Here is a 144,179-nt window from a genome sequence, read left to right as displayed (position 1 = left end):
TTTAATTAAAGTTAACAATTACCCATTTTAAGAGCATTAGTAAATGTTTTCAATATGAAACATAGGTTTAATTTTCCACTTCAGTAATTAACTTTTCTTTTATCCAGTTGTATGACTTTCTTGTAGATCTCCCATTGTTCCAAGGACGGATTAAATGCAGTCAGAGGGGAATCCTGATTTGATGGATGTGATAAATTCTGCTGGAGTAGGGATGTCCTATTATAGATACTTTTCAGTTGGACATGGATTATGCTCTGTGAATCTTGCTAACATAATTTAAAGTTTTGATACTCTACTGTTTTAAATCCTGTCTTTTGTAACAAAGTTAATGTTTTCAAACATAATTTAAAATTCATATACTTATCTTATTTGGCCAAATTGTTTAATTTTTAGCCATGCATGATGAAATCCCTGTCCTTTTGACTCTATAGGACAAGTTAGGAAACTGCATTGTGTATTTACTGTTTGTATTTTATATTGGTGTAATTCAGTATAGTTTCCCATTCTCAGTTCTTGAGCAATCTAAGCTGTTCAGTAGTGTGTTAAAATGATGATTTTGATATTTATATTTTACATATCTTTGTTCTCTTCTTTGAGCGTGAAATTAAGCATGTAGTTTAATATTTAGGTTGTTTACATTTATCAAAATATTATAGCTGAATTTATTGAGGACTTAAATGAAATAGTATTTTCTTGCAAGCTTGGAAATTTCTTTATTTTAAAGCTGACTTTTCTTCTCCTTAGCGCATTGGCTCGCAGTTTTGCCATGGGTCATAAATGCTTCTTTGCTTCTCTCCTTTTAAGTTCTTTGAAGACTTGAGCACGTGCCTAATTTTATGACTTGTGTCAAGTTACACACACCAATAAGCTGTGGTATGATCAGGGTCTTAAAACACTTTTTATAGAAAAGAGGAAGAAACATGCAAAAATATTCATTTTTAGTCTAACAAATGTGGTGATGTGCTGGTAGAACAGAAAAGGTTTGAAGATGAGAATTTTACTTGTGGCAGACTCCCAACCTATCCTATGAGTCTTTAGCATGGTACAGAATGGTATGGCCTTGTCCATGTCATGAGTCAGTGGTTATATGTGAGGTCCTTTAAAGTATCTTCCTTTGTTTCACAGTGTCTCTGCTAGATCCAGAGTCGTTAGCCAAGGACTTGACTGGAGTGAATTCCTTGCTGTATAAAAGAATTCCTGTGTGATCTAAAGGCTCTGAATTCTGGACTGTGACTCATTCATCTGTCTCAGTGAAGGGACTGGCTGTCTACAGAGGTGTGGCAGGTGGGAGCCGCAATTACTTAGGCTCCACTGATTTTTGCACAGTTGTATATATAGTAATGTTTTAGGTGAATCATTCAGTCTTGTATTTAGACCTTTTAAATTTATCTAGGTCTTTGTTTCTTATTGGTTGGTTTTTGCTTTGGGTTCAGCTTCTCTGTAATTTTGACTCCCATCTATAACATAAAGACACCGATTTACTTCTTATGGAACTGTTGGAAGATAATCAGTAACGGGTGCAAGGCATTCAGATATTGTGAGGGTGGTGATGTAATCAGCTAGAGAGATTCCCTAGATGGAAGTGGGGCTTTTGGGATCTGTTTACATGCTGTGGGAAGTCCTGGGGTGGACTCATCTTTGTGATATTTAAAAAACAAAACAAACCCCCCCAAAACTGTACAGGTGTTTCTCCTAGATTCTATCTAAAATTTATCCATGTTTGTAAATCTCAGCCCTAGATTACTATGCCGTTTATCAGATTAATTAAGAAAAATGAATAGACTAATGTATTGAAACTCTAATGGCCACATTTATCTTTAATCTAATGGTATTCACTTTTTCCTGTCTCTGGAAACGTTGCATGTTCTTGCTGCTGGCTTTCAAGGTCTCATGTCTTCGGCTGCTGAAAATCTGTGCATTGCTGTTCTTCTGGAATACTCATAGAAGGGTAACTGGCTTTACATTTACTTCCTTTTTCAGGAGAATGGTACTTCTACCAGTTTGGATTTTTCTCTTTTCTCTTCTGTGTTTATTCCCTACATCTGTCTGTTAGAGGTATATTAATCACAGAGGCATTAATTGTTCTAGTCTAAATCTGGGACACTGAATATTATGATCCCTGCTATACAAATTGCCATCTGACACTTCAAATATTCATCTAAATAATTTTAGATATTTCTTGCTGACATTCAGTCACAATTATTTCCTCTAAACAGTTTCCTTGCAGTTTCAGATGTAATGTATTGCACCTTGGCTAGTAAAGTATTGTTAAGCTTAACCATAAATAGTGACTGTAATTGCTTTTTGAAGGCCATTATGATAGTACCCAGTTTAGCAAAAGACACCAAGTAGTTCAAGCAGTTTACTGATCATACTAATCTTCCCTCCCAAAGAGCTAGGTTTGATTATCAATGTTGACGTGTGTGAGGAAATTAAAAAAAATGGCTCAGAGCTTGTTTATTCTCAAAGTTGGGGAGAAAGCTTTTTATAAAATATAAAATTAGCATTTGATAGAGACATAATGAAATCTTCCTGATTATCTCTTTTTATCTTTATATTATTTTATTATAAAATGTTTTCATTTATATTTAGGTGATTACTTCCAAATTATTCTTCCCGAAACACTCAGATGCCTACCTGTAAAATGTTAGTTGTACATTCTTGTTAACAAAACATTGAAACATTGAACATCTTCAGGTAAAAATGGCTTCTTCCTTAAAACATGTTTACTAAGCTTCTGAATCTATGTGACCAAATAATTGTTTTCAGCTCCATTAGAATAAAGGGTTTACTTCAGATGTAAAACCACAAAATTACAAATAGCAGTAGATGATTTAAAGTGACATCAGTCAACTTGATTTTTGTAACTGTCTAAAAACGTTAAAGTTAACTGTTAAAAAATGTTAAAGTTCTTAACAAAGTACCCTCTAAGTAAGTCAAGACTTCTTCAAAAAAAATCTTTGAAGATATATATGCCCAGGAATTCTTAAGTCTCCTGATGTTATACAGAAACTAGTAATTCCTCACTCAAACAGTAAGAACTTAAATGATACACAAGGTGGGGACTGTATAATTACTGGTGAAAATATATACAGATGTTTTTGTAAGTGCTTTCATGTTTTCTGTTTCATACAAGTTGATGGTACATCTTTAAATGAACAAGGCCATTGTATTTTAATGATATAACCTCATTTTTACCACTGTGCTTCGTTCTCAAGGGCTTTTTTTGAGTAACTGGGTGTAACTGATGTTGTTTTCCACTGATCTGAAGTTGAATGAGAATAATTATTAGTGCATTGTTTGTTTTGGTTGTTGTACTGCATTAACTGTGCATTTTTTTGAGGTGACAATTCACTGCAGAACTCTGTGCTGTGCAGTTATTTCACCGATTTTTGTGCATTTGAACTTGCAACCAAATCTGAAATTCAAAAATTAATTAAATGAAAAAAAGAAGCCCAAGATGCTTTTTGATAACATTTTTTTCCTCTGTCAGAAAACATTAATTTGAGCAAGAAAACTAAAAACTCTGAAATAAAATGTGCCTGTTTTGGGTCATTTATTAGATTAAATACAGATACCAGTTAAAGAAAGATGTGTGTAGAACATTATAGTTAATGACCTGTATTCTTTCACCAAAACGGTGTAGGTTCTGTTACCAAGTCGAAGATACCCACCTAGAAGTTTACAGGTTACTTACAGACCTTCAAATCACTGAATAATATTTACTGTTTTGAAAATCTTTTAACAAGCTGCTCCATCATCTCGAAACCCACTCCCTTAGAAGCATACATCTAATTTCTTTTGAGGATGTATGTAATAGAAATATATCCAGTAGATTGGGGGCGGGGGGGTTGGAGAAAAGTGGATTAACATCTTCCCCCCCTGCCATGATGGCAGAATCTCCATTGAACACATGAATCAAGTATGTAGGGGCCACATAACATATGCATCATAAAAAATACCAGTGCAAGTTTTCCTACAGTCTTGCCAAAATATATATCCATCCTGATTTTCTAAAGATTGTAGGGTATCCTTGATCTATCTCTTCAGAGTACTGACTGTTGCTGACTGCAATCTTTTCTGTATTTTATGTGGGATACTTGTACTAGAAATTATTCTAATTCAGTTCGTAGGTATCCTCTTAGTTCTCAGACGTAAGGTGGATGAGAACAACGATAAATGAAAAAAGCATCGATTAAAGATTTTTTGAAGTAACATTCTTAGAGGGAACACCAGTTCTGAGCAGTCAGAGGTATAATGTTTAGGTTAGTTAATTCCCTTGCCATCTGAGAGAAGTGAAATTGAATCTCTGAAATATAAGACAGGAGACAAACAGATGGCAATAAAGAAGCTGAAATTGCTGAGGGGAAGATCTTGTGATAAAAGGAATATCCCGAAATCGGATAGTAGAAATGGTATGGGAGGATGAATCTGGAAGGTATTCCCAAGGAGAAATTATCTTACGTAGTGTTCCAAAAAAAGAAAAAACTGTCACCATGTGATTAGTTTGACTTTGACGGTGATGCCATTCTTGAGTTCTTACTGAAGTACATAGGCAGAATTATTTAAGCAGGTCAGTGCTTTTCTGTATCTGTACTTTAAGAATAAGGCCTTATTTGGAGACTTAAAATATTCCAGATTTAATTGGAGAGTTCTGTGTGTATAAAATGCTTGACTATGAAAAGAATGAAATAGGCTTGTAGGAATATCTGTAGGTTATGAACATGTGATTGGAAAATGTATTCCATATTGCAAAAATTTACATGCAAACATTCATGCTAAAAATGTTTCGGGGTTTTTTTTTAAACTACTTTCTCTAATTTGCACTGATTAATCAATATTTTTCAAAATACCTCTTGCAGGTGCAGGCTTAAACAGGACAGTTAGTTTCTCTAAATTGTGTCCCATCTGGCTGTTGTGCTTCTCACTTCTGTTGTAGAAGTTCAGAGCCCACAGGAACTCTGAGCATGCGTTTTAGAAATAAAAGCAAATTAAATATGAAATGTAAAAGTTGGTGGAAAATTTTAAGCTTTATCTTCTCTCTGTGCTTACCCTCCTCTTCTTTATTTTATTACTTATTCATTAATTTATTTACCTTTTGGCCCTGATGTCATCTCTTATATGCTGGAACATTCATGTTGCCTCTTAAATCAAAGCGCTTCTGTTCAGCAGAGCTGGGTTAACAGGCCTGTGGAATCAGAATATAAATTCCTCAGCATTTGAACCTTTGAAAACTAAAATACTGTGACAGAGTCCAGTGTCGCTGGAGCCTATTAGCCGGGCTGCTAGCTTGTGGTGAAAGCAGCGCACCCCGAAATGTCAGGCAGCGGGGCTGTTGCCGAGAGCTAATTAGGAGCAATTAGCCGGTCTCCCTGCTGGGCAGATCGCTGTTACCTTTCTCCTCTTTGCCCTTCCCCCAGCTGCCGCTGCAGGGCAGCGAGTTGTGGCAGTGATGATTCCCTGAGAGGGGGGGTGGGGGGGCTCTGTGTGTGTGTCCGTGCGGGCGGTGGAGGCGCGGGGCCGCGCTGCGCCCCGGCCCCCTCCCCGCCCCGCCGCATTGTGGAGGGAGGGACCGCAGCCCGCAGCCGCTGCCGCCGCCGCCGTGCGGGGCCGGGCGCTGTCCGGGGTGCTGAGCCGTTGCGGGGACGGGCGCTGTCCGAGGTGCTGCGCCGTGCGGGGCCGGGCGCTGTCCGGGGTGCTGAGCCGTTGCGGGGACGGGCGCTGTCCGAGGTGCTGAGCCGTGCGGGGACGGGCGCTGTCCGGGGTGCTGAGCCGCGCCGCGCCCGGGCGGCACCATGGTGTTCGCTCCAGGTAAGGGCAGCCGCTTGCCGTGCCCAGCCGGGGGAGCTCAGCGGGAAGGCCCCGACTGTGCTGGAGAGCTACTCCGGGGGGCTGCGGGGGAGGGGGTAACGGCTGAACCAGAGCTGCCACCGAGCAGAGACCGGCGGTTTCAAAGAAGGTGGCTTAGCTTAGGATGTGTTTAGCTGTGGAGCCGGAGGTTATGAGGGTCACCCCCGTGGTTCCCGTCAGCGACAGGAGCCTGCTATACAAGTGTGCGGGGGACTGTGCTTGTCAGACTGCACAAAAGGGTCAGGAAGGGGAACGTGGCCTTTCAGTGACTGGAGAGTGAGTCCACCCCCACCCCGGGCACCCACACCAGTGGCTGCCAATGAGACAATCTCTGAAACTCATGGAGACATTTTACAAATTTCCATCCCCCCCTCCCCCCCCCAACTGAATATTTGGATGGAAGAGAACAGAAAGTTTGTTTGGAACAAAACTGAAGACTTCAGCAGGAGCTCAAGTCTAATGAGAGACCTCACTCTATAAGGGTGCAGAATCTCTGGTGTGTAGTATATATGTGCTACACCATAGAAGAAGGGAAACTACAGAGAATCTGCATTGGACTCGGTACATTCTGCTTGGAAATTTGTTTGTTGCTCACAAAGGGATGAGAGGCCCAGTAGCACCAGGATATAAATGTAAGTCATGCATGATATCTTCTGTAGTGAAATGACTTGAAATTAACTTCTTTAAAGATGTATAATTGTCAGTAAAAATAGTGGGTCAATAGAAAAGGGAAAGTAAAAGCTGCAGCTTGACAATGAGTAACTATTAATACCTTTGTTTTGCAAAGCTAACAGAAGTTTTGTCTTCCTTTGAAATTCTATATCCAGTTTGTGAAGGGATAAGAATCCAAAAGCTTTGTACCTTCATTAAAAAAATCATCTTGGGGTTGACTTTGCTAACTCAACAAAGTCTAATTTTTTGAGAAATTAATATCCTTTTTCAACAATCAGAAGTTCATTTTGTCTCTTTAACTGCCTAGTTGCTGTCTAATTTGATACTTTCCCATACATCGTGTTCTGAAATTGGGACCAAGTTATTTATCTTAATAGAACCAGCCACTGTTTTTTGTAGCACACCTTTCGATATTAGTGGCTCTTTTTTGAACTCCTTTTATCTGACAGTCTGTCACCATTAACTGTACTCATTTTTGAAATGCACCATGGGACTGGAATACTGCAGGAAGAGATTACCTCTAAAATAATGGAAACTTGCTTATTTTCCTCAAAGGCTGACAATGAACAAACCCCAAATCTCATTGATAACTACATGAATTGTTCTTTTCACAACTCTAATCCATAAAGGAAAAAAAAAAACCAACCTGTCTTGTATAGTAATTTTTCTTCAGTCTGCTTTTACTCAAAGAAAAGCCCGTGGTTTCCTTGCAAATGTTGTCATAATATACATAGGGTAACTAAGTGGGAATTTGTAAAAGAGATGATAAAGCAATCAGAGGGGCTTGATAATCTGTTGTATTCAGACAGAGCAAGCCTCAGTAGACTGCATTTTTTTTAATCGCTTTTCTTCACTGTAAATCATCTCTGCCCTGGCATTGTCTCTTCTCCAGATACTTAAAAAAAAAAAATGTCAGGGTTTTGGACATCTTTAGCATCTTCATAGTACTTAGGGCTATATGATATAGGAATTCTATAAGTTTACTAAGAAACTGAGTTTCATTTATTGAGTCAACTTTCTGATTCGATCTCACTGTGATGAATGACCTTATTTTCTGTTTCATTTATTTGTTGGGGGTCAGGGGGCAAGAGGAAGAAAAAAAGAGTTGTCTAACTATAAATGGTTAGGCTCAGAATCATAAACATCCTTCCAGAAGGGGAGTGGAAAAAAAGAAAAAACAACAACAACCACCAAAAGGAAACTCTCTTCCAGAAAAAATAATGGAACTTGTTTATCTGAAGACAAAGATAAGATTTTTGCATATGAATAAGATGATGCTCTCTTCCTTAAGGTAGTGAATACATTATTGCAGAGCACTAATCATGCTATGTTTATAAACTGTTAGGTAGAAGAAGCTTACCAAGTTTAAATATACTTTTTAAAAGGTGAAACCAACTGACTGTTGACTGAATAGATACTTTACTGTTAAGCTTCAGGTCTTTTCCCTAAATCTTAGAACCAGCTACTATGTAAAAAAAAAAAACAAAAAAACCCCCAACACCTCCCACCAAAAAACCACCAAACAAACACCACCACCACCCTCCTCCAAAACAGGCTTGGATATTACTGAGCTAGATAGGTCAAAATTGTTACAAGAAGGCCACTGTTTCATGGTCAAAATTGGACTTCCTGGCTCATTCTAGACAGTATGTTGCTATTTACAGGTATGCAAAAAGCTACTATTCATATGTGATCTTTATTCATACCCAGTTTTAATTAACTGTGAGCCTGTTCCAGAAAAAAACTGAGAAAAGTCCATTTTTTCTTACTTGGTTTAATCTGACTGGAGCTTCGTTGCACTTTACTGTGCTGGTTGACTGATGATAGGTTGGTGTATAGGAAATGCAACACAAACTCTATGAGACGTCTGGGAGTTCATTTTACCTGGAGGATTCCCACGTGACGTGCTACCCTTACAGTAGGAGATGATCCCTGTAATGGTGTCGTGGTTTAACCACAGTCAGCAACTAAGCACCACGCAGCCGTTACCCCCTGGAAATGTGGACAAAGTACACATTGCGAAGTTTAGCTTCTTTACTTTTCCTGAATTGAAATGCTTTAGGCAGCCTGAGAAGTAGACAAAAAAGTGTTACTGATTGTCAGATGTAAGGATGGAGATATGCATGGGGCTGCAGTAGAGAAGCATGAAATGTCAAGGTTTTGGTTTAGGTCAAAAAGCAAAGAGAAGTCATCGTTGCTGAATTGGCAGATTTTCTTAGGAGACTTCAGAAGATAGTGTATTCCAGAATTTAAAAAATATCACTACAAAATTAGCTTATAAAAGATTGATAACTATCAATAATTCCACAGATTAAATATCTGTCCTTGTAAGGTAAGGAATGAAGAGTTATTAAAACACTTATTTGTTCTAAAGCCTCAGTAAAAACTACAGAATGCAGCAAGCTTTCTTCTGGTACCACATCATTAGTTTACAAAGGAGTGATCACTTCCAATATCAAGCTATCTATCTGATCAATAATAATCTTATTTTTGTTTTTAAATGAACCCGTAAGATTTAACAATAATTTTAAATGTTGCTAATCAATATCATACTACTTCTTTGCGAATTGCTTTCAGTTACTTTTCCCAAAAATGACCTTGGGCATATGCCATGCTTATTTTCAGCCCTAAAACTTTTTCAAGTGGAAAGGTAAATTAGAATTTGAAGTAATACTGTTTACTTCTGATTTGCCTGAACAAGCAGGATACAAAGGTGTTTTTCATACTCCAAGGATTTTTTTCTGATGCTATTTTGCACAAGTCACTCAAACACTTATGTCTTAGACCTTTCCCCTTATCTGTACATACTGATATAGCACAAAGATGGTCTGCATTTTTAAAACTAGCTTGGGAATAAAGTTAGAAACATGTTAAGGATATTTGAACTACCTAATGGGTTTTCTAAACAACTCTCGCTAGAGTATCATTTCAGTGATTATTTCAGCATATTTTGAGAATTTTACTCTATAATGTAAGACCATAAAAAATTACCGAATTACAGAGTCTCATCGTTGCAGGCCATCACTGTTTCACCCAGTCGCTACTGTACAGAGCTGTGTTTGCTTGAATAGGAATTTGTATTTTTGGCTAAATAATATCTTTTAGAAGGAATCAGTTTTGATCTGAATACGTCAAGAAAGATTGTGACATTTACATTGGCAGCTTGTTTCAGTGTCTGAACACTCCCATCCTTTAAGTTTGTGTCTACTTTGAATTGTGTGATTTCATCTTTCAGGTGAATCTTGTTATTTTTCAGTGTAATTTGAAGAATTCCTTCTTACCTGACATTTTCTCTGTAACTAGGAACACACAGGCTTTACTCATGACCCTGCAATCCCAAAAGAAGGAGGAGGAGGTAGAACTCATTTTTGTATCAATATCTTTGTGTAAAAAAGATATGAGAACACACTTAAAGTTTAAAGATAGACATCAGAGAAGTCAGAATATTCACTGCTCAGCACCTTTTTCTTACAATAGCAACGCCAGTAGCTTTTCAACTAGCTTTTCAGCTGTTCTTAACATTTTTGAGCTGGGAGCAGTATAGCAGACTTGCATAATGACACTAAAGATCAGAAGCGCATCCTGTACCAAACATTTTAGGAATCTCATTGAACTGCAATTGAAGACATAGCAGCTGCACACTGAAACAGATGTGCTTACTTGTCTGAATAGTCCTGATCTTATCTAGTGGAAAAGCTGGGAAAGCAACAACCTGTTGTGCTGCTGGATGTGAAGACATGAAATTTCTTGATAGCCTTTTTCTTTTTTTGATTATAGTTACAGGTACCGTGGAGAACCCTGTCCGTAATGCACAGATCAAGACACTATGGAGGGACCTGTTAATGAATGGAAAAATTGCTACCAATAACTTTACTTTTCTGAAGATAACCTGTTGTGGGATATCTCCAGTGTTTGTGCTGTGTGGTACTCTGGGACTCTCAGTTATGAAGTGCCTTTCACCCATGAGAACAATTGTAGTAAGGCAGGGCACAGTCCTTGTCCCTGTTAACTGCTGTGCTACGTTTCTGCTAATGCTCTGAGTTCTGCAGTACAAACCCCTCCCACCTAATATAAGAGCTAATGGTATATACATGTAGGATTCTTTCTCGTGAGCTTAGTGTTGACAAAGACCGTGTCATGGACGTAATTTGGAGGCTCCAGGCAAGACTATTTTGCAGACCTCATGCAGTCCAATATAATGGTTTTCTTGTCCAGAATTTGTGATGGCTGGTATGAGTATGCAGGCCAGTTGCCCCCCCAAAGTATCTGCCTGAATGGATTCGCAGCTAAGAGCTCTCAACAATACTTCAAAGTATTTGCCGCTGCGTAGGAAGAAATCGTATAGGAGGAAAATTCTTGTACTTTTTTGCCTAGGAAAAATTGTTTCTTGTGCTGACCTCTCCCCAATGACACATTGATCTTTTCCCCTGCTGTGAAAGTCCAGTAGCAGATCTCATTAGTGAGGTGAAAGAAAAAGTTAGTTCATAGATATTCAAAAATGTGATGAAATTAGCAAGCTTAAAAAGTAGTCAACAGTCCTAGGTGCAATATTTCTTTAAAGTATGAATCAACATAGTCTTAAAAACTGGCACAGAATTTACTTTTTCAAATTATTTTTAACAGAACTGAAGGCTTAAACAAGTGAGGCTGGCACCTTTCACTTGCATATCACTGGGTTGAATCCTGTTCAGGTTAGCAGTGAAAAGAGTTCTGTCTTCACAGTGGCTGTGTAGTGGCCTGTATTGAAGGAATTGTTCATAGTTGGGGGATGGTGGTAGTAAGTTATACAGTCATTGTTAACATCCTTACTGGCACTGTGTATGGGATCCATGTATTGAGCAAGAAAGTCAAACGGTGAACGTACAGAAGGAATGAGTTACACTGACCTCTAAAGTTTGTCCCTCCGAATCATTATTCTTCTAGATGAATTGCTCTGTTGTACTTATTGTAGACATAAATAATATGATTCTAACCTTGTAGGCTTTATCATGATAATGGAAATTAAATGCACTTACTGTAGAATACAGTGAAAGGTAGATTTATTCCTATACCTTCAATCTTGTCTATTAAGGATTTTATTAAGGACACCATCCGTTGTATTAAGTTTACTAAGCTAAACAAAAATTCTTTACAAGCAATGTATTAATAATTTCTTTATAAGCTTTCTGAAATTATCTGAGTACTGGTTACCCATTTGTGGTGTGTTCTTTCCCTAATAAATTGCAAGCTCCTACAGAACAAGATTTATTATTTTTTAAGGGATTGCAATTGGGGCAGAATCTTTACTGATGTTAGCAGAAATGAAAAGCTGACCTGAATAGCCATAAAATGCTTCAGGTTCCTTTAGAGTGCCTTGCCAGGGAAGTCAAGGCAGGTGAGCTCTGTGCTGCTGTCGTGTGACCCTGCAAATGCCTGTAGTCCTGTTATCAGAAGCAGCTGTCTTCCTTCTTCAAGAGAGTCTGAAATTTTCTGCCTGAAGAAGTAAATAGAGCCATATTCTACTCAGATATTTCTCTAATGGTAAGGCAAATATAATCTCCTGTGGATCGCTTGCACTTGCTTCACTTTGTAGTATGCATATTTGATATAATGACACTGTATTTTCTTACTTTGATCAGTGAATCCACTCACCATTTGTCAGTATGGAGGGGGTGCATATCCGTTACTACTACTGTTAAAAACTCGCAGATTGACATTACATTTTGTCTTGAAGTAAGTTTTCTTAACACAGTGGAAAATATTTCTCTGGGAAGTTAGAGAATTAGCTTCAAGAGGGGAAGACAGCATGTCATGGCATCTTGTTGCAAACAAGGATTCTGTCAAGATTACAGCTATGAAACCCCCCTGGTTTTTACTCTTTCAAGGTGCACTTTATATAATCTTTGATTCACTTTCTCTTGTGAGTTTGTATATATACATACATACATATATATGTAAAATCTCAGCCTCAATTGCTAATAACTTTATGTACAGCTTTCAAACTCTGCTCACATTCTAAAATAAGCAGGAAAGTTTTTCTATACTGTTTTGTGCATGTGCAAATTTAGGTTGGGTTGTGGTTTTTTTAGAGGTAAGGAAGGGCTCTGCTTCAGCTGAGGTTTAACTAGACAATTTCTGAAATTAGACTCTCTGAATAATCTGGTATAAATTGAAACACATCTAAAATGTAGCAGGATGTTTTCACTGATTTTCTGGCTTTTGACAGGTTACATCATTACCTCTTCCCTATTTTCTTCACTTAAAAAAAAAAAAAAATCAGGTTCAGATATTGCAAATTTTAATTAACCTGTACATAGTTCTTCAAGACCAAAAACCACAAAGCATTGCAGAAATATAAACACAACAGCTAGCAAAATAAAGCTTCAGTAGTGGAATATGCCTCCATTGAAAACTTTCCTTTCACTTATGCTATACGGTGGTGGTTATCTTCTAACACCTAGCAAAGCTAGGTATTTCAGTGGGGATTTGTGCAAGTCCACCAATGAGCATTTTGATACAGATTCAGAAGGCCTAAATGTTATCTAGCTTTCTGTGCTTCATGTTTTCTTTTTGGTTAGGAATCTCTGAGCACCTAAACAGTAGAAAATAGACGGCAGAGGGAGTTAGATGACATATGGGTCACCTGTATCTGTGCCATTGGACCTCTCCCTCCATGGGAGAAGCACAGCATTTGATGCAGAGAGGTTTCTTATTTCAGTATTTGAAGTGAGTTCTCTAAAAGAAATAGCAAAATTGTACAGATTAAGAGAATTTAAGTTTTTCATTAACTTTGGAGCAGCTGGTCCCAGACGCTCTTTAGGAAGTATCTTATTTTTAATACACTGAACTCTAGCCTAGGAGTTAAAAACCCTCATAAGTTAATGTTAGTTTACAGTATTAGATCCAGAAATTTTCCTTCTGGGACCAAAATCTGAGTATCACACTTATGGGTTTGGGTGTGGCAGAATTTTCAGTGACTACTACTTTGAACTACATCCAGTCTTCAAAGCTGAAAAGACATAGTCCTTAAGGAGCAAATTTATTGCTATATGTGAAAATACCTAGAAAATATATAGATTGAAGTGTATAATCTGCTTTTAGTTAATCTTATTAAAGTATGGCAAGAAATCTTACTAAAACATGTTGAGAAAATGCTTAAGAATAGATAATGTATCTGTAGATCCCAACAACCTCTTAGCCTAAAAAACTTTGGAAGCTTCATTTTGGCTGGCATATTTCAAATAGTATGAAATAACTCACTGGAATCTTCAAAAAGATAACTTCTATATAGCAAACAAACCAAAGAGACTTCCAGATATTCTTTTCTCTTAAGAAAGAGCAAAACTCAGTGGAAAAAAAAATCTACAAAAACTCAGTTCTGATATAGTTAATGCCTGAATAAAAAAGATACAATGAAGTATTACTCTGGAGATATTATGATGTCCTTTGAGACAGTTTATCTGCATTTCTGCTCTTCTCCTTTGCCCTTCCATTCCTCCTGGATTTGTGTTCAGAGCAGGGTTGTTCCAGCTTTGTTCTTATAATTTGTTTTGAAGAGCAAAGTAGTCCTGATACGGCTCCCCTTCAGTGCTGGTTGCACGGCAGGAGTTTAGGAGTGAGGTTAGGGCAGAAAATATAACTGAACTGAGCCGTTACTTTTCTAGTGAAAGTGAGTGTTAAAATCCCCTGCACACTGCAGGTTAGGGAATTGGAAAAACATGACGATCCTACATGAAAGTACTTTTAGCATTTGATATGTTCAGTGTCCTCGCTTCTTCCTCAAGGAATCAAGGTAACTGGGTATTGCCCTCTGATACTTGACAGCTATCAGTCAGGACCTCACAAGGCTGCATTTTAGAGCATGAGAAACAGCACTGGACAGAATTAACTCTGATATGTTTCTTATTTAATTTTTTTAAGATTAAATTTACAACTTCATTGTAGGACCTTTTCATGAGGTCTCTGAACTGGCATCATTACTGACATTGAGACAAATCGGGTCTCTAATCCTGTAAATAACTTAATGACACTCATGCATAAAGTTGGGTTTGCGCACATGTGTTGGAAAGCCTTCAGCCCTGGCTGACTGCCATGTTCACTCATTCGGGATGTCATTAACATGACTCATCAACTTTTCCTTATTATGGATGACTGTGCAGCCTCATATTTTATCTCTCTTCTTCAAGTTAGTCTTCTAGTGCTGCAATCCTAGCACCAATCTCTAAAGCAAATCAACGAAGGAGATTTTTTAACCATTTCAATTCACAGGTTACAAAATATTCACCAGAAGAGGCTCACCTGGAACTTCCATGCTGTGGCCGGCAAGATGGAGAAATATGTCACTGCCTAATGCTAATGGGAGGTTAAAGAACTGAAATTCATTTCTTGTAGTAGAAGAATATCAATATTGATGCAAAGAGTGTTACTGTTAATTACTACAACATATACACGTACATTACGTTGTTACAAACTTGTGAGGTTCTTTAGTTTTTTGAAAGATCTACAGTTTACAAACACAATTTAGGTAATATCCTGCAACTTTTTGCCATAAATACAGCTCCTGTGCATCCATACTGGACCTTGTGATGAAGTCTTATCGTCACAGTCTTGCTTACTTATACTTCCATTCCATTTAAAAATTTCATTAGTACTGTCAGTTGGATTATAGAAATTACAGTAGTAATTTTCAATAGAATTGAAATAGATTTACCAGAGAGCAGTATTTTCGTTGGATTATTATTAATTTTTATTAATAATGGAAAAAAAAAATTGTAATGTTGCAGTGCTGCAGAAAATAGTATAATGGTTAACTATTGCAATCCAAAGCAATATATTGATAAAACAAACAGTAAATTTTCTGGTTAAAGGATACCTGCATAATCTCATGTCAAAATGAAGAAAGAATATTTGCTTCATGGCTCTTTCAGCTTCAGAAATTTTGCATAAATTAAAATTGTAGCTAACAGGGGAATACATTTTGGGTAATTGTGAGTTCTAAATTGCTCAGAAGTTTGCTTAGAGGAATGTGATTTTTATTGTTAGTTTTAGATATGGTTAAGCTCAAAGCTGTTTACACAGACAAAAATTTCTTTTTTCCAGAAGAACAACTTTAGTGGTATTCATTTGCTGGAATTAAACTGCATTTGTTATTTCTGTGAAGCAGAACATAAACTTTTGACCTCTGATGCATGGCCCTTGGGATTCATGGAACCTGTCATATAAGCTAAGCTGTTCTCTTCAAATGCAGTGTTTGTATTGTGCCTCAAGACAGAATGAGACCTAACCTGCAGGAGGACATGATGAGCTGCATAAATGTCACATGCTTTGAGGAAAGGTGAATTAAAATTAAAGGCATTATTTTTCTCCTGGGAAAAGCAGTAACCTCATACAGGTGAAGAAGTAAAAGGGATAACTGAGGGACAGTAGAAGTTTCCTGAGGCTGGATGTACATTCATGGTCATGCATGCTCATGCATGACTAAGGTCTTCTCAAAAAGTATTGGATAAATTATTTCTAGTCCATGTTCTCCAAGAGGCCAAAGTTCCTTCCTACCACAGTTCATTCACCATTTAGTCCCTACTCTCTTTCCATGTGAGAAATGTTGCTTCTGTTTCCTTCTAAATCACTGATTCTGCACCCACTGAAAGGTGTCTCATTCCCCCACAGTTCGTTGCCAGCATTAGTGGATCTGGGATGGACTTGTATCTTTACAAGAGCAAGGTCATGCCTGCGGTAGTTTAGCTTCATGATAGTATTCCCAACAATCCTGTGAAAAGATACAGTAGAGAACTTAACTACTGATTCAAACAAATGACCTGTTGTTGAGTGTTAACTTAGTAGGAGTGTTTATAAGGCATATTAAATTTAACTTGTAGCAAGCTGAAAGGGAAAAGGCACAGGGGATATCACAGAAAGTGCAGGAGACTACGTTGATTGCAGGCTGAAAAGGAAGTGACTCGGGATGCTTTGAAGAAAGTGAAGTGTGTAAATAAGAAAAGGTCCACGTGCAACCAGAGTGAAGTTCTTCAAGATTTAATCTGTGCTAAATGCTCTTTCTGTGTAGCTGTCATTTTCCATGTATACTTTTCTAGGCATATTCCATAGTCCAGAAACATCACAGAGAACGTAATGTCTCCCACACAAGACATTCTTGGACTTAAACTAATATTAGTTCTAGTAATTGAAATGAATACTTGGAATCTACTTCAACGGCTTTTATTCTTTTTCCAAACTGCTAGCATGTTTTCCTTCATGGGGAACATCTTCAAGCCAGCCAAGGGAATTTTGAGGTACTGATATATGGCACTAGTTTTAGATTAAAGTGGAATACGTGACTGATTCCTGCAGTCAGTCCAAGATTTTGAGGTTTTTTGAATCTCTCAAACTATACTTTAGATTGCAGAACCAGGCTGGAGTTTGCAAATTACTTTTCATCTGCTGTGTTAGTTGGCATAAAACGTACCAAGTGAAAGATAAGGTAATAAAAACATGCTAAAGAGACTTTGTCACGTCTTAACGATAAAATTGCTATCTTGCATTTAACATCACTTAACCTGGATTTCTGAGTTCTCTACTTAAAAATTAGGGTGCTGGGTTCCTGTAGAAGTCAGGTGAGCATTTAAAGATAGAGAATAAGTAGAAAAGATTTTCTAACATCAAGAGAAAAAAAATAGTCATTAGACAAGGATAACTAGTAGGCAGAATACTGTTTCTGCTATCCTGCAAGTTTTTCCCAGCAATTACTTCAAGTGACCTTTTGTCATGGAATTTTAATTAAACTAGTTATTCTTCAAATCTTAAAAAAAATCATAGATAAAAATTAATTGAACCTTATCACCCTAGTAACTCTTATTTTGATTAGCTAAACACCAAATACTGAGACAACAGGAGCGATGTCTCTGTTTTACCGAATTGAAAATATGCAGTTCTTAAAATGCCTTATTAATTCTATAGGCACTCAAATTTCTGCCTTTGTTTATGTCCACAGCAGTCTGTATTTCAGCAAGGTGGTGCAGATTGATAGATATGTTCCAACTCAGCCCCTTTGGGATCCTTGCATGAGTCATCTCTGCTTTCCGTAGTCAATCCCTCTCTTCTTGCTCAGAGTAGGTCCAGCATATCAATAAATAAATGAGCTTCTCAGAAAACAGCTTGATGCTAACTGCTTTCCTTGAAATGAATAATTGGAAGAAGAGGACATAGTGGGGATACTGTTCCAGACACTGCTGTTTACTCCTTCAGGAAGTGGAAAAGTTGGGTTTTATGGCAGCCTCACCAGCTAGAATCACAGGAATGCAGAAGGCTTGAGGTTGGAGGGGACCTTGGAGGTCATCTTATCCAAATCCTGCTCAAGCAGGGTCACCTAGAATCATTTGCCCAAGGTCATGTCCAGATGGGCCAGCTGTGATGGACACCACACACCCAGGGGAGCTGGATGTTCGTGTCTGACTGCTTGACGTGTCTGGATCCTGGCTGGCAGTCCAGCTCCTACACTTAATGGTCCCAACACAGGTTTAGACCTCTACACAATGTCAGATATCCCCCTCAAAAAGGGCTATTATTTTCACTGTTGCTTTCTAATTTAGATGGTCAGCATAAGCTGCCAATGCTCTCATTGGTCACATCACCCCAGGCCAACATCTTTGACTCTCTCCGTGTCCAAAGCCAATTAGCTGTTGTTACCTGGGTTACTATCACCTTGACGGTGTTACACAGATGTAAAATTGTTGTTTGTTTGAGCTGCCTTATTTCCTTTCTGTGCATACCTAAACCATCAGAGGCAGGGCAGAAGTAGTCCTGAGGTTTTGGGTTCTCTGTTCTTGGTTTGTTTTCCCAGAAAATAAAAGAATCATCTAATGAGTTAGAGCTGGGCAGACGTAATCTAAGTCTCACTTATCTGAGTGGTGCTTTCAGGCAGGCTTTGCTCCATGATAAACAACTGAAATACTCGGGTAGAAATTCACTGGAAAACTGTCCTTTTTTCAACTGGGTGTTGCTGTGGACGATCTTCCTAATGTAAAATATTTAAAGTTCAGATTTTGTAGATCAAGTGGCAAGAACCAAATAAATAATGAAGCATCCCTAAGGAAAGAAAACAGTAATTTTAAACAGCAACATGCTTAATGACAATATGTCATTAATTGACATACATGACAGTATTGTTTTTAACAATAAATTCTGGGGGTTTTATGGCTATAGGGGTTGTCAAATTTTTCACATTTCATATAACCTTATAGTCCATTCCAACATACTCATTTGTATTTACAATTTCATGTTTATCCTTGCTTTTGTTAATATATTATCTTCTGAACATCAGCTGAGTTGGCTGATCTTTTTCAGCCCAGCAAGAAGACTAACACATTGTGTAATACAAAGTGAATTCATATTTGAGTAAAAAAGAAATATCTGTACTTTAGTGTTAAGTAACATTGAATTTTATCCAAAAAAACACTGTTTCAAGTGCTGAGGAGTGGAACAAACTGAATCAGGGAAGCTGATTGTGCCAAGAATTCAAGTGATTCCATTCAGTCAGCTTTTCCAGCTTAAAACATGTTTTCTAAGTTTTCGTGGTTTTAACCTCTTAATTGTAGACAAACTTTGTCATCTCAGTACAGTTGCAGTGGGTTTTTTTAATTACTCAATTTCAATAGAATTAAACCACATTTGTATTTTACTTTTAGCCAGAACATATATAATATGAACATGATAGAAATAAGTATATTTTTTGAAGTCCTTTCAAAGAAACATGGAAGATAATGAATTATTTCTTTCTCATAGAGTAAGCTTTGATCATTTTGGTGGTGTTTGTTTCGGGCTCACAGATCATGGAATCACAGAACCACAGAATGGTTTGGGTCAGAAGGGACCTTTAAAGATCATCTAGTTCCAACCCTCCTGCCATGGGCAGGGACATGACAGATCAGGTTTCACTAGATCAGGTTGCTCAAAGCCCCGTCCAACCTGATCTTGAACACTTCCAGGCAGGGGACATCCACAACTTCTCTGGGCAAGCTGTTCCAGGGTCTCACTACCCTCATCATAAATTTTTTTTTCCTTATGTCCAATCTAAATCTACCCTCTTTCAGTTTAAAACCATTGCCCCTTGTCCTGTCACTACAGGCCCTGGTAAAAAGTCTTTCTCCATCTTTCTTCTAAGCCCATTTTATGTATTGAAAGGCCACAATAAGGTCTCCCTGCAGCCTTCTCTGTTCCAGGCTGAACAGCCCTGACTCTCTCAGCCTTTCTTCGTAGGAGACTTGTCCCAGCCCTCTGATCATCTTTGTGGCTCTCCTCTGGACCCGCTCCAACAGGCCCATGTCTTTCTTGTGCTGGGAGCCCCAGAGCTGGAGACAGTACTCCAGGTAGGGTCTCACAAGAGCAGAGTAGAGAGGAAGAATCACCTCCCTCAACCTGCTGGCCACACTTCTTTTTATACAGCCCAGGATATGATTGGCTTTCTGGGCTGCAAGCGCACGCTGCTGGCTCATGTCCAATTTTTCATCTACCAGTATCCCCAAGTCCTTCTCCACAAAGCTGCTCTCAGTACATTCACCACCCAGTCTGCATTGAAATTGGGGATTGCCTTGACCCAGGTGCAGGACCTTGTGCCTTCCCTCAAGCGCGTCACATCTTGGGGGTGTCTTCCTTAAGGTAAACAAGTGATTCTACTTTTTGTCTCTATCTTAAAGTTCCTTGCAAAAATTTCTTAAAGAACATTGGGAATTTATCACAATTCCAGATGTGGACCTCTCATAAAAGCAGCTGACCTTTAATTCACTCTGTTTTATTTCTTTCAGGACATAATTCTTTATATATGGCATTAAAACAGACAGTAGAATACAAATCCTGTTTAATGAAATACTTGAGCACAACAGTCAAGAAAGAACTGAGATGAGTATCTTAAAAACCTTTAAAATCGAATCTAGTGATGTAAATAAGCACCTAGCCTAAGCATTTCAATTGGCAACCGAGTCTACATTTTCCTAAATGCCAATAGGTATAGACCTTAATTCAGAATTATTTTTTTTTATGTCAAGATCAACTTTGAACATTACACAGCATTCTTTATTGTCCAAATCGTCATTTGTGTTAGGAGTCAAAATACTTCCAAAGAGAAACCTCTTAACATAAACTACTCTTCTTCATTACCAAATGTCAGTAGTCACGCTACATTACTTTGTTCTTCCCCAGATTTTGGCACTCTGGCAAAACAAGGAACCATCACATAAGAAATACATATTTGTCAGGTTGCTATAGACAATGTTGGGGTGGTGGTGGTGGTGTTCTGTTTTACCTATAGCAATCTGAGCATTTTTTAATGCTTTTGCAAATATTTTTGCAAATGTAGCTAAGGACTAATAAACCTAACACTTAACAAAATTTTGTACCTTGAAGTCAATTGGAATTTGATGGATGAGGGCTTTTAATCTGAAGTAAAAGTAAATAGAAGTGTTAATGAAACAGCTTTTTCTCTGTATGGTGGTGAGGGAGAACATGTCTGGCTTGCAAAATGAAGTCCAATTCCCCATCCAGAAGCACAGCTCAAGTCAAAAAGGATGTGATTCACAGCTGGATGAGAAAACCCTCCTTTCCTGTCTTGCTGCAAAATGCAGCTGTGCTTGTTTCAGCGGTGAAGCCGCAGCTGTCCCCAGAGCTGGGAAGTGGGTAACTGAGCTGTGTGACTCAAAGTCTCCCCCTTCATTCAGTCCTGTAGTGCTGAGTACACAGAGGCACTTTCCACCCTACTTCATCATCTTCTGTATTACCAGGTTTCTTACGTAATAAACTGTTCCCAAGCACTCTGTGGTTTCCCCCCTCCTCCCCTCCTCTTTTTGTGTCCTTCAGGTGTTCACAGAGTAGCCACAACTGCTTAGTTGCCTTTCTTTGTCATTTGTTTCTGGCAGGTGAGAAGCCAGGGACAGAACAAGATGAAGTTAAGCTGCAGAACGCCAGCAAGCAGATTGTGCAGACTGCTATCCTCCGAGCAGTGCAGCAAGTTTCCCAGGAGAGCCAGCAAAAGGAGAAGCGAACAAACAGCAGTACAAGCCTCCAGCTAGAAAGAGGAAAATTAACCAAGAAGCATGAAAAGAAGTAAAGGAGGGGATTGTTTTTTTCAACACTCCAGTCTGCAGTGTTTTCAGCCTTCTCTTTAGTATCAGCTGTGTTGCTAGTGCAATGTTACTGTTGTAAAGCAAACCAAAGTATAATCACACCTAGACATAGGGTAAAGCTGCAATAGTCCTCAGCTGAGAAATATTAAGTGCATTAGATGACTAACTCCATATTTATGCAGTGCCTCTTAACAGAAACAATAACCATAGCTATAAAAGTAGTTTCAAGCACAAGCTCTTATGGTATGGACTTATTCTCAAAAGCTTGTTGTCAGTGCACTTTCATTTAAGTTCTGCGTGCAACGTTTATGTCAGTTCAGCTGGACGGACTCTTCTTTGAGTTACTGGGTTCACTGAAGCTGTCTTCATCGAAGAAATAGTTTACTGTTGAGTGTAGCAGAATGCTTTCAGGCTGCCTTGAAGCACGAGTTTGTACTTTGCTTTGATTAAACGTGGACTATGTGAAGTGGCAGTATAAAGAGGATTTGGTAAGTTCCGGGAACCAGTTTCTTTTTTCATCTTGGGGAAAAAAAAAAGCAATCCAGTAAGACTGCAGTGACTGTGATGTATGACTGTGATCATAGACCTATGATCTATGTCTTTTTTTAAAGAAGTTAAAAGAAATACTGAAGTTTTAGTCTACTTATTTGAAGTACTTCTATACTTCTGCATAAAAATCACTTGTGCCTCAACTATTCCTTGTAATTTTCTTGATACTGAAAGAAGAGAAACTGATGTGCTGATATGAAGTTCACCCGCTTTTCCTTCAGTTTTGCAACTTTGCTGGGGCTTGATTTACAGAAAGTGAAGACTGGAGTCGCTTTAAAAAAAGGGTTTGAATTTATTAATATCTTGAAGGATGGAAATATACTGTGTCTAAATTCTGTCATCGTAGATATTTCTTACCTGCTGGGTGTAAAGTGACTTTAGATATTTGCAATTGTTACATAGATTCACCTTAAATAGCACTGCTTTAAGCTGGTAATACAGAACTTATCCTTTAACTGCTCTATATAGCTGAAGAAATCCATGATGTTTCTGAATATACAAATTAAATAAATGTAGCTTTCACTTTTACGCTCCCTTACTGTAATGATGATTGCACTATTATACATCTGAAATGAATAACTAAATTTAATTCTAGAAATGGCTTGTAGCTCTGCTTCAACTGAATTCTTGTAGTAATACACCTAGAAATATAGAGAAGCAGATGCACAGGATGTGCAAAGGAGACAAACTTCCGTAATTGCTTTTCTACTCAGTTAGATGATTCTCAAAGAGACTTTGGTTTAAGTAATTGGCTATTACTTACTGTGTCCTACTGCTTGTGTTAAACAATTTCAGGATTCTTTCTCATGGCCGGAGGCTTAGTCATGAATAGCCACACACTGTAATATTAAGCCTTTGAAATCTGCTTGATTCCATTTTTTTTTTTAATTTAACAGCACTGACTCATACCAGATAATGATTTAGCTCAATCTTCTTTCACTTAAAAATGCAAAGAAGAATTTGACATGATTAAAGTTGTTCTAAATCCTCTAATAATGAAAACTGACTTGCATTGCAAGTACACAGTTGCTTCACTTCTGTAGACATTGGGTGAATTTTTCCAGCCAAGCAAACTTTGAAAGGTGGAAGTAGTTGGGTCTTGAGGCACGTGTGTGTTTGTCGTAAAAGTCATTTTTTTACCATTAGCTTTTTCATCAGTTGACCTTTAGTTGGGAGGTAGCTCTTTTCTAAGCACTCTTTGCATCTTTGCTTTCTGAGAGCCTAAGAAAACTGATCATGAGCAAAGGTTCAATTCTGAGGCTGATGGGCAGGCAAGTCTAGTGGATGAGGGAGAGCAAGCCTGTTGGAGAGACTTTGGTGCAAAATGGTGTTTGCCATGGACTCATCTACAGTGCTGTAGGAAGGAGAGCTATAGAACAGCAAAATCCCCATTTCTTTGGGATTATTCTATTTTTTTAAATGCTTTTTGTCCCAAGAAATTTGCAATATGTCTTCTTTTTTTATGTTCCTGGTAATTATTTTAATAATCTTTGTGTAGTTTGGAAACTTGTTTGCATGTCCAGGTTTTTTTTTTAAATCATCATGTTAGAAAAAGAGGAATTTCAAAAGCCAGTGAATCCAGGCTTTTACCACTGCTTCATATGAGTGTATTCCACTCCTCGTCCCACTATGCTCTTCTACAATATCCCTTTACTGTTCTAGCCCTTTTAGACACACTATTACTCAACCATTAAATCATGCCCATCATTTTAAGTGCTGTCAGAAGTCTAATATCTTGGAAAGATAAAAATGATAAGAAGTCTAACAGAGCCTTGAGGAAGTTTTCTATGGCCTCCTATCGAGGAAAAACAAATACTGTAGCTTAAATAGTGTGGTTTTCTCTGAGAGCCAAATAACGCGTCTCCTATCTATAGTATGTATCCCTAAATTAAGGCATGCATTTAGTATCTCCTATTGACAAAGGGTGTTCTGCACACCACTTGCATCTAGGATATGTAGTTGAGATCTGAACCACATGTGAGAGAACTTCACAAAAGAAAACTTTGCCCTTGGCTTGTTATGTGCTTACTACATGGTGAAAGCGGGTATTTTTGGTATCTTCACTGACAGATTATATTTTCTGGAGAAAATACAGACTATAGAAATTATTACAGATGTGATGCAGGTCTGATTACAAATAAACAAACTCTTAAAGAAACTCTTAATACCTTACATGTCTCTGGTTTCTCTTGTCAAAAGAAGGGAAGCAATTTTCAGATTCACTAGGCAATCTTATGAAGCAGGCAATGTGCTTATGAGGCTTGTAGTAATGAATGCATTATTCAGCACAATAATTTGTAACTTAAAAGTACAAGACAATCAAAAAGGTACCTATATGTACTTAAAACAAAGTCACCACCTTTTAGCACTTATCAGTGGTAAGTAGAAGGATGCACAAACATGTGAAAGTACATTTATCACAACTCCTTTCATGAAGAAGAATCGGGTGTCTGTGGCTATCCTGCACTGTGCTTGCTATGTTTTCATTCAAGTTGATTATCACAATTTAATTACCATACTTGCGCTATTCTTTGTAAGGTAATCAAGCAGCAACACCTAAATGGAAATTCACGTGGCCACAGCAGGATGTTGTAAGAGATTACTAAATACCACTGTTCATCATAAAGTTTTTGGTTTTGTGCGGTTACATTGGAAATCCCTCCCCTAAAATAAAAAAAAAACACCTGTGACTTGGAAACAGCCATCTTAATTTTATCATTTCAGAAAAATAAAAGCTTTCTGTGATAATATTATAGTTAAGAGTTGGAAATCCTTGAATATTTATTCAATAGCAAACAATGCGCCAAAAAATCTTACAGTCTCTCTTCATGTTGTGTCTGATTTTTTTTTTTTGGTGATGTTTAAGTGTCTCAGAATGTAGTATGTCTACAATGGTAAGCATATAAAAACAGCTATGTAACTATTCTCAATATGACTACCATGAAATATGCTGCAGTTCTTTAAATGTGTGCTAATGTCAAATACAGGGGTTAATGTGTCATTACTGAAGACTTTTCTAAAAAAGTTTAGTCTAAATTAGGGGAAAAGATAAGAGGAAGTAGAATAAATTCTTGAAAGGATGTGGGATTCACTCTAAGTCTCTTGGTTACCCACTCAGGTCTGAGAAGTGAAATTAATGAAAACCTGAGTATTGCCTAATTTCTCTCAGCAGGTTCCTGCAACACAGAGATCAACTTGTTAAAAGAGTTTGTGGGAGTGAGGGGGGAAAACCTGAGCTCTTGGTAATGTCTTCCTCACCTGACACTCAGTAAGGAGTGAGCAGCAGTACTGACGGAGCCTGGTTTCCAATGGATGGGTTTTCTCATCGTTGGCTTTTGGTGCCTCATGATAAGCTCTGGCAGAAAATTTTTCCCTATTTTGGGTTTTCCAGAACAAAGGGGTTCTCTGAGGCCTAATAGGTTTTTAATTTGCGCTGTATCCTGCCTTTCAAAGGGAGCAGAAGTAGGGTCTCTCTTCTCTACTTCCAGAGCTTCATTCACAAAACCTGGTGGATGCGCATGGGCTTTTGTTTCTAAAAACCACTGTATCTTCCCCGGATTTAGTCAACATGACCAACAATTTCTTTAATCCGTAAGACTGAATGGACAAGCACACATACTAGCTGTGTTTGAGTGCTCTGGGGAACACCAAGAAATAGATACATATTTTAAATGCATTTGCTTCTGAGCTGTTCTTGTCTGCCAGGCAGATTTTCTTTGTTTAATTAACATAAGCAGCTTTTCTTTTTTAATAACTTTTCCTCCAGTGACTTGCTACTTGGATTTTGCTATATGAGCTTGCTAGTTTTAACACTAAAACAACAATAGTTGTGTTTAATTTGGGTTTGATCAGAACTCCTGTGGAATTACACGTTCCATTGTGGTGTGGCTTTTGTCTTTTCTTCCACTAAAGGTGAGTAGCAACAATAAATAATGTTCTAAAAAAAGGAAGTGTGGGGGTCTTCTGTCATCGTTGTGGTATTTCGTGTTGTTTTCTTTTTTCCTTTCAGTTGCCTCTAGCAGGAGGCCACACAGGGCAGATCATCATGAATCATTCACATGCGTTGTGACAGTAGCTGGGTGTAGAACTTGTACAGAAAGAGAGAAAATTAACTGTCATGCAAGCTGGAAACTGAACCCACCTAAGCTGATTCTAAAACATTAGAGTAAGACACTCTTGGTAGCGTTAAGGAAAATGTTCCGTGTGTACTTTCAGAGTTGAAACATCAGCTAGTGAAGACTGTAATCGCTTGCTTTGTGGTATGAGGTGGGAAATGAGCACCACTTTATTGTTCTGAAGACTTAAATGTTCCCTCCTTGTGTCTACGGAAGACTTTGAATTGTGGCCTTCGGCAGGATGACCCATTTGCTCCTGCCCTAGGGAGTGAATAGCTGCTATTCTTTGCACATGTGCATTCACGTGTGCACATGCATCCCAGAAGGTGAAGCCCCTGTCTCCACTTGCTATAGTAGATGCACTTGCCACGTATTTGCTTAGTAAACTTAATTCCTACTAACGCTGTTTCCCCTCATTTCTTTCATGTGAGACAGCTCATTCTGAAAATCCTCAGCTACAAGATGAAGTATGAAAGCCACCTTCTTCCAGAACAGGGAGAGTGGATATAATAAATCATCTTTGTCTCATTGGTAGGATATTGACCCTTTCCCACAGCTCACACTATATGTTTATTTCCAAGGAGGACAACTGTGTTAGCCAGTGCTTCCTTGCCCTCTCTTGCTGAGGGATTACCCATAAAGCAGTGATGTTTAATATTTCCTTCCAAGGCAAAAACTGTTCCTGGGACACGGTTTGCCCTGACTTGTGACAGTTTACTAGGTCCAGCTGACTTCAGATTTCCCATAGACCACATACCTGGTTTGGGGTTTTTTTACCCGCTATAGTAGAAGAGCAGACTTTCAGATCTGAATATCTACAGTGGTGAGGATCTAATAGTTTGTGTGGTACTCCACCAGTTGAAGAAGTTTATATGTGTGCAGTCCAGCATCCTTAAGTAAAACGTGTTGTCAGATCTTGTAATTCCTCCCATTGTATTTCCCAGAATTACAGATACTTTTATACAGCCACTTTGTTTTACTGAGCATTAGACTGCCTAAATCTATAGGCAGGAACAGGGTGTCTGGTTGTCCTCTTCTGTTTAGATCACTGAAACCTGCAGGGAGCAACAGAAGCTGCATTGTTTGGGAAAATGACCCTCTCAGTGCTGAGGTGCTTTTATGGCTCTTCTCTTGATGTCATATATTTTTTTATTTCCATGTATTCACTTCCAGAGAGCAGGCAAATCAAGAGATCCACAAAACAGAGATATCTGAGATACCTGAGGTGCAAGGAGCCAGTACGTCCTTGCATCCTTGCATCATCCTCATGTTTAAAGAAATCAGCCCCATGCCATGCTTCCCTCTGGTAACTGGGTGAAAGAACACGAGGCTGCAAGTTTCCATATTTCCTCAGAACTTGAGACACTGGGATGCCACCAAGTCAAGAGTTGTTTCAGCTCAGGAGGTACACAAACTCTTCCTTCTGTTTGCCAAAGCTGGCTTTAAAGATCCGTGCCTGAGTCAGGTGACAGCTTGCTCATCACTGTGCTCAGAGGAGCTGGATGGATGAGAAAGAAGCCTGTCTCAAGCCAGGCTCCAAGGAGTAAAACTTTGTAGAAGGCACTGGGCTTCTACCTGACCAGGAATATTCCTCCACCAGGTGGAGCAGCTAAACAAGTCCCTCCTTGTGTGGGGTTGTGTTGGTGTTCTGTTTGGTTTTTTTAATTAAAAAAAAAAAAAAAAAGAAAGAAAAAAGAAGCCCTTGGGTGCTCCATGTTCACTACCAGGCAGGAAAGTAAACACAGTACTCTAGCAAACAAGTTTGGAATTCAAGACCATTCTTCAGGGTACCTGACCTCAGAAAAAACATTTTCTTCAAGGCCAAATTGGCACATCTGCTTCTGCAACTTGACTAGTGCCTTCGGCCTTTTCTTCTCTTCCTTTTAATGCAAGGAAACACTGAAGTCTGCAAGATAAAGTTAACCTCCACTGTTTGGCTGTTTGGGGGTTTTTTGCCTGCTTTTTTTTACTCCAATTAACCTGTACTGTTGTCTCTCAACGTCACCTTTTTCCTTGCTCTGAAAAAACGCTTGAGAAAAAATATTGGATCAGTCCTCTAGTCCCTGTTTTAATCTCTGTGTTCCAGCACATCTGAGGCAGCATGGTTTTCCTTGATTTAGGCAAAACCCCCTGTCATTATTGCATCTTTCATTCTTTAAACAATTTTCCCTGTACTTGCATTGTGTGTAGAAGTAGGATTGTAGAAACTACTGCCACATTATGATTCCAAAGCTGCAAAACCTGCTGTATATCATATATACTAAATCCTTACTTCCTTGAAAAATCCCTTACTCTGAGAAATCAGATTATATAACTCCATCTGCCCTAGTAAGAATTAGGTTAACATCTACTTTGCCTCCTGGCAGGCTAGAAGGCTTTTTTTTTTTTTTTTTTAAATTTTTTTCCCCTTCCAAATATCTACATCTTAGGCTATTGGCTTGATTATTTGGAAAGATAAACATCCAGCTAGGGAGCACAGTGAGAGACTGAGAATTAAGGTCCTAGCTAAGGTAAAGGGACTGCATACAAAGCTGATGACATATAGCTCCAGGATCTGCATGACCTGCGATTTGGAGGTACAGTAATAAACAGACCTTAACAGATAATGATGTCCAGATACTAGCAGCTTTCAGTGTGCAGATGGTGATGCTGTCAGGAAATGCCAGCCTTCGGTCTCTAAACGTCTGTCACATTTCATTAGGGCGCACAGATGACTCTGTTCCCTCCACCGCTGAGGCTCTGCAACAGATAACAAATGAGGTCTGCTGGTAATTGCCCCGTTTCTTATTATTTTGTGATCCGTTCATTTCACCCAAGCGCCTATATCTACAGAAGCAAAAAATGCTTCCATGTAGGAACTTTTATGTTGTTGGTGACAACAAATGTGTTATCACTCAGGGAGATGCCAAATGCTCTGCAGAAGGGCAAAGAAACCCAATGTCCTTGCAGTATGCCTCTCTAGAGGAACAATGCATCAGCCTAAGGATTCAGTGTATGTTTGCAGACACCTATGGGAGACAGACAACTACTCTTGTTTTGTGACTGTCACTTTGGGTATTAGACTGTACTATGTCTCTGCTGCTGTCATTTTGCCTCCACCTTGGACTGAAACTCCAACAGCGCAGACACAAGGAGAACAACAGGTGGTATAAAGGGACATGAACAAGCCATGGTGTCGTGGTTTAATCCCAGCCGGCGGCTAAGCACCACGCAGCTGCTCGCTCACTGCCCCCACCCAGTGGGATGGAGGAGACAATCAGAAAATAAAAACCTCGTGGGTTGAGATAAAGACAGTTTAATAGGACAGAAAGGAAGGAAAATAATGATAATTATAATAATAATAATCATAATAAAATGACAATAATAATACTAAAAGAATTAGAATATACAAAACAAGTGATGCAACATGCAATTGCTCACCACTCGCTGACTGATGCCCAGTTAGTTCCTGAGCAGCGGTCCACCCCTCCTGGCCATCTCCCCCCAGTTTATATACTGGGCATGAAGTCATATGGTATGGAATATTCCTTTGGCCAGCTGTCCTGGCTGCGTCCCCTCCCAGCTTCTTGTGCCCCTCCAGCCTTCTTGCTGGCTGGGCATGAGAAGCTGAAAAATCCTTGACTTAGTATAAACACTACTTAGCAACAACTGAAAACATCAGTGTGTTATCAACATTATTCTCATACTAAATCCAAAACACAGCACTGTACCAGCTACTAGGAAGGAAATTAACTCTGTCCTAGTTGAAACCAGGACACATGGTTTTGCCCTAGCAGTACAACAGCATAGCTAAACACCCTACTCCCTCCCCAGTCTTTCTGTCATGCAGTAATGGAGCAACAGCTGAAGTGACAGGGTCTGGGGGCCCTAGCCTCTTCTGCTACATGACCTTTCTGATCAAAGTATAGGAGGACCCCACCAGAGCACCAATTCAGAAAGGAACAGGAAAAAAGGCCAGAAGTGGGCACTGAAGACCCTTGAAAACATCAGTCCAAACTCTGAGATGATGCTAGAGCTACAGGTCTGGCCTGAGGAAGCAATTTTCCTACAGACTTTTCCTATAGATATTTATCCCTTATAACATAAATCACCTACAGTATGTTTTTGCAGAGAACATTCTTTTGGGTGAAATGAAGCAGCGGTCTCTTGGGGAAATAAATTAATTACCAACAGAAACTTGCCCAGCCCAGAGCAGATCCTCAATGCTCAGTCTTTCTTGCCTGCTTTATGTGCACTTTATGCATTAAAAAACCAAAACAAACAGCACAGTAATTTTGGGGTGAACACTCTGTGATAGATGAAACCTAGTGCCTCTGCATGATAGCAGAAAGCCTGGGATATTACGTGACATGAAGCCCACAACTGAACATATATGTCAGACAGTCAGCACTGTGTTCATAGTCCAGTACAACTCCATACCAGAAGTCTTGCACACTACTCCTGGTTGTTTCTGGTTTGCTGATTAGGCTTTTGCGCGTATATGTGGGAGAGAGAGATAGGTTGATACCACGCTTTATCTTCTTAAAAAGTCTTTCTTTTGCTGTTAATGGAAAACCATTAACTTACCTGGAAACAAAGAAAACTTGCTCTGCCTGCAGCTGACAGAAATCAAAGGATAAGGGAGCAGCTGCACTTTTGTGTTCACATTTGGTACATCGATAGGTTCAGAAACCATTAGTAACTTCAGAAAACAAAGATTTCCAAGGGTGTTTTCTGGAGCGTGTTAGAGCAGGAGTAGCTAATAAATATTCAGTAGACTTTACTTTTAACAGGCACCTTTCCTGTGTACTTATAAATGAACCTATGATCTTACTCTCTATCATCCACAGTGGTCCTAAAATCTCGTATGAGCAGCTCTGGTTTTACATATATTTTCAAATGCACCTCCTAGAGATAAATCAATGATAGGGAGTCATTATTTTCTAGCAGGTGGGGTAAGGGATTCTTATAAGTCATTTCTTTTCACAGACTAGCTCTACCTGTCCTCCTGCAAAAAGGCAGCCTGCCAAGTTAGGAATTACGCATCACTTTATACCCATCATGGCAAATCAAGAAAAAAAGCCGCAGGCCCCAGCTGAGGTTTAGAAATTGTATGTGCTTATGTTTTAATTGGGTTAAAGGCATATGATGTTTCTGTAAGAACAGCACCTGGAGGAGCACTGGCTCTAGCTGATTCGCGTTGTGACATCTGCAGTATATCTATTTTTTAGATTATTATAATTTTGGAAGAGTTACGTAAATAAATCGATACTTTGAACGAGGTGTAGAATTTTTTTCCTAGTAGCTGAGAAAATCTTAGTCATGTTTGCCTTTATTTCTGAACCCAGTTGCAGTTAATGAGTGTGAGCTCCTAAAGGTTCCTGGCAGGATTCTCACCATCTTGAAAGGAGCCTGGATTTCACCCAGTTAGTTACACTTCTAACACTGGCTTCAAAGCTGCTGCTGCTGCTGCTTACACGTTATACAAGTTGCAGTCCATATCTTGGCAACAAACCATATGCAACAATGCACAATGAGCTCAGCTGACCCTGAGTTACCCATTTATGTGAACGTCTGAGGTCAGTGGTGGAGTTTTCTTTGCCTGACTTCCTAAGAAAGCGAGGTTTACACGCTCACATTAGCTGTCTGTGTTTGTGCCTCCTGACAGCTTTTGTATCTGTTGGCCCATGCAACAAAACCTGACAGAAGGGTCTCGGGATGTGACGCCCCCCTTCCTGCATGGAGAGGGAGCATCATGGGAAAAATAGTGGGGAAGGCTTGATTTTGAGGGATGCTTTAAGGAAAAAACATTTCCCCGGGCATGTCTGAGCGACACACTCTTTTAGTCTCAGATATATATAACTTGAATACTCTAGGGTTTATGCTATTATTCATAATAGATCTTACTTCATTTTAAGACATTTCAGTACAGGTGGGCTTTTGGAGCTTTGGGTGGGGTTTTTTAAGGTTTTAAATTCTTTACATAAATTACAGGAGCACTCTTTATTTGAGACCTAGACAGCAATATTTGACAGATTTATGCTATCTAAGCCAATTTACAGAAGGAAAATACTCTCTCTATAGGTGCATTTGGCAAAGGACTGGAAATAACAAAATTCACACATTTTACAAAAAGGAGAGACCGAAGAGTTCCTAAAACATGGGAAGTCATTCACTTCACACAATATTCTTCATATAAACATGGCATACTCAACTTTTGTCAAGTTTCATACCTTCAATAACACTTAAAACTTTGTAAGACACACACACACACACAAATCAGAAAAAGTAGCTGGAATCAAATACTGAATACAGGTACTTCAGTTCTAAGAAACACAAACAAATGAAATTTCCTTCCTTTTCTTCCTCTTTGCCATTATGTTTTTTAGCTAAACGATACATTTACAACAAAGAACTTGTCATTTATCCTTTGTTGCAGCTTACTCTTCAAAGAATGCATTACATTATAAGCTGCAGCAAATACAAAATCTGATTGGTCTTAGCATGCAAACCACATCATAAGAAACTCCTCATATTGTAAAAGAAATATTAGTATTATGTATTTATTCACTGGAGGTTTCTCTCAGTCCTTTTAATATATAAAATACAAGTTGCAGCTATGCAGTCTTCACCTGATGCATGGATAGAAATCCTCAGAACATAGAAAACATGTTAAGAACCTTTCAACTGCAAATACAAAATTAACCACTTGGTGAAGATATGCTTCAGCATTTCTGAACATTCAAGTGAAATATCCCTTGCAGTCTGAAACACTTGAAAAATGATTGAAGATTCAAATGGTGACAGCATATTTTCCCCTGATAATGCTTTCCTGCATTATTAGCCACCAGTGTGGCATTTGCCAAAGTTGTATCACTGTAGTAAATCTCTACATTTGTAAATATTCCCAATTCCCCTTCACTGCAGTCTGAAAATATTCAGATGATGGAGAATTCTCCTCTCCTGCTAATGAGCAGTAACTCTGAGGAATATTTGAATAACTCCTGGGAATATTTGGTATTTCCGTGAATTGTGGCATCAGAAGAAAAACATGTCTTTCCTAAAGAAGTCTTTGATTCCTTTGTACATAGAGATGCCAGCAATACAAGACATTTTATTTTACCAGTACATATAGCTCTGGTTGTGTGTAGATGCTAGAAAACACGGCTATTTCATTAGTGGTTGCAGTCAAGCAGTCCAAAAAAGGTCAATATCTCAGAGGGTTTTTTTGTAAAGGTTTTCCATTTAGTTCTCATTTTAAACATTGCTTTAACCTCAAAAGCAGCACCTTTCCCTTTCCATTTCCATCACAAAGCCCTGCAGCTTCCTCAGCCATGCAGGCAGCACTGCACTCTGCCGTGCCGTGCCGTGCCGTGCCGTGCCGTACTGTGCCCCGCTGTGCTGTGCCACACTGCAGAAACCCCCTGAGCTGGCTCACGCATCTTTGCGTGGCTGGTAGCTCTGCGTGGGAACTTCAGGGAGCTCTTGGTGGTGTCCCCCTAGAAACAGCTAGACTGCTCCAGAGGGTCTTTACTTCTTCATTGAACATTTGCAATAAAACATACTGAAGTCAGGGTGTGGCAAAGACCTGCTGTTTTCAAAGCCAACTTTCGAGACATTTACTTCTTTGTGTATTTTTTTACCAGGATTGTAACTGCTAAAACAGTGCCTGGGAAATATAATGCAACAAGCAACTTCTTATGGGATTGTGTTAATGATTTTTGTTTGAGTATTTTTAAATCAGTGAATACAAATGGAGAATTTTGAACTTTATCATAGGTTTTCTTAGATTATTTGATTGTCAGGCTTGCTTTCTACACTGAATGTAAGGTTTAATCAACAGTTCCCTCAAATACAATAAAAGGCTTTTGCAAGAGAAAGGGGAAGACCAATTCTTTCTAAGAGAAGCAGCAATGGATGGATTAAAATTGCTGGGGGGGCGGGGGGGGGGTGGCGAGAGGCGGGTGGAAAGAGATTAAACAGTAGAGAAATTGCAGGTTTTCCAAGTTAGGGTGGAAGAGGCTGCTGGGAGGGATTGTGGAGTCTCCGTTCCTGGAGAACAGATGAAAGAAATGCCTGTCAAAAACAACTAAGTGTAACTGCTCCTGTCCTAAGATCATGAATGGGTTAGAGACTTTCCTAGCAACCTTTCAGACATTTTTTTTTAAGATTCTGTGATTGTTTAGTGTTGTTGTATACATTATACTGTGAGGGTGACCAAGCACTGGCACAGGTTGCCCAGAGAGGTTGTGGAGTCTCCATCCTTGGAGATATTCAAAGACATTTGGACATGGTCCTGGGCAACTGGCTCTGGGTGACCCTGCTTGAGCAGGGGGGTTGGTTCAGATGACCTCCAGAGGTCCCTTCCAACCTCAGCCATTCTGTGATCCTGTGAAATTTGATTGATTCAGTCTCTCCTCATTCATATGAGATGTGAACAAAATAAGGAATTAAAGAAATAAGGGACTGTCCTTGGAATAAAGGATACATTACGACAGGCAGAAGACTGTTAAAGAGACCCTTGTGATTGATAACCTCACTCCATGAGAGGCCTCAGTGTGAGCTCAGCTCCTACTGCATACTAAAAGTTTCCTTGGGCTGCAGGATAAAAGATTTAATGGATTTAAGGGGGACAACAAGCATGGAGAAGAAATCCACTGAGGGTTACTAAATATAAAAATAGTTAGAGACCTATGGAAATTGGAGCTGAAAATTATTAGAGACTGGGAGAATATTCAAAAGCTCAGCTTTGCTTGGTTGGTTTCTACTCTTCCCTTGGCGTTTGCATGCAGGCAGGACCTCAAGGCGAGGGAGGGTTCTCACCACAGCCTCTCCCCCCATGCATGAGCCAGGGGAGGACCAGCCACCTCCTCCCCCTGCCCAGGGAAAGCAAAGCCCAGCTCATGGCCCAGGGAGGGCCTTGGCTGCCGCAACAGACAACCACACCAGAGAGTCAGGAGACCTGTCACGGCTGGTGGTAGCAGGTAAGCATACGTGCAGCCCCTGTGACTGCCCTAACTGTGTATAAAGCATCCATCAGCAAGGAATCAATCAGACATAGCTAGTGATTCTCCACTCTGCAATTTAGATTATAAGTCACTGTTTAAGTCTTTTTTAAGCAGATGACGTGACAGGTCAGTTATTGCAGTTGTTAATGTTTAGTGCTCTTATTTCAAAATCAGGTTGTCTGCCACCACAGGTCTGTATTGTTCCTCTTTGATGATGAGGAAAGCAGAACCCTTTTAAATCAATTATAAGAAGAATGTTTTCCTGTGCCCTGTACTAAGGAAATGTATTCTAACTCAATGCAAATGGGATAAAACTATTAAAAAGAGATTTCCTGTTCCAGCCAAGGCTCTTGGGTTACATTTAGTCTTACACTACAGTATTTTATGCTGAAGTATAGACTTTGTTTCAGGAAATTAATATATTCACGACCACAGAGTCCAGAGGTAGAACTGAACAAGGAATAGCACAGAACTCATTTTGGTGTGTGTCCTCCTTAGCTGTACCGACTAAGCTCCTTCATTTGCTAAAGTTATGTCTGTAGTCCCTAAGTGCAGGGTGACTGGCAGCTGCCACGTAAAACATGGCATTGCATGATGCGCTTGGAAATGACTGATGGGGCACTGTCATGTGACGCTCAGTGTTTATCCGTAGTGAAAAATGGTACTCCCAGCGAGACTGCCATCCCAAGGGGACGAGTGGTCCTTGGGGAGTGCAGAGGTGAGAAGATGAGAGCAGAAGGGCAGGGCTCAGGCAAAACCGGAGTCACAACCCACACCTACCCCTCTCAGGTCGCTACCTCCAAAACACGGAATGAATACAGTCCTGTAGATGTGCACCACCAATGGCCCAAAGATGAGACAAGAGAACGGCTGAGCCAGGGCAGCCTTTCCCTCAGTGTCCAGCACTCTGCCTCTGAAAAGGAAGAGACACAAACAAGAGGGGTGCTACAGAGGGCTGGTGTTGAAAAGCTGCTATTACAAGGCCTGAAATAAAGTTTCTAAACTTACATTCTGGCTAAGTAGGAAGAACTGAATGTTATTCAGTGCAATTTTTGTCAAAATGCAGAAAAAACGTTATTGAAATGCACAGTTTATGCTGAATGTGTTTAATAAAACCAGTGACTCAGCTTTCTGGAGGAAAAGTCTTTATACAAATCGTGGATATTCCCTGCAGGGGAAAAAGAAATAAACCAGCAGTTACAAGACAGAACTAAAGCTCTGTGCAGTGGGGTTATCTTTCTTAACATCGTTTTTTTCTGGCCACTGTGAGCCATGTGTGAAGTCTTAGTAAGTATTTGCTTAGCATGACTATTAAAAGATGGTAGAGGATGGGAATCTTTTCATAGAGTAAAAAATATTTTTTCAAACTTACCACAAGCTAGCACTAGAAGTAAAAACTCTGAGATTATTGGAGTTACACAGTTAGTAAAGACATTTCTGAGATATTAGTTGGTGAAGATGTAAAAATCAAAACACAGTCAATTTTTTAACTAAGAAGTTACTACAAAAAAGAACAAAATTCACTCCTAATGAGTGGGCTGAAAATAATCAAGAACTAAACCAAAGAAAGGTCCAGCAACTAGAGATGCATTTACATGAATCATACGATGTGTTTAATTTCACAATAGCATGGGGTCTGATGTAAAATATATAGTTTGTGCTAATGAAACTCATTTTAATACTATTGTGAAAGTAAGTTATCTGTGTGATAATATAACCTATTTGTCCTGCTGGTTATAATTTTCTCTGTATTGGTCCCTCCCCCACCATAGGATGGTTTATCTCAATTTCACTGTCATCCTCTTAATGAAGTTAGCTAAGATCTTCCAGTATTAAATTACAGAGAGCACACAGGCCGACGATTTGGAGCTCTAAGCTCTTTAAACTGGCAGTTCCTTCTTGGGGCAAACCTCTTTATTAAAGATTTATTTTGTCTGCCCTTTGAAACTAGTGAATTACCATCAATTTGAAAGTTTTGCTAAGGTTATTCCCTGGCAAGAAGGGAAGTGGAATCAATCTGCTGCTGCAGAGCTGTTTCTTGTGATATCTGTATCAGGCAACCTTTAAAGAAATTGGATTATAGTCAGGTTTCAGACACAGCCATATTATATTTTTTTTTCAATGTGACTGCAGTCTGGTTTATTTTAGAGCTGTTTAAAATGGGATAATTAGTGCACCAATTAAATGGATGGTGAAAGGCTGCTGCTGCCTGCTGCAGAGCATGCTGCACCCCAATCCGCCCCGGAAGGAGCTGGGGGTGCAGGATGGACATTCGCATGAAGCAGGGAATGGCAGTGCCTGGTTTGGTTGGCACGCTTGATTGGAGCAGCTCCAACCGAGCTCCTGCTCTTCAGCCGCCTCGGGGATCCCTGAAGCTCTCTGCTTGAGCCTCGGTTGCCCTCACAGCCTTGGCATTTTCTGAACCATTTCCCAGGACGAAAACAGCACTACAAACAAGGGTGCAAGATCACTGCTGCTACCTCAAGCGCTTTCTTGATCTGACAACTCGGTTGTCACAGGTGGCTCGTCATTTTCAGCGGCCCTCCCTTCAGCATTGTTCAGCCCAAATACTAAAAATTAACTATTTTCTCAACAATTAAATGATTTTTGAGGCTGTATGAGGCCATAGCTGAGGTTTTGAAAGGGGTATAGCATCTCTGAGCACAACACCCACGTTAATTGGTCCTTAATTAGATCCCTAAAGGTAAACTGTGTTGTGAATGCCTTGCCCTGAGCTTTGAACATGTGAAGTTTTAATTTTCCTCCATTCACCCTCGCTGTGTGTGTTTTTACAGTGTAATCTGGGGCCTCACAAGCTCTGAACACTTTAGATCAGTAAAACTGCCTGGGTATCCTCAAACACTTGCATGGTAATCCAGAGCTTCCCACCTTTTGGCAGCAGGATAAGGCAGCCTCTGTGTAAGCAGTGCTGCCCCAAGGATCTCTTCAGCCCACTAGAGGTGAACAAGCCGCCCCTCCGAATCAGCAATGCAGATGAGCTTTGTCTATTTTTCTCCTTGAATGAGCATATTATTCTGGGCACTGCAAAGAAAATGGTACTCGACCAAATTTTTTATTCCTTTATTGCACTTCAGCTAATTCAGAGCAAGTGGTATTTTAAAGCTTCCTCCAAAAAGAGAAACCCTATATTTGACATAGGACAACTGACCACAAGCAACTGTGCTTATGAAGCGATCTGTCTCCCCATTTGGTACTGGTTAGGCAGGAGTCATAAGCAAATTAATATCTGTTATGTCTGAAAAGCTCTCTATTTGATACTTTTATCTGTTTTTTCCTATCTGGTACCTGAGTAGGGGAGAGGTAGTAGGGCAGCCGGCAGTTTCATGTGTGTAGACCCAATGCAGCGGGGACCCAGGGACTGTGGGTGGCATGAGCCAGCTGCAAAGGGGCACGGTGACAGCCGAGCCCATGCCAGCACCAGCTTTGCTGGCTGGTTGGGAAGGTTTCCTGCTTCAAATCAGATAAAAATCCTACATGTAGGGTTTGGAGCAGAGAACTTGCCTCTCTCATGAACGTTGTGAGCAGGAGTTTTCTGCTCCTTATGCTGTGGCGGTGCACACCGGCCAGGAGAGCGTGCTGAGCTTAGGAGAGAGGAAGCATTTCGGATGCTCTGGCTTTTCCTGTTGGCTGGTGTAGGCATCAGTTCAGTATATCCTGACTCTTCTGAATTACAGCGTCCTTCTGCCAACACACTGAACAGAGCAGAGGCTGTCCAGTCTCTGACCTGCAGCCTGCGTCTGGCCTCCAAATTAAAAACCTTATTCCCAGCCTTCTGCAGAAGCAGGTAAGGTGTGGATTGGGGATCCCTCTGAGTACACTTCTAACAGCTACCAAAGGCTTGAGCCTGGGTTTCCTGGGGGCCCTGCAGTTCTTCCTTCCCCAGGCATCTTTCATCTGAAAATCTTTCACTTGGCTCATCAGAGAAAGGAAAGTTGATGGTGCAGCAGGGTAGGATGGCAAAAGCACAGTACCACAGTCAGACCCACTCATGTGGCCATGCCTACACCTGAGGAACTCCCAATAGAGGCAGGATAAGGGATGGGATATCCTTTGGGAAAAGGATGCGTGCAATCTGATGTGAATTCCTCCGCTTCACTACTCTGAGCAGCTTGCCTAAGAAAGCAAAACAACGATGCTCTTAGTCTGTGGTTAAACAGAGTTTTCCACCTTGCTGCAACAGTACTAATAAGCCCATTTCTTGAGGTCCCAGCTGAATGCTAATACAAATTCCTCCGCTTACCCCTCTTAAAAAAGGGAAGCAAAATACAAGTGTGGACTTCTCAAAGATGAAATAATGTGATTTTAGAAGGACATGCCAAGAGGTTTGAATGATATGCCTCAATTTCATTGTTAGGTATTACAAAGAAACAGCGTGGGACTCCTGGGTTTCCACTACTTAATCATCATTTAGTTTAGCTTCTCCTCAGTTTACATGAGAATTTGATTCAAAATTTAACTGTCTAGCAAGGAAAGGAAGATCTGCGATACTTTGAGTACCTTTCCTACCTTCCTTTCCGAGGCTATTTCTTTTTTTTCAGAGTGCTTCAGCCACCCTCCCAGATGAAGGTATTTACAACAGCAATTGTCTCTGATTCCTGCAAAGAGTATTCAACTGGCCCAGAAGGGAGAGGAGTGGTATAGTTGTCTCCTGCCTCTTCGATAGCTGCAGTCCAGCCTCCCACATATCTCCATCCCATCTTTGCCAGCCTGCTCCGGCCGTCCCAGGGTGTTCCCCATGCCCTTCGTTACATTTCTGTGACCTGTAATTGTCTCTTCTGGAAACCTTAGCATGGGCTGCAAAGCTGGAAGAGAGGTAGTAAAAGGCTTTTTAACAGAAACCAGCAACAGGTAGCAGTCCTGATCACCAGCCAAGGGTTCATTTGTTTTACACAGGAAAAAAAGAAATAAACCAACAGCAACAGAATGAGATGGTGTGTGCCCTTCAGCCCTGCAGGAATATCCCTCACTTTTGTCCTTCATCTACTGTTGTCATCTGTTGTCAGATCAGAAACGAGTTGGATCCTTGCTAGCATAGAAAGACAATGGGGAAATGCAGATTTTCAGTGATGTTTGGCGCACCTTTTCATCACTGTTAAAATAGAAGAACTGCTGCATCACTTGACAAACAGAGAAGATGCTTGCAAGTTCTTTCAATATAACATGAAATAATTTTGATGTTTGGGAACTATGTTCTATTGCCTTTTAGGGCAACTGCTCTGGAGGTGAAATAATGAATTTGACATTTAGGGATACTGACGACAATCACTGTGCTCAGTTACTGAGACTCAGAATCCACTTGCTTTTTTTACAGAGGACTAATAGCTTAATTAATATTCATTTCAAGTCAGAGGTAAGTATCCTGCTGGAAGGTAGATCAATAGTGCCCATCACAATTTATAATGAGAAACTGTTGATCATACATGCCACTCCCTGATGTAGAACTGAGGATTTATAGCACAGAGAATACCTGAGGATATTAAAGTCTTGCACAGTGAGCTGAGGAGGGGGCAGACAGAGAATACTTACTCAAATGTTAATTAAGAATTTTCCGCATCAGCACACCTTTTGCACTTCTTGCCGTTGCATATTGAAATATCATAGCATACTTCAAATCATTATTTTCCTTTTGCATATTTATCACAATTCTCAATATTTATTTTTAATGTCTTCCGTAGATAAAAGATCATAAATCTTACAGTTGAAAATGTTTTCCAAACAGAACATTAAAATATTTAGATGATTTTGACACTACTGGGCTAACTCTTCTGAATGATCCTCTTTTCTAATCTTGATCTATGACTCGCGCTGAGGATGAGGGAGAGAGAGGTTTTTTCCTTCTTCTTCTTGGAAACCCAAGAAGCTGAATTGGTAAAAGCCTGTGGGAAGAGAGGAGAGGGCCTTTGGTGATAAGGATGAAGGAGACTGCCCTGCGGTTAGTGAGAATTACCTGCCCAAGTGAGTGGTAAATATCATGACAGGAAAGAATTGCCCTCAGGCAGAAAGTTGGCAGGAGTGTAGTCAATTAACAGATCGACGTACTTGCACGATTTCTAATAGAAGCTGAGTCCCTCCAGAAGTGGCCAGAGAGGCATTTGAACAGTCGTTTCATCTATCTAGCACATTTTGAAGAGCTGGAACCTGCATTTCTGTGACTTTCACAGGGTGCCAATGAAGTTGCTACATTACCCTGGAAAGTAAAATAACATCCCCCAAAACACAGGCCAGCAGAAGGACTTCTCAGAAGTTATCTAAGGGCTTCATGTTGGAGGGAAAAATTCTGGAGCAATGAGGTTCTGTAAAACCAGAAAGTAAAAGTTATTCTGAAAGCACAATGCTAATGGGAACTGGCTTCAGAGTTGGAATCTTATGGTTGACGTATCAAAGAAAGTATTTTCCTTGAATGATGGCATGTGGACAAATCTCTTTCTTAAGTGGATTCTCCAGTGTCTGGTAATGTATGAGCTCCCACTGCAGACTCTCTCTGAGCCGGGGCACAGGAATGGTGTGTGCAGCCAGCTATTTTCACAGACTTTGTGAGAGCTTAATTTCTCTGAGATCGCTAGACCTTTGTCCAACCTGTATGAAAACAGACAAGAGACTTGGCAGACTTCACCTTCCCATTTCTGTTGATCTGAAAGCTCTCTAGCCGTGTATTTAGAAAAGCTTTAATTTGAACATTTCTTTTAATGCAATTGCCTAAAATTTTCTGGTAATAGAATTTCTTCATCTCACTTATGGCTCTGCTAGTAATGCCATTTATCGATGGGCATTTTGAGAGCCTGTATTTTGTCTAACTTGTGACATTTTAATGTAGTCTGAGAGTCACAAAATTTTGGCCAGCCATCCTCTGAAAATCAGGGCCTTGGAGAGAAGGCAAATCAAACCCTCAGAATCAGTCATCATTTTTGAAATCTTGGTTTATAATCATATTAAAATTAAAAAAAGGGGGGAAAATGGTAAAGCCTGTTAGGCAGGAAAAATACCTGTGAGTAATAGTGGCAGGATTTATACTGCAGTAGTTGCCATCAGGTACAACCCACATGTAGACTTGTTTTTGGGCTGTACAGCACAGTCTAAGCATGGACAGGCTCCAGCTGAGGTTTTTCTGGAGGCAATGATTGCCTACAGCTTCTACAAGAAAAAGATCTGTTTCTAGGTGCTTGAATATCCAGACCAGTGTCTACTATACACTTCCAGTTTTAAAACATTAGGCTATATTGCCTGGTAGGGACAGAGAAGACTTCTGGTTCCAGCTGAGTTGTTTAAACACAAAAATACATGATGGTTTCCAAGTCTTCATTGTCTCAGGCATCTCTTACCCTCACATAGTAGGGATAAATATTACTTATGAAAAAAAAGATTAGGGTACAGTTAAATATTAACAATCTGTGCTCTACTGCTTTCAGGTCAAAACAACAAGACCACAGTTTTATTCCTTGGCTTCAAGAATGAAGGACAGTGACTGCTGAAACTCTTTATACATGCTTAAAGTGGGCAATCCTAAATCACAGATCCACGAGAACATTGAGGTTAAAAATTGTGAGATGTCATGCAAAACCTTTCTGAAGGGTCAAGGCAGAGCATCTAGATGGTGTAGTGTTCAGCAGCATAAAACTATGACTGTATATTTGGTGTCCCAGACCTTGCAGGCTTGGGATGGCACGAATGCTTCAGACAGAAACAGGTAGAGTTCATAGTGCATTTGGGTATTGCTTAGCACGGGGGAAATAAGGTGTGCTACCAACACTTCCATGTGTTTGTTAGCAAGATATCATCAAGTTACCTTTGGTGAAGGCTGCAGGCTGGGGCTTCAGGTCAAGTCATTCTGCAATGCCATCTTAAGGTAGTGATTTCCTTCCGAGTAGGGAGCTGCAAGAGACAGGGTCAGGGATTATGTTGTGCTGCCGCGCTGTGCTCCTGCTCATACTGCACTCCGTTGACCAGACAGTCGCAAGCCTTTAACGCTATGGCCCAGGGAAAAAAAACACAACGGTTTGGCTGATAGCAGAGAGACACATTTCCTTGATTGAGCAGCTCAAAAACCAGCCTCAGGTGATTCCCCAATGACTACTATCACCAAATCATGTAGACTGAAAGGAATTCATGTTCTTTTTGTCCCAGTAGACTATTAACCTTATTCATGTAACTGGTCATCACTAAATGCTGGGAATCCTTAAGGGTTATCTTGGAAAAAAATGTTCAGGTGTACAACAACTTTTTACTTTGAACCAATGTCATGGGGGATCACAGAGGAAAGAACAAAAGGAAAAGGGTAGGGTTATTTTTACAGCCAGAAATATAGTAGGATTTTCATTTAAATTAGCTGAAGAAATAGAAGAGATGCTTATAGAGATGGAGGAATAAAGGAACAGAGACAAAAGAGCTATTCAGGCCTAGTGTTCAGAGAAATACTTATACCTGTAATACTGGTTATTATTACCATATATTACAATTATTAAAAATGCATTGCCCCATAATGCTGCCAGTAGGACTTGTCATTATCTGCTCCTCAACTTTGTGACAAGATAGTGAAAGCTGCTCCTATTTGTCTTAAAGTATGATGTGACTGAATATGATCCAGTAAAAATGAATGTCAGTAACCCTTTGAGGACTAATGTGGCATCAAGCACCGGCAGCTTCATCTGGAGACCAGAGACAGGCTTTGGAGGATTGTGACAGAGAAATTCCAGTGAAATCTTGACCTTCCCATTACCTGACCAGAACTGCAAAGAAATCTGTGACTTGTGTGATTATAGTAATTAAACTGGTATTTTTTTCATATAACAACACAATGGCAAGTCCTTCAGCTTTCCTTTGTTTTCCCAGAGGGAGGTTGCTGTGCCCATGGAGAAGGAGAAAAGAGCATCTCTCCAAGTAACTTTAGTCATATCCAACAGTGGATAAATTTGCAAGCAGTGATGCTGAAGTTTTCACCCAGTATTTAATTAGAAACCAAATTTATGGTCTAGCTGTTACATAGAAATAACATCCTAATTCGTTTAAAAGCTTAATTGAAAGTCACTTCAAAGGATTCCAGTCTTTCTTTCTCCAAATATTTTAAGAGACTGTGTCTGGTTAAAAATATGTAATATCTTTTTTCATAATCCCATGTGTCCCAAGCCTGATCATAGTTTTACTACGAAATCAGTGGGGACAGAAATGAGTCTCTAGGATAAAAATTCCCCTTAAGGTTTTGTGTGTTACTGATTATATAAATACCAAGGCCATTCTACTATGTGTTTAAAAGAAAGACTAAATCTTTGCTGATATCTCTGTAGCAAGCTAGCGAGTACATTTAACTTTCATTAAGGAGAGGTATACTGCATAAGCAAGGCTCACGCTGGTTATTTACTGCTTAATAAACATAAAGCTGGGCGAGCTCACCTTATTTTGAAACTCAGTTTTGGTGTTTGGACCTTTCTGCTTTGCTTTGCCCTTCCCTGGTGAGGTGTGAGGGTGCAGCCCCCGCAGCGAGTCTCTTTGGGCTGGGTACAGACACATCAGCTGTGTTCTGCGGGTATTGCCGGGCAGCCCAGCTGAGAAGGGTCATTGCTGTGCCTGTAAGAGAGGTGTTGAAAGGACTGATGTTTTCAACACCATTTCTGGGAAATAGCTCTCCAAGACTTGCTTAGTTGTAGATTTTTTGGACTCAGTCTGGGAAAGGACAGCCCTGAATTATTCAAGTCCCACGAACTTTAGCAGGCACCGAGAATAAGCGACACCTCCCAGAAGCAGCAGAATAAAGCAACGGGAAGGGGACAGCCAGTAAGGAGAGTAGAAGCTATTTCACAAAATTGCAGAATGGTTGGAGTTGGAAGGGATCCTCTGGAAATCGTCTAGTATTTGTATGAACAAGAGGTTGCAGGATGGCTGCTCTAGCATGGAAATCCTCACAAGCCTCTGCTGAAGAGCGATTTCCCACAGTGACCCTAGGAAACATTTCAGAAATCTTTTAAGGGGAAGGGCTGGGACCAAGTGGCTTTAAGTAATTGCGTTTCACGAAGCTGTTGAAAAACGTAGCTAACTTGCACAGAAAACAAATTGACAGAGAATCTGTCAAAATATGTCAACTCTTGGATACATTTTAATTCCCGATTCACTTTTTTTTCTCTTTTTTCTTTCTCTTGAAGTGCCTCTCAAGGTGTAGAAAGGCCGGATAAAACACAGAGAGCTGAAGCCCACTGAGCTCTGTGCAGGTGGGTCTGCGGATGTGGTTGCTATCACACAGCTTCATGCCCCAGCTTCTGTGGGCACTGCTGACAAAACAGAAGTACCCCACCCCACTGTTTCCTAATCTGGTGGATTTTCCCCTCGTTCAGAAACGGATCTTTTATAGCCACTTCGGAGTCTGTACTAGAAAAGCAAGAAACACTTGCTTAGGGAGAAAGCAGTTATTTTGCTCACTTCATTTATGCGTGTGCGCCGCATCCCTCCGGTGATAAATACGAGAGACCCAGCCCCAGGGGGAAGGAGAGAAGACAAACAGCCTAATAAAGTACTCATCCTGAATAATTCATTATTTAAAATATATAATATATAATATAATTCATTATTCATTAAAAACGCAAGGCGACGTATGTGTTTAACAAATTGCATTTATATTAATTATATGAAGGGAAATGAATAGGACTTACTGGGTCTCCCTGAGGCTGCCGGGGCGGTGCCGGGGCGATGCCAGGGCGGTGCCGGGGCGGTGCCGGGGCGGTGCCGGAACGGCCGGCGGTGCGATAGCGCCACCTAGCGCCGCGCCGCCGCCACCACCGCAGCCGGGCTGGCTCCTCGCCCCTCCGCGGCCGCGGTAGCCCCGCGCTCTCCTGCGGGGGAAGAAGCCCCGCGCTCTCCTGCGGGGGGAAGCAGCCCCGCTCCTCCTCCGCCCGGGCCCGGGCTGCCGCCGCCAGCGGCTGCGGTGCGGCGGACAGCGGCGGCGCGCCTTTGCTGAGCCGGGTTTAGCTGCCCGGGCTGAGCGCGGCACTGTCGGCAGCAGCTATCAAAAACGAGGGCGGAGCACGAGGGGAGCCAAAGCAAGCACTATGGCTCGTGCACTGTTAATGAAGTTGTAACTGCTTATTTACAGGGGTAAAATAATAGTTTAACAAAAACATACAACTCATTAACAACAGATACTTCGGTTTCAAGCTCTGCTATTACTCTGTTTCTTTGAAGATTTAACCTTCGCTTTCCTAAATACTCCATTTTTCCCCCCCAAGCTGCTATCCTTACTAGTGCTGTTACTGTTTTGGTGTAAGCAGACCAGCCACCCAGGGATAAAAGTTTGTTTGTTCTGTACAGCTGTCTTTCTGGTTGGTTTGGTTTCTTTTTTTTTTTTTTTAGCACTATAAAATTAATTTCTCTCCAGAAGTCAGATGTGCGGTAGTGAGGACACTGTGCCACTGCAGTGTGGCTGCATTCCCTCCAGAGCTGATGATGCTCCAGAGCTGCTGACCTCTGGGTACCCCTTTGTTTTGGGAAGATGTTTGAACAAAGTGACTCAACAGCCCTGTGGGTGCTCACTGCAGCATCCGCATTTTTCGAAAGAGCAAATGCGGTTTATGGCACATCCTTGATATTCCCTGCTAAGTTTATCACCTTTGTCCACTTGGAATTTATACTCAATATATGCTCAGGGCAGAGCCAAGACTGTTAAAAATTATCATCTTCTCCATTTTCCTTTTTCTAAATTTGTAAAAGTGTTTTACTTTCCACTCTGTTGGGTTTTATTTCCCATAGCAGCCTATTGCGGGTCATCTTTTTTCAGACCGTGTAAATACAGCTCCAGGGGCTTCCCATCCATGCAGAGAGCCCTTTATCCACCTACCATTCTCCTCCTGCCAGAGATGGCTCAGGGGAGCAGCCTTGGCTGGCCCCAGCCTCTGGATTTGAGGACCACCCAGCCCACATAGTCACCTTTGCTGATGTTCACCTCCTCCGCATTACACCATTCCTAGAGGAATGGTGGATTTTGAGACAGAGGTGTATTATGCAGAGCAAGGACAGTGCCAAATATATCATTCGCCCTTCCCAAGTCTACAGAAGGCCTCCCAAGCCACTGCAGGTGCCAGCAGGGAAAACTGCAAACTGTCAAGATTTCTGTCTCATCCTGTGCTGGAGCTGGTTATTGTAATTGTTGGGGGTGCTGTGAAGTGTTTGAAAGAGGGGATGGGGAGCAAGGGATGATCCAGAGGCAAGAAGTATGAGCATATTACCTTGTGGAAAGAAGAAAAAGTGGAGGGCACTTTTCAGCAGTCATCTGTCTACAAGGACTGAGAAAAACAAGCCAGGTGTGTCCCTTCCAAGCTCATTTCCATCACCTCCAGGTGAGAGACGGAAGAGCAGCAGAGGAAAGAAAAAGACAGTCGTTTCCAGATGAAGTCTGAGGTGGGGCAGGATTGCAGCCAGGGCATGGCAGCATGGGCAGACCCCCAGCAACATGGAGTAGGGGCGAAAGAAGGAGAGGATGTCATGTCAGGCAATGTTCATAGTGAAGGCCTGCTGTTGGCTGATGAAGGCAGTGCCACTGTGGGAGGTAAAGATCTCCTGTTCACATAGGTCCTGTCAGAAACTATGTTGTCCTCAGAAAGCTGCCTCCTCTGTCAAATCAACTCATGGTCAGGCCCGGGGAGCCCAGGTCCACCAGGGAAGTGCTCAACATTGTCATGTTTTTCACAGCCCTGCTGTGAATTTCCCCAGGACCCTGAAGGCATCAGATCAGCTGATTTCTAGGGATGGACACGCCATTTGCAGTTTGGGACAGGAGTGCAGTAGCAATGTTCACCCAGAGCCCACGGGACATGGTCACTTCATGCTGTGTCGCCCCACCTCCCTTTCCCAAGCACTGAGCAATACCTGACACAGACCTTTCCCCTGAGCCTAGGGAATGCCACCGTGCAGAAAGTCTCGTCCCTGTGTGCCCTCTAATGTCCCCACTGACCCCTATCACTATCTCCAAGCCCATCCCCAGCTAATCTCTCCCAACACCTTTTCTAATCTAATCTAAATAGCTGCTGGCAAACCCACTAATTCTGCTTGTTAATTCTCCAGCCTTTCTGCTCGCACTGGCTGCTAACACAAAGCTGTCCCCCTTCTACTGGTGCAAAAGCCTTGCTGCCAGGGCAGAAGTCACACGTCCCTGGGCACGGTGAGAATTAGCGGCCTTCCAGATAACAGAGGTGGTATTTAGAGGCATGGCACGGAAAAAGTGCATCAGCATGGTACTTGGACAAAAGATAGATGTTCTGCTGTTGAGATAAATCCTGTACGCATGTTAAAGAAGACCATATGCATCCAAGTCCAGATATCTAGCATGTTTAAACATGCATTGCCCCTGCAAACCTTGAGAGATTGGGTAGGGAACAAGACTTAGCCACCAAAGTCCCACCTAGGACAATAAGTTAGGGAAATGAAGCACAACACAAATGTCATATTTTTCTCTTTTTTTCCCCCCCTCCTTTAGACCTGTTTCAGTATTTTTTCTGTGATTGTTTCTGATACCATTAATATTCCTGAGTTCACCCAGGGAGCAGAACAGCTCAGCTCTGAAGCAGAGCCCACCAGAGTGAGCACAGCACCTCCTGCTGTATGTAGAAGTGATGAAATCTGTTTTTCTGCACTTTTTTTTTCCTGTGTGGTTTCTTTCATGGACTCTTTCAGTAGGCACATTAACAAGATTTCTCTTCTTTCAGGCTTCTTTCTCTATGTTTCAGAGCATCAGCCATGCACCTCTACTCGCTGCTTCATTGAAGCTGTCCAGCAGCATTCCAAGGCTGTGGAAGAAGAAGGGAGTGCAGTAGATACACACATGGTTTGATAGCGCAAATCTATTTTCATTTAAGAAAGAAGCTATTCTTTTTATTATTATTATTCATGAAATTTATAAAAAGATGTAAGGGTAATGATTCATATTCTAACTGGGAGAATTTTTCTGTTCACATTCTTTTTTAAAAAAATTTATGTTTTACCAATGGATTATTGGGGTAAAAATACCAATGGTTAAATGTGTTTGATTCATTGTGAAAACAGCTTTTATATTTATATATATGTTCATATTCCTTATTCTAGAAAACAATGTTAGTATTGTTTTGGTGCAGAATTTTTTAGATATTTTAGGTATGATTGAGAAGTGGGTCCTTATTTCCACCCCAAAACCCCCAAAGAATAAAACCTTTCATTATTGAAACTCTGCATGTCTGGTATAGGCTTTAAGTCAATTCAATGTAAAACTGCTTCAGATCCGTGGGTGGTGAAAATAGCAACAGCAACAACAGATCTCAGATACTCACTTTGCATGACTGGGTCAATTACTTGCAAAAAGTCTAATTAACACACAGTGTCTTCCCTCTCACTCCTGCTCCTGACTTAGGTCCTTTAATTGCCTGTGAAAAAGTATCTACGCTGAGCAGCTGCGATGTGGAAGGGAGAAATCAGAAATGACACAAATACAGTGCTCCACAGCTACTGAAGTAAACAGGAGGCCAAGTCACCGTGCGACGCTAATGAGTTCAATTATAGACAGAAACACAACCGGCTGACAATGCTCCTTTTTGCAATTTTGCAGGGCGGTGGGATTGTATAACCCAGCTCAATCGTGGAGGGAAAAACCTTCCCCTGCTCCCAGCCCGACGCATCTAATGCTCCCTGCACGGCTGCATTCGTCGCCAATTAGGATGACACTTGACAAAGCAAATCCTTCCGGCCATGATCTGTTTTCCCTTTACCATGCTACAATAGTTCTTAACAAAACTTACCCAAATAAATTAACATTAATTTTAGGCTGCCATGGAAAACTTCTTGAATCATAATTAACATGTTAATATGGATTGCCTGAGTGATTTGGTATAGCAAATAATTACATCCTTTGAAATATATGGGTGGGGTCTTTCTCGGTGGTGAAAAACTGTACCTCTTTCTCCACTCCAAGACAAAAATATATCTTAAAGGGCAAAAAAACACTGGTTAGAAGCTTTCACCTTGAATAGGGCTATTAAAAATATGCTATAGAGAATTTCAGAGGAGAGTGGGGAGCGTGTGTAAAGGGGGGCAGCAAAGCTCCCCTTGGCACTGAGTCACACTGAGCTTTTTGCAGCCTTCCCGAGATCCGCGGGAGCAATGAGCAACCTCAGCACCACTGAGAGCAAGTTTTCGTTCTGCAGCAATGGGATAGGAATGTGCTCGATGAGAGGTCAGTAGGTCAGAGCAGGGCCCTGGGAGCCAGCCTGCGGCGTGAGGCACACAGCCCTGACACCGACTGTGCGCCCGCGTTTGCTTAGCCCCCGTGAAGAGCAACTGCATTTTTGTCCCAAAACAAGTGCATGTGAAATGGGGAAAAGGGCAGTCTGAATGCTACGCATGTTTTTCCGACCATCTGCAGACTGATGTGGTCCTGCAGTAAACCAGATTTGAATGAAGCTCTTTAAGCTCACCAAAACTGGGATCAGTTCCCTTCCCGAGAACTTCTTTTCCTTTGCACTTACACCCTGTCTTGGAAGGACTATAGCCCCCGTCCCCCAGGCAACCTGGTTTGCAGCCAGTTTCAAGGACCAGATGGGTTTGGTAGACATTCACACAAACATTTGAACTTTCCAGCTCTCATTTTGACTGTCAACTTAAACCTGTGTGGGTCCATCCAACCACTAGAATTAACCTTGCAAATTAAGCGAGCTAATCTTTCATGAGGGTAAACACCTTAAAAGATGTGTTACAAAATCTGTCAATGAGGAGAAAATAGATGCTATAAATATTTGATGGAAGATGTGTAAGGACATTTACTTACACTTCTGCATGCACTTCCAGTTAATTTCAGGAGCATCCTGAACATTTGGGGACTGGATTAGCCCTCTGGCAGCGCTCTTCATGAGAGCCGTTCCCTGGGGAACCATTTCCAGACTCAGTTTTCTGGATCAGAAAATGCATGACAATGAACAAATATGCAGCTACCATGATACATTCAGCCCAGCATGAATCATTTTTCACAGCAAGAAACCTCTAAGGTTTGAGAAGATTATGGATCACAGAAAAAGGGCATTTCTATAAATAATTAGATTAGAACTAACAAATGTGAAACTCATATTGAAAAATGTGGCTGTTTATGAGATGTGATCTGTGCTTGCTGCTAAAAGAAACGTTTAGAGACAGATTTCAAAATCAATGTGCACATTTCAACCTCGTTTGGCCACGAGAAAAAGCCTAGGTTGTGGGTTAGAGCAGAAGCACTCTTAATTACGTAAATAGTAATCGTAGAGACATGGTGCCAAATGGGCTTTACGCAGAGAACCCTGAGACAAAAATAGCCAGGGAAACTGTAATTTATCAGGTGGCATCTAGTGCCTTCTCTTATTCTTGCCAATGGCCAGACTGGGCCAGAATGCATGTGTCATGGAGTGCTGCACAGCAGCCCTGCGAGTCCTTTGGCTCCCCACCGCAGCACGATGAAACCCAGGCTGGGCAGGGATGCACCTCCATCTGGGCAGAGCAGTGTCATGGAGGGAGCCAGCACATTTCCCAGCCCCAGGACCGAGCACCTGCCTCGGCTGCATCCCGGTGCACCATCAGGATGTGGCATCCCTGCCTCCCTGCATGGCACGTGGGCAAGCAGGGCACTCTGGTCTGGGCTAAGCACACCAGCTGTATAGCACAGGCATGGCGGAGCTGGCTCCAGACTCAAAACATCAGGACCACACAAAGGGGTGAATTGTTAGGACAAGCCCATCTATGCTAACAGAGCGTGCCCATAAAGCCAGCAGGCAGAGGATACCTCTTTGGTCAGTGTCTGTGCGGTGTTCAGGGCCAGGTACTTAGCTGGTTTAAATTAGCGCAAACTGCTCTGGCGTTCACAGAGTCATGCAGATTTACAGCGGCTGCAGATACAGCCCATTATTGGCAAGTAACCCCATCCTGAGGTTGTAAATTCAGCCGCAGGAAAGCCCAAGTGGTTTATGTGACAATTAGAGCTTCCTTAGGAGAGTGATGGCCACATGAAGCCTCATTTCCCTCTCACATAATGTACGTTACATTACACCTGCCTCCTAGACCCATAGCCCTGCCCAAGCTGTCACTGCTGCCGCCTCGTGCATTTTTTCCTCCCAGCTCTGACTTTGATTTTTCCTCTCATGCTTCCACTACTGCTTTTTCCAGTTGTGGCCTCAGTGCCGCACGGTACTGCCCAGCCCGCTTTCCATCACAGACTGTCCCCACCACTTTGGGAGAGACCACCTGAGGTCCGAAAGCAGCATGCAGAGGTATCCCTTGGGTACCAGCTAAAGTGACAGGTGCAGGCACACCACACAAGTATGGCCCCTGGGTACTGAGGCAACCTGAAGACCTCATGCTATTTTACAGCTTGGTGGTACCCAACCTGAGAGATTTTAGCTCTACCTTACCTGTAAGAACGGCTAGGCATGCTGCAGCCACAGCTTTGTTACACAACCTCTTTTTTATTAGAGCAGCAAATCTCACCAAATTGCATTCTACTCCTAGCTGGAAAGTGAGAGAATCACACTTCAGAGCTCAGGGCTCGCATTTATTTTCCCCACGCTGTTTTCAGCATCGCAGTCTAGATATTACTGCATTTACTGTGCTATCCATCTTTCGACGCTCATACACGCCTACTCTCGTTCACCCCTTTTGCACCACCTAGTAACCCCTGATACACTCCGCTCCACCAGCTTATCATCCAAGAAAGCAAAGAAGAAAAAGATAAGGAGCATCACAAGGATGTTCTATGTGTTTATACTAATTAAGCATAGCTTAATCACTTGACTTTATTGTTGTAACGTTTCTATAATAAGTCTACACTGAATTATTCAGGGTATTTTCCTTAAAAAGCATGATGAGCTCTATACCCACCTGTGAAGGATGGGAAAGCAGGTGTGCAGACCCACTTCATATACCTTTGGTGAGGCAATGAGCTCCAGCTGAGACCACTCGGCTCCCTACCACCCCCAGCTGCAAGAGAGCAGGATGCACCTCTGGTGAGAGATTTAGCAGTCATTGTTTCTATCATCTCAGCCGTGCTGGTTTTCAAAGTTTGGGGGTAATCCAGGGAGAAGCTACACCCTGAGGACTGGGAAGCAGAGGTTGCCGGGAAGAGGTACTGTTGTTGCCGGTAGTGGGCTCAGAGCACCTGTGGTGGTGGTGGCTGTCCTGCCCTGTGGGGCTCACTGGGTTTTTGAGAGGCACTTCTCCCTTCCTGTGACTTGGGCTGACTCCACTCTTCTCCTAGTTACTCCCCTTACTTTCCTGCCCTTCTTTAGGCTTTCTCCCTTCTTTAGAGGCTGTTTTTCTAAGTAAGCCCTGGGCCAAAAGTTTAAAAAGAAAAAAAAAACCTGATACTTGAGTGTCATAACTCTGCTTGTTTTGCTTTTGTATTATTTTTTTACCCTCTTCCTCTGCTGATCTCACGCATTCAGAGCCTAACAGCTCCTCAAGGATAAGGGCTGAGTTGTTTGTGTGTTGCCAGAACAATGACTTTCTATTAGATGCTTGCCCTCAGGCACTGTTCCAACATGTACAAATGATGATGTTATTTTATGTACTCTGTGATTTATTACTGTTATCCTTTCCGCAACTAATAACTACTTGACCTGTAGTTAATTAAGTAATGTACAAAGTTGTTTCCTCTTGTTGTGTTTGTAAAACATCAGAAATATGGAATCATCTGAATTACTCCAGACCCTAGACTGCAGAAATGGGGCTCGTACCAAGCTTAAGCAAGGAGGAAATCCTCAGATTGAATTATTATTAATTAATTGAATGAGGAAAAATCATGGAAGGAAATTGTCATCTAAACGATTGCTACTTACTCTGGAAATGCATAATTATGGTCTACAGTTAAGTGATTTATTGTGTCCTGTACCATAAGGTTTCACAAGCACAGTGGAAATCCTCACAGGAAACAATGGTACATACTAGAGAGCAGAATTTTTTATTTTAGTTTCTGTGTTACTGGTGACTATAGAAACAAATGTTAAAATTCCAGAGAGCGCCATGTTTTCCAATAAAACATGTCTTTGAGATATCAGTGGTCATATATTCAAGTGAAGAATTAGAAAGAAACAGAAGGGTTGTGTTGTGGTTTTGGGTTGTGGCTGGGTTTTATTTTTTTTGTTTTTAATGCTGAAAAGAACCCAGATAGCATCAGACTGAGAATTGACACTTTCTCTGGGTTGTGGCTGGGGTTTTTTTTTGTTTGTTTTTAATGCTGAAAAGAATCCAGATAGCATCAAACTGAGAATTGACACTTTCTCTGAGTTTTTCCTCTTTTCACCTTATCAAATACTGAATACTTGCTCTTTGGAAAGTAAAACTCAAAATCAGCAGCTGTGAAGGGTTTGGTTTTTAGGGAGCTATAATGCTTTGTCACCTGTTTGCCTTTAAGGTGTCTATGTAATGACTTGGAGGTAATACTGGCAGGGGGTTGGTGGACCAGACCAGACCTACTGGGGCAGCTACTGGGGGAGCTAACTTCAGCCCCCTTATCTCACTTAGGAGAGTGAGAAGAAAGGACAGACCTGAGTGATGGGTGGGAGTGTATAAGTGCAACCTTCTGCTGCTGCAGCCTGCTATGGCTGCAGGTGAAAGATGAGTGTCTTGCAAAACCTGTTGGATGTGTGTTTAGGATGAGAGTTCTTCATATTGCAAATCATAAAGGTCTATGTATCCTTTTCATAAAGCACCTATTGGCTTTGGGTAGGACTTGCTACCGAGCATCTTGATATACTTTAGTGCAAACCTTCCCCTTTACCTTATTACTACAATCAATTCCTGGAAATTATATCTCTGCTCCTGAATAAATAAAATCATATGTTCTTGCTGCCTGTTTCTTGAAGTTCTAATCCACTTTAATCATAACAATCTCTGCACCAGAAATAAGTCATTGACATTAAACAGAAGCAGAGGAAGCCCTAGAAGTGAAACACTTGCTTCCCGGTGTAATGAAATGTTATAACAAGTTGGGAGAGGGAAAACTTGCAATGGCAAAGAAAAAGAATGGCTCCAATCAAAATAGCATTTGCTCTTTATTGTTTTTCAGTGTCTTCTCCCCTGAAGTCAGAACAAAGGCCTGTTTCAAAAAATAAATGGCACAATATGGCTTTTGAAGCTCTTGGTGGCAGTGAAGTGTCACAAATATTTCAGTGCAGAAATTGCAATTGGATTCTGCATGCCAAGTTGAGAGTGAAGTCTAAGGATGTGTAACTTGAATCGCCCTGCGCTGGCCAGAGGCTCCATCTGTTATTCTTATGCATTATTTACACCTACTGCCTTTAAATATCACACTGGGGATTTGTCTGTGGATTGTCTGTTGAGTTTATGTTCAGATAAAGGGTTCAATAACTAAGGTAACCAAAAGCAAAGTATATGTTACACTGAAATCCCTTCAGCTTCTCTGTATGCAGTTGCAGCAACTCACCTCTCTGTAAACCTTTCTGGATTAGTGTTCAGGCTGTTGAAATGTCCCTGATAATTCACAGCCTGACCCTTTGAGAGGAGGAACACTACCTTTCCTCCCCTTCCCCCCTTCTCACTAGAGAGGTAAGTGACTGAATATCTCTGTTTTGTAAAGAAAAGTTAATGCTATATAATTCACAGATATAATTCAGAGTACAGGCATGCCGTGACCAACTTTGTACTGCTTAAGGAAATGCCAAGGTGCTCATCTGAGTGTGTCTCCAACAGCCTAGTGAGGGGAGGGAGGAAAGGTGTGGGGACTTTGCCTGCAAACTGGCCAGCGAGCAGTTACCTACCCTGCATTGCTGGCTGCAGCTCGGTGAATATTCACATTGTCCTGATGGCTGCTGACAGCAATTAAAGGTAGGGAGCTGCTTGGTGGCTGGTGTAATACTGGCTGTAAGTGTTTGCAGAAACTGGAGTGGAAGGAAGTGGAGGTTTCACCTGGGGGGAACAGAGGGGAAGAGAGCTTTTATGAAGATAGATGAATTAAAAAGAAAATGTGTTTACAGAAAGCTTGTAAAATGCTGTTTTCAAGAAGGGTAGCGTTTTGACCTGACTACAATAAAGATTTCCAGTTTGTCTTTATTAGAGAAGGAGGCTTCCTCCTCTCTTCCCTCTCCAAGAGGGAAGTTTCCTAGTGCTGCTGAACAAGTTCAGTTGGTTGTGATTTATGCTTTGCATTTATCACTTGGCAGACTTTGCTCGAAATGTAATCATTACTTAAATTACCCTGACCCAAACCAGACAATTCATTGTTTCTATCAGACAATATTGTAGGACTTTTTTATTTTTAATGGGCTTCTGAGTTGCTTTAGATGCTTCTGCACTTGTTTTATCTGCTACCTGTAACTCAGGAGTTACAGGTGGTGTGGTCCACAGCCTATGGCAGTGCAGCTGGCTTTCCTTCTGCACATGTTACAGTACTGCTGAACACACCTTACTGACCGCTTCGGCTCTCTTGGAGGTTGGCATGGGGCATTAAATAATTATGGGCTCAGTCATTATTCTCATGTGGAAAAGCAAACTATTTTGTGGATGTTGCCACAGTAGTCAATGGGACTATGGGATCTAAATGTAGTAGTGGTGAGGTTTGTGGACCTGGATCTTAATGCCTTTGTGGGTATGCCTAAGGTGTCTGCTTATGGACTCATTTGGGCTTGTTCATGTGTTATCCTATCAGCAGTTCCTGCTGTTCACTTCCAAGGGGACACAGCCTGGACCTGCAGGCTCTTTCCTGCATTCAGGTTCGTTGCTACTTCTATTTGCATCAGATCAGGACAGTTATAAGCTTGCAAGTTACAGAATAGGCAGGAGTGATGAGGCTTAAATCCAGGTAGCTTTCCACTGGCAAGACTGCAGTTAATCTTCAATTTTCTTTTTTTTACTTACCTTTCCCCTTGCTTTTGCCACCTCCTGTCCAGAGGGAAAGCAGCACTTTGTGTTTCCATGTTCAGGTGAACACTTTCTTCACTAAATGTTTCAGAGAAGCTTTAAAAGCTCCAGACTGCCAGCAGGGTTTGCCCTCTTGGGACAGCTGAAGTGCCTGTTTCTCTCACACACGTCTGCTGGGCAGCACAGAACAGCCAAATCCTGCCCGGTAAGTTAGGTGTCATGGGGCAGCGTAGCAGAAACTCACACCGTCACAAGGGTTGCTGGCTTAATCAGGCCTCTGCTAGACTGAGCTGCTCTGCTGAAAAGGCCTTGTGCTTTTCCTGGAAAAGCCTTATTGAAAGAAAAGCTGTGTGGCAATCAAGGTCTGGTCATCCCATATCCCTTTTGTCCTAGGCAGAATACACAGCCTGATCTGCCCTCTCGCATACTCCTCTTGAGAAATGTATTGCAGGAGGAAATTCGGTAAGGCAGCTGCGGGAGGGCTGGTGCAAGCGCAGGGGTGACAAAGATGCAAAAATCAACCCCGACATCCCCAAGGGGTGCAGAAAGCCAAGGAGTCTTTGCAGGAGCTAGGCAGCACTGCCTGTGCGGAGCAAGCCATGCTGGCAGCAGGCAGCCATGGCACTGAGGTCGGCAGGGGCAGGCAGGCTCTGCCGATGTGCAGCTCCTGCAGGAATGGGAGCAGCTGCCTGGCTCGCAGGCAAGATGCTGGCCTCGTCAGTATAGTGCTGTTAACAAGGGAAACAACTTCTTTTATATCTCAATGGCAGCAAACTGTGGGAAGAGGACAGCACTCGGCTGGCGGTGCCCTGGGCAGCTGGCTGTGTCACTGCCTGCCCCAGAGACAGCAGTGGGGCTGTGCTCATCGGTGACCCCAGAGCAAATACCCCAGGGAGCTGAGCCCAGAAAGTGAGTGTTGTCAAATGTGTGGCTGCTTTGAGTACAGCTTTGATATAACAGGGGAAGGATCCATTCTCTGGTGACTTCTCTCCACGGCTAACAAGTGCAAAGGGAAGGGTTTGGCATTGCAGGGCTTTAGAGAACAAGGCTTTCTGCAAAGTAATATTGTGCCTTCAAACAAAGAATTCAAGTGATTTTAAAAAGACAGCTTGGTGCATAAAGGTATTAAATGCTACATTTAATTCTGAAAATGATGTGATTTGGCTGAATATTTGTTGCTTCTTTGGTCTCATTGGGAGTGGATTTCTTCCTGAGAGGTAGAAACAGACCCAGTGGAGCTGAGGCATGCTGGTAAATACTTGGGCGGTTTTTTTTATAACAGGCACCTGGTGTATTGACAACATTTCAATGATGTTCTGCTTGGGGCTTTTATGAGGGATCATATCAGTAGCAAATCACACTAACAGATATTGCCAAGCATGCCAGTATTACAGCTTGTCTTAAGGTAAGTGTTGGACCTGTATGTGGGGTCTAGAAATAGCCTGACATGGCAAAAGGAATATTTGAGTCAAGCTACTATGTTCTAACAATCAGGAAGAATAGCATTTCTCATCTGCCTCTCCTCTCACAGTTCTAAATAACTGTGTCGCTTGTAGTTATTGCTCTGTTCTGTTCTAATTGTGAACTGTGACAATGTAGCTAATGAAAGTTGAAGAGGGAGCTATAGGATAAAGTACAGTTTTAAACACCTGTAACAAAGTAGAATTAAATAGTGGGACCAGAAAATGATACCCCTGCTCACAATGAGTAGCATCTTCTTTCTCTGTTAGCCTCATTAGAGAGAAAGGGACTACAGAGACTCAAGTTCTATTTAATATGAATGAATCTATCAACACTCTGGCCTGGGATTAAAAGCAGAATTAAGTTTTAATGGAGCATAAACACTTTAAGGGTTTTCCATTTGTTTAACTTTGTTCCTTTCCTATAGAAAAGGAGATAAGTGCTTAATGCAAATATGAGGCTCGGTAACGCACAGTGTGAGTGAGGGGAAGATGATTTAGGTGAGCCAATGAATTTTCCAATAGAAGGAGCAGAGACGGATGACAAGAGAAGTTAAACAAATAGCATGTAATTAATTCTCACAATTTTACCTAATGCTCTGTGACATGGCTGTCACCAATATTGTCAGAAGCTATAAGTGAAATGGGATTGAAAAAATTTCCAGGCAGCAGTAATCTCAGTGTGTTGGAAGAATGTTTTTCTAAGATGGATGTCCCTGATTATATACAGCTCAAGTATACAAGAAAGAGGAGCTTAAAAAGCTTAAGTTGTTCTATATTGACTTTCATCTGAGACTGCTGCTCTCACTCCAGCTAGCAGTATATAACCCATATGACATACAAAAATGTATTTACTTCTATGTGACTGCCCTCCAGGGCACTGTCTGTAATTATAAAAAAGGCCATGGACGCATCTGATTATGTAGCTTTACTGATTCATTTGTATTTGTCATGTTTTTTTTTTCCCTATTTGAAAGCATTTGTTTTCCCTGCTAATGCACCTGTGTGATGTAGGCAATTGTGCTTTCTGGTAGGAGAATAAATCCTACTTTCTGGTTCACAAGTGCAGCAGGAGAAAACCACAGGGATGTTCACTTTCTATTTTAAAGGACCTCCCCAGCAGGATACATGCTAAGAATTAATACTGAATAAGAATTAATGTTGTGTTAACCTTCCTCTTTGTTATACTATGTCACTTGGTTTTAGCTACAGTAAAATCTTTGTTTGCTGAGGCAATGCTAAGTAGAATTATATTCAGACACTGCACTTGCAGTGAGGGCTACACAGCACTTTTCATTTGAAGATACTCTTCTTATTTACTTACCATTTTCCTAGTTCTTAATTATTCAAGTTAAGATCTTCCTTCCCAGATGTCCCACTCTCACAATGGCTCTGGTTAATTCAAGAAATGGCAGAACCATGTTAGCTGAAGATAAAGCTAGGGGAAAAAATTGTGGGGTGGATTTTTTGTTTGTGTGGGGTTTTTTGGGGGGGAGGGGTTATTTGGGTTTTGTTTTTTTAATGGAAGGATTCTCAATTTCTTTAAGATGAGTCTGTGCTTCTGGTTTGGTGTAGGGATTTGAAAACTGGCAGAAGGCAGCATTTGAAAGAGCCAAGGGTTTTGCTTTTGTCTGGGTTTGTTAACACCTGAGGAAAAAATCAGTTTATATATCCTAGGATATGCGTTCATTTATGAACACGTTCTGAATTCTTGGAATATGCTGTCTGCAGGCAGCAATAGTCACTGTCCCTCCCTTTCCAGTCCCTACACACTCATCCATCTTGTACATGACTGCATGCATCTTTAGGGTGCAGGGAGAACCCTGTGGTTGAGGAGCTGTTGTGACAGTGTCTACAGAGCAGAGATTAGTTTGTGGTTTGTTTTTTGGATTCCCCTCCCCCCCACCCCCCCTGCTATATTTAGCTAATGCTTGGCTGGGATGAAGTTGCTAAAATCCAGCAGGTTGCAGAGGGAGGGTGAGCGGTAAGGAGCAGAGCTGAAGGGCAGTAAGCAGTGGAAGATAGCAGAGAGCAGAAAGAAAGAGGATTAGGGGTTGGCAGAGGGCAAGAAAGGAGGAAAGAGAGAAGTCTGAGGCTTGAGTTGTTTCACACAGGAATGGTTAAGGAGCTTGAGAGGGAATAGATTGGTGATGCACCTTTCCCCTTAGCTTTAAGCAGTGAGTAGATGGGGCAGGGAGTGTGGAGGAGAAGAGGGAACTGTACAGGGACTAGCGGCTGTGCACTCAAAGAAAGGCAAAAGCACTGAAGGTGGTGTTGCAAATCCAACAGCAGGCAGATATTTAGAAGATCTTGCCAATGGAAACAATGCATATGAAGATCCAGTCAGAAATGGAGTTCAGATCTTCTCACAGGCCTTACAGGTTTTTCCAGCTGGACTCTCACCAAGGATTAGCTAGTCCCTGTAACTGCAGACACAGTTGGACGTATTCACATTGGACCTGGAGACTTTCTTTGTTAATCTTTCAAGCAAATAACATGCTATTATCAACCCCGGCTGGTGATGTCGAGTCCCTAGCTGGCTCAGTTGGCTGTGTCTTGTTACTTGTTTACAGGAAAAATACTTGTGTGGAGAAGGTACGGCTCCTTTGGCATAACCTAAAAGAATAATAGTGTTAGGCTCTGGGCCCAGACGTGCTGAATGTTTGAATCTCTTAGGTATTTGTCTGATAAATCAGGAATATCCAATCCCTAATCATGCAATATTCTGGACTGTTTAGTAGAAGTGTTTTATAAAGTGGTGTATGAATTTGGTATTGAAGTAAATATGAACTGCTATTAGCCTAGGTTTTAATTACTCTATTTTGTTTATAGAAGCCAATAAGTAGAACACAAATCATGGGATCTGAATTTGAAGTAAGACATAAAATTCCCAGAGAAAGTTTTTTGTGGATTCTCCATCAGCTGATGCTAATTATAAGATGGAGCAAACCTAAAAAATGTGTTTGCAAGTGATGTTGACTGACTTTGTGTGCTAAATGAGAATATGTACCAGCAGACAACTTGGATTTGTGATTAGAAAATGTCTTGGCCACATCCACACCTACTGATGGCTCAAGCATTTGAATCTAGAGATTTATGAGAGAAGGCAGCGTTTTCTGGACACAACTTACATGGAACTACCTGGAGTGAGTTATTGTGATTTAGTCTAGTGGAAAATATCTGATCAAGTGGGTTTTGTTTCTCTTTTTCACTTTGCTAACTTAGATCACTACAGAAAAAACTTGTATTACAAATCCTAATTACTCTTTCTTACATTCTGGCTTGAATGACTTGCACAAGAGGTCTCCAATTCACTTGCTTTAATCCTTGTTCATGGAAGGGTGTCAGAAATTCTCACAAACTATTGCAAAACAGAAGTCTTCATCCAACAGAGATCGGTATCTGAAAGGAGACAGCATAGTTAGAGGTGAAGAATTCTGGCTGATGGGTTACTTTCAGGACTTTCAGCATCTCCCTTTAACAGATAAATATTCAGTAAACTGCAAAAGTTAGCAGGCAAATCTGACTGGGAGATTGTTGGTCAGCCAGAGAAGAAAGCGTAACAAATGAGCACTTGTATGATAAGAGTGTCGCCTCTCTCTGTTTTTCCCCTGCGAAGTGGCAAGGAGATGTGGCTGTCGCAGCTATCGGCAGCGACTCTCTGATGGTCTGACAAAGGCAGTTTCTAATTTTCAAGGTCAACAGCAGGGTTTGAAATTCTCTGTTGTTCTAATCTTTGACCTAATACTTCCAATTTACCAAGTTCACAATAAGCTGCAGAGTTGTAATGGGGGTTACTCTGAAGAGACTGCATGGTGGTGCCAAAGCACCAGTGACTGCAGGGAGGGGGGAAAAAAGCAGAATTAAAACTCCTGGCCAGGTCAAGACCACTCAGGGAACCAGGCTGTGGCCATTCAAAAACCACTAAAGGAATAATGAAAGGACCCGATCCATAGCCAGCAAGTGGGACAATTCTCAGTAGGAGCCCTTTGAGCATGGAAGAAAGATGCACCAAATGAAACCATCCTGTGATGAGACACTAACATCACATTACTGGTTACAGCAGTAAAAAAGATTAAACTGAAACTTTATCTAGATTCTGGGCCAGTTTCTGAGGTGATAAAAAGCAACTGAGCAAATAGCTAAATTGGAAGCCAAAGAGAACTTTTAACTTAACTCGCACCAAATCTTCAATAACCATAATCATTAAATAGAAATCCCTCCTGTTTCAGGAAGGCGGGAAACTTTATATTGCATGGAAACTAAAGATAGGCAAGAACTGTTTGATACTCTGTGCATTTTTCAGTGACAGATCAATTCTGAGAGTTGCAAAATGGCTGGAAATGTTTCTCGGGGAAGATACAGAAGTGCGCAACTTAGAGCTGCTGTGAGTTAGAAGGAAGATCTAGCCAAATTGCTGGCGACTATTCTTAGTTCTTGTATTCTTGGTAAAAACTGATTTGCAACAGTCTCCTGGGTATCACTTACCTAAAAACTGAAATTATGCTGCAGGAGGGTAGCGGTGACTAAAACTTCCCCGTATTCTCCATGCCACTGAGGGACATGCAGGGGCCAACCAAAGGCAGGGGTGGAGGTAGGTACCATATGAACTGGTGAGCCCTAATCTGCTGAAGCTGCCCCACTCTGCTGTGTGGTTGGCAGCAAAGCACACTACTAACATCTGCCAGGTGGCTTGATGTTTTTTTCCTATTTCTTCCCTCCTCTTAAGAGCTTAAAGGAAACTTTATTTTGTGAGCAACCATGGTGCTTGTTGCTATTGAAGGGAAGAAAAATGGTGTTTTGCTTCTGTGGGGCTGGGATGTAAGTACATGGACTTGGGAACTGTCCTGGTTTCAGCTGGGATAGAGTTAATTTTCTTCTTAGTAGCTGGTACAGTGCTGTGTTTTGGATTTAGTGTGAGAATAATGTTGATAACACACTGATGTTTTAGTTGTTGCTAAGTAGCGTTTATCTTAAGCCAAGGACTTTTCAGTTTCCCATGCTCTGCCAGCAAGCAGGTGTGCAAGAAGCTGGGAGGGAGCAGAGCCGGGGCAGCTGACCCGAACTAGCCAAAGGGGTATTCCATACCATAGAATGTCATGCCCAGTATATAAACGTGCGGGAGTTGTCCAGGAGGGGTGGATCGTTGCTGGGGCATCGGTCAGCAGGGGGTGAGCAATTGCATTGTGCATCACTGGGGTTTTTTTCCCTCCTTTTTTTCCCCTCTTCTTCTTTTGTTATATTCCTTTTCATTACTATTATTATTATTATATTTCATTATTATTATTGTTAGTATTATATTTTACTTTAGTTATTAAACTGTTCTTATCTCAACCCACGAGTTCTGCCTTCTTTCCCGATTCTCCTCCCCATTCCACTGGGAGTGGCGGGGAGTGAGGGAGTGGCTGCGTGGTGCTTAGCTGCTGACTGGGGTTAAACCACGACAGGGACAAATTGACCAAAGTGGTGTATGCTTTGTGACTTTTATTTTTTTTTTAAGTTTGTGGAGATCACTGAGCTTGATAAATGGAGGCTTTAAAAAAGCATTGAGCAAAAGCACATTGTAGTTGTACTGTGAAGAGTTGGCCAGTCCTTGGAGGGTGAGGGCTGAGGTTTACCGATGCCTGGCTAAGGGACTTTGAATGGGAAAGCAGAGGCTTCCCAGACGAGAGGGTCTGCCTAGCATGGCAAACAGTGTCCCTCTTCCCCACCCCACGTATTTAGTCTCCCTTGCCAGGGGGGTCCCTTGTGGGCCTCTTGCAGAGGACGATGTCCCAAGAGCTCTGGCATGAGGCTGCTGAGGCTGAAATAGTGCCACAAGCTTGCTTGTACTGGACTTCATCTTGCTGTGGAAAGACCGTCCAGTGCTCCAACAGCAGTATGGCCTAGAGGAGCTACAAAAATTGAGGCAGATGTAAGCCTGAGTGTTGAGCAGTAAGATGTCCCAGTGTCAAAGGTGTTTAAATTGTAAGTACCCCTATAATGCTTCTTAGAACTGGTGCAAGATAACTAGCTTCTGTTTTAAAGAGCTTTCTACTACTATTGACACAAAAGTGTTTTGCTGTATCTAGTCAGCCCTTGCTGCAATGAAGGGTGAGTGTCATTTGTGTCACTTGATAGCCACACAAGCTTTCCCAAACTCTGCGCTTGCTTGGGGATGTGCTGGGGATACAGCTTGAAAAGAAAATGGAGCCTTGGGGTGACTGCTGCCTGCATCTGTGATGAATGCAAAACCTGGACCTGACAATGGCCCTTATCCAAAGCAGTAAGAAAAAAACCCACAACTCTAAAAGGATAAAAATATCTTTAGGTCCCCAGTAGCTCCAGGAGAACAGTTGCTTCACAGCATGTTAATCTTTCACATACTCTCTCATTTTTCTGAGAGTCTTGAATAGATTTTTACTGTTCTTCAAGAACAGTGTGAGGCAGGTAAATTGTCGTGGGCTTTTTCTAAAGTTATGTAAATGTATGCTATGGGAAGACTTGCATGAAATACGTTATTTATATAGTTGGGAGACTGTTTGATAAGACATTATTGTCTTTTGCTCTGTGATTCTAGACACTCTCAAAAGGCCTTAATGTCATATGTTAAACACAAATAGAGATGCAGCAGAACAGGGGAATGATTCATAAGACTAGCACTGTACTCTCCTTCCACTGCTCTGCTCATGATTTGTAGGAAAGCTATAGTGAAAAGCAAACCTGCAGCTTATAAAGGCTATTCAGGTCTTAAATTACAAAAACCTATCAATCGGCTCACCTGACTGTCTCTGAGCTTTAAGCTATCCAGTTTCCCTCAGATGACCTAATCTGTGCCCAGTAGTACTTTCATTAGCCCAGTACAGTTCGGTCCCTGGAAAACAAACTTGCAGGCAGAGAGCAAGTATGACTGTTCCCAGTGCTTGGGACTCCCCAAATGGCAGGAAAGTTGGTGAGATGGCATATGCAGATTGTGTGAGAAGGAGAATTATCCTGGAGTCTGCCAACCCCCCCACCCCACCCCCAAACCAATATCCCCTTCACTTAGAGGCTGAAGTGCCCAATCCAGCCTTCAGCCAGCTGGTTGTCTTGGCAGAGGAAGGTGCCACATGAAAGCTCTGGAATATGTCCACCCAGTGACACAAACTGGGTGTCTTTTCTGCTCCCTGCACGTGGGTGCCTGAAGCAACGGTAGATCTATCTGTGGGGTTAGAGGCTTTGCGAGCTCCTGTCTGACAGCATGATCCAAAGCTCAGGAGAAGGGAAAGGCTCTCTTTCCTGCTGCATCACAGGGGTCTGAAACTGCCCCCTGCATGGTTAGTGGAGGAAGGAATATATAGGGATATCTATATGTTCACAGATTCTGTGGTCAGAAGGGACTATTCTGGTAATCTAGTGTTTTGGGTTTTTTTGCGTATTATGGACTTTAGGTTTTTCCCCCACACTGGATTGAGTGATCTCTTAGATATTTAATCTTTAAAGACTCCAGTCTCTGCTGAGTCTACCACCTACCAGATAAGCTCTTTCAATGTCTAATTATCCTTGCAGCTAGGAAAAGGCATCTGATTTCAAGGCTGAATTTGTAGAGCTGTTTCTTTCTTCTGGGTTTTGTTTTCATGTTTTCCTCTTCTTTCAGCTGATTTTTTTTTCTATAAATTTTTACTACTGGATTAAAATGGTATGAAAAAATCTGAAATGTATAGGTATACTTAAAACCTTTGTCTTTAATTTTCAAAACTAAGTGTTGCATATTAGAATAGTTTATTTATAAAAAAAGCTGAAAGGAAGGGAATACTTAAGAAGTCTGACTAGTAAGTCTGCTCTCACTGATTGAATCTCAAACTTCTAGATTAACAAATCTCCACCGTTTGCTTACAGCTGCCTTCTGTTGTTTTTAGTTGCTTCTTGCACGTGTCTATCCACAATGTTTTTATCAGTTCTTGAGTAGGTCTTCTAACTCCTTGTCTTTCATAGCCTACGTTGTATTTTGACTCAAAAATGTGTTTCAACAGTCTCTTCTTGGAATGAACTATTTACCCTGCAAGCCTTTTAAATGTGACATGAACATTTGCCCTCAGAGGGTGCAGAAGAACAGCCGTACTAGGTCAGACCAGAGGTTCATCTAGCCCAACAGCCTCTTTCCAGGAGTGTCCAAAACAGATGCTTTTGGGAAGATGATTAAAAAACCAAAAACTTATCTCCTCCTTGGCTATTAGCCAAGCCACCAGTGCAAGTCGGCACAGATGCCAAAGCAAGCAGGCCTTTAGGCAAATAGAATTTGGAAGTAATTTTTGCTGCTAGGTCTGGCATGAGGTTATTTCATGGGTGGGTACATCCAGAACTGTACAATACTATGTAATCTGAACTAAATCTGCATGGTGATCAGCTTAGGCCTTGTGAACCCACAATATGTGAATTGAACAATCTCAGTAACAAATTGCATGAAAAAGTTTTGGTTTCTTTTCTTTTACATATAAAATGAAGCTAAGCACATAAAAGAGTTCTCTTTTCACTTTAAAGGAGAAAAATGCAAGGGAAAAATAGCATAGTTAGTAATGGCAAAAGGGAAGAGAAGAACAGGAAGACAAAAGTGGGGTTTTTTAGAACTCTTGAACACTTGCATGTTTTGTTTACTTCATTTGATTTCTAAATGGAGGAAGATGGTGATGCAAGCAGGCAAAACAATATTTTCTGGCTACTGATTGTATGTGTAATTGTAGCTGCAGTTTTTTTAGAAGTTTCAGCCATTTTGTTTTGAGCTTACTGGTATTAAATACAAATGATTACTCCAGCAAATATATCTGTGCAATCCCTTTCCTACGTTTAGGATAACAAAGTTTCTCTCTCTGTAAGATGAACTGGATTTGCCACTCCACTGTATGGAGAAGATGAAAAAGGGACCTGATTTAGTGGGAGAAAAAAACCCGCACTTTTTTGTAAGCCTCCTGCCACCACTGAAGAGCTGTGCATATAAACTTGTTCATGCTAGTATCCAAGGGCAATTGGGTTTCAAGTGCAAAGTGGAAGTTGGGAAAAGGAGTGGAGGGGGGGAAATAAAATGCAAATTGTCTGCACTGTCTAAATTATGTACCAGAGGACTATGAGTGGCACCAGAGAACTCTGAGTGGATCCAGCCAGAAGCACAGAATGAATGATGACTAAACACAAAGTGATTTGCAGCACCCCAAATATAGCCTGGAATCATCAGACTTCTTAAATCACTTCTGTATTGTTGCCGATTAGGTGGGTCTGAGCTACAAAACCAGACTCTGTTCTTTCCAGCCAAAGCTGGACTTGAGGGTATTTGCTTTGCTCTGTTCTAGAGACGGAGGGCAAAAAAGTCATGTAGCTGAGAGCCAGATGCCAACACTAGCAGGGGTCTGAAATGAGAATGGGAACAGCTTTTGCTGAGCAGAAGCCATAATGCCATACTGCAGCAGAACATAGTTTAGTGCTTCAGCAAACCCATATTTATAGAAAGCATCAGCACACAGCTATGGTCACATGTCTGAAGGTTGCCTTTCACCCCCTTGTAAATATTTTTCAAACAAGACAGAGGGATGGGAGATGGGAGAAAGCTCAGATGATGTTTAAATTTCTGCAGCACTGGAATTTCAGTACCTGCTGCAGAGCATCTAGTCTTTACCTCTTAAATTGAAATACCAAAACTCACTCTTCTGAAGCTCTTGCCAGTTTTCACGCCCCCCCTCCCACCCCCACAGCCTCACCACTACCGTCAGCATTTGCTATGCCATTTCGCTTCATTGCTCACTTGCTAAATATAAGTATGAGATTTTTCTTTCTTCTGAAAGCTCTGTTGTGCCATAAGCACTGAATTCTGACAACTCCCCCTCCCCAATTCACTGAAAGCTATGGATTGCCTACAAAGGGGCATAAGTCCATCTTAGGTGACATGTTGGCTCCTGTGGCCAAGAAAGTGCTTCAGACTGCCCATGCACAGTGTTATCTGGCAGTGTTGATCCCTCAAGTCCAACAGAGCCTTCCCTTCAGGTGCTGAGGCAAGCTTGTACTCCAGGCTTGGGTATTCTTGTTCGCTAATGGCCTAGTTTGTTTTTGAGGCAAACCTAAAGTCCACTTAATCTCTCAGCTTTGCTGGAGACACAGGTAGCTTTATATTCAGCTCATACCCAACACTACAGCAGTCAGTGGTGGTGCTGTTTCTGCCCACCTCTTGTCTGGGAAGTGGGAGACCTGGACCTGAGCCTCTTCTGTTCCTAGATCCACAGCTCTGAGCTTCAAAGAGATGCCCCAGTTACTAGGCTAGAGACCTGCTTGTGCACCCAGAAGGAAGATGAGCTACCAGCTTGAGCAGACCTCAACTGAACAAGCAGTGGGACTACTACATGGAGGTGCTTTGCTGGGAGGAGGAGGAACTGGAGTCCTGTTGCCTTTCAAGATCAGTTCATGCTTTATGGACATATACAAAAAAAAGACTGCATTGAGAGCAGGGACTGCAGGCAAAGTGGATTGTAGGATGGATAGTTGAGGCTGGGAGGGACCTCAGGAGGTCTCTGGTCCAGCCTTCTTCAAGCTGTCAGCTGTGTGATCAGATCAGGTTGCTCTGGGTTTTCTGGTCTCGAAAACCTCCAGACACAGCCTGCACAGCCTCCCTGGTCAACCTGATTCAGTGCATGGGTGTCCTCAGGATGAAGAAGTTTCTCCTTGCATCCAGTCTGTGCCTTTCACTTCTCTTTATGCCTGGTGTCTTCCCACTGTGCACTACTGTGACAAGCATGGCTCTGTTTACTGGGTAACTTCATAGGTACTGAGGGACTGCTGTTAGATGCCCCTGGAGCTGTCTTGTCTTCAGGTTGAAGCAGCCTTGGTCCCTCAACCTCTCTTCACAGGGCAAGTGCTCTAGCCCTGACCATCCTGGTGGCCCTCCGCTGAACTCATTCCAGTTTACTGATGCCTTTCCTGTATTGAGGGGTCCAAAACTGTGCACAATATTCTAAACATAATCTAACGAGTGCTTAGCAAAGAGGGATAATCCATTCTCTTGATCTGCTGACTGTGCTTCTGGTAATCCTGATGTAGCCCAGGATTGCTATATAACCTTCTGTGCTGCCAGGGCATGCTGCTGGCTCACGTTTAGCTTGCTGTCCTTCATAACCTCTGGGGCCTTTCAGAAGATGTGCTCCACAGGCAGTGACTTGCTGAAGGGCTCTGAAGTACTCTTCAGAAGCCCTTATGTCTTCATTGCCTGTATGGAGAATTTACTCACCTTAGGTACTCTGAAGGAAGCTTTTTAAATCTGACCACGTTTACCCTAACGGTCTTTGTTCAAGACCAGTACTGGGTCACTTGAAGATGTTAATTAAGTGAAGTATGTGCTGCCTAGATAATTATGTTAACTATGCAGCTCCCTGTTAGCATTTTCAGAAGTACCTGAAAACTTAACGGAAAAGAAAACAATTATCCTCAATTCTATTCCTATTATTGCATCAATATAATTTATGCAAGTACTCCAGTATAAACAGATGCAAGGGAATACAGCAGACCATGCATGCGCGCACACAAAAATTTGCTTGGTTACCACTGCTCCTGATAGTAGTAGCTGCCGGTGTGGTGTCAGACTGTTTATGCACAGGAACGGACATAACCACATACCCTTCTGCTCTCACCCCAGTCCACGGGTTTGTACTCAACAATAACTGGATGGGGCAGCACCACTACTCTTGTATCTGACTGCAGCTCATGTTCTCTTTTTGTTCTCCATCACAGCTCCTTTCCTTTTCTTATTTCTCTACTCCTTTCTTAGCTGTTCCTAAATGTGCCTTTTTCTTAGGATGAGCTGCTTCTCTGAGATAAATATACCATACTCCCATACTGCAGAGAGACAGATCATCTTCTCAATCTCTACTTGCAATTCTGAAATGCTGAGATTGGAGGTTATTGCCAAATTGCCGGGACAGATCAGCAGTGAGGGCTTATCCAAAGGTCACCATTGGAAACTCAGGATATTTCAGGACAGTGGATTCAGTGTAGTCTGCAAAATAGTTGTTTGCTTGCTTGTTTGCTATCCAATGCAAAGGTCTGATCCTGTAGCTCTGAGAATGACCTTACTGGTCTCAATGGGACTGTTGTGTGACAGGGATTGCAGAATTAGATTCTCCAGGATGTTTGATAAATGATGCATGTCCATGGGGAAATTGGCTTGTTTAGCCATTCATGAATGTATGCATTTTGAAAAAGCAAAATTTTGCTTATGGTTTCCAAAGTAAAAGAGCAAATTTCCTGGCTACTTCTAAAAATATAACTATCTCTTAATGTCAAGATGCCAATCTGAAACAACTCATATAATAGCATCTAATTTACAGTGAGGAATCATTATCTTCTAGCTGCATCACAGTTAGCTGCAAATAATGAAGTAAAGCTGTATGGCACTTAAACAGAGGGAAATGTTCACATTAATACAAAAAATTAAATTGGCGAGACCCTATTCACAGTTAGTGGTCTGATGTTCTCCCTCTGCCTCCTCCCCCACCTTTAATTTCAAGGATGAAGCAGTATGGGCTACAGCATTAAGGAAAATACAGGTTTCTCTTCTTTCTCAGCTCAGCTTCAAAGAGCAGGAGACAAGTCTGTATCGGTTCTCTTGTAACCAAGTATCACAGTGCCAGGATGGGAGGTCACTGCATTCTGTAGCCAGCAAAAGATGCGCGAAACCCTGAAAGGGTGGACTAACTTACTGGCCTTGATGTATACAGAAGTCTTAAAACAGTACTGGAAAGCTGAGTGTCTTCCTCTTGCAAGCTTCTGAAAACAAGGTAAAAAGCTGTAAAATCTGGTTTTCAGTTACTCGCAGTGTAAGTGGCACTCAGCTAACACAGAGTAGTTTGGCCTCCAGGCGCAGAGAAACTGTCCAGCTCGCCAGCTTTTTCCTGCAGGTAGAGGCAAAGCCAGTACCTAAGCCAAGGGTTCAGGGCCAACCAAGGGAGTGCTACTGCAGTTGTGTGCTGTGTGGGACAGAGCTGGAGGCAGCTGGCCTGGCTGCCTCCAAAGGGTGGGTGCGGACCGCCTGCCTTTCTCTGCCACCTCCAGAATCTGGCCTGAGCGCTGCCCTTCCCTTAGGGTAACAGGCTGCTTCTGCCTGTGAAAACAGCCTGTCACACTAGGAGAAGTATATTCTGGAAGGCTGAAGATCAAATAGTACTGCAGACACATTCTGAGTGTAATACTAGGTCCTTCAAGAGAAGGTTTCATATTGCCATTCTCTTATCTCAAAGGAATTTACATATGGGAAGAGCTAAATCTGGTGTCAAGTTCTTGAAGGTTAGAAGTAGTAAAATGGAAGTTTGCTTAAATATCTGAGATTCTGAGTGTTCGCAGCAAGACTGTATGCAATGTTTAGGCAGGTGTGCTGAAAGTCTCTGGGTAGCCTGTGGGTTGTAGACTCTGCCTTAATTTCATCTTTCTTGAACGTGAGAAATCCCATTGTCATGCCTTACTAGGTAGTCTAAGAAGAAAACTTTAGCATATAAAACAAACAAACCCCTTCTTGTTCAGCCTAGGAAACTGGAGCACAGAACTGAAGGAAACTTCTGGGGCAGAGTATCCAAACATCTGTGTGTAAAAAATGGCCACAAAAAGTTGCCTAGTCCAAAGGATCTACAAAACTCTTCAGGTGCTTCACCATGGGTGCCTTATACCCATGTCTATTTGCTGTGAAGCCTAATCTGTCACAGGAACAAAGCAGGCAGAGGGATCAAGATAGTGCTAAAGTCCTACTCACCACAAGCACAGACCATTAGCAGTGTGTGGGGAAACGTACTTCAAGAGTCTGAGCAAGCAAGATGTGCCTCAGGCTATCCTGAAGGCATGAACACTGTCAATGTATGCTATTTTCCAGTTAGACCTTGGCTTTGTCAGTGTCTGGGCATTCAGAAGGACAGAGATCCCTGCCCTGTTTTAGAAGCCTAACATACATCAAGGGAATAAATATAACTTTCTGGTCCCCAAAGGTGAGCAGTCCAGCCTAGCCACACTCACACAACACAAATGTGCAAAGGGGTCAGGTCAGGCTCCCTCCTTCTCTAGGATATTACGAATGAAAGACAGTCTTAAGGGTTTTCAAGAGGGAAGATGAATTGCCTTGGACATAAATTTCTCAATGTTCTTTGGAAGTTTTAGTCCCTTTACTTATTGAATTTCTCCCAAAGCATGAACAGAGATGCTAGGGTTTATTAACATAGCTTATGAAAGATGTTGCACTAATTACCTAGTTCCACATGGTACGTTAGGAGACATGGGATTAATAAATATGGCTTATTATTAAAAAAATAAAAAATTGTTGAGGAGGTAAGTTATGCACTACAATATGGTTGCTTATCAAGCCCTTGGTCTTGCAATCTTTTAAGTGCATCAGCATTTCCGGATGCACAAGCTCTTTCTGTGAAGTAAGTGTTTTCTGCGCCCTGCTTGAGCTGGATGACAGAAAATACCATTGTCAGATATTTAACTTTCTCAAAGTGTAAACAAAACCAAACCAACCCCCAAACAAATCCAGACATTCAAGCACATATACAACTAGTTATGTTAATCTCACATAAGCAGTTTTTCATAGCATGGTGTCCCAAGGTGGCAAGATAAGATGTCTCCTAAATAAGTTGGACTGGACTGTATTCTCCCTACTGTTCAGAGACACACTGAGGAGTCCTTAAAATCTTTCCAGACAGGCTTTGGTCAGAGTGCTTGGTAACTCCTGGGTAACTCGGGTTGATGGGTTTGGGCAGGTTTTGGTGGTTGTTGTGCTTTTGTGTTTGGTTTTTGTTTGCTGGTTGGTTTGGGTTTTTTAATTCTTTGGTGGGTGTGGGGGTGTTAAACCTCAAGATTTTTAGTTCCTTGAAGATTATAAAGGACTCATAATAGAGGTAACAAGACAGTCTTAACAAGGTACCTGCTTTGAGCTAATTGTCTAATAGGTAATGAAGGGTTAATGCTTTTTAAAATGATTCCTGGATCTATTTGAAGATGGATGTGTTAGATTCTCTCATTATGTACACCTGTGATATGTGCTCCTCTGGTAGATGGGGGATATATATTTGGACAGTTTTCTGCCATTAATTTCTAATTAGATACTTGTCAACAATGTGAATTGGCATTGCTATTGTTCAGCAACCCTGTGATTGCTCTGTCCACTCTAATTAATGAACAGCTTCCTTGTAAGTAGATTAATAGAGGTAGTCCCATTACCTAAAGTTATTTCAGTCACTGTGTTATAGTGCACCTCATTAGAGAATTGTAAAATGAAGCAGCATTTCAATTAGCTATTACACAGTATCTGATTCTTTTTGTTTTCTCAGCTATTCTTTTAAGTGGGTTTTTGAGAAAGCCCTGACCTCTCCCCGGCATTCTTGAGTACAGCACAGCTTTCTGTGAAATGTCACTGCGCTTAAGAGCAACAGCACACATAGCTAACTTCTCACTGTATTGCTAGAGAAAACGGTAATGGAAAATTCTCTGTGCTCTGCTTAATGCAAAGAGAGGTTTCTCTCTGAAAGAGTCAGTGTACAGATACTGTGAGGTGTGCGGTGTCAATCAGAACTTGTTACGGTTGCTTAGCCCAAATGCTAAAGGACTATGTAAAAGGATAAGACCAAAAGGTAAACTAGAAAATTGCAAGCAGCTTTCACATAGGAAAGTCAGAAATGGTGGCAGAAGAGACTGTCAGCTCTGCATATATTGGCCTAGTACTGTAAAAACACTTATGTGAAGCTAGTAGTGCTGTGTCCAGTTCTGGGCTCCCCAGTACAAGAGAGATACAGACATACTGGAGAGAATTCAGTGAAGAGCCATGAAGATGATGAACGGACTAGAGGAAAGGCTGAGAGAGCTGGGACTGCTCAGCCTGGAGAAGAGAAGGCTCAGGGGCATCTCATAAATGTCTATAAACACCTGAAGGCAGGATGCAAAGAGGACAGAGCCAGGTTCTTTGCAGTGGTGTTCAGTGACAGGACCAGAGGCAATGGGCACAACTGAAACACAGGAGGTTCCCTCTGAACATCAGGAAATACTTTTTCATTGTGAGGGTGACTGAGCACTGGCACAGGTTGCCCAGGGAGGCTGTGGAGTCTCCATCCTTGGAGATATTCAAATGCTGTCTGGACAAGGTCCTGGGCAACTGATTCCAGGAGTCCCTGCCTGTGCAGGTGGGGGCTGGAGCAGATGACTTAGAGATCCCTTCCAACCTCCCTGGGATTATGTAGGAAATTGAATGCAAACTACACAAGAGTAGAGTGAACCTGTCCCTCTACTGAATGTAAGGACCGGTTTATCTTTAATGACTGATTTTTAAGAGCTCTTATTGATCTGAGTTCTATGAAACAAATAAAAAAAATCTAGAAGGTAATTCACATTAATTCAAACTTCAGTATGCTGAAATGGCTGGATTTGCCATTACATTATCAAACTTGCCCATAAATGACACAGAGCCTTTCCTGTGATCATAAGGTAAGCATCCACCTTCATAAAGTGTCTGTTCTTGTTCTGAATGGCAAGGTTAGCATGTGCTCAAGCTCCCTTCAGTGTTGGCAATTTGGGTTAAATTATACAAGGCAGGGTGAAGCTGGTGAAACCATTGCTATCTTGAGTTCTTTGTTGTAGCTACAGACTTGCCAAGAGTTTAGAGAGCACATCCACAGGTGGAGGAGAGGCAGGGAGAGAGCAGACTTACCCGCTGCTTTCTTGTGGTGAAGAGTTACTGGTTCACTCCTGAAAAATTCAGTCTAGGGGCTGAGCCAGCTGGCTCTGCACAAGGAGGATAGGTGTGCTCTATATAGGTGTACCCACTCTCCTGTCTCCCTTCCTCTTCCGAGGGAAGCATCAAACCACTCTGATGTGGGAGTAGTGGAGATCTTTAAAAAAGGGACACATCTAAATGGTGGGCATTGGCCCCTCAAAAATTAACTAATACAGAGTTTTAAGTTTCTGATCCTTTCTTTCAAAGATGTTTGTAACCATAGTTTAGATCAACACTGAATTTAGAAATAAGAGCAGCCAAGTGTTCCTTCGGGAAATGTTGGGGAAGGTGAGTCCTGAATACCTGAGCCACATTAGTTCCTTGAAACATGAACACAGAGGGTAATAGTGGTCTTGGGCTCTGCCATTCTCCATCTCTGGATGGAAACCCTGATTCATGGACAAAAAGCTGCCTCCATCACAGAACCACCAACAACAAAAAACAAACTTCAAACATGAAGAGAAGCCAACAAGTTTGTGGTGGTATAGAGGAGATTTTTCTTCTAAAAACTGAATCTTATAGGTTATCTTATAGTTTAGAGAAGTGCATGTTATACATCTGTTGTAGCTATACCTCACAGACTCAATGAGCATCTTTGAGTTCAAAGGAATATAGTTAATTGAAAGGCCCTGCAGAATTCTGCCCTGCGGTGAACTCCAGTACTCATAGAAACTTTTCAGTTGTGGTTGTAGATGATATTTCAAGTAAAGCCAGACAAAGGTCATAATAAGAATTATTGTCATTCTTGTCATTCTATGCTATGATCATGCCTTTTCAATAGTAAGATATCCAAGAATATAAAGCATAAAATATTAATATATGGCATGCAAGATTTCACTTTTTTAAATTTCTTTGCTATAGTAATTAAGTAGTTAGCAGAGTAGCCATGCAGCAAGGGAACGTGTAGGTTCAGAGTGTTGTTCTTACAAACTAGAAGTTTAAACTAGGGCATAGAATGAATGTAACACTGCTCCATGAAAAGTGTTCTTTTTTTAATGAAATACCATGGCATAAGATTCAAAGATAAGGATGTTTGTTACAATGCTGATGGTGTATAGAACAGTGCAGAAAACTTAGTGTGATACAGGGCTTGACCCAAGGCATGAAAATCTAATTGAATGGGAAACTGCTGCACTGAAATATTTGAACCAGAGTGCTTAGGTAATTTTTTTTCCTCCCTCAAGGCTGTTTACTTGAATTTTATCATGGGATGAATACAGAATGAATATCAATCCAAGGGAAGTGCTGGTCAAATTTTAAGCACAAAACTATCGTCCTAGTAGTATGCAATCCAACTGTATTTCTAGTAGGCTAGGAAGACTTGCTTATTTGGGTCAACATAGACAACTACTACCACTCTGAGGACTAAGCACTAGAAGGCCAAAACATCAGTTTATCGATTTAATCTCTCTTATTTTTGGTTAGCAGCATTGCTTATCATAAGTCTTTTTATCATTTGAACAAGCTGAATCAACCTGGGGTATTCAGACTTAGAGCACACCTTGCCTTCAGTGTACATTTCCTGTTTGGAAAGTACAATTAAGGTAGAGTCATGTTTACATGAGAATTGAAAATAAAATAATAAAACTCAAAACTTCCTATGCAGAGATCAAAGACACAGGAGGGGAAGGGGAGATAGAGCAGGGACTGAAGATGGAGCTGGATCATTGCTACTGGGTGAAATGGGAGGCATGGGAGAGGTGGCAGCTATACTAGGAGCCAGTCCTTCAGCTGTCATACAACCTGACCTCTCTCACACTGGTAGCAACAGGAATGAGCAGCTTGGTGTCTTATTTTACTCTTACTTTTCTGTCTCTTAAAGTGTAGTGCTCAAAACTGGGGACTCAGTCATGCTTTCATCAGTGTTGAGTAGAACAGACTAGAACCCTTTGCCTGTCATAAATGCAGCACACCTACACAATTTCATCTGCAGTAAATGCTGTTTTTGGTGAGAAGGACTCCTATTGAGTTCTGGTGCACTTGAAACTCCAGTCCTTGGAGGATGTGGTCCTTGTTTTGCAGCTAGGTGTTAGATTTAGCAATGGGAAATCAATCACTTCATTCTTTATTGTCTTTCATCTTCTTGCACCACTTGTCCAATTTATCATAGTCATGCTGACTTTGTCCTTCAGAGTATTTTGCTACTTCTTCATCTTGGTGTCATCTATGTACCTCCTTTTTTCATAGTTTTTATATGAATGCTATATCTGTTCTTTCCTCAAAGTCATCAGGTGAGATGCTGAAAAGAGACCAGCTAGGGACATACAGGTGCTTTGGATTGGGAGTGCTTTTCCAAGTCTGGCAATAATCATGGCTAGTATGTTTTGTTGCAACTAGTCATGTATTTCACCCATGCTTGTGCATATAGCCTCCCAAACTGGTGTTTTCACTTCGGTCAAGGTCAAGCAATACCATGCCTACTGCTTCCCTCTGCCTTGGTTCCCATATAACACTAATGGAGCCCCTCCAGGAATCGAGTGCTCTGGCTTAAGTCCCTTGCACTTGCCCTTTTGACAGTGACATGTCTAACTATCTTTCAAAGCTATCTAAACTATCTAAAGCGAAGAGCGGCTGTTAAATGCACCAGCCTGAACAAGGTATAACCTGACCTGTAACTGAGGTTTAATATCTCACAAGCCATTTATACCAGCGTGAGATTTTTCTTTGAACTCAAAGTAGGTTCCAATAATTCTAAATGGTGCTAAGGGAATACATGGTTAAGCAAAATTTTCTCTTGGTTGAATAATACCTCCTAGTCTTTCATTATTCTGTAAAGGTCTAAAATGGCAAGTGCCTTTAATATTAGCCCAAAAAGTTACAGAAGTAGAACAAGGTTAATTGTTTTACAATTGTTGCTTCCTTTGCTTAGGCTCTGCTCAATGTGCAATGCCATTAGCTTTACAACTTCACAAAGCTTGCTTGATAATTATTATAATCATTACAAGGTTGTGTTATCTACTTTCTGCATGTATTTAAAATTTTATCTAAACTTTTTAAGCAAGTGATGCACTATTTTACGATTGTCTAGGAATTTTATTTCTTTTGCATTTCTTTCAAGCCTTATCATGCTGCATCCGAGTGGAACACCAATCGTTTCTGATGAATTTTTTACACAGAAGAAGCAATGTCTGTCATGGCTTTAGCATAACTGCATGTTAATAAAGTATCACTAACCAAGAAACTGCAAGCTACGTAGCCAACTTTTAGAAACAGGCAACAATTTCTTGTGTTTCAAATCTGTTGTTCAATTTAACAGACCTCAAATACATCTATGATCTCAGAGAACAATAAGCATCTGTCCACAATGTGGATCTCTCCTATGTTGTCTGAAGTTAAAGGCAAAGGTGCCAAGTGCTCCCCAAAAATCTTATCTATGCTGGAACAATCATGTTAAACTTAAGATGGTATTTGAAGCATGACAACTAATTTGTGGCATGTCTGTAAGCTACAGTTTTTGGCACTATCAAACACTAAGGGGGCCAAAGCTCTGCAGTTTGCAAGAAGTATGAGCTATCCCATAAGACCAGCTTTTACACTCAGTAAAATAACAGTATAAAATATTCTGTTTTGAAATCACTAAGCAGGGAAATTGAACTATAAAAAAATAGCATGGTTATGGAAAATTAATCTTGGATGTGGAACTGAATAGTTAAACTGGTGGAATTAGTGGGGGCAGAAGGAAGCTTCAGTCAGAGCTGAAGAGTTAGAGCTTTGGACTTTATGAAACCTTACTTTTTCAGCTGATTTTTGGAATCATGTCCTCTGTGAGTGGACCTACTATTGGGGTATCAACAATATCAGTTTTGCAAACATTACTTACTCCCAGTATTGATGCCAAAAGGAGAAAACAGCACAAGCCTTTCCATGGCTGCAACAGAGGCCATTAAATTTAATGTTTCATTTGTTGAGTAGGTTAGACTGTATATAACAAAGTTTACATTGGGCTTTCTCAAGGGACAATAGAAATTAGATTCCATTAGGACCCTAGTAAAATTTGGGTTCTATGATATCCCTGTAGGAGTAATGCTTTTTTCTTGTCTCTTGCTAATGTCTTCCTTGCTTCCGAAAACATGGAGAAAGAGTTGCCTAAGGAGAAAGTCTCTGTAGATCTAGACACTAGCAGTTAGGGACAGCCTAAGTCTGGATCTTGAGGATAGTACTTGACATTTGGTAGTTAAGAATTTTTATTGTCTATTAGATTTGACTGTGATATTGCATAGTGATTTCATGTTTCACGCAATGTACAGATAGCCCACTCTGATGCTGTATCATGTGTACTGCAGTTTGTCAATATTGTACATAGGCACAAGCTACTTTACTCAGGGTGGAATAAATCCTATTTTGCCCCAACATTTCAGTAGAAGAAAATTAAAACAGATGGGCAAGAAGCCTTCACTATGCATAAAACTTAGTGCACTGCAAACTCTTCTGGAAGCTTTAGCAATTTTTTTTTAAACACAAACAGAGGGGGATTGAAGCAGCACCTGAAAGGGACAAGATGCAGAGTCAAATTTTTAGAAGTTATTTGACCTCAGGAGGACTTCTACACAGGCTGTTTACTGACATAAAGATAGCTTCACCTAGATCTAACCTAACAGAAAGATAAAACTGACCTGTACCACACTAGTAATGAATGATTAATGTCTTGCAGTCTACAGTCAGCTCTGAGAAGGCCTCGCAGGTATATATTGTTTGTTTGGGAACTACATCTCAAGGAAGCTGCTGGCTAACTGAAGAGCTGAAAGAATAGCAAGGTAAGAAAGACCAGGCAGCAAAAATGGCCTCTAAGAAAAGGCTGAAAGGATTAATTTTCTCTAATCAAGATGAGATGGAGGAGAGGAATGCAAGTGTTCAGTATACAAAGGGTTGTTGCAAAGAAGGGAGGAAAGTGCCATCTATATCCCTGGTAGGCAGGATGGGAGGAAACAGGCTGTAATTTCAGCAAGAAATGTTGGAAATCACCTCCACTGGTGAGAGCAGTGATGTGCAGCAGGTAGATACCTGGTGAACTTATGGAGTTTTTACCATCAAGGCTCTTGAGGTACGTGTTGGACTGGAGTAGTTTGGGCATAGTCTGTCACCTGGCCACGAGACAGAATTCACTAAGTGAGCTTTTGAGTTTTGCTTTTCTGTGATTCTGTGATTTCTGGGTCTCTGCTCACTGCGGTGGTGTGCCTAGTAACCAGGTGGAAAGCTATCCTTAAAACAGTGCCCTGAAATTGCAAAATGCTATATTCTCCATGTCATAAGTGGAGAAGAAGCTGACTCCATCACAAGGCCTGTCCAGATCAAGCAGATACCAGCTTTTCCTCTGGCCCCTTTTCTCTCCCCTGCTCCCAAGCACCTTCACTCCCACAGGAGAAGCAGCTGGGCATATGTAAGAAACTGCATCCCAGTGCAGCTCAGTCAGGACAACTGGGAGATTAGGAACTGGAGGGTACCTCATTGCTCAAAGTAGTTTTCCATGCAGCCCCTGTGGTCCACAAGAAGTGATATGAAATTTGTGGTGAGATGATGGGAACCAATATCTCTGTTACAGGTTATACTTCTTCAGCAAAAAAGTAAGTTTCTCCAGCTATTTCAGTAGACAGCTTGTATTAAATTATACACTAGCCTAGTTCATGCTTGAGTGCAAACACCTTTTTCAGATTAATCCTGGAACTAAATGTTATAGGAAAGTACCTCGATTTAGCTCTTGCAAGCTATTAGTCCCTGTTTTGCTCAACAAGACACAACCTGAAATAATTGTCTCCCAGAAATTGAATTTTCAGGTCTGTCCATTGAAGGATATAGTGGAAAAGTAGTGGCACAATTGTTTCAAGCTTCCTAAGTCACCATTCAGCTGGAGCTGTGCTGCATGGAGGAAAAAACATAAGCTTCGTTATTCATTTTCTTGCTTTCTACAGACAATTTATTCCAGTGTTAAAGTGACTGAAAAGAACATATTTCATGCCTGTATGCCACTGAAATAACTACTTCAGTACACTGTGGTGGGCATAATTATAGGAATGGTGTTGGCTGGATATGAAGGGCTGAACAGCAGAACCCATAGCTGGCAGTATATCGAAATACTTTACTCTGAAATACTCTACAACCAGGAAGTTGTCTTGCTGGTGATGCTTTCACCCATCATTTTGACAAGACCACGTAAGTGTTTTTCAACAGTACAAAATAAACTGTTTCAAGATGGGGCTGAGCACGTGTTACCACCACTACTTAGTGTGTTAGATAATTGAGGTGTACGGTATGTTTTAGTAAAATGGGTTTTGTCATGGCCATTGAAAGTTTCTTTCTCTCTAGTTTTGTTAATGGGTGGCGGACTTTGAAAAGAGAATAAAAGACCTGTTATAGCTGTAGTTGCCATTGTCTTCTCCCTTTGAAGTTAATAGATCGGGCAGAGCTGTGAGGTAGCAGGCTGTCTGTTGGAGCACATCATGTTGTCCTCCTATTCGTAAATTACTTTCTCCTACACTGTCAAAGTGCATTGTAAAATTGAGTTACTATGTTATGACTGAAATAAAGCACTCTGAGGCTGAACTGGGAACTCTAGTTCTGTGCAGAGATTTCCAGTGTATGCTATTGCACACCTCTGAGAATGCAACTTGTTGAATGCTAAGTATTACTGTCAGGCCTTGGCAGGACCTGTTTCAGTATCAGATGTATAGTATTCTCTGTTCAGCTTCCTTTTTTCAGATGCTGGCAGTGACCTCTTGTTTTCATCTTTTGACCTGATATTTTTCTGTAGTTTGGCCTTCCCTGTGGAGCCAGATGTTTGTTTTCAGATGTTTGAATAAACAAAATCTCAACCCCTTCTGTTAGAGAAGAATGAACAGAGACTATTCCTCTGCTGTAAAAATAAATTCTGCTCTTCTATTTTTATTTGAAAATGGAAGTCTGGCAGGGAAATCATTTTGGAACTATGCATGACCTCATTTTGAAAGGCATTGACTTTGATTTCTCAGTTCTGAAATACACATCAAAACCAAAAAAAAGTACAGAGGGCTTGGCAGGGGTTGTTGCTGATTGAAGAGAGAAGCACTATCTTCATGCTAGAAGACCTTCTCTGCTTGTGATCTTACAACTACATTAAAATGGCAAGCCATTCTATGGAAAGCTATTGATGTTGAATTCAGCAGAGAAAACTGAGGAGTAGAGAAGGTTTCTTGAGAGAGGACCTTCTGAACTATCTAGTACGCACATAGTATGTTGATAAGATACTATCTTTTTGAATGTCTGCATAAGAATAACGATGCAGTGCTCTTCTAGGAGCACAATCAAGGATGCTCTGAGTCTTCTAAGGCATTAAAGTGTTGAGGAAAGTGGCTGGAAGAGTCCCCCAAGAGGACGGGAGAAAAGTCCTTTTTTGGAGGATTAAGGTTTAGAGAGAAAAGGATTTGTTCTTGCAGACCTTAATACTAGCTTCATACTGTACTACTTAAGAATTTATTATATGACAAATTAAAATGGTGTCTCAATGGAAACACTGTTGCACAGGCAAATGCAGCCCAGTGCTTTTATGAAATCTGATTTAGTAAGTGTGTGACACTGTCTTTGGTCTGACTCTGAGTGCTATTGGAGAGGAGCTGATGCCCACCATAGGACTCAACTGTTTCGTTTCTGTGATCACCATTTGTAGTGTGCCTTGGAGCATCAATCCCAAGTAAAAGCTGGGACTAGACCATGGAGTTCAGAGCATTCAAAACCTCTCTTAAAGCAAATGAAGCAGGCTGTGGGTTGGAGCTGGCTGTGCTTTAGGCCTTCATAGACACCTTGGCATAGGACCTCCAAATCTGGGAGGCTTGATTTTATTTTTTTAATTTTTTTTGTTAGTCTCCTGGTATAAAAACCTTTTTTAGGCAGTGTGCCAGGTGTTGCAGATATTCCTATGCTTACTTCCAACATAGCTCCACAGCTTGAGAACATCTAACCTATGGTCAACAGGATCAGTCTAATTGCTACACTTAGTCATTAATAATCAGTTTACGATGAAAATAGTGATTCGAAGAGATCTTTTTGATGAGGGAAAAAAAAATCAAGTATTTAAATGCAGTCAACCCATGTCTATCATATCTAAATGCAGAAAAAGGACAGTTTTGCATTAGAAGTCATTCTGTTTCACAGCACCCTTTCTCAGTTCATCTGCCTTCAGAAGCTACCTTTTATACCCCACCTAAAATAAATATTTTTTTTCTATCCATCCTGAGTCTAGTTAAACTACCTCTCAGGCTCAGTAGGATGCCAGATGCTCTATGTTGTTCCTGAACTCTTTGAACAGTTACAGAATAGGCATCATTCATAAATAGTTATATAGAAACTTCAAATGTGTCAAACTGCAAAGGGAGGGGAAGCTAACAATAATAAATCGATGGCTGGAGGAAAGGGAGATGACAAGGAACACAATAGCTGCTGGTGGACTTTTCTTTCTACTCACCATTCTTTTCCTATTCTTTCTCTATTTTGTCCCCTCCTTTTGCCCCTCTCCTGCTCCTGTTTGCAACAACATTGACCTGCTGTAAAGCTTGCAAAGCAAAAGGCAGAGCTGGATGACTTCATACCTGGCATGGCCTGAACACAGCAGTTGCTCTGCCTTTACTGTGTCTAATGGGGGTTGGATAAAAGTGTGGGGAGAGAATCACCTCAGTTCAGTTGCACAGTTCTCACTTCAATAATCCTTCAACCCCAATTATACCAGAGTGTTAATGACTGGGCTGTAGGAACTACAGAATGAAATACCGTTAAAATCGCTTATATTAACAATCTCTCTCTCAAGTGAGGTGGGAGTGTGCATCATCCGTCAGCTCTATTGATCTAAGTTGGTCTCAAGCACTCTTTTGATTTGAGGTATTGACAATTTTAGTCTAACAGGCATGGACTATTACCATTAGAAGTCAGCAGGGTACTGGTGATGATGCATCCATAGAAGGAGCCTAATAATAACTTGAATGCCATTAAATCAATAGTGGAATCATCAGTGAATAAGTACTGTGTTTTTCAGGCTTTGACAGGGCTTGAAGGCATGTATGTGAACCACTAGTGAAAAAGGGGAGGAAAAAGAGCTTTCCCACTGTAGAAGCAGGGTGCTTTGTTATAGCAACAGCATTAGAAATGGTTTTGATATTTAGGATAGTGTAGACAGAAATCATTAATCGTACAAATGTGTCATGGCAACAGTTGGGGTGCCTCTTGAAGGGTTTTTTGTTTCCTTTTTGGAGGACGCTCTTGCTTCTTACCTTTTTCCCTTTTCCACTAACAGGCAAGTTCATGAGAGTGAAATAACCTCTGCCTTATGAACAGGAGAAGGCTTTTCTCACTGGTATTTTTGTGCAATTACTTTATGGCAATAACATTTGAGATAATAAGCCAGATTCCCTCCTGATGAAAGCAAATGTGGTTACATTGGAAGTAAATATAGTTACACATTCAAGAGATGAATAAGATAGAAGTCCCAGCTTTGCAAAAGACCCAAATAATCTTATAGTACAGCTTAATTCTCTGCTATTAAAATCAATGAGTAAAGCATAACAGTAATAACATTTAACTGACACAAAGCACTATTGCTGTTTTAGATGTTTTGATCTGTGGCCTCTTGGTGGGATGAACAATGGGAGAGCTAGGAGGACTTACGTGGGGTTTGTTTTGCTCTTTGGTTTGGGGAATTTTTTTTTTTCCAAATCCACACAGCCTTACCTACTTAACATATCTGGCTGTTTTACAGTAGTTGAGATCATACAAAGACTCTACCTAGAAAACAGAAAACTCATCAGATATAGGGGAAATAATATAAATGCCTTGGAGTGTACTATATGAAATGAAGATAATGAGAATCACTTCCCATAGTGGATGAGGAATGACCATCTATCACACATGCAGAAGATCCTTGCGGGTAGCTATTAAAGGACAAAGTCAGTGAAGCTGCACCTTCTTTCCCGAGTGGAATATTGCCCCCTGAGCTGCTGGCTCACCGACAGATACTTACCCTTTTGGAAAGATAGGCTATACTCTGCCTGTGAAATAATCCTCAACACTGTTTTTCAGTATTAGATTAACTCTGAGATGTTCATTTGGAGAAATACTGAAAGTATATACTTAAGAAAATGAAAAAAAAAAAAAGTCATCGTCTCACCAACACTTAGATTGCAGGCAGGAAGCCTCTGCCTGCTAACCTGTCTTGTTTTCCCCACCCTCTGCCAGTGTCATTCCCTCTCATTTTTGCTGGCTGAGCTGTGCAAGTGAGCAATCCTCCCAACTCAGGCAAAACGATCTGGGTTGGTTCAAGCTGCGAGACTGGTCTTCATGTGTTTTGATGGAAGGGGATTTGAGGAAGGCAGAAATCCCCAGCACTGGGTGCTAGTGAGCAGCTGGGGTGGGCTGGCAGGAGGAGGTTCCACCTTCCACTGGCACAACTGGCTGTGGAAATGCACATTTATCTCCTTCCTGTGTATCGGCTAGGAACAGCTTCAGTTGCTTTCTTTTCTTCCTTCGAAATGAGGAAATTGTAATAACAACATTAGTTCAAATTTGTCTCCTCTCTCTGAATAGCAATCAGAGAATAAATTAGGTCCTTAATTCTCACACATAAGCATATAGATGCTGCACGAACCATGGCAGTATTTCAACCTCCAGTGCTAGTGTTCTACCAAACCCTCACTTTCAGTTCTGATTCTGCAAGCATCTTGACCTCTGACATTTGTTTTGGTCACAAATTGCCTTTCTGATGGTGGCAAGCAACCACGTAGTCTCAACTCTGCTATAACACATCTATTTGTTTTATAAGATACTTTCTAAATAAATTCCTACCGTATTTCTCTAGATTAGCATAGGGCATGCTTGGCTTGTTTTCTACCATGATTTTCCCCCTAAGAAAAATAGAAATGGCTGTGGGCTATGTTTTGTTGTACTTTGGATTTTCTTAAGGACAAGAGCAGGGTATCATTGGTTTGTTCTTTTTCTTCCTTTTGATTTAATACTGATTAATACCAAGGAGCATTACACAGATGTGTTTTCATGTCCCATGACAGCATAGATAAGCTTTCTGTTTTCAAGATCCTGAGGACAGTAAGCTAAAAATCTGCACATCTCAAGCTCAGTGTTGAAAACTGCATTTTTACATACGAGCCTGCAATATATTGTATCACGCTTACAGGTCTAGTGAATTGCACTGAATTGGCTTTCAGCAGCAGCTAGCTTTGAGGTTTTTGTGATAATTCATCCATTAATAAATATGCAGCATCCCTGGGCTTATATAGGATTATAGTATATGTTAAATCAATCCATCCATAAGCTTTTTGGCTGCGTTAGGTTGGCTTGTGGTGCATCATGAATTCTTTTGTAGGACAAACTGTTCTTAGGTTTCAGTGTAACAGAAATGCCTGTTCATAAGTAGGGTCCTTGTATGACCTAATGGGTGGTTGTGGTTGTGTCAGCATTCCCAGTTCATTTCTGCCTTTTCTAAGTGACTTGGAGGAGAACAGATCCAGCACACCAAAAGAAAGCTCAAAGGTGAGGTTGCAACGATGGTTCCATCATGTGGAATGCAAAATGGTGTTAGTGGTTTCTTCATGCCAAACTAAGTCACTTAGGGTGAACTGGGATCAAGTTCAAATACAGGTCCTGCATCTGTCCTCTACAGGGCAAGCATCAGGATTTATTGTGCTGTAGGGGATTCTTTAACTGATAAGGAATTGTGCTGATACATTTAGCAAAGTACCTATTAATAATAAGAAAATAAAAAAGCTTCCTACCAGCCCTGTAATATGCTAATATTTTTTTTTCTGTAAACTCATGAAAGATAACTGTCTATGTATCAAAACAAACAAGACGGCTCAGCTGAAATTCAAGTTAGGAATGATGCATTCATAAGCTTGAGAAAAATGGGAAAGGAGAAAAAGGCAGTAAAGGATGGAAGATTTTTGTCTGAGTGGCTGCTGCTATTCACAGCTGTCCAGAGAAATCAGGGAACCCAGTCTATTTGCTTCATCCTCCTCTTTCTCCTTCCCTGCAGACTTGTCTTGAGTACTCAGAGAGGTGGTGGTTGAGAATTTGTGGAAGGAAAATAAATGCTTATGCAAAGTGAGGGATGCATACTTTTGCAGCCTTCACCCATGTGCAAGGGATGGGTGTGATAGCGTATAACTGTTTTATCTGCCAACTGATCTTTAAAAAGGTGTGGTTACCACAGCAACTGCCACGTAGTTGTGATTTACAGCATGACACTTCTTGCATGCTCCACAGCACAGAGTCTCTCTCCCTCTGGTTGGAGTCTCTCAGGTTAATTGGTGCCCGTTCGGTGCCATCGCCACTGCATCTCCCACCCCTCCCCGCAAGGTAACCCACTGTCTCAGCTCACAGAGTGGAGGCAGGCGGTATGGACCGATGGCTGCTTTCGTACCTTACTGCATTTTGGCTTGGTTGAAGTGTTGATGACGTTGAGGTACAAGGGTCCCATCGTCACCCCTGTGATGAACGCAACATAGAGCACCAACCGTGGGAGGTTTGTCTTTCAATGCAAGAAGAAAGAGCAACGAGGGCAAAAATCAAAGGAAAGCTTAATTACAGTTGCTTGCAGTTGACCTAAGGCATCCTATCTTCTCTCATGGCTTTCTCACCTTTGGCTTTTCTTATTTGCAAGGATAATTTGTGTCTGTGCTGATAAATTACATAAATATGAAGCTTCTCCAGTGACGGTGGTGCAAATATGTGCTCTGATGAGTGCCATGCATGTATCCATTGGGTTGTTGAAGAGTTGCAGTTTTGGCAGTGTTATGTAAGAGGGTAATTCTGTCGGGTAATAAATTCATGAGACCCAGGGAAAGGCTGCTGCTGTAGTAAATAGATGCTGTAGCAAATAGCTGCTATCCATACTTTTACAGATAAAAATCATGCATAAAAGAGGTCCTGAGGCAGTTTCACTTTCTTGGTTTTCATAACTAATTTGAGCGACAGCTTTTAGTTTAGCCTCTTCCTTTCTGTTTTGTCCAAAAGCATTTTTGTCTTGCGAAGGAGAAAGGTAATCTTGATGACTGTGTTTTCAGAAAGGTGCATTTTAATGAAATCATGAAAATACCTCAAGGTGGTGAGATTGCAGGCTGGCTTCTCTATTGTTGTATCTCAGTGAAATGTAAACATTTGAAGGGAAAGATGAAGGCAAACCTTCTGAAAAACAGGTCTACCTTGCCCAAAGTAGCAAGGGGCACCCTTAAACCACTTTGGCTTGCCTTGGTAAACAACTAGATTAAGTTATGTCAGACTTTGCTACAGCACTGAAAGTGAATAATATTTTCTTAAAGAAAAAAAAATGTGTATCTCTTCTAAAACAGACAAAACCCAAGCATAACAGAATAAGAAAAAAACCAAGAACAGAGTTATGGGCAAACAGTAGACAACTGCCTTACGCTGGATTCAGAAAGATATAGAAGCTCTTACAAATCTCTTACGCCAGTTAGTCCCTTCAGAGAGTAAAAGTACACAATGGTAATTATCGCAGTTTTCTTTTTGGCTTTCTACTTTAGCTTTTCGCATGAGCAAAGCAGAAAGGATATGCACATTAATAAAGCAACATCAAAGGAAAACAACCCAGCTGGAAAGCAAAGGACTTTCACAGTGCCGTGTAAAGGAACACAGGGAAGTCAGCTTAATAGCACAGATCCTGTTTGACATAGAATTAGCCATCACTACTGTAACAGCTAGGGAATACTCGAATGCAGCATCAACATGATATTGTTACTATAGCATACATCTCCCGGGCCTCCTTGTCTCATTACTGGTTTAGTTTTCACATATAGCACTAATAATTTGACAAGCAGTATGGTAGCAAGAGAAATCTTACATAGAATACATTCATACATTCATATCTGTGAGGACAGAAGAAGCTGGGGAGAAATGACAGTAATTTCGTGGGGTTTAAAGTTAAAGGAATCCTGCCAGCTTTTCCCAAATCTGCTTAGAAAATGCTTAAGCTTTAAAGAGTATAGTTAGGAAACTGTTGGAGAAAACTCCCACTAAGTTAAAGGGGAAGAAAGCAATTGGCTTTTTACGCATTTTCCACTCCATAAATATACACTTTCATGTTCATATACTACAAGATATTTATATAACACAATATTATTCACGCCTTATGCAACAGTTATTTTTCATAAACTGAAGGCAGAGAATATAAGGTGGAGCCAACTCCTCAGTACTTTAGGAAGAAAATAAACAGGATTAGGTGTTGTTTGCCTTATATCAAATCAGTAGCTCCTCTTTCTGCACTTATCTTCCAACATAGCAAGGCAGTCTGTGGATATATAGCACAAAAGGAAGTCATGAGCCCAAGTAAAATGTGAAAAAGAGTTAAATGTTAAGAACAGAATGAAACCAGTGTTCTGCTGCTGATTCTTTCAGTTTGTGCAGCTGAGACATAAGCTGGTATACAAATCATTTGACCTCAAGCATTATCAGTGGAGTCCAACTAGATTTATGCTAGTGAAGGTAAGGTAAGTCTTGTTGACTGGTGTCAATAAGCACATCCTCTTCCACAGGAATAGGCAGCTTACATAAATTGGTTGAGTCTTTGACAGTACCTTTTTAAAACAAATGAACAAACAACCCCCTGAAAACTGGTAACTGAGCTTGGACTTTGTAGTTGGACTTTACAAAACAGAAAAAAGGGGGGTGAGGATTTAAAATCTAAAGTAAATATGAAGAATTTCCTCAGGACTGGAAAAGAAAAATTAGCTTATTAAAAATAGCCTGTGGATTTTTGTAACGTTAACAGGCCATATCCAAATTGTTTTTTATACTTGTACATAGGTAAAAATAAAGTGAGGCAAACTAGTTAGTGTGTACTCATGTGGCCATTTGGAAGAGGACCTGAACATAAATTGTATAAAGGAAATTATTTACACATAAATTGTTTGAGGTTAATGGCTCATAAAGCTTGTATTCATCTGCAAAGGGGAGATATGTGAAAATTTCAGGTACTTTGAGGCCTAGAGCTGAACGTCTTTTAAGGGCCGCTAGACCGTTGTCACAAGGGAGACTGTAAACATTTCTAACAGCCACATAACAAAACTGTTATCTCTGTGTAAAAAAAAAAAAAAAAAAAAACAAAAAAAAAAAAAAACCACAACCAAACAAAAAACACCCCAAACTTTTCAGCCTTTTTTTTCTCTTTATGATATGCGTCATTTGCATGGAGACTGTGACTGTTTTTTCCCCAAAAGATTATCTTGACAATGCACACAACCTTTATTTCAGTGGAATTACTTCTCCGAATAAATGGACAACCTAGGTAGTATTTCTTGCTCTCCTTAGTGGTTTGATTTGTCCTTGAAATACTGATTGCAGTGCCTGAGAAAGGTGTGGTTTCTACACCTTTTAAGATCGTAATTCCTGCCAATACAAAATGTTCTTTCTGAAGTATTAATGTATTTTGATGTAATTTTCACCCATTTGGCTTCTGTGAAAACTGTTTGAAACTGTTAACTTTGATTAACACTGCATAATTTCTTATTCAAGTCATCTGAATTGAACGTAGAGGATACTGTGTCAAACCCTTTTCTCGCACACCTTTGTTCTACAACCAGCAGTTTAGAATAAAAGGAGCAATAGAAAGATGAACCTGGATTAATTTTGGAAAAAGCATGTTTACATTGAAGACCCTCCAAATGAAACTGATTCATTGTATCACCTTCTAGCTACATTCATACTGTCAAACTTGAACTTCTGTTGGATGACTTGTACACTTAGATGTTTGCATGTGCTTAGGTAATGTTGAATTTGGACCTCTGCAGCAATAAAAATACTGATATGCAACATTAGAAAAAGTCTGGAAGATTTTTTTACATGTTCTGAAAACTAGACTTTTTTTAAACCTCACCTTTAAATCTTTTGCTTGGAAATCATGCTCCTGAAGAAACATTTCAGGTGTACTGCGTGGGGCCAATCTTTTAATCTTAGAGATATGAATTAGGGGCTCAGATCTAAATTTCACCAGGACCAAATCTCTGTTGGTTTGTCTCATTTCTACTGAGCGATCTTGTTGCTTTGGTCTGATCCTAAGCAGGTGCCTGAAGGCATAACTACGTAGAAGTCACTGGAGCTCTCACTTCCCTTGAGAAGCTGAAGTAATATGCATTTCAAAATATCTGACAGATGCTTGATGCAAAGTCGATGTATGGCAAGTCAATTAATCTTTCTGTACCTCAATTCATCCCTCCATAAAATGTCATGCACATCTCCCAGGGTGTTATGAAGCTCAACAGATGTTTATTAAGCACTCTGAGAATCTCTTATGGAAGGAACGTAGCTGCTATAGAGCATGGTGCACCTTTGCCTCATACCTGAGATCTTCAGGGTATTTATATAAGAAAGATGGAGAAAGACTTTTTACTCAGGCCTGTAGTGACAGGACAAGGGGCAATGATTTTAAACTGAAAGAGGGTAGATTTAGATTGGATATAAGGAAGAAATTCTTTATGACGAAGGTGGTGAGATACTGGAACAGGTCGCCCACAGAAGCTGTGTATGCCCCATCACTGGCAGTGTTCAAGGTCAGGTCGGATGGGGCTTTGAGCAACCTGATCTAGTGAATGATGTCCCTGCCCATGGCAGAGGGGTTGGAACTAGATGGTCTTTGAAGGTCCCTTCTGACTCAAACCATTCTGTGACTCTGTGATTTAGTTTCAGGCCTCACTCTCCAAACCCAAAAGCTACCCAAGGTCGTTCATATCTAAATAACTGAATTATGGACCGCCACCACTGATTAGACATGCAGCCATACTGACACTAAGGATTTCTCTCCTCTGGATGTTACTGCCTTTTAATCATAAGGCCTGTGATGAGGAGAGGCACTCAACTCAGTCACAGGGAGGAGGCAGAGACTGGTGCAACTCTGTCCTGCCTGTTCCTGCTCAGTACAACAAACTGTAAGGATTTTATTCTGCACAAAAACTGGAGTTTCTAGAAAACTTGGCTTTTCTTTTCAAAGGCAACTGCTTCTAACACAAGAGCTTGTGTAAAATACTTTGTACCTGCATTAATTCAGCAGTGTTTTTTCTCAGTTTAGAACTTTTGCCCAGCTGTACCTTGCAGATCTGTTTCACAACCTGAAATCGTCTTGGCATTACCCCAGTTATTTCATTTGATATGATGTTTCTTGCACTTAGAGGACCTGAGAAAGCTACATATAGCTTTGAAAGACACGAAGCAAGAAAATGATATAATAGGCTGCTCGTTGTAATACCAGTGGTCAAATGAGTTGGAGATGACATATCTGGCAGCCCTGGATTAATTTTTCTTTTTTTCTTGTGTTTATAGCTTTGAGGTAAAAAGGATTCCTGTGTAATCTGGGAATTACAAGAAGTTCTGTAGCTTAGTTTTGATGTGGCATGTGCTTCTACCTTTTTCGTATTTGACAAATGTGTTACAGAGAACCTAAGCCAGGTTCATGTTCTTTGAAATCAGATTAAATCAGGAGTAAATCAGTCCTATTTTTCCTTTCTCCCAGAATACTTCATCTGCCATTTTATATGTCAGGAGGTTGGTTAATTTTATTCCTTCTCTGGGGTATCTTGCTAAAGCATTTGTCTGTATCTGGCTATTTGAGTCCCAAACCCTAGGCTTGCTTCTCAGAAGCAGAATGTGTTACTTCAGTATACACTCGATTTGTCAATTATTTCCTTCCCAGGTGCTAGTAAAATATCTGTCAGGCTACCAAATATGATGCAAGTACTGAGTAATTGTGTTCCTTACCTTCTGCTGAAGTGCTAATGCAGCTGTGGATTTCAGATGTGTAATCAGAGCCTCTAAGTTTGTGAGCACAGTTGTTAAAAGAGGGGAAATGTCATTTGGGTGGGAACCTGCTTTAATAAAAAACCTCCTGAATTTCTGGGGAGGTTGTTTTTTATTTGCTTGTTTTTAGTTAATACCAATATTTTGAATAAATAGAAAAAAAGAAATGAATGTTGTGTTTTCTGTTTAGATAGCAAAATAGTTAAATTAATTTCATGAAAAGGTATGTATTTGAAGGTTTTTTCCATAGTTGGGCTTAGATGTTCAGTTTTCCTATGTTAGGAAAATAACTATATTCTTTGTGTGACTTTTCTATGAAGAAAAACCAGAACAAATTGTTTCATTAAGGAGTTGCTCTTTTTAAACATCTCTTATTAGAAATGTTGAATAAAATTTGAATGATAAGAAATCTGTAGAAATAAATAAAAAAAATCACTCTTTTCCTCAAGAACTCTAAACTTCTTTTTGGAGTAATTCCTATAAGGCTATTGCCTTTTCTGATGATATGCTGAACGGTTCCATTCAATTGATCACTTTGTTATATAGCATAAGATAGTCTTGTAAGAATGAGTGGCTGCCTTCAGAAATTGACTTCCATTTGGGTGTAAGTTCATCACCCAACTCCAGGTGCTGGACTGTCCACTCTGTGTGGACTTGCTAGCTGGGACCTCTCCCTGAACAGCACAACCAGCCTTTCCCTTACAAAATTTCACTGAAGGAGGAGGAATCATCTCTCTCTTACTGAGCAGCCTGGTAGATCAGGACATAGTCCCAGGACATGGAAATCTCTGGCTCAGGTCTTTCTTTTGCCCAAATAAATTTGTCTTTCTACCTCCTGCCTCTTTCTTGCTTCCGGGGGTTTGCCCTTTTTGCATGTGTGCTTAAGTGTCTTTGTAATGGCAGATGGATCTCTTTAGTGATCTATTGAGATATCAAAGCATGCTTTCTCTTATTCAGTAAATATCAAATGTGTTCATGTGTGAGGAACACTTCCAATGCAAGAAGTTGTGAGACCCTGTGAAGAAATACTTCATAATTCATTTGAATCGCTAACAACTAATGTATTTTTTTTAAACTCAGCACTGCCACGCAGCCCATCTTGGTCCAGCCTCCCTCTATCTCTTTCTTGCCTTTGCAGCACCAATCACCATCACCTCATGTTAGCACAGCAGCTCCCAGGCTTTGCCTTCCCTACAACTGCAAAGCTGTAAGCCTCTCTCACCTGGGCTCCCCTTTGAGCAATGCCAGACATCCACTTCACAACCTTTTCTTCCCCCACAGCTTGGCTGTCTCAAATGCTAAAAAAAAAAAAAATCACCACTGTCTAGTTCTAGCCCTGCATGATGTGTCACCTGCTATTGCTTTTTCAGCCCAGAAGCATTGTGTGGACTTAGAAACTTTTTCTGTGCTGTTGTGTAGTAGGGCACAGGGTAGGCAGAGGGTCGCAGGACATGCCTGTATTAGCCTCAGGGAGTGATTAGGTTGGCAGGGATCTCTGGAGTTAACGTGGTGCCCTCAGCAAGCGTTGCACAAGTCTGCCTTGTAACTGGCAGCAGTGTTCTTCTGAAAGTCACAGATGCAAACTTGCATTTCCTCAAGAAAAATATGGCTTTTGTGCCCAGGACTTTGGCAGCTTCACTTTAACTACTTGTGTACTGAGTGAAAAAGGACACTATCTTTTCCCGCTTCAGCTCCACTTTTTGCATGGCTTTGGTTGTGTTCTCAGGGTGTGCAAATACAACTGATTTCTTTAGTTGTGGCAGTAGGAAAAAACTGATTAATGGATCCTAGAAGCAAAGGCTCAAAGTGGGGACTCATGTGGTTAGCGTGTCCAAGATTTGGGCAGTTCTGAGTAAAATATTCAGAGCAGATATAAGGTACTATAAGACTCTGCTAAGGTATTCCAGATTTAGTGTTGACTGAGAAGTGTTGCTGAGTACCTAAAGGCAAAGTGCTTTTGGGTACCTAGCCCCAGAGTGGGCTACTTTGATAAAAGCTGGGAAAGTTCAACATTCTGGAATACCCAGAGGTGAGTGGATTTCTTTAAGCTGTAACCTAAACTAAACTTGAATTTGGGACTACTCTTATGTTATTTGAGATAAATTTAATCTGTTTTCAGGCTTTGTATGGCCTTGACTTGAAGGGCTCCTCACAACAATGATTAGTGCATGAGCTGGAGCAGAGTGGGAAGCAAGCTCCTGGATCTCTGCTAATAAAATAAAATATTGGACCTGTGAGTGAATTCATTTTCCCTACTCTTTCCAACAAACCGTCTTTAGTAAGTTTCCTTCTGTCATTCACACTTCTTCTGAGTCACAGCATTGCAGGCAAGTTATTTAAAAATCAAAAATCACCACCATGCTGTGGAATGTAATGTGAATCTTTGAAATTTAGTTGGGCATTTCAATCTCAAGATTAAACCTAGCAATCGAGCAGATGAGGAGAGATGATCATAGGTAACATAAAATGCACCCTTTCTGTGTGCTGCTGAAAACTCAGAATGTATTTCTCCTGTGGGGACTTTCATGGATAAGCTGTTGACTTCAGGTAAAAATGTGGAGGGTAGAAATATTTATCTCAGCCATCCATCAATGCCTACTTGATTAAGGTATTCAGAAGGATCTTTATAAATAGTACCTTATCTCCTTGTTACATATGTATCCAAGGTTTCCAAACAGAGGATCTATTCCAGGTGGTACATTCCTTTTAAGTGATGTATTTTTTTTTTTTTAAATGAAAGCTGTATGTAGCTGATATGCTGAGCTGAGGAAAAGGATCCTTCCTATAACTGCAAAAAAACACTTTGCAGAGCTGTAGTGAAATGACCAAGCTTGCATAGGTGCTCACCTGGGCAAGGTGGCCCTGTGGGGGCCAGTAGGAGCCCTCCCACTTGAGAAATTGGGCTAAGCTGGACTGAGGCAGATGATACGTTCCTGCACTTAAAAAATCCTCGCACCATCCTTTGGAAAGTGCCCATGGCTTGTTTTAAATGCTGTGTTGTGAGTCTTGATTTTTTTTTTTTACTGCTCTTCCAGGAGCTGTGTTGTGGCCCAAGGGTCTATTTGTGACATGACATTTCTTGCTTCCAAACTTTGTTTGCATTTTTCAAGAAAACTGCTCAGTTTGCTATAGAAAATGAAGGGCTGGAACCAATTAAGGTGAAGTTTGGGGTACTGAAGCAGGGACAGGACCAGCACTTAGTGTGGCTGAACTCGGGTGCCCAATCTCATGAGCAGAGAAGATGGGATGAGCAAGGATCTGAGAGCATGCTGAAAAGTTATCTGAGGTCAATACACTACCTTACCATGATTACAAGTCTGTAGAGGAGTGAGGTGGGTCTGAATCATACTCCAAGACAACACATCTTTGCTGACTTGGAGTACCTGCCTGGAAAGCCCTCCTGATGGCTTGCAGCTCATCCATCATTCGCACACTCCTCCTCTCCAAGAAATTAGTGGAAACAGTCCTTTCTCATAAAATGTACTCAGAAAGTAGAGTGGCGTTATCCATCCTCAGGTAAAAAACTTACTACTCGGATTCAATCGTACAATAAATTGCCATGGAATAAACTGGAGAAACTCTCCTTAAAAGAAAAAAGCAAAATCCAGTCTTCTGCGAACGCAAGAGAAAGCTTAAGCCATGGGTCTATACTGGTATGCTTATTTCTGCCCTCTCCCTGTCACTGAAATACTAAATTATTTTCTGTATGGTTTCCTAAGTTCACAGGCTCAGAGTTGCCTGGTAGGTTTAGGGTGGGTAGATCTAAACTGTTTGGGAGCAGGGGGATAGAATTCAAACCCTTTTCACAGAGGGGGGAAATAGAATCTGAAGTTTCTGTTTCTTGAATAAGCATGCAAAATTCTGTGCTATTTTATTAATGCAGTTCTGCCTTAACCGTAATTTTTTAAACTTTTTTGAAATGTGCTCGATGGCAAGAAGAACTGATCCTGTTAACATACAATAGTACCAATCTGAGTATGTTTTATTGGATTAAACTGTAAGAGAGGTGGGTACAGAAATGTTGAGCCTTAATTAGGTTTAGGTATGGCTGAGCACTGAGCTGCTTCAGTATTGTGGTTATTCTTTTGCATGTGTGCAGAGGTAAAACCTTAAAGAATCTAAGAACTTCAGCTCCAACACTAGCTGAGCAGGTCTCTTCAGAACTGCAGGGTTGGGGGCAGTGCCTGAAGCCTGCTTGGTTACTTTTTGGACCAAATCCAAAGTGATTTCACCAAACTTTTTTTTCCTCCTCTGTGGACAAAAAAAGATTTTCTTTCTTCTGCTTAAAGTGAGATGTGCAGATGCTCTGCACATGTAAATGTTGGGCAGAATTTGTTTTTTCTTTGGGTATTCAGTGATTTGACAAAAATTATTTGGAAATAAATGTTTCCTATAGCTGTTTGTTAAAAGTTTCAATGCTGTTGCATAGAAATTCTTTTAAAATTTACGCTGCAATGTCTTCTCTGAACAGGCAGCCTGGAGGAGTCATGATTCAGAAAACAAATAACTTATTGAGAGGTAAGAAAACACACAGGTATTGAGCAAGCACTTCCTTATTTTGCAGTAATTTCAAGCTTGTCATTCCCATATCTTTTCTTTGGAAAAACCAAGCTTCCAGTGTACAGTACCCATCCTATTAATGCTTCTTCTGAAACAGACTTGCCTTCATGCCAGCTGGTACTGGGGCTTCACTGGTTCTGAGTCAGTCTTTCTCTGAAGAAAAAAGCATTGAATGAGGACATGGGCCCAAGAACAGCAAAATAAAAGGTGAACTCAGGGCAGGCAAAAAGTAGCAAGGGATGGGAAACTGTTGACTTGATTTTGATGAAGAATTTGTGAAAGTTGCCTGTAATTGCTTGCTGTCTTTTTCAAGCGTTCACATGGATGCTTAGCTCAGGTGTTGGCTTACTGGCTGTCCCACCTCTGCTCCCGCTCTTCAACTTGCACAGCTCATCTCCTGCCAGAACAATTTGTCGTAGTAGTTTCAGTTTTCCTTTACATGTGACTGCCCCTTCAAGCAAGGTTAACCCGAAAGGACTCAAATCAGCAGTGATGCTGCCAACTTAAAGGACTTTGTCTAATATTGTGAGCTGGTGGCAAGGTCCCTCACCCTAAGTTTTTGGACACTTTTTGTCCGAAGAGGTACTGTGGCCTCTCAGGCATGTTTATCCCATCTAGCCGAGCCAGTCCATGAAACATGAACTTTCACAGTCCTCCCTCAATTACATGCTTCAAAACCCAGCACCTTCAAGAAGGCTTGCAAGTAAATAATTGATGTGCATTAACCTTTGCTAAATCTGTTTTGAAAATTCAGTGAAACTGCTGAAACGTTTCTGACACCTTCAGAGCTCATCAGAGTTTAGTGGCGGTGTTGCTATGGTACTTATCAAGTAAAGTTTTTCATGCCATTAGTGTCTCAGTCTTTTAAAACTCACCTTATTCCACAACAGAGACCAGGATCCTGAATGGGCTTTTTGGTAGTACCTGAAAAACTGTCAAAATTCCTAAGCATTTCTGAGCGTAGAAAATGCAGTAATAGCCATAGATGGCATTAGCTCCATTCTGTTGTCACACCAGGCAATATCTGGTGTCTTATTTAAGTACACTGGAGGAAAAAGATCATTACTTTCATTCACTCCCATCTGCTCATTGTAAACTCCAAATGGAAGATCCTTTGGTGCACAAAATAAATCTCTTCTGCCAGGCATCAGTCAGTGAGGGTTTAGTACAAATAAATGAGTGCAAATAAGGCTAACACATTCTGCAATGGTCTCAGATGTGCTTTGCAGATTTGTAGCAGGCAATCCTTTGTAAAACCTTGAAATATTCATGGTTTTTTCATGTTAAAATGCCTTACAATTCTCTCTCTACCTGTAAGCAGAGTGCTTTGTTTCCTTTACTGTCAACTTAACTATGTACCTTCAGAATAAAAACAAAAGTGGAATTGAAACAGTATGGCAAAATAATGGCCTCAGGCATGCTGCCACTGCAAAACATACATCTAAGCAGGACCTTTTCCTTTGGTTAGATGTAAGTTTTTTGTGTGCTGCCACATTGGTGGGAAAAGCATTCTTAAAATACAAATATACATGATTCTATTATTGCAACAATTTGAATTTGGTAGCTGGTTGTCAGGGCTAGTTTGATTTTCAGCTGCTGCATAAAATACATTTTTTTTTTTTAGCATTTCTTAAGGATGCATTAAAAACTCTGTAAGCTTTTTAAGCAGGGAAAACATTTTGAAACTGTATCTGGAGTTGAATCCAATGTCCTTGGCTGGAAAGAGAGGAAAAGAGATCTCTCAAGTTGTCATTAAAATATGAGCTGCTCTGTTTTTATGATGAATGAACAGCAAGGAGAAGGAAGAGCAGAAAGCTGAAAGGAACCCCTGAGGTTACTGAGATGCTGCAGAAATGGTACAAGGCTTGTCTGGGCTCAGGCTTTACTCCCTGGCTCAAAAGATCATCCGTTCCAGTAGCGTTTCTGTTCAGGATGAGGATGAGGAAGTGGAACAACTCTTTCCCCAGCACTGGGTCAAGGCCACTGGTAAACTTGGGACTTGCTTCTGCGAATGGCAACACGGGTGAACTAGGTTGAAGAGGAAGGAAAGTGCATGTCTGAAGCTCTTGGGTTTCAGTGTCTGTCTATGCATGTGCAAAGAACTTATATCTTGCTGACATCTGCATCTGTGATCTTGCTCAAATCCAAGTTTGCCTTAAAAATTATCACAAGGTCACACATAGAGATTGCTACTTTTTCACTCTGGCTGCAAGGTAGAGGCACTCTGCAGGTGCAGATCAACTCTGCACCCGTGTTCTCTATACTTTTGCTATGGAGTTTCTTGAGATTGGTTGCATGGTGAAGCAGGACATATGGGGCTGTGTTTTAAGACAGATCCATTAATAATCTAACAACCAGTTTCCTAAAGCCTAAACAAACACACTGGGTGCCATTTAGAGTTATAGAATCACAGAATGGTTTTGGTTGGAAGGGACCTTTAAAGGTCATGTAGTCCAACCTCCCTGCAATGAGCAGGGACATCTTCAACTAGATCAGGTTGCTCATAGCCCCGTCCAACCTGACCTTGAATGTCTCCAGGGATGGGGCATCTACCACCTCTCTGGGCAACCTGTTCCAGTGTTTCACCACCCTCATCGTAAAAAATTTCTTCTTTATATTTAGTCTAAATCTACCCTTCTTTAGTTTAAAACCATTACCCATTGTCCTATTGTAACAGGCCCTACTAAAAAGTTTGTCCCCATCTTTCTTATAAGTGCACTTTAAGTACTGACAGGCTGCAGCAAGGTCTCCCTGGAGCCTTCTCTTTTCCAGGCTGAACAACCCCAACTCTCTCAGCTTTTCTTTGTAGGAGAGGTGTTCCATCCATCTGATTATTTTTGTGGCCCTCCTGGACCTGCTCCAACAGGTCCATGTCTTGCCTGTGCCAAGATTTCTCTGATCCCATGTTAACTATAGTCCTTTTGCACTGTTTCCACGGCCATTTTAGACATATTTATGGGACTAAAGTGACCTTCCATCTACTTTAATCAGATTTTTTTCAAACTCCCTTACTGAGCCTTAATACTTGTCTTATTTGGGAAGTGGAGCTTGCCTTTAGTGACTCTAAAAAGCTCCCAGTTTTAGTGATGTTGAACATTACACATGCCACTGTGGGGTTGCAAAGTGATTCCACTGTGGCTAAAACATCTGTGCTTCTGAAAATGGAATTCTACTTATCTGAAGAAAGCCAGAAAAGGAAAACCTGTAGTTTAAAAAAAAAAAAGAAAAGCCAGCTGCTTAGGTAGTTGTTGTGTTAAAAATAGCCTCAGCAAAGACAGATTAGTGTATAAGGATACAGGAATGTATTGGTTAGATAAGATAGAGGAAGGTAAAAGGAGAATGCAATGTGTCATGTCTCCCCAGTTTATTAGCTGGTTATTCTTGGTGCTTATTACGGGTTTCCTCAAGAAGAGGCTTTGCTTCAAGGTGAGATCATGTCACAGTGACCAGTACAGTAATAAGCCCATTGACTACTCTTAAATGATGTGTGTGAAGGGAAGGGGGAAGGGCGCTTTCTTCTTTAAGTGGTGATTTCTTAAACAAAATACCAAAATAATAGGGAGAACTGATTGAATTTAGCCAACTGTTATGTCACCATAGCAACCATACATGATGGCTCCACACTGGAAATATCTGCTTTTTCAGGGATTAAAATGCTGTTTCTTTTTCTTTGGGCACAAAAATGTGGCAGATCCACTAGGATCTTGCATTTGAAGGAAGAGCTAGGGTTTTTTTCTTTTAAATATTGTGATGGGGAGAAAAGATGTGGATGCTTTGTGCACTGCATTGGCAGAGTTTCTTATATGGCCGTATGTAATCTTCAGCAGGAGTGTAGGTAAAGCAGAACAATTGCACACTGCCTAACAAGGGGGAAAAAAAAAGTCTTGACAGTTATTATTTTTATTTATTTTTAACCTTTTACACTTAGGGGCCATGGACCTAAAACAGCAATCAGTTAGGTTGGACTCTTTCTACTGACTTACTGTCTTTTCCTCAGTTAGGTCAAAAAGCTACAGCTAAGCTATTCTTTTTATGATGTGATAAATAAATTGAATGAAAATTTTGCTGATATTTAAAATGTGCTTCCTGTTAGAGTGAGCTGCAGCGCTATCAACAGTCAGAAAATGACCCAGTAGACTAATCAAGTGAAAGTGTCTTACCCAATTTGACGTCTTCAGTTGAGAAAACTGCCCCAAAAATTGGGTAATAGTAAACTGTTGGCCTGGGATCAGTATGAGACAATTTCAGACGCCCATTTATTGTCTATTTTTGTATGACAAATGCAGTTCGCACTGATGGCAGCAAACTGTGGTTTCTTACGGTACTTTAATAAGTTTGGTCAAGACTAGGAAAAATGATTTTAATACAGAACAACAGCCACTCTTAATCAGCTGTATTTGTCTTCTAGCGAGCAAACCTTTAGCAATTACTTTTGGAAAGAAGAATGAATCCTTTATAGCTAAGAGGTATGTTTGTATGTATGTTGTACTATAGTCAGAGAGGACAAATGCTTCTTTTTTCTCATCTAAGCAAGTTGTCACTAGGCTTTCTGAGCAGCATTTATGGAGAACAAAGTGAGAGAATAACTTTGTAGTGAAGGCAGGGAACAGGCTGTTCAGAAAACCAGAGCGGGGCTTGCAGGGGTGCTGCGGGCTCCCCCAGGGATGCACAAACTTATTGCTAGCACAGAGCAAGACAGAGCAGTGCTGGGGGCAGGGGGAAAGCACGGCTCTGCTGCTGTAATGCTAAACCTTTTGCTAACAAGCTTTGCCTCACAGCAATGTCATGCTGACGCTCTCCTTCTGCACCAAGTTTGGTGGTGCTGGAGGTACAGAGGGGAGCTCTGCTTTATGCCACACAGTGTAGCCAATGCCCGTGTGACCACGGACATGGTATTAGCCAGATCAGCAAAGACAGCTGCTGATCCTCATTTGGAATTACCAGTGCTTTGTCCTTTTGGGAAATGGACCATGGTAGAGACAGCTAGGGGTCCCAAGTCCAGGCATGTCTGAAAATGTTGTCTCTTTCCTTTAGCATCTTCATTAATAAAACATTAATACCAATAACAGGCTCCATCAGTGGGTCACAGAGAAAAGGCAATCCCTGAAGCTTTGTATCTTCTTTCAAAATGCTGCCTCTGCCTCTGAATGATGGATTAGCTGCTGAACAGCTCTGTCAGTGTTACCTAGCAGTGAACTGATGATACTGCTTTCCCACAATTAATTCAAGTGTTGCAGCAAGGCTGACCTGGCTAATTAACATGAAATAGCATTCAAATTACCACAAGTATATTAGCTGTCTCTTTATTGTTTTTAATTTACTGACAGCAAAATCACTGAAAACACAGATCTTGGCCAGATAGTTTAAAGAGCACAATTATTCTGGACTTGCCAGTTGCAGTAGGGCTGCCTTTGGCCAACTGCGGCTCTTGAAACCATACTGAGTCAAAGCTGGCCTATTTTAGCTCCCCTTCAGTAGCATTTTTGCTTCCCTGAAGGTGTGACATCAAGTGTTATTAATAGCCAAATTGTCTAACATCTTATAAAAGCTGTGTATTTCCTTGGACTCCATTCTTTTGCTACTGGTTTTCCACAGAGGAGGCTATGGGATAGTGCTTGGGGGTGCAACTGTGGGGAAAATAGCGGAGGGGAGGGGAATGTGATGGATCAATATAGCCCCTAGATTCATAACACTTGTGACTTTAAGCTTTTCAGCGTTCCTGGAATAGCGTAACAGGCTTTTTTTGTTGTTGTTGAGGTTTGAGTACTGTAATGACTATGCTGTATGGTAGAGATGATGGCTCCAGTTGTTTTCCGTAGTTGGAGATATGCATGAGGAGGAATACTGCTTTCCCTCCTCCATTCACCACATGCATGCACCCCTAACTACACAGTGCTGATCACCAGAATGTTTCTCCTATGCAAAACATGGTATTCAGAAGATGATTTTGTGCTAATTGTTTAAATGACGTTCGTCATTGATGATAGCACACTGGCATCTATGAAACAAGGTGAGAGACACCCTGTGAGCAAATCCTCACATGCAATTTCTCACTCTCATCCATTTGTGTGGATTTTGCTGTTAATTTCTGGCAATTTGTATTTTCACTCACAAAACAAAAACCACAGAAGACGTTATCATATAATAAATGCATTTCACAAAAACGTGTGAATCAACAGGAAATTTTAGCAAGACGAGTGAAGCTGCTAAATGAAAAGAGGTGGCTGTTTTGCAGGATAAGATGGGGAGGGGGATTGCTTTTGATTGTAGCTTTTCCATTACATCCCTAAAGTCTTCTAGCTACTTTCTAAATTGCTGCACCAAAATGATCAATCCATTTAATTGCTAACTGCCTATAAATCCCTAATGTTTAACTGGATCGATAGTTTCCCATTTGCTGTCTGTTTTCACAGCGTACCAAACGCTATGATACCAACCTGTAAAGACTGTCTAAAAGAGCAAATGCCAGTGGGAGAAAACCGTGTAATACAAAAGCGATTGCTCTATGACACAGCATTTGCCACTTGCTGTATGTCATTGCTGGAAAAAAACATAAGCTATTGGTCTCTTTGGGCCTTCCAGCTGTCCCTCAGCCATCCCTTACTCATTGCTAATCTACAGTAGCAGAGATTTTGCCCACTGACTCTTTTCCTGTGTGTCCATAAAAAACACAGAATTTTTTTTTTTCCTTGTCTTCCTTCCTTGCTCTTCAGTGATTTCCTTTACTCTTGATATAAAAACATTAGTGTGGGAATGGGAGAGTTACTTTTTTCTACAAGTAGCTTCAATAATATCTTAGGTCAATATTAATATATTACAGAGTGCTACCATATGAACATTGAATTTTGTAGTATATCTTAACAGTAGTTCCAGTGAATCCTGTCTTGAATTTCCAGGAGACTTGAGTCACATTGCTAAGAAATACTTATTTTTAAGTAGCAGAGCTAATACTTTTTTGCAGTGATTCTTTCTAATCATCAATCGGGCAAATCTCGTTTTTAAAAAAACAAAACAAAACACCTATAACACTTTTATCTATGCATATATGAAACTGGCCTAGAAGGCGTCAAAAGTATTTTTCATCAGTAAAACAATTTTTGTATGCCCACACAATTGATTTGATGCCTTTCCTTATTCAAGGGAGATATTTTAAGCTGGTGTTTATTTCTTGTTTGATGTTTGGGTTATGGCTTTTTTTTCCTTTCTTTCTTTTTTAAGATTCATCATGCAGAATGATAAAGAAGATGCCCAGAAGGAGAACTTTTGTCTCTGCTTTTTCCTTCTCATTTTGGCTGGACTAATCACTGCATGTATAAGGCTGATTTGCTTGTTTGCTGTCAGGCCTTGAATAATGGAATCGTCTTGAAAGAGTATTTCCCTTCAAAATATGATGCAACAGAAAGGCCTATCCTGAAGAGTAAACAGTGTTTAGGTCATTAGCACAATGATAGTGACCACAGCAATCTATCATCAGCATGTTTTAGCCCCGGAGTTGGATTTTTCAAAGCTGTCTGCCGATCACGCCCTTTGAGATGTCCCTTGGAGATGCCCACACATCCTAGCTGGGTGACTGCGAGTGCAAGGAGCGTGCAGGAGCCTCACGGGCACAGGGGTTTCTGTTCTCCTCCATTTGTTTGCCTTACAGCAAATGCCGAAATGGCTTTGCCTGCTATGTGATTCCCCCCCCCGCCCCAACCTTTTGGCTTCATGACCTTACACCTGACTTGTAGAAAATCAGAACAGGAGGACAGCTCACGCAGTGGCAGTGTATCAATGTTGTTTTATTCGTACCTGTTGCAGCTGTCACTAAATGCCTACAAGGCACGTTGCCATTAGGGAAGCAAAAGCTGCTGCTCCCTATATGTTCTTTTGAATGTTCCCTGTTGAAGACTCTGGCCAGTAAGTTGTGGTTTTTTTTTTTTTTTCCCAAGTGCTGCTGTGCTATAACTGATGCAAAGATGCCTTGTATTGCAATGCTTGCTACAGTGCTCAAAACCTTGCATTTATAAAACTAACAAAAGGCCAGTCAGCAAATGCACGGCAAAACTTCCATGCTTGTTGCAAGGGCTGCCTGCTCCCTGCCTGCTTTGTGTGTGCATCAGGCTGTGAAGCTTTGCTGGGCAGCACCCTGAGCCCTCCTTGTGGGTGTCTTTAAAGGAGAGTTGGATTTCGGAGGCCAGGGATGGTACAGAGCCCTAGCAGCTGCTGGCACCCCCACAGTGGGAAGCGTCTGTGGGGAAGGTCCTGCTAGCCTGCAGCACAGCTGTCTGGCACAAGCAGAGCGTCTCATCTTAACTCTTGTCTCAAGAGCCTTAAAACGGTACTCAGCATGTCTACTATGCTCTCCATTTCACATTAGGTTTGTCTTACTAGTCTGCAAGTGCACTGCAGCTGATTTCAGCCACGCTTTATGACGGGTGGTGAGAAGCCACCATCTGTGATGGTTCCTGTTTGGTTCAGGAGAGCCCAAGGTTGGCTCTTCTCCATGCGCGCATCAGAGGGCTCTGCGCATTTGCCTCTGCTGTTTTCGGATGCTCTTAGCAGTGGGGCTGTGAGACCAGGCAGCTCTTCTCTCCTGCTTGAGCAGTTTCCTCTTCAGACAGCTTTTTCTTGGCTGCAGCAAGTAAGTTGCTTGAAAGGAGCAAAAGCCACTGGCTTTGCTTAAGCTTTATGCAGTGGGTGGCCACAGCTAGAGACAATTACCAAAAAAATCCACCAGGGTTTTTGCTCTTCACTCCCATGATTAGAGCAATTAGATAGAAACGCAAATCATTTGAAAACCTTGCTTCAGTGCTGCACAGCTTCGTTGTTGGAAAGGCACTGGTTCCCCATGCTGGAGCAAGCATCTGTGGGAACAACCCCTGGGAAGGCGGTTCCTTCCCCACCGCCAGCCACCACCGTGGGGCCTCACGCTGGCTGCACCAGGCTGCAAATAACCCACCGAGCTGGCTGAAGGAAGGCGTACGCTTTGCATGTCCCCTCCTTAAGCAATACCAACAGTATCTAAAAATTAGTTTGGTGGGATCACATCTTCCATGTTCCTGGGGATTAGGCAGTGAGATGAGACCTGCTTTTAGGCAGTGATCAGGGAGAAATGGAGCATTTCTGACCTCTTCAATAATATTTTTTGTGAAATGCTAAATTTCCAAGTCTCTTTCTCTGTATGTCATATTTCTCCACCCACTCTCCCTTGCTTAGAGGTGTTTAAAAATGCTTGGAATGGAAACACATATGAAAAATATTTAATCACAGCAACAGCCTTGTGTGGAGTGTTCTGTTTAGCAAAAAGTCTGTATAATCTGTATGTCAGCAACCACTTGGAGACATTACAGGGGCTGTTATCTCTAATCACCCAAAGATGTTTTATAACTCTAAGAACAACATTGACAGCCTTCCCTGGACCAACACAGCATAGTCTTTGCCACTTATACCGTCTCTTGGAGTAGCGAAAGAAACATCGCAGTGCCTGACGCTAAGATTTGGTAGATGTTGGTTTTAATGGCAATCAGCATGCAGCTGTTTTCACAATTGTTTAAAAATCATATTCAAAGTGTCTAAAAAAACTGGAGCAGGAATCAGTGTGATCCAATTTAGAATGCATAGCAACATTGGTGTACTAATTATAATTTTGCCACAAGCAATTGTCACAGTCATAAAACTGCCAGTCTGTTTGGTGGTGGGCAGCTTTCTATTTCACAGACATCTGGCAGAATCAGCAGAGGACGATTAGCTTGCCAGACTGCCGGCTGTGTGTAAGAACAAAAAAATCTCAATGTTGAGGTAGACTGGAGAAACCAGTGAATTCTGCAACAGAGATGGTGGGCTTAAGCGCTGCAAAATGGAATATCATTTGGCATTTAACAAATAAGGCTGCGAATGCATCATGTCAGTTCTTACAAACCTTATTGTTGCTCTCAAGCTATTCCGTACCCTTCAGAACACAAATAGTTCTGATATTTTTGTACCTAAAAAATACCTGAGGTGCTTTTGTAGCAGGAGGGTGAGCTAGCTTTGCCATGAGTTTCATGCATCAGAGGGCACACTGTTGCACTGTTTTGGGACAAGACTGAGGGCCAATACATAACTTCCACTTTCCTGCATCCCAGAGATGGAGATGTACCTCTGATAAGTCATATACTTACCTAAAGTCAGTTGGACATTTTCCAGTGACACAGACTGGCACTGAGAAAATGCCATTTTGAAACAGGCACAACGTGAGACCATCGTTCTTTCATTGCAGAGCTTTCCAGCCCAATTTCAGTATTTCATTTCAATAATGTGGCAAATTTTATTTCAACTTTATATGGTAACATACCAAATGGAAAAATATTTTGAACCTTTCATAGGGCTTCAAAGTATTTAAATTCACAAAGAAAGGAGATAATGGTTTTGGTGGTTTGTTTTTTGGCGTTGTTTTTTTTTTTCCCCCCTTGAACATGGAGCAGAATTCTATTTCAAAATCTCTACCAGTCGGACATTACCATCAGGTGCAGTATGGGCAAGGCCATCCCTTTCCCGCTCACTGCTGCTGCCTGAACAGCCGCGGGAAACCTCCCCAGCAGGCAACACTGTTGTCGTCTCGTTATTTACCTCTGCAGCAAAGGGGTTCTGCCTCTCAGAGTGGGAGGCGGACCTGAAGTATGCCATACCCTTTCTTTTCCCTAAATGCATGATGTTGTTTTCTATATTATAATAAATTAAGTATTGCAAAATTTACAACAGTTTACACAAAGAAGTTCCAATTGATTTTAGTGGACAAAAGCTAACAGGAGCAAGGAGTGTTTTATCTTTCTGCGTTTGTAGACCTTGTCTCAGTGAAGGTTTTGATCTTTTAATTCTGTTGCTTACTGTATGCACATCACTTATGGAAAGAAATCTTTTCATTTCAGTGGCTGAATAAGTGTTGATCAATTCTCTGTACCAAATGGGTCAAACACCCTTAAAGCCAAATGGGATTGAATGCAATTTACCTACCTAAACATTGATCCTAGAGGAGGCGGCAATTGAGTTCTTTCCTGGAGATATTTTGAGGCTATGTTATCCATAGCCCAATGCTTAGTTGAGGGCAGCATAAAGGACAATTAGCTAAATGAGAAAATTATTAAAGGGCAGGCTAGGCATGTTTTCTTCTCAGAGAGAAAATGAAGACAATAGCACAGGTTTGTAATATCTTTTTTCACTGTTATACTTGGTTGCATTTTTAAACTAGCAGGAATAATAATTGTAAAACAATAATTTAAGAAATAATAATAATTGTAAAAGGATTATATAGCTGGACCTTTGTCTGTGTTGGTTACTTTCCCTGGGGGTCAGAGCCCCATGCTACTGTGTTTGTAGGTCCTTCACTGAGCTCTGTTTCAAATCTAACATAGCTTATCTCAGTTTTAAGCAAAGTACACTAAAACTTTATCTACTCTTTAATTTGCAATAGTAAACTAAATTGGAAATTGGGAATTTTCACCCACATGTCATGGCACAAATAACTTCTTGAAAATATTTTGCAAATATAAGCGAAGACAGACAGGCTTTCACAGTAAGCTTACTGATGAGATGACTGACAGTAGGAGAAGGACTTTAGTCTGTTTTGTTTGGCATGGAAACATGATTTTTTAAGTTTCCAGGAATTTAAAAGCCTCTTCTCTGCTTTCATCTGCTAGTATACATGACTTTAGCGTATTATAAAACTGTGGCTATTAACAAAGCAGCACACAAAAGAACTCCCAAAATTAATTTATATGTGGAAAAGAACATATCTTCAGAAAATCATGTTTAAACTTTTTTATGTAAATGGTAGCAGTGGATTATGGTAGATAAATCTCAGCAATATTTGCAGTGGCTACTCACCACATGCTCAAAAATAAGTACCTTACCAAAATAGCAACTAGATTCAAGTACTTGTTAAAAAGCAATTGTCACACACGGATAATTAAATAAAAATAATGGTATTTCTTCTTCTATAGTTATAGAAATGAAAATAACTTAACCTCTGATATTTTAATGACTCTATGATTTAATATTCTATAGGTAACCCAGATGATATATGTTAAGTCCGTGAACATTGCAACGAACGTTGTGTATGCCAGAAGAAACATTGGGGCACTCTTCCATCTCTCCTTCCCTTCCCCCACCCCATCTTTTGTGTTCATTCCTAGATAAAAAGTAAAGAAGGAATGAGGCTTTCTGTGTTGGCATTGTGAATTGCAGCACAGCTACAAAAAAACTCTTGTCCTTTAAACGACCGCTCCAAGTAGCGGACGGAAGCAGGGCTTGCTTTGAGCTAGGAACGGGCAGCGAGAGCAGAAAATAATGACAGAGGGCACAGATACTCTGCTGAAGGCAGCGCTTGTCCTGCCCATATGCCCTCTAACAGTCAACAAATTATTTGTTGTGGAAAACACTGGCTACTCTTTTGGCATCATTTTCTCAGTGTAAGGGAGAAGATGTAAAGAATAATGTGATGTGGGGGAAGGGAGGAAAGATCTTTGCAAAGTGGTTTCCAGCATGCTATCGTTAAGGGGAAAGGGAAAATGTTTTGGGAAAGCACTACTGCAGCTGAATAAGTACATTCAGAAAGACAGGAGTCTCTCTGTAAGATGCACCTCTTTTTCCTCCAGCCTTGCACATCTTTAGTGTATGTTGGCTCCTAGTAAGTCTTCTTCTATGGTGCAGGAATATAATTGCAAGGTCTTTCCGCCACTTGTGAAAAGACTGACCCAAAGTTTGTGACCAAGCAGCAGACTGAAAAAGGAAGAAGGATCTGCAGGGAGAGGCAATACCTTTTCCTCAGACTCACTGATAGAGCTGGAGCAGGGGAAATGAGAGCTTTTGTCTCAGAGTAACTTTGTCAGGTTCTTAAGGAACAGTGGCTGCAAGGTTGCCTTTTTTTTTTCCAGCTATGGTTACCTGCTTTTCCCTGCAAACCTTGGTTCCCTTTCATCCTTGGGCCATCATGCTGTAAATCTGCTGCTACATATTAAAAAGATCACACCATGTAGAGAAAAAAATGTGAAAGTCACATTCACTTTGGAATTTCAATTAATGTTCCATCATCATGTGTTCCTCTTTTGTGTCTCTTGCTTTTTGTGGAGCAAGTTTGAAAAAGATCATGGTTGCTGCAGAGATTAAACCCAGCTAAGCAGAATGTCAGCAGTGCATTAGGTCCTTAGCATGCTTCTGGGCTGATTCTCTTATCATGTTACCTGATGTTTTTAACTGGCCATATCTTCTAGCCATTAAAAGATGGCTTTTAATCACATGTGTGAAGAGATATATTATTGCATGCTTGTCTTAGGTAAGTTAAAAATGTTAATCACGAAAATACAGTGTTAAATCATTTTTAAAAGGTTATCTCAAAGTGAAATTTCCTCCACAGGTTCTCTGCCAGGAATGGTGAGAGAGATTTCAATTAGAACAGGACATCAAAACCTTAATCTTTTTACAACTTCAGATATCGTCTTTGGAGAAAAAGACGATAATGCATTTGCCCTTCAGGAGCAGGGAGAAAGAGAATTCCCTGAGATTTCCTTTTATTTTGTAAATACTATTGAAGGAGGCAAATGATGGCCTTTTTCAGATGTGGAGTCCTCAGTCTTGGCATTTTCATTAGGAAAGTTGGAAACACTAGCATGGCTTGATTTATATACATGGACAGTGAAGCACTAAAATATATGCTTGCTTTATCATAGTGAAACTATTGATGTTAACTGACACGAGATCACAGGAATTTCAGAAGAGCACTGCCAAGGTGAGAGGCTGAGAAATCTAGGTAGGCTGATGTAGGGTAAGTATATTTGGGACCACTCAGGCACTTCCCAAGAGGTTTGATTGTAACCGTTCAGGAAAAATAACTAGACACCATCAGAAGAAAATTGAAGATACTGTCATGCACAAAACCTGTTAATAAGAGTGTTGAAGGTATTATATAAAAATATATAACCCTTTCTTATTTGAAGTGGATTTCTATAACTATTATAAAGCAAAGCAGCACTGGGCAATCTTCACTTTGAGTTAATGACTTCCTAGGGAAATGAGGAGCTTATCTGTGAAACTTGGAGCCACTAGCTGCTGGGACATAATGTTTAGCTGGATTCAATCAAGAAGCAAAAGCATACAATTTGGCCCTTTATAGACAGCTATCATGACACCTTATATAGCTTAGTTAACTGGTTATCTAGAAATTTTAAGTAAGTTTCATAAAGAGGGCAGGGAAATAATGGAAGCCATGGAAAGTTTATATTCTTTCTCCTAATGGCAAAACTTTTATGTATACACACAAATTTTAGATTAACCCCTGGGTTAAAAAACTCTGGTCCTGTGTTATTGCTCTACTGGGGCGCAATGGGGTGCTTTTGGGGAGGTCCACGGTGTTTCACTTCAATCCTGCCTACATGTTTCTGCAGTCTTCGTGAAGTTTGCTGCCCCACTGGCTGCATGGATTGAGCCATTTGTGCAAGTTAAAAGTTTTATAGAGGACATGTTTTTGTGAGACTATTTCCTGATTTTCAGTAGTTTGAGAACAGCTGAATGAGGACATAAAGGAAGTAATCTTAACTTTGGGTTAATGAATTTTTGGGGAAGTGTTTAACCATGGACTTCAATGCCATGAGGTATCAGGACAAAGAGTCTAGTTGGCTTCAGTAAAGAAATATTGTGTAAAATTTGGACCTTTGTAGAGAGCTACAGTGACATCTGCAGAAGAGTTCTAAACCAGGGACAGATATCTGTAAATTACTTAGGTTTGTCTTTCTACAGATTTTTTAAAAAAATGCAGATGCACTGTAAAAATACTTTTTTAATATATTCATACTTTATATGGAATATTTAACTGCATAAGCAAATCCTTCCTTGGTGGCATGGTATTATGTTGCTCCATTTCAGGATAAATGTGTCACAGATGAAAAAGAACATGGCAAATGATTTGTCTAGTAGATTTTTTTTTTTTCCCCAAAGTTGAGAAGAAACTCCTAACCTGAAAAGGGTCTATTTTCAGAAAAATATTCCCCAAACTACTGGAGCTGATTAAACTAACCTATGAGTAATGGACCTTGCCCTGTGGTGGACATGATAATTCGTGCTAGTGATAATGAAAATAATGTCTTGACAATTCATTTTTCTTGAGAATGTGATTTAAAATATTTTTTTGTATCTTTTGTTGTTGGTGTGTGTCTTAATCAGTCACTTTTCAACCTACTTTGTCATCAAAAGCTTGAAAAATCCAGGAGTTCTGAGGAATTGGTGTTCTAAGGGTTGTAATTCAGCAATTTTTCTTCACTGATTTTTTTCATAACTCTTCCACTTCATGTCCTTTTAAACTGAACTCCTGGAAAATTCCTTAGATAGAAATAGACTTTTTTGTAGGTTGCTTAGTTTCTTTAGCTTTCTTTTCTTTTTTTTTTTTTTTTTAAATTCACTTCATGTAAAGGAAATTTGTATTCAAGAGAATATTAATTTATGCTAATAAAGTTTTAGAGCTGAAATGTAGGTATACAGAAGGTGGGTAACAACTTTTGGTGCTCCATACTGCCAAGACAACACTTTAATTCCCTCTCTTTCTGAAACATGAAGGCTGGAGTTTCAGTGCAAGTTGTATGCCTGTTTCCTAATGCTTCCTAGCTGTGCAGTGGATGTTTCCTTGTCCTGCAACCACTGCCTTTCTCAAAAGTCTCCTTCCTGGAGACTCTTGAGATATCATCTCCTCTACCGGATAATCCCCTCTCTTCTCTGGAAAAGGCACGAGCCTTGGAAGACATTATGTAGGTCTTTGGTATCCTTGTGAACTCAGCTCTTTTCAGTTGGCCTACAAACATAGAGAGCAAATTATTTGCAGTGCCACTTAATGGAGCTGTGTAAACTTTCGATAGTGTGCAAGTTATTAACAAAAGTGAGCTTTTTTCCTGTCTGTAAATGAAATCAAAGCATTCTTTTTTCGCTTATTTTAAAATTATGTGATCAAATTTGAAAACACATTTTAATACAATGGAGCGCTTGTTACTTACTCTCATGCTGTCTTCAACTACTAATTTGTTCATTAAACAGGAATTTTGGATGTCTAAAATATTTAGATTGGGAGATAAGCATAGGCTTAAGATCACTATCTGAGCTCCTATGGTAGGAGCTTTACTTACTTTTTTCCAATGGTTGTTGTAAACAAAATTCATTAACTCCAAAACAGATTTCAGGGGAATGTTGAAAGGCCATAAATACCATCAAGGAAATCTGCCGTCATCATCTTGAAAGGATGCTACAGCATTAAGAACTGTAAAAACACCTAACTAAATAAAGATATTACTCAGCATGTATTTGTATTATTTTTTCGCATGTTGCTCCTCAGCATGTTACACAGCTATCGTAAACAGAGATTTCTTGGGTATTGCAGCAGAAGCAAAGACTAGTGGTAGCAACTAAGCCATGCAGATAAGGAAACGCTGCCCAAAGTGCTGTCTGTAAACCTGCATCCGTTATGGTGTCCAGTCCTACGGCACACGGGATTACCAAGCCTTGCTAAGTTTAAAGTACAGTAATCCTCTTTCATGCAGTAACACGTGTAGATTCTTTACAACAGCTTAGATGGTAATTAGCAGGGGATTTCGGATTCATTGACTGGATACAAATATAGCATCAGGGAGGGAAAGACCGAGGCAGCAGTTCTCAAACTAGGGGTCACTAATGCAATAAGGGTTGTAGCATTTATGGGGGGGGTGGGGATGACCCAGCAGAATTTCGAGGAGGGGTGAGCGTTACTAGCATTTGGGATTGCAAACACAGCCATGGAGTCTTAATCAGAAACAGATAAAGACTGTCTTGGCTGGGAGAAATTTCTGGTTAGATCTATGTTTTCTGCAGCATTTTGTAACCATAGATGTAAATCCTTTGGGGCTGACACTCCAGCCGGCTGTGGCAGCGGTTACTGTTCTGCTTTTGAAGTATTAGGAGAATTGTGGCTGTTGAATCAACCTTATTAATTTAGTATATTTTGATATGCCTTACGAGAACGGGCATGGGGTGAAGTGAGAAAGAAAGTGAATTTGAGCTGTCTCCACCTGACCTTGTTTTACCTGCCGAGACATTACCACTGCAGTTAAGGGAAAGAAAATGAAAGATTTTACAAATTCTAATATTCAGCAGATCGATGTGGTCATCAAATGAATCTTACTGCAAATGCATTGGCTCTTTCTGCTTACAAATTTTCTGCATTTTAGTTATTCAACCGGTAATAATGAAATACCACATCATACTTCTGGTCTCACTGCCAGCTAGCAAAGTTGAGCAAACACAGAAGAATTTGCAGGTTTAGAGTTCAAGGGAGTAATGAAAATCCTTTTAACTATCTTTTAGTACTTGGGAGGAATGTTATTTTTGTAAGAACAAGATTCATATCAGCTCTAAATGCAAACTCAGATCCTAGAAATATAAGCTGAATTCACACCTTTGTGTGACTTAGAACCTATGAGTTCAGCTATTTGTTTATGTATCAGCTGTTGCATACTCACTTTCTTGTCAGAAGAGCAAGGGGCTGGAGTATATAGCCCTACGTGAGAGTTGGTTTTGAACAGTGGTTTGAATTTAAAAAAACATACCATCAGAAATTTATTTGAATTAGCATTTTTATTTTTTTAAGCAACAGTAAGGGCTTTATTTTGACTCTTACTTTCACTTGTAGTGAGCTTGTAGTGAATTTACCAAGAATGGGCTTTGGCAACTGGGTTTTTTTAAACATTTAATAAATGCTTTAATAAATAAGCATTTATTAAATAAGCATTTATTAAATGAAAAATTCCTTCTTCTCTGTCCTGTCCACAAGATACTAACCAAGTTACAAAAAATATTTTATGTTCAATATATTGAATATTTTACAATTAAAAAGTCATCCTGTTTTTCATCAACATTTTCATTTTTTAATGAATGTTGCACATCTCATTTTGTTCGATGCTTGTATTAGTTTCTCCCTCTCCCTCCCTTTCAAAGCACTGAATAAACAGTCCTCCTGCTTAAGGCTGCTCCTTGATGAACTCTGAAGTGTCACATTTTTTACGTTTTTATGAAAATATCTTCCCCTGTGCTGTTAGTGACTTCCCTTGCTTTCAGTAGCGGTGCTGAAAAAGCGCACCAAGAAATATTTCAATAAATTTAAGACTGAAAGTAAAAGGGAGACGACTAAGTGTATGCAAACACTTGCTTTCTGGTTCAGCTGCCACGATGAAGATGTTATATGTGTGGTCAGAAAAGCACACGTTGAAACTTTACTTTTACGCCAAAATGGCAAGTCGTGTGCTGTCAGCAAAGGCTGGTGGCAGTGGGTCAGCGATCGGGCGCTCCCTCAAATGGGGAAGTGCTGGATTTTGACCCATCCTTTCCCACGGGAGATTTGATCGTCGGCGCTGGGCGGGCTGGGTTTTGGGCTGGGGCTCTGGGCATGGGTCGCAGTGGCAGGGCAGCAGCTTCCCCATGTGGGTGCTGAGCTCGGCCTGACTTTGAGCCCCAGGGGTGCAGGCTGACCTGCTCAGGCAGATGTGAAGGTTCCTCCAGCTCCTGGCTTTTGGCTGCATAAGGCCTGTGAGCAGCTGTTTCTCCTCTCTTCCTAAAGCAGATGTAAACACTATGCAAGCCACCCACAGAGTCGTGCAGAAAAGCTCATCTCAGGCTGGGTTTTTTTCCTCTTAAAGCTGTCTATCTTGTACAACAAATGTGCAATGTTAAGTACTTTATTTTGCAAGGAAAGACATGAATCTGTAGCTCTTTGGTCAAAAGATGCATCCAAGCCTTGATCTACTTCTATTTTTTTAATTTAGTTTTCATTCTGCCCAAAATTATTCTGTATTTTTAAGACCCAATTTCACAAATAGTTTCAAAACATCTGAAGTGGCATTTTTAGATCATGAACTAGTTGTGGAATATTTTGACCTATTTCTGTAGATGAACCCAAAAATTCGAAAGGAAAATAAATGTTGTCTTCAATGAATCTTAATACTATCTATTTTGGAAGACATCATTTCTGTTTACAATCTACCTGCAAACTTTGTCAAATCTGTATTGAATATCAATAGGGGAGAAAAGTACAGAAAGAAACTTCCTTTTTCTCAGACTTTTCAGCAGAAAAAGATTTGAGTACAAAGTGTAACTATTATGCTGATACCTCCTCTATGCTGTTACATTACCACTTTGCACTTGTATCTGTGCCACCACTCACCATGTACATAGTGCCTGTAACTTCTTTGGGATTTATTTCTAGGGACCAGAAGGCACACTAGTCTGTTGCACTGACAAGACATACTAGTATTCTCTCATCCCTGATGAAATTCATAACACCCTTAATGTTTCTTCTTGATGCTCAAGAAACTTAATAGGTCATCAAAAACATTCACTTGCCATCACGACCGCCATGGTTCTCCTGAGATCGCTTCTTTGCTTGCTTTAATCACAACTAGGCATTCTATTTTTTCTCACTGCCTTGTTTTCAATTGATTTTCTTAATTAATGCATCCAAGCTAGTAAGCAAATAGAGGGGAACAGGGCAAACTGTGGGGTAGTAATTTCGTTTGTTGCTGTGCTATTCTATTGTTTTCAGTTCCACATTAACTCTGGTTCATATGATCTTTTTTCTTACTCTGTATGACTCACAGGCTAAACAGAGCAGATGGGGGAGTGATTTCAGACAGTGACCTCATTTCTGCACATACTACTTCTCAAAAAGAGACAGCAATCAACCTGTGTCTTAGAAAAAGTTTGGGTTTTTTTTTTTCTTTTACTGCATTATAGACATGAATAATTTTGAAAAGACAAAAGGGCAAAGGGGAAGAATCTGAGCTTCCAACACCACCAGTGTACAATATGCAGAGCAATGATCAGTCTTGAAATTATGGAGTGAAATATAAAACTGTAAGAGAAAGACAAGAATACAATTTCAGTAGCACCTTGGGTTTGATATTTACCTTTGCTCTAGCAGTATTTGCAACATTAAGCAGACAGTGCTTCAATCTTACTTTGGTGTTAAGCTGACTCTCAGGAATATATCCTTAAAGCTCACAACACTTTTGTATTTTCTTCAAATCTCCAATCCAATGAGTCAAGTTTTTACAAAATAACCTTCTCTTTTAAAAGAGGAATATTAATATACTCAGAGGAAATCTTTAAGGTTTAGAGTGAGGATACCCTGAAGCTTAAGAAAAGAAGTAAATAAGTGCCTGTATTTTTAAGCATGTTTAAAATGTTAATATATATTAAACTAGTATTTTGAGTTTTGAAAGAGGTACAACATCATAAATCTGAAGTGTCATCAATATGAATAAGCTGTAACAGAAAGAAGCTAATTTTTTAAATTTATTAGTTAATTTCTCTCCATAGAGCTACTTAAGGATACAAATATTAGTGAATATTATACTTAATTTGCTTAAAGAGCAGGTAGCATGGTAAAACTAGTGATTTGCTGCATTATAATCACAAATATTTATACAAACATTTTTCAAATCACATTGATTTATTTTTTAGATAAAAAATTCTAGAAGTTATAAAAGTATAGAAAGGATGACATCAGTGATAGTAAATTACCTTGTGTGAATCTGTAAGGAATAATTATCAGAAGGAGTAATTACTATGAGACACTGACAGGAGAGTGGGGAGTTCTGGATTTCTGGTGAAATAATTGTCTGATTCAATAACTCATGAATGTGTGTTATGTCCTGTGAGTTGACACTGCTTCTTTTAAAGGTAACTTTTGTCAATATTTGGAGCTTTATTATTAGAGGTGATCTCTGTCAAATTTCAATCACAAGGGGGGACTTCTGAGGAGGTAGATTTTCTGAGTCTGCTCCGTTTGTTTGAGAAAAACCTGACTTGTTATTTTCAGTAAGAAATTAGCATTCTTTTTGTTTTTCCTTTTACCACTGAAGGTATTTCTCTCCATTTGATATCTTTGTATTGTCCTCTGTAGGAAGAATTTGTGGGTGGATGGTAAGACTTAATCCTGACCAAGGCAAACAGAGATGCGTTTATGCACTGACAACCTGCACTCCACTTCTAACTCGTGCTGGGGGAAAGCACAGCCAAGCTGAAGCCGAGAATTAAATCCACTTTCTTACTTTATTTTCTTGTAAATGACCCTGACTAGCTCAGAGGACTGAGCTTTTGTGGCTTTTGTGGTGATTTGTGGCTTTTTCCCCTGTCCTGCTCTTCAAACACTACAAGCAGCCTGCAAGCCACTGCCCCAGATCAGAGGAGAGCGATGCCAAGCGCTGCTGCGGGAGACTGGCATTGCCCGGGGCTGCATGGCCAGAGGCTCTCTGAACTTGCCAGTCATCCTCAGCACACGTCTTTCCTAATCCCTGCTGAGGTTTAACTTGTACTGGAGGTGGAGTTTCTTACCCTCGCTTTATTTCCTTTGCAAGACTTTAATGCAGTTGTCCTTCATCCCAGAACATGAGAGAAAAATAAGGTGACTGTAGTTCCAACATTATACAACAAAGGAAACCAGAGGTAATATGTGATTTTATATAATTCTCAGAATACTTGTGATATGTTGGGGTTTGTGACCTGTAAGAAATACTCTCTGTTGTAAGAGGTGAACTTCTATTTGAGGGGCACTGGAAAATTGATGAGTTATGAGCACAGTAGCTGTAGTTGTAGACATAGTTCTGCAAGTAACTTTACAAACATACATCACGCAAACAGATTTTTCCATTACTTGAGAATTGTTTAAACTCCTATAAATGGTTGAAAGCTATTTGTTGTGGTGGGGGAGAATGAAAAGCACTTTTATAGGGTAGTTAGGAAAAAATTCCATTACATCTGTTATGTAAATACTGTGAAATCAAATTAGAGCAAAGAATATTGAAGAAGGGGGGTGAGGGGAATATTAAGAATTTCCTTTTCTCACAGAGCAGGTAAAATGCTTCATCAAGAATCTTCTCCCCCAGTGAAACTCGCCCTGATTAGTTTAATTATGCAAAGATTAGTCTTTACTTCATGTCTCTAAATCACAGTAATGATGGTACTGTCAGATTACGGAAGAGGTACTAAGCATCTTATAGGAAGTCCTTTCTAAACCTTTGCTATGAGTTCAGAATAGAAATGTATTATTCAGTGTAATATTTTTCTTGAGAATTAATCTTTCATTAAATTAAATGGAGATACCACTCGCATTCTAACATGCAGATACTTCTCCCGTGGATCCATATTCTGTTTGATGTTAAAAATGGCTTAAATTTTGTAAACAGAAAAGACCATTTTATGACTGCCGCAGTGTCAAAAACAGCTCTTGTACAAGCACTGACCAGCTGATGTATTTCACAAACACTTTGCCTAAAATGAAGGCTGTACACATGAGACTGTGTCTGTTGGCATAAGCATGGGGCAAAGTAGCCAGTTAGGGTCAATGTTTGTATAGAATAATGTAACGAGGAGATTACTAGCAACTGATTATAGAAGGGTTTTATTCACCAGTGAGGATTCATATATCGAAACATCTGCAGTCTTTCACCATGAAGCCCAAGAGTAAGCCAGTTGAATGTGGAAGATGCTGAGGCTGGCCACTGGGAAATGGGAAATCATGTGCCTGAGTTTCGTGCTGTGATGGTGTCAAATCTGACAAGTGTAGGTATTATCAAAAGGTGGTAAACTGTCACCTGGACTGCTTTGCTCACTCATCTAGTTGTCAGCTCCAGCTCCTGCAGAAATGTAATCTTGTCTCTAATGCTTTTCCACTGTTTTTCTCTACTGCAGTGTGGTTCTCAATGGCTTTATGTGCTGAAAGGCTACTATGGGCAGCAATGGCTTTCAAACACATTTGCCGCTTACTGATGAACTAGCTCTGAGGCAGGGCATTTCCCCTCACTCGCTGCCTCTCTACAAGTAAAAAAATACTTGTAAGCGAACTGGGTGTCTGCTTCCTAATGGAAGACTGACTGGAGCTTCTGGCTGTTTTCTCCTAGTGCGCCTGATTACGAGGACTTACCTACGGGCACACAGAGGGAAAGGTGGCCATTACGTGCGAGAGCGGCTTATTTGCACGCATGCCTCCATTCAAGTATTTGTACTTATTCCGCATTTGTACTTATTTGCTATTTGTACTATTTAGCAAGTATTTGTACTTGCTAAAATATTTGTATTTGCTTATGCCAATAACAGAAGGTCAAATCCTCCCTTTGGAAAGCTCTGGGGATCAGAGGACGACGAGGCAGCCTGCTCCCCGCCTGCTCTGCACTCACTCCCTTGGGCCTGCTTTATGGGCCTCATTTTCCTGGTTTTGTAAAACCACTTTTTGATCTACTGGTTAGAGTTGTATAAATGTAGACACATGCATATTGGTAATGACCAGATAGTCCTTAAGGTTAAGCATTAAAAATAATCATACAAAACAAAAGAGAGAGTCCCGTGACAAATAAAAATTACACTAGAGAAAAATTCTATTTTATGGTCCCCAGGGCTTAAAATATAAGGATTGTCTGAAATACTAGCCGTAATGAAGGGAATAATAATTTTTTTCTGATTACTGAAATGTTTTCACAACTTCCAGCTACAAGGCACAGATTCACAGCGCTTTTGCCTAGAAAAATAGCCTTTTGCATCACAATGTCCCTTCTTTGGGCACAGGGGAGTAATAAGCTTTTTGTGAGTAATAAGCCTCTTTCATGCAGTAACATGTAGATTTATAACAGCTTACATTATAATTAGAGAGTAATTTAAATTCATTGACTGTATACAATTACAGTTTTCCTTTGTCTGATTTTTCTGACCTATGCTTTAGATTGTACCTTACAATGCACCTCCTACATTAAGCATCATTATAATTCCCACTGACTACTGATGTATTTTCCATGGTATTTAAGAGATTTCTCAAGGGAATACTGCAAATCCTGTAACTAAAAAATACCACAGTGCAATAAATAGCCATTTTTAATGGCATCCATTATTTTCCCAAGATGTAATGTCTCAGGGGGCCTGAGTCCAGTAGAGTGTCTGATTAGCCATAAGTCCTTTATAAATCTGCCTCCACTTGTTACTTCTCCCTCACAGGCATCTGAGATTGTTCCTCACTTAGCACAGCAGCTCCGCACAAAAGTTCCTTCCATTTGGTTTTATCTCGAAGTCCTGGGAGAGTTTCCTGATTGATGGTAGCGTGTTCAGCCAGTGGACATTAGTGGGTTGAATTATTGCCACTAGTGCGTTAGCTTTCAGAAAAGTTTAGGTTAACACTTATCTTTGGCTGTGATAATATTTCTTTCTATTGTAATCGGTTCTTCTAACCTTGTGTTATTTCTATCAAATCTGAGATTAATGATACAATCTGGTTTTGTGTTCTGTTATTGCCTGAGCACACCAAATAGGAGCTATGACAAATATTGCTCTAGAAAACTCCTAAGCAGTAGCTAACTCTTGTTAGCCTAGTTAGGGGGAGTAAACACTCCTATTGCATGGGGAATCTTATGAATCATTTATGAGAAGATAGTTTTAAAAGCACTCGAAAAAGTTGGAGATCATTGAAGTAATAAAGACACAAAATCCAACTCCAGTTTTTGGTATCAGCCAAAGAACATCATAGTTGCATTATAACTAAGTTATATGTCACAAATGTATTGGTGAATACAGAATAATGGGAGAACTCCAGTCACAGCAAGAGAAAAAAACAGAACTGAGGATGTTAACACATAATTTGGTGCTATTCTATGACTCATTTTCCACCCCATGATACTTAATCACAATGAAATGACATAAAGATACACTGAAAAAAGTGAGATGATAGCTGACTTTCAGCAATTTTTCAGGTAGCTTTTACTGGAAGCAAAACTTGAATATTGCATGAGTATTAAAAATAAAAAAAATCTGAGTTTCTTTAGAGAGACTGCTAAAGCTGTACATAAAATCGAACAATGCTTTTAGACTTCAAAGTCTCAGTCTCCTGTGAAATACTTTTGCGCATCTGACAAAATTCTTGAGTGTCAAGTACAAACTCTGTCTTGTTTCTGGATTCCTTCTCAAAATGTCACTCTGTGTTCACGGTAGATCGTCAGAATGGGGGTCTACAGTGGAGAGAAGGATAAAGAAAAGTCATGTGAATGTTTAATCTCCCTGTGATCATCAGTCAATATACAGCCAAAATTATTTATAAAGGGCAGAAGCCTATCACTGAACACTGATGTACAATTCCCTTAGACTGTGAGGCCAAAAGAGAGCACAAGAGGAAAATGCTGATGAGATGGGGATGGTACGACAGAGGAGAAGAACGCTTTTTCCATTCCTTGGAGAAAAAAGAAATTCTGATTACAAAGGAGCTTTCTCTGCACACAAGACATAAAGTTCCTGCAATTTCACAGACAGGAAGAAAATTTGTGTATTTATCATCGCTTGCATAACCACTACAAGAAATGATCATGGAACTGGCCCAGAAACATAACATAACTTCATTTTTAAAGCAACTGCTGATGCATTGGATAGCAAGTGTATCAATAGTGCTTTTACAGCTATTTGGAAGAGTGGAGAAGAAGAGGGAATCTCCTTTCTGCTTCCTTGAGAAATGATAGCAAAGTAAAGGTGTCGGAGGAACAATTTAAGCTTTTTAAGAGCTGAATTAGTATTCCAATGGAATTTCTACACTTCAAAGAGTTTTGATCTTACTGACTCTCACTGCACTTCCAGGATTCTCTTTTTCATATATTTAATCATTTAGGTAGATGGGTAACTTGGCAAATAACAAGAGACAGTTTAAATTAATATCCTGATGGGTGCACTTGTATTAAATAAAATACTTCGTAGATAACATAGCTGCCAGAGGATAAACTGGAAACAGATAATAAAGAATCAAGGCAGAAGTCTTACAAATGTTTAAGGTTATGCTTGTTTCCACACATGAGCAATGTTACTGCTGATAGTAGGAATATTTTCAGTGACTAAGGCAGTACATGTTTGCAAAACTGGGACCTTAACTACTTTCCATGGTCTCAGGAAGGTAGGGAAAACAACTTTCCCTTCAGAAAATTTGAAAAGGAAGTATGTTGTGAGAAGAAATCTGAAAAAAGATCCATCTAGATGGATTTTTTTCCTTAATTGGTAGAATTGTTCAGTGTTAGAAACCGCCATTTTGCTTATAAAATGCCAAGTCCATTGATTGCTTTGAAAAATAAAGCAAGCTAAATGAATAAGTGTACAGAACTCCAAACTTTGAATTATTTACTACATGCAGATAGAAAATCCCCAGGAGGGACTGGAACAGTTGTTGTCTGAAGGTTCAGTTCACTCAGTTAATAAAAGCTTCTGGTGATTTGGTAGATATTTGGAGCAAAATAGATCTGGCGACAAGCCTGAAGACATTTCTCTAGCTTTGGGCTGCAAGAAATGTGGCACACATATTTACAAAGGAGGGAGGGAAAGAGAGACTGTTTAAAAAACAAAACAAAACAAAACAAAAGTAGATAAACTAATGCTCCATTTTCAGTATCTCTCAGCTTGAGATATAGTGAAGCACATAATGTCCCTGTAGCTACAGCAGGCTTCCTCATAAATACTGGTGACATGCTGAATCCTTTAAGAAAAGGAATGGAAGTCATTAGACTTCTCATTAATGGCATAGCTCTTGGGTAAGAGTCCTAACGACTGCTGAAGCATGAAAAGACACCCTGGTAACTGCTGATCTGCCAAAAGATTTCTTCCTCCCCTGCTATTTCCATTGGATCTTTTCTTTATAGACAGAGAGGAGCCTGAAATGTAAGATGCGAACCATGATGTGAAAGATGCAAGACCTAAGTATGTATATTAAGCAAAGGCCTCATGAAAGCAGGAGCTTCTTTGCTGATACCTTTCCATTCTCACTCAGTAACATGGTGTTTTTTGTCTTAATTATATGTGTGGGCCTACAGAAACTGTAAAGTACGAAAACCAGAATGCTTTAAAAATTGTTTTTATGATCTTTGATTTAAGTCATTTTTTCTGATGTCTGTGACAGATGGTGAAAACTGAGATAACACTACAACTGTGTGAGGCAGAAGTAAATGTAGATCTAAAATGACTGAAAATGCTTGCAAAGATTAATTACAGTAGAGGGATATGCATGCCATAGCTGGCACAGTTTCTCTATATCATACGTAAGTATATTTGATTATATAAGTTCAAAAATAGCTTTTGTGCAGTGACTCAGATGCCTTTTTATTTTTGATATGCATTAACTTTCATAAATTCCTTTGATGTAAACCAAACTCCACATTCTCTGCATCATCAGTATGACTTCTTTGGATATTTTGTTGTAAAATGTAAGAAAGAGAATATGCTGCCCCAGCTGCACTTTGACAAACTGGATCATTCTTTATGTGCTCACTTATAAACAACATCCATGCCACAGCAGGATGAAAAACTAGCACATTTTAACAAGAAACAGGGACACCATTCTCCCACCTTCTGCATCAGAAAAGCAGGTAGGTTGCCTAGGAGAATACTGTGGGTACAAAATATTCTATGTTAATGAAGGGTATGAATTTGTAATAAATCAGATGTTCTAGGATTACTATTTAGTCATGTTCTGCCTCTTATATGTAATGCAACTTATTCATTAGGAAGGAGGGACTGACAGATAAATTTGCATTTATGATAGGGTAATAGCATGGACTTTGGAAGTAATTTTAGAATAGATTCTGGGAAAGCAGAAGAAATACCATTGGTTACCAATTAATAGCTTCCTATTTGGAATGAAAACATCTATTTTGAAGATACCAGGTATGGAAACACAAAGAACAGTTTGAAGAAGTAAGAGGGCATAAAATCTTTGGGACTAACCAGGATGTTAACTTTGAAAAGCAAATCCCTCGCTTGCAGTTTCCGTATTTTCTTTTGCCCCTGCATGGTCAGCTTTTTGTTTCCCTCACCTCTAGGAAATGGGCCAGAGGGTGGCTTTACCTAAATTACAGAGAAAGCACCTTGTAGAGATGAAAATGAACTGCTTCTGCTTGGCTAGGGCTCCTTTGCCTCGTCAACAGCATTAGCCAGCTGGAGAATGAACGTCTGACATTTCTGGGCCTCTATCCTTGGGCGAGGAAGGGGAAAAGGAGGTTGTTCTACTCTATCAATTGTACGTCTAATGCATGAGAGAAAATGGGTCTGTTCTCCAAGATCTGGCCTAGTGGTACAGTTTTTGAGATATGCAAATATCTGCTGTTGCCCCAGATTCTGCTCAGTCAGACGCTGTTCTTCTGGTCAGGATTTCAAAGAAGGTAAGGTCAGCACCCTTACAGGGAGAAGCCAGAACTTGAGTCAGCTGCACTTTTTTTTTTTGTTTTTTGTCTGCCATTGTTGCTAAAATTCAAGACTCGGTGCCAGTGATATTTTTGGAGTGGGATGAGGAAAAAATAGTAGAATTATAGAGGTTGTAGAAAGACCGCTTTCCAGTTAGTTTTCAGCATAGTACTTGCATGCCTGTATGGGAAGTTTCTTCTTTCTATACATATGATACTTCTCATACTACTTTGTTTCCTAAAAGAGAAAAAATTATTCGTAGCTTGATGCATCAGAAATCAGCACAATCTCTTTTTCTTCCATTTGGAAGATTAATTACTGGTTTTGATGAATGCATGATTAAAGTTGCTAATAAAATTATTGCACTGAACTGATCTGTTTCATACAAAATTCCATGATATGTTTTACTGCTAAGAGCTTTATTTACCTCGAAGTTGAAGGATGCACGCTCTCTTGCATACAATTGCCTGCACTCTTCTTTTTTCTTCATCTTTTCTTTGCTTGCTAGTATACTGCAGAAAGAATCAAATGTTTCCTCCTTTTGCAGGCTGCTGATTAAAGACCCGTACCTTGGCTATTGAGGCATGCAGTTATTTTAGCGTAAACATGGTTGCCAAACAAGAATACAGGAAGCACATTAACTATAACTCTGTTTTGTTATTAAAGCAACAGTGTTGTTGACTCAGGGAACAGAGATCTATTTAGTATTCCTCTAACATGCTGTACAGTATACAGCCTAAGGATGGTTTGTTATCAAGTGCAAGTAAGTTAACCCCTACCAGAATCACAGAACAGTTGAGTCTGAAAGGCACGTCCAAAGGCCATCCAGTCCCACACCCCTGCTCAAAGCAGGGCCATCTACAGCATGTTGCTCAGGACCGTGTCCACTTGGATTTTGAATATCTCCAGAGACAGAGGCTCCACAGCCTCCCTAGGTAACCTGTTGTCATGTTCAACCATCCTTATAATAAAAAAAAAGTGATTTTTTTCTTATGTTTAAACAGAACTTCCTGTATTTCAGTTTGTGCCCATTGACTCTTGTCCTATCAATGGACACCACTGAGAAGAGTCTGGGTCTATCTTCTTTAGCCCCCCCCCCCCCCCCCCCCCCCAAGTATTTATACACATTGGTAAGATCCTCCCTGAGCCTTCTCTTCTCCAGGCTGAACAGACCAATCTCTCTCAGCCTCTCCTTATATGTCAGATACTTCCATCTCTTAGTCACCTTCACAGCCCTTTGCTGGACTCACTCCAATATGTCCATGTCTTTCTTCTACTGGGGAGTCCAGAACTAATCCTAAAGTTGACCCTGTGTCATGTGTACCACATCAATAACTTCCTACATCTTGCGTTCCTTTAAATCACCCAGACAAGATTTCTCCTTGTCTGTCAGAGTGAGCTTTTCTGAGGAGCAAGCAGCTCTTTCTTTCCCAGTGGGATCTCATATTGATATTGCTGACTGGACTCTGAATCAGAATGCAAAAGCTATCTGAAGCAAAATACTGCCTGTGACATCGGCTACAGAAATGGCAGGTCTTCTGGTCTGGAAGACTGGGAGATGTAATAGTGAAAGATTGGTCTGAAAAACAATGGGGGCAAACTTGAAATGTTGCCTTAAATCATTACTCATCAGAAGTCAAACTTAAGGGAAATAAATAGAACGGGGTGGACTAGACAGAACAGATAATTTTGATATCCCAGAATCATTTTACTGAACAGCAATGATGGAAGTGAGTCATTTTGCTCACTATGACTCAAAGGCGTTTCATATAAAATCAAGGTCTGTAATCTCTCTGCCTAGTGTAAATTATATTTGAATGGCAATAGGAAGATAAATGCTATTTATAAAGATGAGTGAAATGAGTTAGTATGCTGATTGGATAGTAAAAAAAAAAATCAAAGATGGAGATTAATCTTTGCAAATTTACACAGCTTAGAAGAAAAGTCTTTCAGTTTAGCGCTGTAGAATACTGTGTACCAGTAGTATGAGCTATAGATACCATAGGTCTCTTTACCTTCTGCCTTGTACCTGCAAGAAAAATGTACATGTCTGGAAGATGTGTGCTAGCCTGCTACTAAACTAGAAAAGTAGTTTTTACTCATTTTCCATTGAGTCAGTTAAAGAATTCAGCTAAAACCCTTGCACATGGATATGCCCATTGAGTCACATTGCAGGAATTTTCAAGCAGACAAAAATATCATGCAGCGGAATTGTCTTTTCCCAGTAAAACAAAAAAAAAAATTGCATAGATCTACAGTAGAGCCATTACTTCTTCTTACTGCTGTGCTGATGGTAGTGTGCCATTACTCTGAGGTTATTTCTAGGACCACAATTAGATTCTTGCACCTTGATTTTGACATTGCATTTAGACCTTTTCAGTATGAGTTTAAAGGAATTGTGGCTGGGTGCAGTGTCTCATTTACTCATTGCTGTCACTGCTGTTTTTTCCCAAAGTAAAGGGGTAAGAAAGACATATTTCATTATGAATTGAGGGAAAACGGTGAGTAGAGAGGACTATCTGCCTATTGCCCTAAGCCTTTGGCTGGGTTTTCAGTACAATGCTTTCCTCCCAGATGCTTCAGCTTTTCCCAAAGCACTCCTGGTTTTAGCTGTCTGAAACTTTCCATCTCAGCAAGCTCTTTAGGAGGAGAAACTTCTCCAGTTCCTTGCTTTGTCCCCTGCCTTTCCCCTCTGTTTGGAAAGATCTTTTTTTTCAGACAACAGGAACCCAGTGATGAGATCCAAAATGTAGCAAGCTGGTCCCAAATTCTGCTTCTCTACTAGAATGAATGGGAAGAAAACTTCCAGGAAGAAAATATGGTGGAATTTTCTTTCTCTCATTTTTCCCACGCTGAGGTGTCCCATGGAAGAGTATAATTGTGTCCAAACCACCTTTTATGTATGGGCAACACCATCCATGTTCATCAGTTTGGGATATGGTCCAGAGCAGGTGAATTGGTATTAATCTTCAAATGATGTATATTAAATTTGTAAATTTACAACTTTAAGGTAGTTAATGAAATATCAAAAATTATTCTTGAACATCTACATATGAAATGATGAAAAAATACAAATTAAATCCAGTTGTGCTCATCACTTCTTCCTTCCCCCTTTGGCATAAAAGGTCTACCAGATCATGCTGAAGATCTTGTCTCTAGCTGTGAACATCTAGGGATCAGAGTAAAACAATTGTGTTACTTCCACCAAACACTCCTTGTCTCCAGTAATATCCTTCAGGAACTTTTTTCTCCTTCTCTCCTATGTGACTAATCATATTTACCTACATGAATGATGAAACAATACTTTTGTTCTTTTGCTGTACTTCATTGCAGAGTGAAAGGAACTGTGCATGGTTCAGTCTCTAAGGATTAGTAACCTAAATAAGCATATATTATATTGGAGTCAGAACCTTTCCACTGTATAAGCAATACAATTGCTTTTGGAAAAAGTGTGATGCAAGAGCTAAACCTTAAAAGCCAACACTTTAAGTCCAATTTTATCTGTTTTTTGTCATTGCCATTCATTCATCCATACCATCTCATGCTTTGGAAGGTGGTGGGATTTTTTTGTTTGGTTTTTTCTTTTCTTTTTTTTTTCTTTTTCTTTTTTTTTTTTTTTTTAACTTTTCTGCAAAGATGTGATAGAGGTGCTGTAATAGTATGGTCTTAAAACATACTGGGTCTTGATACTTCTCATAAAGAAGATTCTGTAGTCCCTGCATAGTTGTTTTGAAAGGACTGCTTGCAGATGAATTTTATTGCTGTCCAGGTTAAGTGGGACTAACTCTGGAATAAAGTGGTAAATTTTGCCTGTAAAGATTTATACAGATGTTTTTTAATTTAGAATGATTCAATTTACATGTTTGTAGTCTGGCAATAACCATTCCATTTCAAGTGAAATAATTCAAATAAAGGTCACTAGATGTTACATTTTAAGCAGCTGTGAGTTATTAAATCATGTATATGCTGTACCAATTTTTGATAAAATCCCATGACAGGTATTCCTTATTTTGACGCAGAGAAATACTTGGTAAAAATTGTGAAAGTAAATTACATTTGGCCATTAAAGCACTTCTGGTTTTATTTAAAAGTCTATACTTTTCTGGAGACTGAATATCGCACAAGTATATAATCATCTTTAACAAAGAGAATGTATTTTTTTTCTGTAATATCCAGAATGACTTGCTATGTTAGACTCAGGACTGGAAAATTATACTGCTCTTACTATATAGAATAATTTACCACTAGAATCACCATATACTGCAAAAAGGTCTGCTCTGCCAAGATGGCATCATTAAACTTCTGTTCAAATTCCTGGAAAATCTCACAGGAGTCTAGGAAGTTTGCAAGGATGCCTAGCAATAGTCATAAAATAGAGCAACAGTGAAGTGAGAATGCAACGTCCTAACTGCAGAGGTGCTGTATTCTGTTTGATTCTATAACTCTGGTCCAGCTCCTGTTGTTCCAAGTACTTTGTGTCTATGCGGTCACTTCCTTTCCCAGTTCTGATCAGCAAGGATTAAATTACTGCTATCTGAGTACCATTCAGAGTCTGTGGTGAGAGTTAATAGAAAAGTGAATCAGATTGATGGGCAAGTGCTCCCAATCGAACTGCAACTAATCTGTCCATTTTCCTTAGCGGAGAGAGGTAAGAGAGGAAGCCAAGCCTGTGGCATCAGCATGCCATTAAGTCATGTCTGTGCTAGGGCAGGTCCAGTCCCTCCACCATCCCTTTTACCGTGTCTCCGCACTCACGTGAAGGACAGCACCCTGGTCCCCTGGGCTACAGAAGCCACTCAGACGTGGGGTGCAGTCAGAACGGCAGGTTCCCTGACCTGCAGCAGCCTGAGCCAAGTTGATCAGGTGCAGGGCTGCTCAGAGTGACCCAGAACAGCCCTGATTGCATGGTTTGCTTTGCCTAATACTCCCTTTTTCCCTTCTCACACATAATCAGCCCGAGCTCATTTTACTCTTTCCCTCAGTAGCCCTGGGTTTGCTGATTTTATGCTCTTATTTGTTAATTCTGGCTTGGTGAGAACCCCTGCTAAGCCAGCACCCCCTTTCACTGTACTTCGGTGTTATTCACCCAAGGGGAGTTTCTGATACTTCCTTTTCACTTTGGTAGTTTATCCCACTATTCACTATTGTCTTAATAGTTTTAGACCATTTATAGGTTTTGCCAACTACTTATCTTCTTTGATTTTGTACAGTGTCTAGCAGACTCTCACATTTTTTTCCTTGGTAGTTTGACCTCAGGCCAGGGCTCCCCATCTGCCTGTACACCTGAACTGAGTGATGGCATTTTGATTACAGATAATTACTTGTGTACAATCCCATGATTCGGGTTCAACCTAATAAAACCTTATCATCTGCCTGTTTGCCCATGCTTGTATATTGTACCCTATTGGTGATACTGTGATAGTGATTGCAGACTGGCAGCCTTGGCAGGTGAAGAAAATATCGATCTGAGAACTGAAGAAGGGTTCACGCAGGTGTCCTGTCACTGGAAGACAGTAGGTACTTCTCCTTTGGCCTGATCTGGAAATGGACAGATACCTTCCAGCACATGGCCCATGGTTGTCTTCTCCCTCTCTTTGTCCACACACGTGCACAGCACATGTACACACTTGACTGTTAAAGATTACTGAACTATAAATCAGAGTAATTAGGAACTGAGGGAATTAGTTACTGCTGCAATGGTGGAGGGGTCTGTTGCATTTCAGGAATTTTATAAACCTAGGATAGTGCGAGCTTAGCTTTCTTCCTGCTCTTTGCGCATCCTGTAGGAATGCTGGAATTACAGCAGTGAATCAAATCAAAGACCCACCCAGTTCACCGCTTTGTGTATCTAACAGTTTCAAAATAATAGGCGTTTCAGAGAAATGTGCTGAATGAGATGAATGTGCCGAATGTCTTAAGATCTCTTTAAGCCTTGTACACAAAGATCTGTTTCCAGCCTATGGATGACCGCTTCTGCATGCTCCCAGCTGCTAGACCCCTTTCTGGGGGAACACTAGAGCTGAAAGCAGTATCCTGGAAACCAGCCAGCGCATTACCAGACCATTTTCTTCCTTTCTCTCGATTTGGATCTATGAACAGCACTTGGCGGTTTGGTATTTCAGTCAGTCTTTCCATGGTACATGTGGCAGACCTTTAACTAAAACTTCTCCTAAATAATGTCTTTGAAGTTTATCACAATCTTCACGTTTGTCTTTGAACTTGTAGTTAGTTTATCAGTGTCCTGAAGTTGTTTTGGTATCTATTTTTCAGAGCAGTTTTATCCTGGATGTATGTAATACCTGAACTATCCACAGCAACAGCTTTTCCCCTCTACTAGCTGGAAAAGCTAGGAGATAAAATTAAACCTGACTGAAAAAGCTGATGCATTATTGTTTGGATGCCTTTGAGAAGCTGTGATAGGACTTCAGAGAAATAAAAAAATTTTTCCCTGCTGTGGCCTGTCCTATTTCTAATCACTGTTCTTCAATGCTTTGAGCACTGATTATTGCTGCTTTGCCTCTACAAGAACGGATGCATTTGAGAGAGGCGAGGTGAGGATATCTTAACAGTATACTGGCACAGTGTTTTGCTGCTGCCTGCCATGGCAGAAGTGAGTGCAGTGGCACAGTCTAACCCAGTGTTTTGGTTCTCACTGGAGTCATGCTTTTCACCCATGCCAGGTCATCAGCAATGGATCCTTAGGACAGGGAGGGAGCACTTTTTACAGAAATGTTACATTCCCCAGGGCTAGAGCAACAGGTAAAGGCTTTTGTTCCTGAGGACTTGGTTTGTAACAAAAGCTTTGTGCAACTTTCTGACAGTTTAAAGGAAAAATTAGTTCCAACAAAATCCTGTCTCTCATTAGCACAATGAAGAGTTGTTTGTACCAACATTTGATCTTGGCACTAGCATTGACAAAGAGGATTAAAAAGGGAACCAAGCCTTCTCAGTAGGTATCTCCAGACATGACAGGCAAAGAAGTTGCTACCCTTATTAGAAGAGCAGTAAGCACCCCAAAGGATACAGTGAGCCAAGAGGCAAACTGGACTCGTTTGGAAAAAACTGTTTCTGGAGGGAACAGTTTTTCTCTTCACTTACATTTCCCATATGACTAGAAAGCTGACAGACTAACTTTTCTTTACATAAAGAAGGTAATACTCCTCCGTTTGACAAGGTTTAGACATTGTGCTGTGACCAGCTGTGGAATTTCATGTTGGGATAGCCATAAACACCCTGACACCAGCACAGCTTTTGCTTATAAGAAAAAAAATAAAAATGCATGGAGCAAGAGCTAATTAATTTTAAAAGAGAGCTAATTAATTTAATGCTTAATTAAAAATTAACCTGCTTTAAGACCTACTGAGAAAATTACTGCAAATGGTGATTCAACTTAATATGGGTATAGCTTACATCACATACTCACTTGATACAAACAGGTTTCAGACTGAAGTAGGTGGGAATCTTCCCACTGGGCTGGTAGTGAATTCCTGTTCGAGCAGACTGGGCTGCTTCACATCCTAAACCTGTAGTTTTCCTTCACCTAAGTACTACTAATATAACCAGGTATTCATGCCCTCTCAGTAGTTATATATTTACCTTCATCCTGTGCATCACCCAAACTGTCAGTCTCATTAATATTTCAAACACAGGGAGAGACAGACTGATTCTCTTTAGCCTACTAATTAGAGTGCTCACCTTGGGGTGTGGGAGAATCCAGGGACAGACACGACTCTTGATGGCTTTTTTGTAATGTTGAACAGATCCAACAGAAGGTACTGAGAAAAGACAAGGCTGTCTCCCACATGTGTAACCTAACCGCTGAACTGCTCTAAAATGGAGTGTCTTTCTGTGTCTATTTTTATAGTTAAAAATAACAAAAAATGACCCCTGAAATGTTCTGATGGTGTCCTAATAGGAGAGGGATTTTTAAAAAATTCGTGTTCTTCGAGGATTTTGGGAAGATTTCTCTAAGTGAAGTCTTCTATATTTTCTTGCACACTATTTATCAGGAGCACAAATTTGGTTCTTTTCTAAAGAGAAAGAATGATGTGAACAGTTTATATCTTCAGGATCTATAGAGATTTCTACGTATCTCAAGGAATTTGGTTTAAAAATAGAAGTTCCCCAATAATCTCTAGATGTAAAGCCTAAAGCCACACAAATGCAACAAATAATTATTACCCAGGCAATCTTGTGCTTTTCAGTAGCAGCTAGCTTTGGGCTGTTGCTTTTTTTCCTTAGCAAACAGTAAATCTACAATTACATGCAGTTCTAAAGAGATTGTGTGGGCAAATACCTTCAGCCAAAAAAAGTGGAAAAGAGAGAATTCAAAAATGTTAAAATGTTCTAATATTGGAACACTTGAAATACTTTTGACATTTTTAAAAAGAAATAGTTCATCTTCTCATGTTGAAATGGCCTTTTCTTTTTGAAATAAGTAACTGAAAAAGAGTGGGAGTTAAGAAAAAAGGTTAAGTAACCTTGAGATAAAACCAAAAACTTGTCTTCCAACCAACTCTAAACTTTAACTTGACCTGAATTATTATTTCTTCCTTGCATGGTTTTCATTTTCCTTGAAACCTCTTTTTCTTATCCTCTTCTCTGACCCCTCTCCCAATTCAACCGAACAAAAAAGGTCTCTTGGCAATCAAGCAGATTGCTTTACTATGGATACAAAATGAAGAAATCAGATTAATAACTCCAAAAGCATTTTCCAAGTTCAGTCAATTGTGAGTTCTGTTCATGGGGGAAATGAATGATTTGGAGGGTGTAGGACTGGAGCAGAAAAAATATTTTGTTCCAGCTTTAAACTCCCTTCACACAAAGTTTGTCCTAATACTGCTTAAAATAACTCCTTTTCTCTTCCCTTTCCTTTTCCTGATCTGACTGTGAAGCTCTGGGCCACACCAAGCCCTGAAGGGAAAATAGGGAAGGTGTTGCTTCATGTGGCTCCTCAGGGTGTCCTCTCCCTGTCGCTGGAGTACACTAATGGCTTCTGAAAACGTTATTCTAGTTGAATGCTCCAGCACTAATTTAAAATTATGTTAAATTGAACCTGAAATATGCTTCCAGTTCTGCCATCCCCTCCCTGCTCTCCTTCTCCTTGGCTTCAGCATTTCACTGTACTTTATGTTCCTTCTGTATGTTGGGTTGTGCCTGAGACTTAGCAAGTGGACTACAAAGGTCTTCCAAAATGTTTCAATGCTGGAATCTGTATAATTGGCTTCCAAACCATTTTCTTCATAGTTTCAATAAATAAAATGTTCTTCACGAAGTAAACTTTAAGGGAATAATAAGGAAAATAGTAAATGATACTAATATGTTGTATGCTTAATTTTTATTTCATGAATGTATAGTGAGTGATTATAGTTATTTAGATATTGTATCATATTTCAAAACTAATTTGTTTTTCATATGTCTTGCTTTTATGCATTTGATATATTAAAATTATTATATACATTGCCAGTACATATATGATTATATATCTTGCTGGTCTAAATATCTACTAAAGTGGATTAAATTTATGTCGTAAGCTTTTACATATTTATGCAGTCAGTAAATTAAAATATAGTGAATAAATAATTAATCTGAGTTATCCAACAAGTCTGATAGATAATTAAGGCAAAGAACAACTTGAATTCAGTCTTTTTGATTAAAGAATAAAACACTGCCACAAAGTAATTTATCACATAGTGACGCATAAAGAAGGAATTACAAGACATAACAATCTATTGCCAATAGAATACCATAAACAGAAAGCAGCTTAACTCTATTGATTCTTCCCTCATCACTGCTGGTATTTTATTAAAAGACACATGACTGTCATGTTTGAAGATATACATATATATATCGTCAGCTGAGTTACTGAAGCATTGTCATGCATATCTACTATAAGTTTAGTTTAACTAACAAGGATAATGATTAGCGGAGAAAATGTAGCAGCAGAACCTTCAGCTCTAATTAGTAGTCAGAATAGGTACCTGGGGTTTCTGGCAGGCTTGACTTACTTGCGCTACAGCCCGACTGGCCTGTGTTCACTGTCAGTAGCTAGATTAAGGACAATTTAGGTATGAGTGTCTGTGTTGCATATGCTATGACTGCACTGCACAACCAGGGAGGATTGTTTTGGAGATAAATCTTGCAACAACTATAAAAACAATTAAAATTAGATGGGTTATCTTACAAATGTATTCCATAAAAATGCAATATCAGATTTTAAAACCTTTGTGATCTGTCTACAAGGACCACTTCCAAGGTACGATTATCACAAAAACATGGTGGGTAGAACATGGTCTACAGCATAGAAAAAATATGGTTTATAGAGTAATATGGCAAGATAGCTGTTGTGACATGAGTTGGGCCTGATGAACTTTATCCTAGTCCAGAGCACTTTCGGAACCATTAAGGTGAAAAGTAGGCACGGTACAGAAGATTAAATACATATATACACACAGAAGAAACTTTACTTTTTTTTTCTTTTTTTTAGCAGAGAATCTAGTAAATTATAGGTCAGGCATCTAAACCTCAAACCCATGAAAAAAACAACTAGAATGAATAATGGTGTCAAATATTTGTAAGCATCTAGAAGATAAGAAAAAGATGAGTAGCAGCCAACTGGATTCATATTAGCTAGTCAGATCAAACCAATCTGATTTCCTTCTATAACAGACCCTGTGTTCTGTTCTGTATCTTAGCTCTAGTAAGGCTCTTAAGAAAGTCTCCTATGATATTCTCATAGGGAAGGTGAAGAAATATGATCTGCAGTGAAGAACTGATTGGATAATGGTACCTGAAGAATAGATACCAGTGGGTTCACTGTCGAACTGGAAGGAAGCATCTAGTTGAATTCAGCAGACGTGTCACAGGTGAGGTCTTTTATGTTCAGTGTTTTTACTAATGATGTGGAGAATGAAATGAAAAGCCTTAAATTTACCGAAAACCCAAATCTGCGAAGTTAGAGCACATTTTATAATTCAAGATGATATTTGCAGATGGTTTCAACAAAAATCTTTGACATTAAAAAAATACCTCAGTGAAAGAGGTAGGAGTAATCAGGTTCACAAGAACAGATGCGAAACAACTGGGTAGGTACTTGCTCTGAGGAGAGACTCTGGGAGTTACTGTGGATCACAAGCCAAATGAACCTTTTAATGCCATGCAGGTACACAGAAGATCATTGTACTGGAATATGTTTTCCAGACCAGTGGAATAATTCTTTAGTAATATTTCTCATTGGTCTCAACAGACCTCACCCTGTTTGATGTTTCAAGAAACACCTCAGGAAGACATAGACCAATTGGAGGGCACTAAGAAAAGCAACAATCATTTGTCTAGAGATCTAGAAGGCATTATTTATGAGAAAAGAGAAAGAGCTGCAGCTGTTTTAGTAAAAGGAAGAAGAATCGGAGGGGGATGTAACAACAGGCTTCCAATATGAAAAAGCTGTTGCAAAGAAAAGGGAATAATCTATTATTAATGTCCAAAAAGGGTAGAGACCAGAAATAATAGGTTTAAGTTGCAGCAAGAAAGATCCATGTTTTCACTTGTTAAGTGAGGCAGTGAAGGAGACTGTCCAGTAAGCCTGCAGAGTCCCCATCACTGAAGGTTTGTGAGAGCAGGTAATGAGGGAATTAGGGATGGCTGATCCTTTCTCGGGGATTGAGGATGAACTAAATGACCTCTCAAAGGTCCTTCCATCTTTATAAAGGCCCTTTATTTCTTTTTTTACAAGCCTTTGAGGATTCTTCGTTTTGTTTTTCCAAAGCAAGGAGCACATTCATCATGTAAGTTAGCATTTCCAGTTTACGGTTTTGTTTTAGGGAGGGAGGTGTTAGCTGAGGTTCTGACAGTGTCTCGTATCTGTTGTTATAAAAGTTTATGATGATTTGACATCTTTTGTTCCATTCATATCAACTACAGGAGGTAGAGACATTGGGGTGTTAATTATGGCACCTTCACTGACGAGTGAGACCTTAGAATTACCTGCTGACTTAGACTCCTAAATTTCATTAGACATCTATGAACGGTATCATCTCCATGGAAGATTTCAAATTTTTTTTGAACTTTTGATTGAATAGAGTTCTGTGCTAAATTATTGATAAAAAATATTTCTCTTCCAGAAAATTTTATATGTATCTAGATCCATATTTCAAATTAAAACTACAGGAGACAGTCTTGGTTCTCTGATTGCTTTTTGCAAAAGCAGTCCATATTGCAGCCTGCAACATAAGACACTAAGAGTGCATCTGCTTTTTAGGTATGCTCAGTGTCAATAGAGACAATGGAGTCCATTTGTAGCTGGATTAAAATTAGTCTCCTATAAGCCAAAACAGCCCCCAAATAAAGATTACTGGATGAAAAATACGAACTAACTGTTACTTACAAGCTCATGTAAGACTAACCAGATTTGAGACCAAGGTTCAGTTGTTCATATATTGTTGTACTCTAAATTACTGTCTTTCTTTTAAAAATCTTGCTGCTCCATTGATTTATTTTTGTGATTCTTTTGTGACTTTCATATAACAGACAATACCTGGAGAAAATTTTCAGGCTGTAAACAAGAAAATCCTAACTCAGTGTTCTTAAGGTGCAGCATTTAGTACTAACTTTCTCATGTAATTAAATAGAAGCCAAAGGGTAATTACATGACTTTATCTTATTAAAATAAAGTTCTGCACAGTATTACAGCTGGCAATAAATGTCCTCTTTTTATCGTTTAGTGTTTATGCATCATTGAAGACAATGCCCTACAGATTGCAATCAAGATTCCTGATTATTTTTGGGTCTATCTGCCAGAAAAGAAAAGGAAGAAAAGGGGGTGGGGGGAGAGGGGGCAAAAACTATTATATCTCAGAGGTAGTCATAAACAAACTCACCCAGCAATTTCAAGTAGTAGAGACAATTTTGCTTTTCTATTATAGCATAAAGTGTTATAGCTATACACAAGCAGCTTTCAGGTGCTCTTGTACAATGACAGATAATTACTGCTATTGGATCACAGGACCAAGCTGACATCCAAGGATTCTGAGGGTGCTTGAATTTGCAGTTACCAGTGCTGTCTGACTCATGGAAAATAGTTAAAGGGAGATAAATATATGCTCAGAGCATTTTGACAGGCAGGTGCTTCTTGTACAATCCTCTCTGTGCTCCCTGTATTTTCTTCAGCCAGTTTGATTGCCACTTGGCTTCCTTTCTCCCAAATCCCTGGCTAATCTCTTCTATATAGGCTCTTTTGCCACTCTTATCACTGTAGCATCCAAGCGGCTGCCAGTAGCGCATTAAGCTACACAGTAAGATGTCACATGTGTCTCATGGTCTCTTTCATCCGCTTTCCAGTGGAAAAAAGAACCTGTGTGGACAATAGGGTGTTGTAGTAGGGGATTTTTTTTTTTTTCCTTTTAATATGTATCCTATAATGTTTGAGAAATCTTGGCAGAAAAAGCATGCCTTGCATTTGAGGTGAAAGTGGGAATGGTCACATATGCTGATGAATTGGTGCGGATAATTTCCTGAGGATTGATGGCCTCTGTCCCCGCCCCAAGAAGTGGCAAAGATAATTAAGGCTGAAATATCATCCACCAGGATGAAACAGAATGTCTTTCCAGACAAGGACGACCGGAGCCTTCCTTTCTGGCTTTCTGTGAACCAGAGTAAATCCATTAGCATTTCTATGCCAAGAAAGCCAACTGTCCAAAGGTGTTTGCACTGTGCCCTTCCAGAAGCCCAGCCTGGTTCTGTGATGTGTGCTGGCCACATCCAGGTATTCAAAAGTGAAAATTTAAGCTCCCAAATATGAAACCCCAAATATGAAACTTTAAATGGTGTTTTTAATTTTTTGCTTCAAAGTGAGTTTTTTTAAGGCCACCCAAATACACCGTAGTCATGTGTTTCAGCTGTTTTTTACAACTGCAACACTAAGAAAAATATTTCTTAGAAAACAGAAGCAGAAAATGTCACATAACCATTGAATGTGAGGAACTTGGACTGTTGTGAAAACAGCTATCATTCCATGAAAACATTACATGTAATTATGTACCCAAATGTACTTCTCGGTAAGTCAATCTCTGGGTACTTTGGAGCTGTAGAGTGGAGCTTATAATTAAGCTTATAGCCTAACACCTTAGCAGACACTGAAATTGCTTTCATTACATTTATTTATGTCATCCATGGTGAGTCAAGCTTACACTTTAGGTAGGACAATCTTCTCTCATAGCTTTGTGGAATTTAATTTTAAAGTTTTAGACACAGGGAAATTGGCCCCATGAAGAACAACACCAAAGTGTGGTTTTTAATGGCTATCACATCTTGTTTAAAAGGGAAGAGCTACCACTTGTACCATCATTCATAGGTGATAAAGCTACACCATTACACAGTCACTGATCTGTTTTTATTTAATTTTTTAAATAAGTAATGACACTTCTGAAGTACAGGTAAGGCTTCAACAATATTTGGTGGCTTTAACAGACTTCTGAGAAGAGTAATTGCATGATTTTGTTTTTCCATACATCATTCCCTCTAAGCAAATGGGGAAGGAGAGTCTTTTCTAACTCTGATTCTCTTTGAGATCCATTTTACTCATGAGGATTTCTGGAAGAAGCCTTCTCTTCAGTGAAAAATAGTTATGAGTTATTAACATACTCCAATTCACTTTCAACTAGTTTTGCATTCATCTTTAGGATTACTGTTAATGACTAGAAGTAGGGAATAGCAAAGTGTGAAATTTACTGGGTGGCAATACAAAGCTGCTGTCTCTAGAAAAAGCTTAGCTGAATATGAAGTGTTTCTCTGCCATTTAATAGCTCACACAAATATATGTAGTCTTTAACGGAAGAGCCTCTCAAGATACAGAAGCCAACAAAGACTTGAGTTTGTCCTTATCTACAAGAGTTGAATAAAGCTGCCACATTTAATTCGTAATTCCTAACAAAGACGATTGAACTACAGTTCCTATGCATTAAACTTGTTTTCCATCTGTTTCAGTTTGTCAGGTTAATATGATCAAGTGTGTTGAAAATCCCAGTTTCTTGTAATAGAAAGTTTAACACACCCTGATGAAAACAGAGTCTTATGAAGGATTTGGGTCACGCAAACATAGAGAGGTAAGATATGTCACAGGGCTGACTTCTCCAAAAAATCAAATACATTATTTCACTGTCTAAGACTGAAGTAACCACACACAAAAAAAGAGGATTAAAGACACCTGGAGATAAAATTAAATCACTCTTATTCAAAAACTGAGTGCAACAGCAACAACATTACTCTGCAGAATTCCTAACCCCAATAAGATAGCAAGAACGCCAAAACAAAACTAATTTAGAAGAAAAGTACAGGTGAAAAACTCATGATAATGCTTGGCCAAGTCAGAGAAATAGTAATTCTCTATCAAGTAGTATTGCTTCGTGTCCAGAAGTAAGGCATTTGTAATACCTTTTTCTAAAATTATTGTTGTTAAAAAATGTTTAAAATAAATATGAGCCTAAGTGAAGGCACTTTTATGTCTGGCAAGCTACAGAATTATATTTTGTACCTTTGTCTAGGTTTTACATCATATTGCATTAATTCTTGATCTGTGTCAAAATCTAGTATCAGATATTTTCTAGTTTTTCATGTGCATGTTAGCTTCACTGTGTCGATCAAGCTTTTTTGGTTTGCCAAATATTGGAATTTTCCATATTGTAGTTCTCTAATGTTTTCAGTGCAGGTTTGCACCGTAAAATTAGGGGCTGCTTTAAGCCTTACTTTGGAGTTGAATTTTTTAATGTTGTTGAGCACAATCATTCTACTGTGGTCATTCATGGTGAACTGAAAATAAGGTATATCAATGGTCATCATAGGTAGTTCTATTCTTACACGTGGGATACCTTAGGGAGCTTTGTGTTTAAAATAGCAGTGCTATTTCTCGGTTTCACTAAGGTAGCTAACACATTTACACAGTGATTTTTACACTTACAGGACACACATACTGTTCCACAATTCAATGTAACCAGATAAAATTCAATATACAACAACATTAGCTCAGGAAGATTTTTTTTTTTTTTTTTTCACAAAAAACTAAAGAAATCAAACTATTTTCTTATGCATATTTTTAAAAGAAAGAGTTTTCCTGAAGTAGCAATGTTTTTCAAGAAACTAATCTTCAGCTTCCTTTTTCACCATCTTAATTAGAATGACTCAGAATGAAATCTGCTGAAATGAACTAATTAAGCATGTTAACACCTTTGCTTCCATATGTCAAAATGAAGGTCTTCTTGCTCTTGCCTTTGCTAGTCAGGAGGTTCTTTATTGTACTTTGCAACTATGAAATGTTGTTCTTACTATTTTTATTTCTTCAAGGTTTTGTAGATGCTGTTGTGAGTTATCCACATATATTTAACAAAATATAAATTGATTTTTTGTCTTTTTTTTTCAACTAAAATTCTCTTTTTTGTTAATCAGCAGGTCAATATTTTGTATGGGCCAAGACTACTACTTCTCTTCTGCATTCCCCACTCACCTATTGTTTGTGAGTTTTTAGGCTTTCAAGGACACAAGAGAGACTTGATCAGCTGGGCTTGTATTTCTAATCTACCAATCTGCACCTGCCCCTTGTATTCAGTTATATGTCACCAAAACCCATCTACACTTAAACCAACTTTATGTTTTCTCTGGGTTATCCAGTCAGGTGTCAGCCTCTTCCAAATATTTATGAGATTTTTAAAAAGGGCATGTAAAGTACTTGGGTAACATAGTTTGTTGGGTTAAAGTGTAAAACGCTTTCATAATGGAGGTCTTAACCCAGAGGGCTTCACCGACTAGGGCTTCACTGACTGTTGCATAGCATCCTCTTACAAGAATAGTTTAACTAGAAAAGGTAATACTGAGAAAATACTTATTTCTGAGCCTTTAATTTCTCTGTTCATGCTTTTAGCCCAATCTCCTGTTGGCTATGAACCTTCTTCACTTCCACCTCCGTTTCCCCTCTTGTTGCCTCCTGAACTCTTGCATCAACCTAGATTGTATAATTTAATCTACGTAACCTTTTCTAAACATACTCCTGTTTCCACCTATTGATACATGGCCCTAAATTCCAAGAGATTATTGACAGTTATTACTTCAAGTACCTCTCTCCTAGACCCACTCTGGATATCCTTAGCTTTTTCCTTCATATCACTGGAATTCCTTTCCTTCTACATAAAAGAATGCACAAATCATCAGTTCTGTCATCTCCTTTGACCTGCCTCTCATCTGTTGCTCGTGTAAGTGAGCACTGTCGTGAAACTCTATTCTTTTCGGGGGTTTTCAGCCTCCACTAATATGGGATTCTCTTCTGAAGTTTGTGTTATAAAGTGCCAGGAAGATGCGTCCTGTCATCTTTACACAAAACTTTGTCACAAGCTGCCCTTATCTAGGGGAACCACATGGGTTGAGGATTTTGGCAGCTGATGGGTTACACCATGCTTTGCATGGCTTCCAGCTTACAAAAGTTTTCCAGAATTACCACCTAGCCAGGGCTTTCCTAAATTGGGATGAAAGAGAAGTGGTTTTGTGTGAAATGTTTTGCCTGAGATGCAGTGAACAACCGGAAGTCTGCATGAAAATTAATGGAAGCAATAGAGCTTCAGGTGGTAGTATTTCTGCCTTTGCCCTAGTTTCCCAGCTTTTTTCCTGTTTATAAAATACACTGCATGAGTCACTAGGAATGCTAATAACTACAGGATTTACCCTACAGGGAAGATACTCTTGCCCTTTTATGGTGCTATGACTTGAACTCTACGGAGAGGACATTTTTGTTGTATTCAATAAAAAAGAAATAAATTTTAAATGTATTTTAAAAGATATTACAAAGCTGGCCATAATATCCTATCTTTAATATGTCTCATTATTTTGAATTTTTATATTTTACCAATAATTTATAATCTGCTAATAAAGTTATCTTTTTTTAATTAGCTGATTAAGCTTAGTATAGTGAATTTTTAGTATTTCACTCTACCCTTCCTAACATATACCTCCCAAGACAAATGTGTTCACAGGTTTCCATTTTTCATATTTGCTTTGCCTAATTTTTTTACCTTTTAATACATAACTTTACTTTGAAGGTACCTTTAACTCAAGGGGTTTCAATTCTTAGGTCCTGGTTCTAAGATTAATTTCCCAAACAAATACAACATGACTTAACTTTGTACGGTAAGAGTCTCCACTAATCTGCTTAGTCATTCAGAGCATCTAATCTTAGCCAGAACTCTGCAATATCACATTTAAGAAGAAGAAAGAACGATTTGGCTTGTGAATGACAAGTATTACTAGGAATAAGGAAGAGGAACAGATCACTGCAGAGATTAAGGGAT

At 40.3% G+C, this 144,179-nt stretch overlaps 1 protein-coding gene and 1 long non-coding RNA gene across 2 annotated transcripts; both read left to right on the top strand.

Moving 5' to 3' along the window:
• The first annotated feature begins 5,795 nt into the window (after window positions 1-5,795).
• Window positions 5,796-21,595, top strand: AKAIN1 (A-kinase anchor inhibitor 1). Its single transcript, XM_050890869.1, has 2 exons — window positions 5,796-5,811; window positions 21,405-21,595. Exons 1-2 carry the CDS (start codon window positions 5,796-5,798, stop codon window positions 21,593-21,595), a joined length of 207 nt encoding a protein of 68 aa, XP_050746826.1.
• Window positions 21,596-53,314: 31,719 nt separating this feature from the next.
• On the top strand, window positions 53,315-142,519 carry LOC127013385 (uncharacterized). The gene is made up of 4 exons (XR_007766071.1): window positions 53,315-53,365; window positions 136,595-136,721; window positions 140,836-140,954; window positions 142,291-142,519. It is a non-coding gene; the product is annotated as an uncharacterized LOC127013385 (long non-coding RNA).
• Window positions 142,520-144,179: the final 1,660 nt, after the last annotated feature.

Source organism: Gymnogyps californianus, chromosome 2 (assembly GCF_018139145.2).
Source record: "Gymnogyps californianus isolate 813 chromosome 2, ASM1813914v2, whole genome shotgun sequence".
In the NCBI taxonomy this organism is placed as follows: Eukaryota; Metazoa; Chordata; class Aves; order Accipitriformes; family Cathartidae; genus Gymnogyps; species Gymnogyps californianus.
Note: the sequence above shows the minus strand (reverse complement) of the source record. Positions and strands in the feature narration are given on the sequence as shown.